The sequence below is a fragment of the Mixophyes fleayi genome, chromosome 7 (genome assembly GCF_038048845.1).
Source record: "Mixophyes fleayi isolate aMixFle1 chromosome 7, aMixFle1.hap1, whole genome shotgun sequence".
Lineage (NCBI taxonomy): Eukaryota > Metazoa > Chordata > Amphibia > Anura > Limnodynastidae > Mixophyes > Mixophyes fleayi.
Genome location: NC_134408.1, coordinates 61,558,207 through 61,680,442, shown reverse-complemented (window position 1 = coordinate 61,680,442; position 122,236 = coordinate 61,558,207). Strand labels below are relative to the sequence as shown.

General features: G+C 41.1%; 3 protein-coding genes across 4 annotated transcripts in view; 1 reads left to right on the top strand and 2 right to left on the bottom strand.

Moving 5' to 3' along the window:
* Positions 1-18,944: 18,944 nt before the first annotated feature.
* On the bottom strand, positions 18,945-84,583 carry KPNA7 (karyopherin subunit alpha 7). 2 transcript variants are annotated; one of them, XM_075179917.1, is made up of 11 exons: positions 84,508-84,583; positions 54,099-54,185; positions 45,964-46,104; positions 44,451-44,536; positions 44,003-44,271; positions 38,078-38,160; positions 29,236-29,499; positions 26,796-27,029; positions 26,390-26,572; positions 20,017-20,166; positions 18,945-19,152 (listed from the first exon to the last, which is right to left on the bottom strand). In XM_075179917.1, exons 2-11 carry the CDS (start codon positions 54,162-54,164, stop codon positions 19,057-19,059), a joined length of 1,572 nt encoding a protein of 523 aa, XP_075036018.1. In that variant the 5' UTR covers positions 54,165-54,185; positions 84,508-84,583; the 3' UTR covers positions 18,945-19,056. The 2 variants fall into 2 exon arrangements, with proteins under 2 accessions (XP_075036018.1, XP_075036017.1); XM_075179916.1 differs by lacking the exon at positions 84,508-84,583 and adding an exon at positions 77,438-77,512.
* A 444-nt stretch (positions 84,584-85,027) lies between these two features.
* On the top strand, positions 85,028-97,346 carry ARPC1A (actin related protein 2/3 complex subunit 1A). Its single transcript, XM_075179915.1, has 10 exons — positions 85,028-85,136; positions 86,914-87,012; positions 88,589-88,693; positions 89,616-89,838; positions 90,138-90,245; positions 91,083-91,295; positions 92,644-92,719; positions 93,578-93,771; positions 95,360-95,450; positions 96,997-97,346. The coding sequence occupies exons 2-10, from the start codon at positions 86,949-86,951 to the stop codon at positions 97,033-97,035; spliced, it is 1,113 nt and encodes a 370-aa protein (XP_075036016.1). The 5' UTR covers positions 85,028-85,136; positions 86,914-86,948; the 3' UTR covers positions 97,036-97,346.
* Positions 97,347-113,281: 15,935 nt separating this feature from the next.
* The window catches only part of LOC142096960 (acyl-coenzyme A amino acid N-acyltransferase 1-like), a 15,927-nt gene continuing 6,972 nt past the window's right edge, over positions 113,282-122,236 (bottom strand). The window contains exons 2-3 of the mRNA XM_075178584.1: positions 115,997-116,199; positions 113,282-114,027 (exon numbers count right to left, since the gene is read on the bottom strand). Coding sequence (XP_075034685.1) covers positions 113,449-114,027; positions 115,997-116,199 — 782 coding nt within the window. The 3' untranslated portion in view covers positions 113,282-113,448. The remainder of the gene's footprint in view (positions 114,028-115,996; positions 116,200-122,236) is intronic.

The window sequence follows — 122,236 nt, the reverse complement described above, 5'->3', positions numbered from 1 at the left end:
CTCATCAGTGTGTACGTCATCATCACAGACTATCAATTCATCGCCGCTTGAATCCGCCATTAGAGAACAGTCAGTGCTTGGATGTCTTGGATGGTGAAGGCCTTCCTCGTGGAAGATGTAGTTCATTTTTATAAACATCATTTTCTCCACATTTTTGGGAAGTAACCTTCTACGGCGATCACTGACTAAGTTCCCTGCTGTGCTGAACACTCGTTCAGAGTACACACTGGAGGGTGGGCAGCTTAGGTATTGCAAAGCAAGTTTGTACATGGGTTTCCAAATGGCCTGCTTTTCTTCCCAGTAAGGAAAGGGACTGTCTGATATTTCCATATCAACTACCTCTTGAAAGTAATCCTCCACCATCCTTTGCATGTTTATACTCATATTGGATGGAGTTATGGGCAAAGTGACACATTTTTTTGAAAAATCCTTCAAACCAGCCCAGATGTTAAATTGTTCTGGTCTGCCCCCTGTGTCTTTCCTGCTTCTTTTTTGGAAATTTAATTTTTTACGAGAAACAGCTTGAGAAAGTGAAGGAGGACACGTCGTCAAGCCGAGGCCCAGTTCAGCGGCCAACTTGCTGAGCAATAGCTCCTTGCAAAAGTTCACATCTCGCTCATTTACAAGTAAAGACTCAATGTAGGTTTTAAACCTTGGATCAAGCACAGTGGCCAAAACGTACTGATCCGAGTTCAAGATCTTAATAACTCGAGGATCATTGTGAAGCGAATTAAGTACTTGATCGACAAGGCCAACATACTTTGCTGAATTGCTTGCTTTCAGCTCTTCCTTCATTTTCTCAAGCTGCTTTTCCAATAGTCTAATTAAAGGAATGACTTGGCTCAAACTAGCAGAGTCTGCACTGACCTCACATGTCACAACTTCAAATGGTTTCAGCACCTTGCACAGCACTGAAAGGATTCCCCACTGTGCAAGACTGAAATACATCCCCCCTCCTTTCCCAATGTCATGACTTGTGCAATATGCTTGGATGGCTTTGCGCTGTTCCTCCATCCTCTGAAGCATGTACAGGGTGGAATTCCACCGAGTTACCACCTCTTGCTTAAGTTGGTGGCAGGGCAAGTTAAACTGCTCTTGGAGCTGCTGTAATCTCCTACATGCTGTGGCTGAATGCCTGAAATGGCCTGAAATTTTACGGGCCACCGAAAGCATCTCCTGCACCTCACGGTTATTTCGTAGGAAGCTCTGCACCACCAAGTTGATGGTGTGAGCAAAACAGGGAATATGTTGGAAATCACCCAGCTGTAATGCTCGCACTATATTGTTGGCGTTATCTGAAATGACATACCCTGGGGAGAGTCCGAGTGGTATAAGCCATGCATCAATCACATCTCTCAGTTTGCGTAACAAATTGTCAGCCGTATGCCTGTTAGTGAAGCCGGTGATACAAAGAGTGGCCTGCCTGTGACAAATGTTACGTAGTGGTGTACATGCTGCTGCTGTTCCTGCTGGTGAAGGTGAATGACCAACCCAGTGGGCTGTCACAGTCATATAGTCTTTGGTTTGGCCACTTCCACTTGTCCACATATCTGTGGTTAAGTGAACAGTGGGCAGAATGGCATTTTTCAGCGCAATCTCTACATTTTTACACACTTTTTGGTATAGTTGTGGAATAGCTTTACGGGAGAAATGGTGTCGCGATGGAATTCTGTAACGCGGACACAAAACCTCAATTAACTGTGAAAAACCAGCTGCGTTTATTGTGGAGATTGGACGCAGATCTAACACTAACATTGCAGCCATGGCGTCTGTGATTCGCTTGGCGACTGGGTGACTGCTGTCATATTTGCTTCCCCTCGCAAATGATTGTTTCACAGTTAATTGCTGAAATGTAAGACTGCTCATTTTATTAACCTGCCTCTGGGATGACGATTCACCCCCAGCAGCAGCAACAGCAGCAGCAGGACTAACGCTTTCTTCAGAGGAATCAATAATAGTGCCGGAGTTATCCAGCCTTAAGTGGGATGCCGAGCTAACTCCGAGCGCTACTGAGGATATTGATGAGGATGGTGTGGTGGGTGTATTTTGTAGCCGTCGGTATGTCGGTGAGCGGAGGGTCTTAGCTGATGAGGGAGTGCTTGTATTCTTTTGGGAAGAACTTTCAGCTTTTCCCAACACTTTGCCATGAACTCTCGTTAAATGGCGTAACATAGACGAGGTTCCAAGATGGTTAAGGTCCCTCCCTCGACTGACTGTGGCTTGACATACACTACAAATGGCTATACAATTGTTGTCTGGATTTGGGTAGAAATAATTCCACACATAAGAAGTGGATTTTTTTGTTTTATGCCCAGGCATGATAATGGCCTTTTTCTTGTCACGTGCCAGAACTGCTGCCACTGGTGCAGGACTTACACAAACAACCTCATCCTCATCAACATCCTCATTAGCGCCCTCGTCGCCTACACAAATCTCCCCCTCATCCTCTTCTAATTCCAAAGTGGCATCCTCAATTTGGGTATCACCGGCTACACTCGGGCTATTAAGGCACACATCAGCAGAATGCTCACGATTAGACATCCCACTGTTGGATGGACTCTCCACAGGGATTGTTGTCATTTGTGAATCAGAGCAAATATTCTCCTGTAATGCCTCACTGTTATCTTGCAGCTCGGCTTTGACGCGTAACAGTAGTTGTGCACCAATTGTAGGCTGGGTAACTTTTTGGGATCTGCCACTAATAGCCAAAGGTGAAGGCCTCATTCTCTCTTTGCCACTGCGTGTGTAGAATGGCATGCTTGCAATTTTTTTTTTATCGTCACTTAACTTTTGCTCAGTTACACTTCTTTTTCGCTTCAATACAGTAAAAATTTTTTGGGTTTTTGTTTTTTGCACTAATTTAAAAACACTCTGTTGTTTGACATCGCCTTGGCCAGATGACGTACTGGGAACACTAACATCAGGACTGGTGACAGAACCTGGTTGCTCATTCAGATCATATGTGGACTGCTTTGAATCCATTCTGAGCGCAAACCACTGGGGAGTGCTAAAAATTATTTAGTAGATACTGCTGACAGTTATGACTTTTGACAGCCAGAAATATTAATGCACAATTAGGGAGGACACCCCAAAAGCACTGAGGAGTGCTAAAAATTATTTAGTAGATACTGCTGACAGATATGACTTTTGACAGCCAGAAATATTAATGCACAATTAGGGAGGACACCCCAAAAGCACTGAGGAGTGCTAAAAATTATTTAGTAGATACTGCTGACAGATATGACTTTTGACAGCCAGAAATATTAATGCACAATTAGGGAGGACACCCCAAAAGCACTGAGGAGTGCTAAAAATTATTTAGTAGATACTGCTGACAGATATGACTTTTGACAGCCAGAAATATTAATGCACAATTAGGGAGGACACCCCAAAAGCACTGAGGAGTGCTAAAAATTATTTAGTAGATACTGCTGACAGATATGACTTTTGACAGCCAGAAATATTAATGCACAATTAGGGAGGACACCCCAAAAGCACTGAGGAGTGCTAAAAATTATTTAGTAGATACTGCTGACGGATATGACTTTTGACAGCCAGAAATATTAATGCACAATTAGGGAGGACACCCCAAAAGCACTGAGGAGTGCTAAAAATTATTTAGTAGATACTGCTGACGGATATGACTTTTGACAGCCAGAAATATTAATGCACAATTAGGGAGGACACCCCAAAAGCACTGAGGAGTGCTAAAAATTATTTAGTAGATACTGCTGACAGATATGACTTTTGACAGCCAGAAATATTAATGCACAATTAGGGAGGACACCCCAAAAGCACTGAGGAGTGCTAAAAATTATTTAGTAGATACTGCTGACAGATATGACTTTTGACAGCCAGAAATATTTATGCACAATTATGGGGGACACCCCAAAAGCGCTGGGGAGTGCCAAATATGAAGAAAAAATAATAAACCTCTATCCTCCTCTCTGCACTAGCGATTTTGGTTAGAGCAATTGCAAGAACAATATTGTATTCTCTGTCCCTGCTCTAATTAGCCTATGACTACACCCTGCTCTCTACCTCTGTCAAATGGCGATGGATTGCTGTGGAGGCGTGTATTTATAAAGTTGAAGTATCGCGAGAACCGAGCCCCGAGATCCGACGACGTCACAATGACGTTCGGCCTCGATTTGGATTCGGAACGGGCGGGAGAGTACCGAGCTGCTCAGCTCGGTACTCGGATACCCAAAGTTCGGGTGGGTTCGGTTCTCGGAGAACCGGACCCGCCCATCTCTAATAAAAATGAACTTCAAATTCCATGAGGAAGGCCTTTTCTGCCAATTACATAAAAATACTGAGACTTCTGTAATGGTGGATTGTAGCAGTGATGAATTAATAATGTATGAGGATGATGTACAAACTGATGAGGGTGAGGATGAGGCTGAGGATGATGACAACAACATCTTGCCACAGTAGAGTTCATTAACAGCACTGTTACCTTAGGTGCCTTAAGCCCATTGTTAGCTTGTTTTGTGGGGGCCCAAACAAGCCAAGCAAATCAGCCTCAAAAGTGGCACTCCTTGTCGCTGAAGTGCTTGGTTTGTTAAAGTGTGCATGTCCTTTTTAAGATCCAACATAAGCGTGGGTGGGAGGGCCCAAGGACAATTCCATCTTGCACCACTTTTCCTTTCAGCTACCGCTCTGTGCCAATGTTAGCTACATGTGCTATATACTGTTGTGTGCTTAGCAAAAATCTTAGACACACATTGATGATGCAGATGACTCAGCACAACATTTTGACATCTGGTCTTGTCTACTGTAAAATAATTGACCAGAATTAGTGACACCTCTGCTGTAACTCCACCTGATCCTACTATTAACTATCAACATCCAAAGAATGGTGGAGGATTATTTTTAATTTTTTTGAACGGTATAAAGACAACAGTTTTATTAAAGACAACAGTTTTATTAAGAACAACGTTACTTGCAGAAGTAATGTAAGCATAGATGTCTAAGTATGCATCTGCAGAAGCCGTAATTGGCTTACTGGTGTATCTGGCAGTTTTTTTTAATCAAACATCTTTTCACTGTTCTGGCTCAATAACCAGGCTGTAAGTGTAAGGCTCTGGAGACAGTTCCTCTGTGTATGTCTTTATTGAACCAGTACTTACACCAAGAAATGTTGTCAGACAATGTCAACTTAAAGAGGCACATATGAAGAATCAAGATGGTTTATTTCTTGCTGATATTCTGGTAATTATGCACAAATAGTAGGTGAAAAGATGATAATTTGACAGAACTCAACAGGAAACAACTGAAGGCTAAAATGGCAGACACACAATGAACTAGAGACAAGAAGAAGGGAGGGCTAATTACATCAGAACCTAGCTACAGGAAATCAGGAGGGATAAATTTACCAAGATGCAAGGCTTTGCAATATTAACATGACAGTAACTTCACAGCATATGAAACACATCTATATAGTGGGACATGACACTAAGAACTGGGGAAAAGGAGGGGAGGACGTTTTTCCTGATTGATAAAAAATTGGGAAATAACTAGAAAAAACTGGGGGTTAATTCTTAGGAACACCTTATCCAGGAAAATATTCATGTAAGGCTCCTGGCACCATAGTACATGACGGTATCCAATCCTTCTGTCTGATGAACCTGCTCTACCAGGAAGAGTACTGTCAGAGTAATACAGCTTAAGAAAACTTCCTGAAGCGGTTCATAGGGCACTGTATAGTGCTGCATAGTATGATTGGCGCTATATAAAATAAAATGGTAACAATAAAATGGTAATAAGGTCCCCAGAACTACGTTTAAGTTGCATGGAGCTACAAAAAGGAGTCTAATGCTTTTGGCTGCCATTAGGAACCATTCTATGAACCTGCTATACTTCCATTTCAGCTCAATGCTCCGACTTGGACTTTGAGAGAGTTGAGGGCCAGTGCGTTCTCTTATCCATCTTGTAGAAATACCAGAATCAGGGCTCCCTGTGCTGTTTTTGGATTCTTACCCCCCCTGACAGCACCAGGAAAATTTCTTCCAAACCCTGTAGCATGCTGAACTATTATATTACCAGGCTTTTAGCAGTGTTTTAAGGATCCTGTTTGAAAAAAACGTTTTGTCTGTAGGTTTAACCTCTCAATCTGCACACATTTAGGCACTAAAGGTCCAGCTGGCAGCTGCCAAGGTTCTTACAATGCCATGCTTGGTGCCTGAGAAAACCAGGCTCTCCTTGGGCGAAAGGATAGTACTGCTACAACCGCTGCTTTTTCTTGCCTGATCTTCCCTAGTAATTTTAGTGCTAAAAAGGATAAAGGAGGGAATATGGCTTTTCCATTCTCTTTTGTAGCTATGTTATCTAATTGTTGGATTTCGATATTTGTCCACTTTTATCTTGAATTTTTCCAGATACACTTCCAATTCTCCTGAACAAACTCTGTTACCGCTTAGGAAATCCGTGATCACATTGTCTTTTCCACTTGAATTGCAGATATTAAAGGTAAATCCTGCTCTGTTGTTTAAAAATTTTTGTTCTTCAAGCGTGGCCATCGTGACCAGGGCCTGATCAACCAATAGGCTGGGGTGCTGGGTCCTGGGGGGGGAAGGGGGGGGGCAGAATTTGCATCATTACCAAGCGTTAAAGATTTTTTTTTCTTTTTTCTTTTTTTTTTCTTTCATATCCGTGGTTGGGATCTCTTCAAATCATCCAATGCTGTTAACGGCCCTGTCAGTTCAGCTGCAGTTCTCTTCGTTTGGTTTTGTGAGACACATTGTATTCCATGCAAGACCATTTTTTTTTCCAAAAGGTTTGAAGGCAGGCTCTTGTCCCTTTTTTTAAAAAAAATTTGAGTCATTCCTTCCCATAGCCTAATTTGCTTGTGTTTGTGGTTAAATAAACATACACAAGACAAAAGAAAAATACTAAGGGTGTGCACCGGCCACTTTTAGTGTTTTGGGTTTTGGGTTCTGATTAGCTTGAGGTTTTGGGTTCTGATTTGTTTTGCCAAAACACCTGACGAAAGGTTTTGGTTCTGATTTAGGGTTTTGGGTTCTGATTTATTTTTTAAAAAGCATAAAAAGGGTTAAAATCAAGGTTTTTTTTTGTTTATTTTTCACTCCTACGCTATTATTAACCTCAATAACATTCAATAACAATCATTTCCACTAATTTCCAGTCTATTCGGAACACCTCACACCTCACAATATTGATTTTAGGTACAATATTTGATTTTTTGGTACAGCAGCAACAGTGAACGTATTTTGAAATAACAGTACCTATTTTTTGGTACAGCAGCAACAGTGAACGTATTTTGAAATAACACTACCTATTTTTTGGTACAGCAGCAACAGTGAACGTAGTTTGGAATTACAGCACCTATTTTTGCGTACAGCAGCAAAAGTGAATGTAGTTTAATATCTGATACACATCTATGTGGACTGCGTAGTGGAGTGGCCCCGGTATCCAATTTGGTACCGGGGCCACAATATAAAACCCTCAACTGGTCTGAATTCCACTGCACAGCTATCTGGACTGCGTAGTGGAGTGGCCCCGGTACCCACTATCCTCTGCAGCATATAGAGGGTGTAGTTCGAGCGCGTCACTACCTCTTGTTTTTGATGACCATGGTACAGAGCATTCATCATTGAGATCCCATCAAGTATGTCAAAGACAGACAGCATCGAAGTGTTATTTGTTGACTTTGTGAACAAAAAAACTGTCCCTGTTGCAAATCTTCGTGCAATGAAGAGTGACTTTTTAATTTAAAGGCTCAAGCTTTCAAGTGTAGTGTTTATAACATCATTACACCAACAGGTAAAAATCCTTTTAATTGGGATAATGGAGCCACAAAGGAAATTGCACATATGTAATGCCCGAACAATGTTACTGGCGTGGTCTGACACCACAAATCCCCAGGAGAGTCTAAGTGGGTTAAGCCACTGAGAGATTATTTCCCTCAGTTTCTGGACTGATGCACCACTGGACTCAGCAAGGACAGAGCACAGGACTGATGCACCACTGGACTCAGCAAGGACAGAGCACTGGACTGATGCACCACTGGACTCAGCAAGGACAGAGCACTGGACTGATGCACCACTGGACTCAGCAAGGACAGAGCACTGGACTGATGCACCACTGGACTCAGCAAGGACAGAGCACTGGACTGATGCACCACTGGACTCAGCAAGGACAGAGCACTGGACTGATGCACCACTGGACTCAGCAAGGACAGAGCACTGGACTGATGCACCACTGGACTCAGCAAGGACTTTTTTGATTTTTTTTTAATATTTTTTTTAAAAGGATTTTTGTAGAATTTTTCTTTTTTTTTTCTTTTTATGGAAGAATTTTTAATACTTTTAAAATAAATATGCACTTAGCAGAACAAAGCACAGGACAAAAGCACCGCTGGACTCAGCAAGGACAGAGCACTGGACTGATGCACCACTGGACTCAGCAGGACAGAGCACAGCACAGCACGAGAAATAGCAGGACAGAGGACCACCTAACACACCCTCCCTCTTCCCTGATCAATGCCCGAGTGAAGATGGCGGTGGCAAGCAGGGAATTTAAAGGTCCCAAGTATCGCGAGATCCGACAGCGGGATTATGACTCAGAGCCTCGTTTTAAGTTTCGGAATCGGCGGGAATACCCGGACAGTGCTCGGATCTGACTCGGATCCGCGCTGTTCGGGGGGGCTCGTATTCCAGGAATCCGAGCCCGCTCATCCTTAAAAAATACCAACTGCACTGGCTTTCATTTTTTGCTACCACTTACAACCACCCAATTGATAGGTTTACTTTATAACATTGTGGTTATTTTGTGCTGTGTTGCAGTGCTCTTTAATATTTGTCAAACTTAAATGATTATTGGTATATTGGAACAACAATATATTGTGTGTATATTCTAATTACAAACAATGATAAAAATATAACTAGATCAGTGTTCACGATAGAAAAAATAATAAAAATACAGTATTCCAACTGTAATTGTCATCTGTTTCTGTTTCAATGTCCAATACATTTTAAACTATATTTATATTCACTGCCCTATATTGCTACTATGTATATCCTAAAATATACGATTATTTCTTCAGCAATTGTATTGATGAATATTATTAAATATTTTAACTTCAAATGAAGGGTACTTCTGTAGAGTGCTGGAGTACTTTCCTTTCAGGCATGAAAAGTTACCCGATACTGCCTGTTGTATCTAATAGTTATCTGAATCTGGGTCTGGGTGTGGATTGGCATTTAGCTTCTCCTGTTCTTCTTCTCCAGTGTTTCTCCAAAGAGGAAGTCCTACTGAAAGTGAAAGGGTAGTGAATCTTTTTTTCTATTGGATACACAGACAAGGGTTTTAGCTACAATGATGATCTTGCAAATAATGTTGATTAAATGTCTAACTGAAAAACTGATAGCATCCAAGTATTCCTCGCAGAGGTACTCTGCTCCTCTCAGCATGTCTTCCAAAAGCACCATGAAACTGATACCACCCTGTATGTTCGTCAAGTTTCCTACCCAGATTGTCTGGGCACTTGCTATGGAAGCCGTAACAATGACTGGTTCAGTGCTGCCCTTCTGACATTTTAAGGTTGAATAATTCCTAACCTTTTCATAATATTTTATGAGCAATTCCTCAATAAACCATATGTATATTGAAAATAATATATACACTATGGGCCTGAGTCATTAAGGAAAGTAAGGCAAAAAAAAGGAGTACATGTTCTCCAGGACAAACCATGTTACAATGCAAGTGGTGCAAATTAGTTTATTATTTTGCACATAACTGTTTGCTAGCTGAAAAAAACAGCCAGTATTTCAAATTCTTGATAGCTTTATTTTTACCCTGAAATTTAAAAGTTGATCTAAGACATATCCTACCCCAACTATAAATCTGTCCCCACATTTTAAATTTACCTTCCCTCCAATGCAACATGGTTTTGCCCAGGTGCCAAGTTACTCCTATTTTATGCTTTGCTCTTCTTAATGACTCAGGCCCAATATGGACAAAAGTATTCAGAGCTTGACCACTACCTCATCAGGGACTGTAATGACATTGTATTTGAATACATATACTTTAATATGTTGTTGGCCCCCCTTTGCAGCGGTAACAGCTTCCATACAAATAGAAATGGCAGCGCTGATGTATAAAATCGATACAATTTATTAAAACAAATAAAAAGTAATGATAACAGTAATCATATAAAAATATGTGAGATTATTTGTGGAACGAGCTAGATACTATACCACCTAATTATATCATAGAACTCTGAAAGTTGCACATTCATCAATAGGTGCAATCATTTGTACAAACCACTATGCGGCAATAAACAGATCATCTCTCATGGGAAAGATATGGAATATATCCAAATATCATAGGTGTAAGAGCAGTTCATCTGGAAGATAAGGGTATTGAAAGAGGGTCTGCCGTGGAATAAAAAGTCCAATCGATGGAGCCGTTATGCTCCTAGCACATGATGTGCAACTGAAAGACGTACATGCATCCACATACAATCAATGAGGTACCTTGCTGAAACTGCAGTACCCTTAGAGCTCTCTGGTGTCCAGTTCTCCTGAATCGCTGAATGCGGATAAGTGGTCCCAATGAGGTATAGTCACTCCATTGCAGCATGCAAAAAAGAAAAAAGCGGTGAAGTCCGGACTGTAAACCTTGTGTATACAAGGAAGACCGCTGTGGTGGGTGTGTCTAAGCACGTCCACGCCCCTGACGCGTTTCTCCGCCTCCAGACTGGGCGGTTTCATCAGAGGCTTTCAACAAGATGTTGGAGTGTTTCTGTGGGAATTTTTGCACATTCATTCTGTAGAGCATTTATGAGGTCAGGAGCGGATGTTGGATGAGAAGGCCTGGCTCACAATCTGCATTCCTGTTCATCCCAAAAGTGTTCAATGGGGTTGAGGTCTGGGCTCTGTGCAGGCCAATCAAGCTCTTCCACACCGAACTCATCAAACCATGTCTTTGTGCCCCAGTTCACAAAGTAAGGACTACAGACATGTTGGAATAGAAAAGGACCTTCCGAAAACTGTTGCCACAAAGTTGGAAGCATAGCATTTTTCAAAATGCCTTGGTATGCTAAAGTATTAAGATTGCCCTTGACTGGAGATAAGGGGCCTAGCCCAAACCCTAAAAAAAACGGCCCCATATCATTATACCTCCTCCACCAAACTTCACAGTTGGCAAAATACAGTCAGACAGGTGACGTTCTCCTGGCATCGCCAAACCCAGACTTGCCCATCTGACTGCCAAACAGATAAGCATGATTTGTCACTCCACAGAACACGTTTCCACAGCTCCATAGTCCAGAGTTGGTGTGCTTTACACCACTCCATCTGGGGTATTAGACTGCTGACCTTTTTAATCTTTTATTGCATATCTGCACTCTTTTTAGATATCTTTCATTAACCTACCGTATAGTTTCCAAAACATAGACTTGCAAAATAGAGGAGAAATAATCCCAACCCACCCGCTGGTGTAAGCTGAACTCAAGGTCACGTAAGCCCCTCCCCTTTTCAGGTTAACCAATCAGGACAGTCCGGAGGTTTTCCAACACAGCATGCAAGGCACCAATCAAAAATAAATGCAGCCATAACGGGGTTTTAAACCTGAGCTGTAGTCATAAAATACTCTTACAAAGTCTTGCTGTTAGTCTACTGAGCCACCGATTACTATAGCACAAGTTGAGAAGTTTTTCTGTGTCTTGCATTATCATACTGCATAGTTCCCAATACATAGGCTTACAAAATAGATGAAAAATAAGACCCACACTGGTTATCTGATCCCGTGGTCACTTAAGCCCCTACCCTTTTTAGGTTAACCAATCAAGGCAGTTGGGAGGTTTTTCTAAAGCAGCATGCAAGACAACAATTAAAAAAAAGGACGCCTTCTTGAGGATTTAACATGAAGCCTTCTTGAGTTGTAGCCATGAGGTAATCTTACAAAGTCTTTCTATTAGCATACTGAGCCACTACTTGTTCTAATGCAAACTGGGAACTTTTTATATATTTTAAATAATTTTATTGCATACCTCCCAATACATAGGTTAGCAAAATAAAGTTGAAATGACCCCACCAACTTACTGGTTTGAAGCTGATTCCATGGTCCATTAGCTTCTCCCCTTTTTATGTTAACCAATCAGGACAGTCGGGAGGTTGTCCAAAGCAACATGCAAGACACCGATTGAAAAAACAATACATCCTTTACAGGGATTTGAATCTGAGCTGCAGACATTAATTACTCCTACAACGTATTGCTATTAGCCCAGTGAGCCACTGTGAACTCTAACACAAAGTATGAACTTTTTCTATGTATTTGCTGCATACCTCTCACTATATAGGTTTGTAATATAGAGTTGAAAAAAGCCCCACCCACAGGTTTGAAGCTGATCCCATGGTCAATTAAGCTCCTCCCCTTTTTATGTTAACCAATCAGGACAGTCGGGAGGTTGTCCAAAGCAACATGCAAGACACCAATTAAAGAAACAACACAGCTTTTACAAGAATTTGAACCTGAGCTGCAGTCATGATTTTCTCTCACAAACTACTGTGATTTGCCCACTGAGCCACTGATTACTCCTACACAAGGTAAGAACTTTTTGTATGTCTTGCATTATTTTACTGCATACTTCCAAATACATAGGGATGCAAAAATAGAGGTAAAATAAACCTCACCCACCCACTGATTTGAAGCTGATCCCATTGTCACTTAAGCTCCGCCTCTTTTCAGGTTCTTTTCAGGTTAACACAAGATGGGAACTTTTTCTAAGTCTTGCATCATCTTACTGGATAGTACTCAATTTATAGGCTTGCAAAATAGAGCTGAAAAAAGCCCCACCCACTGGTGGGGCTTAAGTGATCACTGTTTTGAAGCTGATCCAATGGTCACTTAAGCTCCTTCCCTTCCAGGTTTAGCAGTCAGAACAGTCGGGAGGTTTTCCAAAGCAGCATGCAAGACACCAATTTAAAAAGTATGCAGCCTTTACATGGATTTGAACCTGAGCTGCAGCCATAAGCTACTCGGAAGTCTTGCTATTAACCTACTGAGCCACTGATTACTCTACCCCCAAAGTAAGAGCTTTTTCTATGTCTTGCATGATCCTGCTGTATACTTCAATACATAGGTTTGCAAAATAGAGTTGAAATGAGCCCCTCACTCATTCACTGATTTGAAGCTGATCCCATGGTCATTTATACTCCTCCCCTTTCCAGGTTAACCATTCAGGACAGTCAAGAGGTTTTACAAAGTAGCATGAAAGATGCCAATTAAAATAAAAATGAAACCTTGACTGGGATTTGTACTTGAGCTGTGGCAATAAACTACTCTCATAAAGTCTTGCTATTAGCCACTGTTTGCTTTAATGCACAGATTATAGTTTTTCTGTCTTGCATCATCTTACTGCATACTTAGGTTTGCAAAATAGAGTTGAAGTAAACCCCGACCACTGGTTTGAAGCTGGTCATGTAGGCTGCTCCCCTTTTCAGTTTAACCTATTAGGACAGTTGGGAGGTTTTCCAAAGCAACGTGCAAGACACCAATTAAAAAAAACAATACAGCTTTTTCGGGGAATTGAATCTGAGCTGCAGCCATGACTTACTCTCACAAACACCTGCTATTAGCCCACTGAGCCACTGATTACTCCAACATAAGGTAAGAACTTTTTCTATGTCTTGCTTCATTTTACTGCATACATAGGGGCATATTCAATTGTTGGCGTTATAGCCAAAAATCTTGCGGTGCGCGCACTATTACCGTCATTACGGTAATAGTGCGCGTAAATACCGTTATTACGGTAGTTTTCTCGCTGGATTTCAGCTCGCGGCTCAGGGAGCTGCGAGCTAAAATCCAGCTTACGATTACCTTAATAACGGTAAGTTTTAACGCCGCAGGGAATTAAAAAATGTATTCGGAAGTATGCATAAGATTGCAAACAAGAGGAGAAATAAGCTCCGCCCATCCACTAGTTTGAAGCTGATCCAATGGTCACTTAAACTCCTCTCCTTTCCAGGTTTACCAATGGTTTTCCAAAGCAGCATGTAAGACACCAAACACACACTTCTAACCACTAGAGGACGGTCAGCACCGGTTCAGCATAAAGAAGGAACTGAATCCGATCAATGCAAATAAGATGTCATCTGTAAGTAGGGTACAGAATAAGAAGATGCATCTAAATATTTTGAGAATATTGATACTGTGAGGAAACGGGGTGCTACTGGACTGAGAACTATGTAATCATCACCCGTTTCTCACGGTTTATTGTACTTTTTAATCCTTGGCCCAGTCTAAGTATATACACCAGACCATTGGTGTATTATGTGTATTATTATTTCATGTTATTAGATACATTTTGCCCATACTATTACCTGTGATATTGTATGTAGTATAAATATAAACAATATTGCCATACTGTGTGAAAATATCAGAACAACAGCAGTCATTTTGCTTGTGCTAGCTAATGTAATTACCATTTGTCTCAAATGTCTATTGTATGGGGTGCAGCTGAGATGAGGTTTGTTATCAGAACAATGTCTGAGTTAACTAGCTGGCAGCCCATGTTAATTAGCTAGGTCAACAGATAACCTGAGAGGCAATGAGGTTAGAATTTCTACTCATATGCAATGTGCCTCCACAGTAATATATTGGTTGAAATAGCATGGGGAAATGTATCAATATAAATGTAATTGTATCAAAAGGTATCACAGACTTATATTGTGTAACCCTGCTGATATAATGTGTCAAAAGTCTTATTGTTCCATGTAAGCGTGCAGTGTCATTCCTTGATGTACTATTGTAACCCCATGTGTAGTGTATCCAGCCAAAACAGCTAATTGAGTCAAGCCATTCTATTGTCTAATCAAGGTAACAGGGACAGTATGTCTAGCAGCTAAATTGTTGACTGGGAGGCCCCTTTTGTAAAGGGGAGGTTTGAGACATTTGACCCTACTTCCTGGGTACAGAGAAAATAATATAGGGCGAGGAGAATGCCAGGAGAGCTATGCTAGTTTGGAGGATCCTGGTGTAGAAGACATCAGTGAAAAGGACTCTGGGCCAGGCACTGTGGTGCCGCTGGAGGGAACCCTACCAGGACAGGGTTGGTGTGAGCTAGTAACCCAGGCTAGGAGACACCATAACTGTTTTGCTAAACGGTAGTGGTAATATTGCGGGAGGATAAGACCCTGAAAGGGACAGAGATTATGACTTTGGAGTGCTGACTGCAGGAGGCTGCTGGAGGATATGTGCTACCATTTAACCTGTAACTTGTGAACGTCGTGTAGTGTTGTGCTGTCGAAATAAAGTCTTATTTTGGATATATCCTGGTCTACCCGAGTGAGTTAAATCCCACAGAGGGTAACTTCCATCCCAGGTAAGGGTGGTATCCTCACAGATACATTACAGCAGATTGTGCAGTAGAAATGATTATACTTTATATACACTATGCAATTGTGCTGGATCTCTCTCTTTCTGATTCTCCATGTAGTCATTTACTAATTACAAGATAATATTAATCATTATAAATGGGGCTTGTGTATCTAGAAAAGCTGATGCTCGTGATGTATTTAGACATTTTTATGACTACAGATCAATTTTTGAATAACTTATTGGGCAGGTAGTTCTCACCCCTTCATAACCAGGCCTAGGACACCTGTCACGTGCAGTCACTGGTTATGACAGATGAAGAGCACAGATCTGAAGGTAATCGTGCATTGTGTACACATGATTTGGCATGCTGATGGGTACCTTTTTTTCTTTTTACTTTGTCGGTAAAATAGTTAGAGATAACCCATCGGTCAAAAATTTCTGTAGTGTGTACCCTGCCTAATGAGCATCTTAGATTCATGATCTTAATGTATGGAGCTCATGCTGAAATGGACACTTATCCTTGTAAAGTACATAAGGGAAAGGTTATATTGGGTTTCTTTACTAAATGTACCACTAATCAATGATCAAAGTGCTGGGACAGAGCTTCCACTTTGAAAAGAATGGCTGTGGGCCATCTAGGCCCCTGACGGTTTAGGGATTTTGATAGATTGAAATTAATTTTAAATGCATTTTAACACTATATAGAAGAATATAAACCATTAAATGATGCAAGGTGATCAAGCCTATGTCCAATTACCTTTCATTTGTGATCCTTCACCTCTCCCTTGTGTGCCTTCATTTCCGCCCTAACCCACCCCTCCCTCCCCGAATTAGCTCCATCACTGTAGGAATAATAAAGGGCATATAACCTGTGCTTTTTGACTGTATTCTCTCGAGGAATAGTGACTAGGAACTGCTCTTCCATCACATATGTACACTGTGCTTGCAAGGAATTCATCTGCCTGGCAACTATCTACCTGCTTGTATTGCCATCTACTGTATAAACTGCGATTTGGTTGCAACAATCTGCCTGGGTGATTTTCAAAGAACCCATTAGGCTGTACAGTCCTTACACACCGATTTCCATATTTAATGTACCTATACATTTTCTAAACTGGTACCAACAGTCCAAGGTCCAGACAAAAACCAAGCAGCAGGTTGTGAAAGCTGCAGTAACAGGTAGGAGAAACCAGTCCTACAGCCTCATGCTTTAGCCGTCCTAAATTTTTTCCTAACTGCTCTTGCTCTCTTTCTCCCACTTTTCCTTGCTGTCTTCCATTTCATTATCCTCAATGTCCTGTCCATGTCCCTGCTGTTTTTACCATTATTCCCTGTTCAATTTTCCAGAACCCAGTCAAATGGGAGCAAAGCTCAAGAAGAGATAACAGCAGCCGGCAGTTAAAACTGCAAGAACATGGTAGAGCAAGAGAGAATTTTTTTGGGATACACAAGTAGGTGACACATTACATTGAGCACTGTATAGCTTCCAGAATATCAATAAAATGCCAGTAACAATAACACTATGCTGTTTTGTTCTACCCTGTTCTTGCAGCTTTGACTGCCTTCTGTTCTTACACGTTCGAGAGCTTTGTTGCCATTTGGCAGGCGCTTGGAGAGGGGGTGAAATTTGACCCCCTCTCCCATTTTCCAAAAGTCAGCCAAATGGCAACAAAGCTCAAGAACAGGGTAGAGCATAACAGAACAGTGTTATAGTTACTGGTATTTTATTGATATTCCGGAAGTTGTACAGTACTCAATGTAATGCTTCACCTACTTGTGTTCTGTCTGGCTGCTGTGAAAGGTTCCTTCTCGTGTTGCTGTGACTACCTATTATTGCCTTTTGCATTAGTTTTGCCTACCACTGATGTGGCTAGGTATAATGGCAGGAATAGCAGAACATCTGTGTTGCCCCACCTACAGTTGACTTGGTCCTGCCCATGTGAGGTCACTTTCATATTCCTACACACATACATATAGTTCACTGACCCCCCATGTTTTGGTTTTGTATATACTTTTTTTTTTTGCAAAAAGTGGGGCATTGTCCCCACTGTAATACTCTCACAATATTGGACTCTCCAAGCTCATCCCACTTGGAGAGTCCAAGCGGGATAAGCCATGTTGCAATGAAATCCCTTAGTTTTTGAAGCAGATAGTCAGTGGTATGCGTCTTCGTGTACACACAGCGGAGAACCTATCCTGGCAAAATGAATAAAGAAGTTAAGTATGTCTGGCTTGTAGATTAAATAAATTGCTTTGTTTCATTTCCTCCTTCAATTTCTCGAACTGCTTTTCCAAAAAGTCTAATTATGGGAATAGCTTGACTCAAGCCAACAGTGTCTGAACTCCCTGCACAGGTGAGTGCTTCAAATGGTTTTAGCACTCCGTACAAAATGGAATGTATTCTCCACTACGCTGGACTAAAGTACATTCCCCCTCCTTTCCCAATGTCATGGTTTGTTAAGTAAGAGTAGATGGCTTTTCACTGTTCCTCCATCCTCTGAAGCATATGAAGGGTGGCATTCCACCTTGTTACCACCTCTTGCTTCAGTTGGTGTCAGAGGTAATTAAATTGTTCTTACAGCTGCTACATGCTGATGCTGAAAATGTCCCAAAATTTTTCAGGCCACAGACAGCATCTCCTGCACGTCCATCATTTTATAAAAAGCTCTATACCACAAAGTTGATTGTGTAAGCAAAACCTCCTTTTACAGGTGAGGAATTGCTTGTCTCGTAAAATGGTATCAAGATGGAATTTGGTAATGGGGACACAGGACCTCAATTAACTGTCTAAAACCTGCCACATTAATGGTGGGTATAGGTCACAGATTTAATACTAGCATAGTCTCCATGGCACCTGCGATCCGCTGTGCGACAGCTTTCATACTTGCTTCTTCTTGCAAAGGATTAACAGCCAATTTTTTTATTTTTTTTAAACTATTACTAGTCTTCTTATGGGTCTGCTTCTGGGATGAAAATCAACTACCAGTAGCAGCAGCGGGCCAAATGCTCAAGGATTCTTCTGAGGAATCCTGGATACAGAAGGCGTCATCTAGCTTTAGCAACTTGGATGCAGGACTAACTGATCACTAGTGAGGATATTGAAGATGTTGGCAGTGTAGATTGCCGATGCTGGCATCTAGCTGAGAGAAGGGAGCTAGCTGATGCTGGATGGCTTGTTATTTTTTTTTTTAGCATAAGTTTCTGGTTTTCCAAAAACCCTCCCATGAACTCTTCAAATGGAGTAACATAGATGAGGTTCCTCAATGGTTAAGGTCCCTACCTCTACGGACTTTGGCTTTACAAACAGCTACACAACTGTAAGGATTTGGGTAAAAATAATTCCACACTTAAAGGTGGATCATACATACACACTTTGTACACTATGATGCGGATATCTGTCTTTTCTTTAAGAGTGTTCAAAGCATGTTCTCAAGACAAAAGTACAGGGTCTGGTTTATGTTTTTACCAGGTATTTTTCAACAGGGCCTTATGATCAGTTAATTTGTGAATATTAGGACAGATATGTGAAAAATGTATATTCAATTCATACATTTACTTAGTTCAAATATGGTTTAAAAGCATTTCAAATGAGACAGAAATTCTGGATTTGTTGCTTTATTGAGCTAGAAATTGTGTCAACGTTAGATTACTGACAGATTCCTTTATTTTTTAACAAATATAATTTTCCTTCCATGACCTTCCTATAAAGCATTAGAACTTGAAGGTATCTTTCTGCACATTTGGAGCTTGAAATGTGTAGCCTTCCTTTGTAGCTTCTGGCTCCAATTCAGCCATGTCATCCAGCTCCTGAGAGAAAAACCAGCGATCAGAAGCAAAATCAATATGAAAGTAATAGTTTGTATGTTAAGGTATAATAGAATATACTTTTAAAAGGTCTGCGAAACAGAACTATAACAGTTCTCACATCAATACAGATAGCAGCTGTGTAGTAAAATAGTTAAAATGTAAAACAGATTTGTGCTGCATATCACAGGAGTTTCCACCTGTACCCTGTTCTTCAAATGTAATAAACATGGGATCACAGATCAAGGAACTAAAATGGTACTCAATCTATATACTAGTATATCTACATAAACAGTTTATATACACACACACACACACACACACACACAGTCATGCAGTTCCTCAACGAGTGCCAATATCCTTATATATAGCACAGGACAAATTCCCTCTATTCAAAAAATATATATATATATATATATATATATATATATATATATATATATATATATATATATATATATATATATATATATATATATATATATATATATATATATATATATATATATATATATATATATATAAGCAACACTTCCGATTTTTGGTGGACAGCATATAGCAACTTCTTACCATATATACTAGTTAAACAAAACACACTTGCTAGCCCGATGATACACTGAGGTTTCAATACCTTGTGCAGAAAACCTTATTACTACTGATAAAATGCAGTGGATCATTGATTTTTGTTACAACTTACACTGCAATATTCTACATCAATTAAAATAAAAAACAAAACACAAGAATCAAAATGTTTATCCAAGTCAGTCATTACCAGTATGCAACCAAGGTATTCCTTTAGAATACTTCTTTGATCAATGGAACAACAGCTGTTGGTTTCATTAAAAACAAAAAAAACCTATTCCATACCTCGCTTGAGAAGTACTTCTCTATGAGAGCTAAAGCTGCATGATACACCATATGATTGTCATGGGTCTGTAGAGCCTCTATCTTCTCCAAGCCTCCCAACTCCTCCACTACTAAACAGAGTTTGTCCAACTCACCCAGCTTCTCTGCAGCCTGCAATAGAGCAAATTATCACGATACTGAATGATACATTTTTTTAACTAAAATAAAGCAAACAGGGTAGAGCATCCCCTCTTGCAACATCAACTCTACAGTACTTTGAGTTTCTAGATTTTTGAAAGCCAAAGTAGTAGCAATATTACCATTAGATGTAACCAATGCATGGATCATAGCCGATTTGTTCTAACTGTAACCAAAGAGCAGTTCTGGGGTTATAGTCAAGGGCAGTGGAAGTTGTACTTTGATGATATAAACTTTATAATGAAAACCAGATTGATTAAAAAAAAAAATAGAGATGCTCAGGCTTTGTTCCCCGAGAACTGAACACACCCGAACTTAGCATATCCGAGTACCAAGCCAAGCCGTCTCGGTACTTTCGCACACACTCTGAATTGAAAACGAGGCAAAACGTCATCTTTACATCGGATCTCACAAGTTTTGGATTCTATAAGTACAGTGTGCAGCACAGTGGCTTAGTGGTTAGCAGCACTTCTGGCCCACAGCACTGCGGTGATGAGTTCAATTCCTGACCATTGCCTTATCTGTGTGGAGTTTGTATGTTCTCCCTCTGGGTGCTCCGGTTTCCTCCCACCCCCCGAAAACATAGATCGGTTAATTGGCTGCTAGGAAATTGAACCTAGTCTTTCTCTCTCTCTGTGTATGTGTGTTAGGGAATTTAGACTGTAGGCTCCAATGGGACAGGGACTGAAGTGAAGGAGATCTCTGTACAGCGCTGCGGAATTAGTGGCACTATATAAATAACTGATGATACCGCCCTCCACGGCGATTCAGTGCCATTTCACAGAGGGACAGAGAAGGGGTAGCACAGTTGTCAGTCTCTAGTGCAGTTGGGCAGCGTCATAGGTAGAAAAGAAAGAGGAGGGGTAGCAGTGTTCTTCACAGTCTCCAGTGACATTCAGGAGAGCTCCATTGCCAATTGTCATTGCTGAAATACAAATAGAAATGGCAGTGTTGTTCTTAATCTGCAGTCACATTGTACTGTTATCAAAATGGATTCACAGCAGTACACAGAAAACCAGGAGCACCAAGCAGCTGCTGGCACCAGTCATGACAGTAATCCCTCTACATCATCTGGTAAAGCCTATGTTAAAGTGCATAGTGTTTTTAAGTCAGGGAAACAAAAATGTAAACACACCTTTTACCTTGGTCAAAAAAACAAAAAACAAAACTGTAATCCAGGTAAATTTATCTGCAGAAGAATAAAAATATTGCCAACATGCCATTCAATACCCGCAGTGGCAAGGAAAGAATGAGCCCTTTGCCTTTCTCTACGAGTGCTAGTTCTGCAACTGTCACTGAGGCATCTTCTTGTAAGGTCAGTTATGACCAAGCAAGACCTTGTCATTCGGACTCCAAAAGTGGTGTCGAAATACTTTTACATGTAAAAGCAGAGCTGGAAGAAAACAGTAAGGTATTAGAAAATTATGTTCAGATTCAGAAATGACAAAGCCCTGAGGAGAGTCTATCCAAGAGTGCTGTGTGTAATCATGACCTTTCTGATAGTGTACCCATAATGAAGGCCCCTTTTGGCATTTCTGCAAATTTGTGCATGAACAGCCTAAGTGTAGCTGGCGATACACAAATTGTGGATGCTAGTTTAGAATTGTAACAGGATGAAGGGGGATATTTGTGTAGCCAACAAGGGCGCTAATGAAGATGATGTTTGTGTAAGTCCTGCACCAGTGAAAGCAGTTCTTAATCCAGAGCCAAAACCAGATGGGGGTCAGTGACCATCTCTAATAAAAATCAATGTGTAGAGCAAGAGGGGAGGGGGAATGTACAAGTCAGTAAATCAAAAAAGGTTTAAAGTGCTTGTCTGTGTAGCAATGGTGACCTTAGCAGGTTGCACATGTCCTTTAGATACCTCTCCTGCAGACAGAGAACTACATCTCCCAACATGCAGTGTAGAATTAAAGTTTGGGAAGAAGCCATTAAAAACAGCAGTTAAAGATTCTAGGAGTGCAGTAATTGGAATAGGAGGAGCATGGAGGAGAGGATAAGAAACAGAACTGAGCAAGGGCTATGGTTGTGTTGAGTGAGACCAGCACTGTCTAGGCAGAGGAGAGTACCATAACAGGAGGCACTATAAACTGGGATGCAATGAGAGGTCTGGTACTTATCAAACTTTCTTGCTCTTTGCTCCTCTGTTCAAAGTCTTTTATTTTGTTTATATGATTAGACAGAGCCATATTTGTTAGATAGGGTTGTAGTTGTGGGCAGCCCTGAAGAGAGTCAACTTACACCCTACTGCAAGACTGATATATTTTAACAAGGGTGAGGCTAGGGATAGTCAGCTAGGGAGATTGGACAGAGTCAAATCAAAAGAAAAATGTAAAAGTGTTCAGCGATTCATGCAAAATTCACAGCGGAGATAATTTATTTGGCAAAGAGCATATTATATGGATGTCACCATTTGCTAGGTCTGCTAAAGAAAGTCAGTGACGAAATGGAGGAAGGGAAAGCTGCCATTATTGTGGATGTTATTTAGCAAAGCACAAAAATTCAACTGGGCACAAGCAAGTTCGATTTAACTGAGAATTGCCAATAAAGTTATTGTAGTGTATTCTAAAGCCAGGAGTTAAGTGGATTGGGACATTGCCTTTCACTTCAGGTTGCAAACTGCGTTATGTTGGAGCTAAAAGAAAAGGCCTATATTCAAAACGACCTCATCATAAAGCTGTATAACCATATAGATATATATGTATTTACTTCAGGACTGTAAACATCTATGAACACTTAAAATAGCAATAAAGTGATTCAGACATATCTGTATATAGATTTATGAATATTTTAGTTGACCAATTATACAAGTAGTAATAGAGGTACCTCTACTTTATAATCGGTCAGATTTGTTTTAGGGGTTATAAACAAATCTGACCTATTATAAAGACTTTAGCCCGGGGGGCAAGCAAACAGCACTGGCCCACAAATAGCGGCCCATCCTTAAAGGGTACAATATATATTTTTGGTACAATATATATTTATCTATATAAAAGGGGCTATTATAGCGTTGCTTAATCCCAGGCCCAGAGCTGGATTAATACTCTGGGGGGCCTGGGCACATTAGACAGGGTAACCCCCTATCATGTAACATGGTTATCATTTTAGACAAATACACAGACAATACTGTGTGCAATACTGTTCGGTGCACACAGTTTTGCCTTCACGAGCAGTACACAGTGAAGCAGGACATACCTCCCAACTGTCCTAAGCGAAACAGTGATCAAAATTCAGGACTGTCCCACCAGATTCAGGACAGTTGGCAGACTATCCTGCTCTCTCCTACCTCTTCTGGTCACTGTCACCACTTGTGGCTGCTGGTTACTTTAATTCCGTTGCTGGTTGTCTGGATACTTGGAATATTGGAGGCCCTGTATGGTAAAAATAAAAATACAAAATGGGTACATAAAATTTACAAAAAAAAAACCTCAGAAGACAATCCCCGGCATTAAATCAATATATAACCCATGTTTTATAATTAGATCCCTTTTATGCTCACATGCTTTAGTCACACATGCCCCCCTCACCTCTAGCCACACATGCCCCCCCCTCTGCCCCCAGCACCTATAGCCACACATGCCCCCCCCCCCCCCTCTGCCCCCAGCACCTATAGCCACACATGCCCCCCCTCTGCCTCCAGCACCTATAGCCACACATCCCCCTTTGCACCCAGCACCTATAGCCACACATGCCCCCCCCCCTCTGCCCCCAGCACCTATAGCCACACATGCCCACCTCTCTTCCCCCCCCCCCCTTCACAGTACCCCTTCCTCTTAGCTTTTTCTACATGAGTGACCCCAGGCATAGACAGACATGCTGCAGCTCCTGCACAGAACTCCATCAGCCCCGCCTACACTTTTACATGTGACTACTGCGGTCACATGACAGTGATCTGAAGCTCTTACCGAGATGCAATGGAGACAGCCTTTGCAGTCTGTGCAGGGGCTGTCACATCGCGTAGTACTGACTGCAGGGACATTATCCATTCACAGAATATTGTACTACAAGCTGTAGTACAATATTCTATGAATGAATGATGCGGCTGCTGTGAGTACTACGCGATGTGACAGCCCCTGCACAGACTGCAAAGGCTGTCTCCATCCCATTACCACTGGACCACCAGGTGGCTCAAAATACTATTCTGTCCGGCCCGGGTGCCATATGCCCCCCGGGCCAGCCCGCTCCTGGTTATATCAAACGCTGTAGTATGCTTTTTGTTAAGTTTATGTGATTAGTTTAGTGTGAACAATACAGTCTCTTTATACAAAATTCTAAATTCAATTCAATGCGATTACATTGTGTGTGCACCTGTGGTCCAGAAAAAGGTGGCAGAGGATTCCTCAGTCTCCCTTTGGTGTTGCGTAATCCAGGACACTAATCAACAAAAACCCTGGTGTGACTTGACCAAGGTGGAGGCACTGCGCTACTATTGGAGAGAGAACGTCAAGACCACCCATAGAAAGAACACGCATTGACACGCATATATACACGCCCTAGCTGTAGAAAGGGGTGTTGCATTCACTTTGAGGAAACAGACTTCTGAGCAATACATTAACTAAGAATCATAGGAAGCCATTTTTTCTTCAATTCTGTAGCATGAGTAATGTGTGATGCCATGCAAACAAGTTTTGGGCTCTTGAAGAACTTTTGTTAACTGGCATCTGTGACAGGATGGTCCTCCTATGCCACCCTGTCCGTTGTGCTGCTAGGGACTATCTGGGCTTGCCTTGCACCATCCCCTTGCTTTCTCCCAAATGCGCCCTCTATCTGCAGTAGGAGTTTTTGCTGCTGCCACCACTAGGCTCCTTAGCAGCACCTAAAACCATGTACTTCTGGGTAACTCACTGCTAGTGTACCCCTTTACTGGTACACCTGTGCTGGTACCCCTGACCTCTTGCCTTCAGATCAGGGTTGATGTGTATGGTTCCCCTGGCCTATCACAGCAGAGTAGCAGGCATAGTGTTGGTACTGGAATGCTGGGTCCCAACCTCAGAACAGTCGGATAATGGATTAGATTTGGTCCAATCTGTAGGTCACAGGAATTACAGCAGGTAAGTAGGCGTCAAAGCAAGTTCCTGAAGCCGTGATATTTGTTAGCTCAGGAAGTCCTAAAAAGGACAGTTACATACAAGATGGAATAATACATTTCAGTGTAAAACAGGGCTCTTTACCTCCTGCCAAGCTAGTGTCCAATACTGCATTTAATCAAGCCTCCTGCCCCTTTAACCAATCCAGATTGATTCATGCAGCCTGCACGTGAATCAGTCTGGAGGGGTTAACACATTTTTTCATTGCTGCTAAATGCAGAGAAAATTATAATTCCATCCCCTGTCCACAAGCTGCCATGGAAAAAAAAGGGGGGGGGGGGGGCTCCGCCTACTCTCCTCCCTGGTGCCAGGGTCTGAGGCGTGTGATCTTTTAAATCTCCCACCTACAACTACATCCAGGGACTCCCTGGCCAAAAACAGTACCAGGGAGAAGGCAACCAGACTACAGGGCAGCAGTCCCTGCCCTGCTGGTACTTGAAGCTTTTTGAGCTTTAGTATGTGGCTTAGCCTTCTCGGACAGCCAGGAGGCGCTGCACCTCCTGGATCTGTTGGATTCCAGGTGGCTGCTGTGGGAGTCCTTCCGACAGCCACTGAAGCCTAGAATATAATATAAAATATAATATATACACACATACATACATCCCTCATCACCTATTTATATAGCGCCACTAATTCCGCAGCGCTGTACAGAGAACTCATTCACATCAGTCCCTGCCCCATTGGAGCTTACAGTCTAAATTCCCTAATATACACACACACAGACAGAGACAGAGAGGCACACACAGACTAGGGTCAATTTGTTAGCAGCCAATTAACCTACCATACACACTCTCCTTCCCCAGTGCTGCAGCACACATTTAGATATACATTTTTATTTAATTAAACAATTTTAAATAACCACTTTATTCACGTGGCGGCTATCGCCAGGGATTTAACCTCTCCAGTTCAAAATGCAGGGACCCGGCCACAGCATCTTTTACAATGGCAATATTTTACATGTTTATTTATTTGTTTTCCCTCTAATGTAGGCTAAACCCCACACTCCACCGTAAATTTATCTGCAAGAAAGTAAATTAATGTTTAAGTAAATGTATGGATTGGATTTAGTGTCCAGTAAAATATCAATGCTTTTCACATGTTAAACTTACCAGGAATATATTTGTAATGGCATCAAGGATAACCAAAATGGTTTTACTATCCTTAACAGTAAGTATGTCGAGTAATGGTTCCAACACACCACAATGCACCAACTGTACTACTTGCTCCACAGTGCCCCCACTAGTGTAGTTTGTTACTGCCCATACAGCTTCCTTCTGAGCCTTGAAGTCCCCCTACAAAACAAAGGAAATTTTAAGGTTAAGGGTATTGCCAACATGTCTTATAGACAGAAAGTGACCTTGTAGTATCAATGAGCTATAAGTAGTAGGCACATTGGCTCGAAAATCTCCAAGACTGCAATTCTGAAACTTGCCATTTTCTTCCAGAATGTTAAAACTGAACCAATAATGCTACAATTGAACTGGCAAGTAGGCGAGACTTCATGCCTCCATTTACCTTCTTGAGAAGATCCACAAGTGGAGGAAGGAGGCCACAGGTAATTAGCTGTTGAATCTGTGGAGCTGGTCCTGCTGCAATGTTACTAAGAGCCCATGCTGCCTCCCTCTGCACACTTGGCTTGGGATGCCGCAAGAGCTGTGGCAGGACAGACAGGACACCAGCATCAATGGCTATCTGGGTCTGTTTGTCTGTACCTGTGACAATGTTCCCAATAGTACGAAGGGCTGGTGTCTGTGCAGGAAGGGGAATAAAAACAAATTATAAAATTTACGTAAAGTCTATTAGGTTAAAAATAAAAAAATGGATAAAATACAAGTTTATAACATGGTGCAGCATGAACTTATCTTAAAAGTTAATGTGACAATTTGCAAAGGCTATTTTATAAAAAGTGACCAATTCGTAGAATATCTATTTGTGCCATAGACGTTCCAGAAGACTTTCGTCTTCCAGGTTGGAATGTCTGGTTGATTACAAACACAAGAGTCAAGTCAGGCACCAACCTAGTGCCTAGGCATGCCCTCCCTCATGTACACTACATTATCATCCTTTAAGGCACTACAAGATTTATGCAGCACTGCACAGAGTACAAACAGTTGATCATACAGAGTGAAACTGTATGGAATAAATGAATACCAAGACCCCAAAAACTCCAAGAATAGCTAGCACAGAGAACATAAATAGTTCTATTAGATAGGAGGGAAGAGGGCCCTGCTCCTAAGAGCTTACATCCTAAAGGGAGGCAAACAGACAGCCAGCACAATGGGGGGTCAGTGGATAGGATCAAGTGCAAGTGGAGCTCGTAAGGGGACAGGGGAATAGAGGTGAGGAGATCAAGCGTAGAGAGATGGTTAGGTGTATGGCTGTCAGGATTTGAGGAACAGATGAGTTTTGAGTGCCCGTTTGAAGGTGCACAGATTAGAGGACAGTCAGATAGTGGAGGAGGGACAGTCCAGGAAAATCTTGGATTCTGGAGTGGGTTTGAGGTGAGGCAATGGTCATTAACCGATCGCAGGGAACAGGAGTGTGACTGGAGAGGAAGTTGGAGATATATGGGGCAGTGGAGTGGGAAAGTGCCTTGTAGATGAGGGTGAGGAGTTCAAAAAGGATTCTGTAGGGATACTGATAGCTGATTTAGGTGTCCAAAAGGTACACATATTGTAGACAATAATTGTGTACCTATAATGCATGGGATTACCAAACCTATAATGTTTAATATATTTTTGCCAAAGAAAATATATTTTTGGCAACAGCTATTCTTAGGACACAAAAATGAAATAAGCACTTCTTGGAAACAAGATCATGCAAACAAACATTTTAAAACTGTACATTAGAAATCCACTACATGGCCAAAACTATGTGGACATCCTTTCTAATTCGTGAATTGGGCAGCAAGTGGTTAGCACTTCTGCCTCACAGCACTGGGGTCATGAGTTCAATTCCCGGCCATGGCCTTATCTGTGAGGAGTTTGTATGTTCTCCCTGTGTTTGTGTGGGTTTCCTCCGGGTGCTCCGGTTTCCTCCCACACTCCAAAAAACATACTAGTAGGTTAATTGGCTGCTATCAAAATTGACAATAGTCCATCTGTCTGTGTGTTAGGGAATTTAGACTGTAAGGTCCAATGGGGCAGGGACTGATGTGAATGAGTTCTCTGTACATCGCTGCGGAATCAGTGGCGCTATATAAATAAATGGTGATGATGGTGTTTGGCCATTTCAGCCACACTAATTGGAGATTGCAAACTGGTGCATAAAATAAAGCATACTGCATGCAGAGTCAAAACAATAACAGTAGAATGACTACCATCTTGAAAGCAAGCTCTTCACTACAACCCATAGTACGCCACATTTCAAATAAAAAGCAGTTGAAATTTCTGCCCTGATCAATTATAAGTGCTGTTATTAAGAAGTGGAAACTGCTAGGAGCAACAGTTCAGCCACAAAACAGTAGACCACCAAGCCCACAGAACAGGACCACAGAGTACTGTAGCATGTATTAAAAAACAATTAAGTTTAGATTTTGGTGGGGAAAATCTTGGCTTGCACAGTGCCCTGACTTAGACCCCACTGAACACCTTTGGGATGAATTGGAATGCCACTGTGAGCCTTATTGCCCAACATCAGTGACAGACCGCACAGATGATCTTGTGGCTGAAAGGATTCAAATCCACACAGCCCTGTTCCAAAATCTATAGAAAGCCTACTCAGAAGAATGGAGAGTGTTTCAACAGCAAGAGGGGGACCAACACCACATGTGGATGTGTCAACGTACACTAATTGGCCAGAAGTCAGTCCTCAATGACCACTACTGTTCAAGTCTGCCATTTAATGTTTGTGGATCTTTTAACTGCAATTTTATCCATGTGTATACCTGTAGACTTAGTATGTGCAAACTACCTATCTTTCATAACGATTAATAGTGAATACAAAAGTTACTCACTAAAATACAAAGTTCATCACTGGACATTAAATGTACGAGTCTGTCAACCGCACCAGTTTTTACAACCACATCAATTCTGTCATTGGCTCCATCTGTGAGATAGGACTTAGCCCAACATGTATCCGATAAGATGTCCTTGTCTTCATGATGCAGGAGTTGTGTTAGCACTGGCAGAATCTGAAGAACAGCTGACATGGGAGGGTATGGATTTTTATTTCGACATAGGTTAGATAGTGTCCAAGTAATGTTCCTGAGAAAACCAATCTAAAGTTTAAATAAAAAAAAATAAAGAAAATCAGTCTACAGTGGATACAAAGCGTACCATAATGACAAAAACTGACATTTGTTAACATGCCATAGGACTGGGGGACATAGGCATTTAACTACAAATTTATAAACCCTAGTCAGTCCATGGCCACCAATTTATATACGTTTTCATGAGAAAATATTGTAGGGATACCAACTATCAAGTCATTACATTTATTGCATAATATATGAAGTTTAGCAGAGTGTTCAATATCCCATATCTTCAGACAGAATTGGAGGATCCATATTAGCAATTCTATTGAAGAGTTTAAGATTCCACACCAATAGTTATAGGCCATGTACTGCTTCCTGAGGCCTAGCCACATTACAACAGATGCAGGCTGTCAAATTATAGATAAAAATGTAGGTTGTTGTGCTTTGTTGTACACAAAAGCTAAGTGAGAAACAAATTACAGTAGGTTTGAGAGGCAAGGGTGATCAATGGTTGAGTGTCCTACCATTTCACTATTAGTTGTGATTGATAATTGGGAGGGGGGAGTTGCCTAGACTCCAAAATTACAAGTTTGTTTTTCATCCAAAGACAAAAAACAAAAAAACAAAACAAAAACAAATATATAGTCACATTCATTTATGTAATAAACTGGATGGGTCAACTTATCTAGACATTTATGATTGTTTTACCTTCACAGAATCTGCTCACCAGGCAATTGGTATCTGATCAAAACTGCAGTGTCTAATAATCAATAGCACCCTGACTATTTGGCACCTTTATGAGAGATTAGTTTTCAGCCTGTGCTGATCTCTTTCCTACTGCACCATCAAGCCCCAATAATTCCAGAAAAGATCTTGCTATTCAGCCAGATCTTATCCAATTTCACCAAAAGTCTGTGTGGCCAACTATTTTAACATTTATATTCTTGGGTCCATCCAAGAACTTAAGCTACCAATGCAAGTAGTGACTTTAGCCAATTTAACCAATCAGCGTGTGCCCAAAATGACTGAGCACCAAAAATTTTTATGGGCATCTTTAGTGTCATAAGATGGTACAAGAGGCAATAAGATTAAGGACTATTTGATGCTTGGCACAAGGAAATTCTATTGGCATATATTTAAGAGTAGCTTCAGGGTAGCATGAAATGTTTACAGATGTTAAATAACCATAGAGCATACAGGCGTAAGAGAATAATATTACATTAAATTGTAATTATGGGGATATATGCAAAGAATATGAATCTTACACAGAATATTTCCTGTATACCAATTTCGCTCTTCATTATCTACACAATAAAAAGGACACCCACCTGGAAGACCATTTATAGCCAGGACTGGTTTATAACTAGCAAACTATGAATTTAGATCAGTTTTGATACCATATGTGATGCAATAGCCATCACTTATCAAATGCAGTTATCCATAATATTAAACAGACTTGAAAGACTACTGTATTTTTGGAAACCTGGATGTGTCATCTATGCAAGATTACAGACACAGGTATGAATGAGAAGCATGCCACCATTACAATTAGATTTAACCACCACATTGTTAGGCAGAGGTCTTCACCTATAAAGCAGCCGCCTTTCCCGTAGAGCTAGACGCGCTCACAGGTACCTGGATGCCCCCAGGACTTAACTCCAATGTAGTGTAGGTTCGTAATACGAAACTGTAGTGCAGGCCCGGAAACAGCGGAGATGGTGATGGATGGTCAGACGAAAGCCAAGGTCAGGGGTCACTTGCAGGGTAGAATAGTCAGAAAACACACCAAAGGTCAGGGTCACAAGCAGAATCCAAGGTATGGGCCAAAAAGTCAGGGTCACAGGCAAGGTCCAGTAAACTGGTAGAAGGTCACAACGGGTATCCAGCAATCAGTATCCGGAGCAGGTCAGCAATAGTACACAACTAGGACGCTATAACCGGAAGGGAGGCTAAGCCCTCCCTGCCTTAAATAGTGACATTGACCAATCAGGGCTTTGCCCTGTAACAGACCACAGGAGTAGGTAATGGCACTTTGTTTAAACAGCCCACAGGCTGTACTTGCTGCAGCGCAGGCGCCTGGCTGCTCTGTAATGCCGGGGTGCACTGTTTAGAAGAATGTACGTCCAACCGTTGCCTTGCCAATGGTCGGGGCTGCAAAACCGGAAGAGACGCCCCGGTTGTCATGGAGACGTCCGGGTCGTTGAAACCGAGAGGAGGAGAAGAGGCGCGGCCCCTGGCACACACACACACACACACACGCAGTTCCTTCCAATGTGAAAAACGTTAGAAAAACATTGGTACTTAGAGTCTGAATTGCCAAACAATCATCCTGTATCTTGTTCTTGAAGGTAGTACATAAACTACATATTAGGAAGGGGAAAGGTCTTGGTGAAAATTCTGCGACCTGGTAACGTCTAGGAAATGTTACAATCTGACCTTCGAAGCACAATTTAGTAGATTTTCAAATTCAGTTTTAAACTTTAACTGTTGCGCCAATCACATGATGTCCATCCAGTGTGGTGGAAAAAGGATTCTTTTATACCAACCACTCAATTAACTCCATTTTCTGTCAAAAAATATCTTTCTCCCCCTCAATTACGCTCTACGACCCTGCTCGATTCCAAAGGTTCCTACACACCCAGAAACTCATTACACACTTAGTGCCGTAAGATGCCAAAATTCTCTATTCTGGAAAAACCCAGACCTGCCCTCTCCCATCTATCATTAATAGTATATGGCAGGTTTATCACATGGAATATATTACCAGCATTATCTGCCATATCCCTGTGCAATTCATAGTGTCTGGAGTCCCTGGACAGAGCACTATGGGTCCCCCACCCCCCCTGGCATTCAAAGACCTTTAGCCATTTACCATTTGTTTTGGTCATGTTCTGTTTTTCATTCTCCTTCACTCCCCCTTGACTAGTGACTCCCCCCCCACCCTCCCTTTCCTTCCCCTTTCTCTGCTTCTACACTTCATTTAGTGTTTTTTAGCTATATACTATCTGTGCTCTCCGGAAACAGGGAAACTTACTAAAAATGTGAATTACAACAAGAATCTGTTTTTTGTTTTTTTTGGGGTTTTTTATGTGAAAAAGTTTATTCAAAGAACCAGCCAAGAAAGGCAAAAAGATGCTACACGCCCCAAGACCATTGATAATGAAACTTAAATTACACAGACAACGTTGGGGTCCTATACCACTACAGGAAAACAACCCATCTTAGTTAGAAAAGATCTTGGAAGAGAAGCAACAATTCTCCATTATAAATAAGTAGTTAGTAAGCACATGTAGTCAACTCCCTTATAAAAGAAAGGATTTAAAAATAAGATCACATTAGTCACTTTTATATCTTGGAAAACTTAATGTGCAGAATGGGAAGGTAATCAGAAGCTGCTAAAATGCATATCATCAGTTATAAATATGGCAATGGGTGGGAGGGAGATTGTAAACACTATAGATTAGACCAATCCATTAATAGAGATTGTCCATCACTAGACATTCAAAGTTACAACTTTAAACCTAGTATTACTTTTAATTAGAATTTTCAAGTTGTTCACCTGCCACCAGTTCCAAACCTTCAGGCCTACTTTCCTCTGCTTGCTGGGATGAAGAGCACCCTATCAAGATACAAGTCTTTCAATTGCTCATGCTTCAAAAATGAAATTGAAAAAACATCCACAAATTTGATAAACATTCCCCAGACAATGGAGCCACACCAACATGATTTAATATTGTATCCTGGAAAGTAAAAGGACTTAATCACCAAGTGTAAAAAAGTGGTCTTGCACCTCATAAGACTTTACCCAAACATTGTTGTCCAGAGAGTTTCCCCAGGACATTCCAAGACACCTGGATATGGGAATGCAATACACACGCGCCCATTTTGTTGAAATCTCATATATACTGTCCAAAGAAAGTGAACTCTGTCCTATCAATAGTTACAACTACTAAAATCTTCCCTCAAAGTACACTTTATTAAACTTGTATGCTGCCAGCCATCCTAATCAACCTAACCAAAAAGAATGGGGAGGATAAACTTTATAAATCAGAGGATTTCTCCACACTGTCTGTGATCAATCCAAAACATTCCAACATACTCAACGGCATCACACTACAACATAAATCTAGATCTTAGACCCATGACAGCTTATCCCCCTTCATAAAGACTACTCTTATTCCCACCCTCTTTGGAAATTAAAAAAATTGTTAGTGTGCAATCACTTGTTTTCAAAAGGGCCCTTGTAAAAAAAATTACCAGGCCACATCCCAATAACCATGGCAATCAACAATCAAGATAGATACACCTAAATATTACACAAGAAAATGTTACACAAGAAACTGGACTTAAGATGGGGAGTGATTGTTTCAAGGTGATTAAGTCAACTTGGCATAAATTACGTGGTTAACTTACAACACCGATATCACACTTCTGGGAAACCTCGAAGCTTGTACTTGGGTCATGTCTTGCATTAAATAAAATGCAATAAAATTAGGGAATCATCTAGCAAATCTCATTAAAAAAGGGCTGAATAGCATACCCAGTGTCATATTAAACACATTAAAACATATCTGATCCCACCATTATCTGCAAAATAATTCAAGCAGTATGATCAGTCATTATACACTGCAGGCTATGATAACGAGACAGGCATTAGGTTCTTAAAAGCAGTTTGTCGACTTAAACTTACACCTGAGGAACGATTTATCCTAGAACAGCTTATAACAAAACAAGACGTCAGATACCATTTGAGTAGTTAACCAATAGCATATCCCCCGCGGTCCAGACAGATTTCGGATAGAATACTATAAAGCTTTGAGAGAGGATTTCATGCCAACATTAACAGCACAACACAGATTTAATGAGGCGAAAATGCTTGTCCTCCAGGGACGGGCTGGCCCGGTGGGGCAGGGGGGGCATATGGCACCCGGGCCGGACAGAAGAATAGTATTTTGGGCCACCTGGTGGTCCAGTGGTAATGGGATGGAGACAGGCTTTGCAGTCTGTGCAGGGACTGTCACATCGCGTAGTACTCACAGCAGCCGCATCATTCATTCATAGAATATTGTACTACAGCTTTTAGTACAATATTCTGTGAATGGATGATGCCCCTGCAGTCAGTACTACGCGATGTGACAGCCCCTGCACAGACTGCAAAGGCTGTCTCCATCACATCTCGGTAAGAGCTTCAGATCACTGTCATGTGACCGCAGTAGTCACATGTAAAACAGTGTAGGCGGGGCTGATGGAGTTCTGTGCAGGAACTACAGCATGTCTGTCTATGCCTGGGGTCACTCATGTAGAAAAAGGTAAGAGGAAGGGGTACTGTGATGGGGGAGCTAGCGTGTGTGAAGGGGGGGGGGGGGGGGGGGAAGAGGTGGGCATGTGTGGCTATAGGTGCTGGGGCAGAGGGGGGGGGGGCATGTGCGGCTATAGGTGCTGGGGCAGAGGGGGGGGGGGCATGTGTGACTAAAGCATGTGGGCATAAAGGGGGATCTAATTCTAAAACGTGGGTTATATATTGATTTAATGCCGGGGATGGTTTTCTAAATTTTATGTACCCATTTATTTAATTTTTTTTACTATATAGGGCCTCCAATATTCCAAAGATCCAGACAACCAGCAACGGAACTAAAGTAACCAGCAGCCACAAGTGGTGACAGTGACAAGAACAGGTAGGAGAGAGCAGAACAGTCTGCAAAATGTCCTGAATCTGGTGGGACAGTCCTGAATTTTGATCACTGTTTCGCTTAGGACAGTTGGGAGGTATGTCCTGCTTCACTGTGTACTGCTCGTGAAGGCAAAACTGTGTGCACCGAACAATATTGCACACAGTATTGTCAGTGTATTTGTCTAAAATGATAACCATGTTACATGATAGGGGGTTACCCTGTCTAATGTGCCCAGGCCCCCCAGAGTATTAATCCATCCTTAAAGGGTACAATATTTATTTTTGTTACAATATATATTTATCTATATAAATGGGGCTTTTATAGTGTTGCTTAATCCCAGGCCCAGAGCTGAAAGGGCCTATATTCAAAACTACCTCATCATAAAGCTGTATAACCATATAGATATATATGTATTTACCGTACTTCAGGACTGTAAACATCTATGAACACTTAAAATAGCAATAAAGTGATTCAGACATATCTGTATATAGATTTATGAATATTTTAGTTGACCAATTATACAAGTGGTAATAGAGGTACCTCTACTTTATAAATCGGTCAGATTTGTTTTAGGGGTTATAAACAAATCTGACCTATTATAAAGACTTTAGCCCGGGGGGCAAGCAAACAGCACTGGCCCACAAGTAGCGGCCCATCCTTAAAGGGTACAATATATATTTTTGGTACAATATATATTTATCTATATAAAAGGGGCCAGCCCTCCCCTGTTGTCCTCCTAAAGCCAGGTAAAGATCATAACACAACACATACAAACTAACCAATTGTGCCTTGTCTGATCTTATGTGCGCAATTAGGCTTTGTGAAACACATACAACACGTATCAGGAGTTTGTGTTGAAGAAAAGCCAAAAATTCTCCTCATAAGATATCGTTAACAATTTTACCAATGACAAAGTCCCAATCAATCAGCATGCCTATTCATGTGTACACACTATATGCGTTTTACCATCTGATCTGTGATTTTCCTCTGTCCCCCACAAACATGAAAGGTCTTAATTGCTATTATTTACATTGTTCAGCTTTGTGTATAGTTACTTTCGGAAACTCAGTTCACACTGTTACGACTTATTGAAATATGATCAACCTGTTAAACGAAACAAAAAAGCTTTGTTGCTTCTTGCCTTGGCAAGAACGCTGCACACACTGAATCGGGGAGAAGAAAGAATCAGACTTCTTGGACCAAGGAGTGGTTCCAGAGGAGAGGCGCCTTTTCACATAATCCACTGCTACAGGAGATACGGGACTACAATCCTCACGACTTAAGGCATTTCATATGGATGAACGATCCCACATTCCAGGAGCTACTCCAGATTGTCGCTCCACACATCCAGAAGGAGGACACTCATTTAGGGGGACCCATATCTGCAGAGCAGAAACTGGTTGCTACCCTACAATTTTGGCCACAGGGAGGATACTGGCTGATCTCATGTACAGCATAGCAATTTCACCGCAAGCTCTGGGTCTGATCATACCAGAGACCTTTGAGGCCATCATACAAGTTCTCCAGGGACAATAAATGAAAGGCTAATTTTACACCAATATTTTTATTTTTTTTTAATTACAATAGAAACTGAACATTAAAAAAACACATACAAATGAAGCGCTTGGTTTAAGCCAAAGGATTTTAGCACAAATAACGCTAATGAAATCTGCAAATAGTGTTGATGTGAATAATTAAGAGGCAGCTCATATTGTGATTATTTTTGCCTTTAGAGACCAACCATAGCTGACCCCATTTGTGAAATCTGTAAAGAGGTGCCAATAGATAGCAGCATGAATGAATATTTTACAACGTAATGTACTATTTACTTACATTAGCAGATCTTTCAGTTATTTACCTGACATATTCTCTAGTCCCAACAAACTCTTATTACTAGCCATACACTAAGATATCTGGTAATCTGAGAGATCTTGCTGCATGTATGGTACCACTACATCCAATTACCGTTAGCAATCCTATTGATGTATGCATACAAATGTCCCGACACTGCCCTGACAGACCCCGATGAAGCCAAATTACAGCCAATTTGGCCACCTACGTGCGTGCTTAAATTGAATCTTAATGCTGTAGTATGGTTCTTTTATAGAGTGGCTGGATCAAACCATATGTGGCCACCTAAATATTAATAAGCAGTATGTTCCCTCTACCAACACTAGGCCACAACTAATCTGTACAATGCATGCCCCTGTTCGCACAGCCAAAACATCATCCCACTGGCATTGTTGGGAATTGAAACTACACTGGGTTGATGCTCTACAATGATACTTCCTAGCACTGTTCACACATACATGCTCACCAAGGGACAACATTAGACGACCAGTCAGCTGTTGAGAAACACTTGAAGTAAATAGAAATTACAGTTACGGACATACAAGTTAGTGTTTCTTATACAGAATGATAGGAATTTACTGAATAAATTATTTAAGACTACTTTGAAGACAGGGAGAAGTCCACATGAGTTTACCAATAAGTGAAGACTCACTATTGTGCCAATGATGAATACGTAGTTCTTCAAAGTTGCATATTTTTAAATAGGAAAATAGAGCGTAAAAAAAAACATTTAATTTTGGGGCAAATTATGGTTTCTAAAAAGATGATCTGCTAAAAAAGGCACACAACTACTACTGAATGTTTACATAATGTTCAGCATAATTTATTAATAGTTTGGATGCTTCATTTACTGGGAAAGAAAAGAGACAACATCTGAAAACCCTAAGTTACAAGGACGATAGTATTTGTGCATTGACATGGAGTCTGTCTACATGAAGTTGAGTGTGGGTACTGAGAACCATATATTTTTTCTTTTAAATGTGTAAAAAAATTGTTACATTAATATTGCAGCGTTAGCCATTGTAATAAAATAGTGCAAGTGGATACATGGAGAGGGGAATGTACAGAAAGTTAAATACCGGTGTCTGTGGAGTCACCAAGGATAATAGTGGTGAGATCACGTTACAGTTGATCAGTGCATCTCTGTACATTGGACCATCACCTGGTGAGAAATGAAAATAGTTTTTAAAGGAAAATTATACAATAAGTTTCCCCATTTCTGCATAACATTACAGTGCAATGGCTATACTGTAAGTCAATATTATTGATCTGAAATGCCAATGAAAGCCTTGGATTTTAGCTGATCAATTGGCTTAAAATATAAAAATAAAATTTTAGTTACCATTGAATCCATTTCCTCAAGATATATATAATGTAGTGGCTGCCATGGAGTAAGTAACCCAGTTAGATAAAAAGAAAGATACCTAGACAGTATATAATGCAGCTCCTCATCATCCCCTGGTCTGGTTTTTGTACAAAAACAAATAACAAACTTAGACATTCAGGGCCTGAGTCATTAAGGAGAGCAATGCATAAAAAAGGAGTAAGTTTGCTTCCAGGCAAAACCATGTTGCATTGGAGGGGGAGGTAAATTGAAAATGTGAGGACAGATTTATAGTTGGGATAGGGCATGTCCTAGATTATTTTTACACTGAAATTTAAAGTTAAAGCTATCAAATATTTGTATGCTACATGAACAGCCAGTATTTTCCGTACATACAAAATAAACTTATTTGCACCCCTTGCATTGTAACATGGGTAAATGTTCTCTGGCAAAAACCTTTTTTTTGCCTTACTTTCCTTAATGACTCAGGCCCTCAGTGTTTAAATGGGAAAGAAAGTTGATTTCCACACACCTCCTAAAGATACATAGCGAGTCTAATTAGCTCAGCCATGGAAAGGGCCAGGGATCTTGACCAAGCAGGCTTAGTAATCTCTACTGCACCCTACACGCCAGGCACAGGCCTTTTTATCCCCCCAGGTCCAGGGCAATGTGGCATCAGCACTAGGTAAGGGGTGCCACCTGCCCCATCTTAAACCTGGGGGGGGGGGGGGGGGGAGGGGGGTTACTATAAAATTATAAACCCATAAGACACTTAGTTGGACACTTTATTAGATCTGAGAAGGTGGGGAGCTTCAAAATTTCAAAATCTAACCCCCAAGTGCTCTGCTTCTGCATGCTCAACTCTGTCTTGCAGAAGGCAAGAAGTGGGAAGTGTTGATCACTGTTTGAACAGGAACTGGTAAGACTGAAGGGAGGCTCAATCTCCATTCCATTAAAGTTAGTTGCTCCAGATGTGGATGGAGAAATGAACTTTGGTACAGCATATTTGGTGGAAGAGGTAGAGGTAATGGTCTTTCCTAGAGCACCTCCCATGCTACCATGGATGACATGGCAATACTTCCATATTGGCCATCACTTCTGCTTTCTCTTTTGATCTTTTAAAAATGTGAGAAATGTGTAAACAGAGGGAAGACATACCCCAGGCAAAACACCCACAGAAATGTCAGAAATGAACTGGTTAACGCCTGACATAATATGCCATTATGTTCTAGTGAATTGCTACAGGCAATGCCAAGGGACCTCCGTTTTCTTTTCTGCCACAATTCTTGCTACGTCAGCTTTCTGGCACCTCTTTGGTAACTTATGAATACCACAACAGTCCTGTTGTCAGACAATATTCTGAAGTATTCCCTTTTGGAGGATGAAAGTATTAACTGCCTAACACACTGCTCTAATTTTTAAGACATTTACATGTATTTTTTCCTCATTTTGTGACCATGATCTGTGCCAGAAGGTGGGTTTACCAGCCAGCAATAAAATATATATATATATATATATATACACAGCATGGTTCTTTGCCACCAGCTTAGAGACTTTCAAGTGGTTCGACAGTATGACAGTACGATTCAGAGACCTTTGTGATCCCACCAAGTAAAGCTCCAGCTGGAAATTCTATATGCCACCTTGCCTAGGGGATGATTGCTATGGCGGAGGTAGACCTCCCAAACAATTGAAGTCCCTTACCCATCATTAAATAGGTAGTAACGCCAAGATGCAATAATCAGACCCAAATGCTGGCCAGAAGTGACAAAATCGCCACTGGGAAATATATTAGAGATAACAGGTAAATGTTAGGCAGCGAAAACATCAAGAGTTTAAAAAATATACAACAAGGTAGTAATCCCTTTCCTTTTATATAGAAAGGAAGTACAATTATCCATAGGATTATCCAGGGATTGTTTAAAACACCATAATCCACAGATGTGGGAATGGAATCTTAATACGTGGTAATAGATGTTAATATCCTCCTTTAGTGGGTGGGGGGTCAAATATAAGAGTTTCTTAAAGTTGGCCCATAGGTTGGCAAAAAGTCTGCAGTTTGTACCAAGGATCTAGGATCTTGATACAGCTTTCTTCGGTTTTGTATAGTTTGTTTGGAACAGAAACTTTATTTGATGTGATGAGATGACTGTGCTGTGCACAATACAGCCATGTTCTAGCAAAAAAAAAAAAAAAAAAATCAAGCTCTCCTGCAGTTGACATATTTCAAACTCAATTACAACAAGGATGTTGTACAAATAGGACCATATCATGACACCACACTTTCAACTAGCACTTTGGTAAAGAGATGTTGCCAGGCTGCAAGACAGACAGGTGAACTGAAAGTGTGGACCCGAGGAATTTCTTGTGATTAACTGCAACAGGAATATGAAAACAGGTCTATGGAATATACCTTTCACAGATGACGAATAGTCCAGAAAAGTGTGAAAGGAGTAAGTAATAAAAAATTTGTCTGTCTGACCTGAAGGAGCAAGAGAAATTTGCCAGAGCCTCTCTCAAATTATCAAGACTGTTGTGCAAGGCTTCCAACTCTGCTGGGGTGGATAAGAGTCCTGGATTGAACAAACAAACAAAAAGAAAAACCCTCTATCTTACAATGTCCAAAACATATTGCGCTGGGAAAGCGTAGGATCATATTTCTGCACACTGTGTATATCTGCCCCCTACTAATATTAATGGAAACAGATCCTGGCAATAGTCATTGTGGGGTCCTTGTTTGTCCTCCATTCTTTAGACAGAATATCCCCACTACATCCAGTCTTCCTGGTCCACAACTTCTCACTTAGAGCTTGGATCCTGGCGCACGCAGTTAGATTTGCCTCCAGACTTCTGCATCATGGTTTTTAGTTCATCTCTGAAGAACAGAATACTGACTAGCTAGACTATTTTTATTTTTTTTTTTGCTCGAGTGTCTGCTGCTCAACGGCTTTCCTAGTTCCAATCCCTTAGTTAGTTGTTGCTAAACAAAACAAACAAAAAAAAAAAAAAACCACCACACGACTTCATCTTTTTATCCATGGAGTCCCTTAAAAGACCCCAACTTCAAGCAGAATAGTAGCTTTGGCTGTCATACTGGCTATAGGCGCATCTACTTTTGGAACCAACGTGTGCCATATGCTCCAACCTCTTTACATTGGACTGACTTTTCCACCTGCCACCCATTCCTTAAAGTTTCCACAACTTGATGCACTGACAAAACTACCCTTTTTACCAAGATCTTCAAAAATATTTGTACCTCTTGGAAATTGTTTCCTCATTTCATCCCCATAGCCTGGTATGTGTTTAGGCAAAAATTTCCACAAAAAAAACCAACTTAGGATTTCATATAGATAATCTATAGACAAATATGGATTTTGAAGATTGACAGTCAGAGACCTTGTCCTCTTTCTGATCTTCCTTGCTCACAAAAAACAACAAAAAAACAGCTTTTTCTACAAGTTCCTTAAACTGCTTAGGGGCTTTCCAAGTTTGCTAACTACATACTGTACAAGAGATCCATTCATGTGTTCAATGTTTGTCACAAGCAAAACAGACTGTTGAACTTTGCTCTCCTTTCCTTCCATAGGCTCTACAAGAGTACTAAAAAGGACAAGTTACCAGCAGCTAGAATAATGTAGGAAACCAAGCACCCCTAACTTAACAGCTTACTGAGGGTAGGAGTTATTCAGATTGTTGGGGATGGATCAGGCTCCATCCTGCTGTACAGTAACAGTGAAGGCAGTAGACCTCTTTATCCAGGAAGAGCAAAAGCAGTTCAAGATCTTTCCTTGTCCTCCATTTTGGTGGCCTGTGGAGTCAACTCAAATTTGTAGCAACTCAGTGACAGACTCACTAAATGCCAATACTCAGTTGCAGCCAAGCATTTTTTTCATTTAAAATGAGATGAACACTAACTTGTAAAAGTCTTCCTTTCATAGTATATTGATGCAATTTGAACGCATCTCACACAGATGTGAAGAATGTCCCAATGAAGGTGGCTCCAAACGAAGTTACAGCAGTGTCAATCAAAGCATGTCCTCCATACTGCTGCACCTTAGTGTATAGTGTCTATTCCTATAAACCTAATCAGCCACAACATTAACCACTGACAAGTGAAGTGAATAACATTGATTATCTTGTTACAGGAGGCACCTGACAACGGGTGAGATATATTAGACAGCAGTCAGTTCCTGAAGGTGATGTGCTGGAAGCAGGACAAATAGGAAAGTGTAAGGATCTGAGACTTTGATCACAATTTGACTTTTTTTTCAGAGCATTTCCAAAACGGCAGTTCTTGTGGTGTATCCACCAAAAGTGGTCCAAGGAATGGGAAGCGCATTTAATAAGTATTGCATTGGTACCTCAATACCTGTCTTGTTGTGCCTTTTCAGGATGGTGGTAACAGACTATTTAATCTGCACATTCACAGTTGCGAGAGAAAGGGTGAATTGAAAGAAGGGGGGGGGGGGGTGACAAAGGGAAGATAGTGAATTAAAATCTATTTAAATAGCGCCACTAATTCTGCAACGCTGCACAGAGAACTCATTCACATCAGTCCCTGTCCCATTGGAGCTTACAACCTAAATCCCCTAACATACACACACACAGACCCAGAGAGACCAAAGGCAATTTAATAGCGGCCAATTAACCTACCAGTTTGTTTTTGGAGTGTGGGAGGAAACTGGAGCACCCGGAGGAAACCCACGCAAACATGTGTATATACACACACAGTGGGGAGGGGGCAGCTAGATACATACAAAACACCTCATAATGGAAGCTGGGACGGAGGAAATTACCTCTGGGAAGTCAAATGAGTACACATGCTCCCAATTGCTGTATGCATGGTCTAGGAAACAGTTTTCTACATAGAAGTGTCCTGTTTACCCGGGTAGCAGTGGGGGGCAGGGTCTGAGTTCTTAATTGTTGTAGAGTGCAGCTTATGGTGTGGCCAGCATCAGGAGGTGGATATTCAAGCATTATGGGGGGAGAGGGGTGGTTCTGGGCAACAGGCAACGTTGTTCATTATGGAAAACAATCTAGTGCAGCGATTTCCAAAGTGTGCGCCGCGGCACCCCTGGCTGCTGTCAGAGGGTGCCATGGCCAGGAAGAAAGGATGGGGGGCGGCAGGCACAGAGTGTGATCGTGAAAGGGGGGGGGGGGGCACAGAGTGTGATGATTTTTATACATGTTTTACTTTGTTTGAGCTTATTCCTCTTATTAGCTGTAAATTATTCTTTGACAGAAATTATTGAAAAAAAAAAAAAAAATATATATATATATATTATTTTCCCTTGGATGTGTATTTTTGCAAGCAACTTACTGAGTATTTCTGTCATGATCTAAATACTTATTTCGTTATTTTGACCCAAATGCTTCTAAAACGGTACTGCTCGGTAATTATTTTGGAGAGGTTCCTTGAAAATTTTAGAGACTAAGGGTGCCACAAACTGAAAAAGTTTGGGAACAACTGATCTAATGTAAACCTTAACAGAATTGTATTTCTCTATGAATTAATCCTAGGCATTACCCCTTTGATAAAGCATAAGGATAAAAACAGATTTGTACACTTAATAAATCTGCATGGTTATAAATCCAAGAGACATTTCCCATCTAGGGGAGGCACTTTACAAAAAAGTTACAAAGTTGGAAGGCAAGGAACCATGACACAGACAAGTCTTACCAGCAATGTTTCCCAGAGCCCACACTGCCTGTTCACTGATCTGTAGGTGTGGTGATGTGATCAGAGATATAAAGGCAGGTATAGCCCCTCCATCTACCACAGATTTTGTTTGTTCAGAGGTGCCAGAAGCAATATTTGTGAGGGCCCAGGCAGCTTCAAACTGTAAAGTACTGTTATCATGGTAGCTCAAGAAATCCACTAGTTTTGGTATTAGCCCAGCCTCAATGATATCGTTTAATGGAGGGTTCCTCTCTCTTGAGAGCATTTTCCTGCAATAAGAGGGATATGACAGGTCAATGTATAGCTTGTACTGGCAGTGGGCCCCAACATATCAATTCCCAAGGTGTCTTACTATACTTCAAACAGGGATGTGGGCTATTAATCCACAATTTTAAAGACCACAGGGACAAAAAAAACATTCTCAAGCAACATTTAGGCTATTTGTAACCTTGCAGCCTGTGCACACTTCAGTTCCAAGTCTGGATTTCCAGAATTAATGCCTTGCACAATTTCATCCAAGGAAAGCGCGAGGACCTGAATTAAAAAAAAAAAAAAAAAAAAAAAAAGAGAAGGGAAGAAGAAGTCATGTTCTAAAATATATACTCAAACAGGATACTACTTATTTGATAGGAAAGTCAGTAAAAGCCTGAAAGCTATAAATATGCATTCTGAACTGCATCTTACCTACAACTTGGACATCTCTGCTCATCAGCTATGATAAGGATCTTTTAAAGTCTCCATTTTACATTTTGATAGTTTTAGACAGAACACTAATTAGTTGCTAAAAAAGGAGCCATAATAAGGATTCTGTAGATCAAGCAATTTTAATGAAGGTATTCACATACCCAAAATTCCTAGGTTGAGGATAAAGTCTATTTGCGTGACTATACTAGTTATACACTAGATATGAGCATGTGAACAGTCTCCCAGTATTACATGCAGTGAAATGCTCTTTCCCTCGCCCCAACAGAGTACACATCAAGCCTCACATTGCAGAAGCCTTGGTTTATATATTGCTCCGATACAATAATCAGACATGGAATCTTAGGATTTAAGGGCAAAAAAAAAAAAAAAAAAAAAGCCTTCTTAATGGATTTGCCAATTCCATAAACCGTAAACTCCAGTGCTTAAGCAATAAATCTGTTTCAGGATCTTGTGGCTTCTGTTAAAACCAACTCAGCAATATTTAATAGAATAGTCAGGATTGTTAGAAAAACTTGTTCAAAACTAAGATTATTTCAATTAGTCCAATGTACTTGATTTTAAGATTTTATTTGTGTGTAAAAGTCTGGTGTCTGCTTATTCCCATTCCTGGGCTGTACCTTCCAATAGGTAAAATATTGGACCATGCATTACTGGAAGAGATGTGGGTGTTTAACTTAATGTTAACATGAAAGATTCATAGATATTGAAAGACAACACATTGCTAGCCTTGTGAAGGGGGTTGAATATTATTTCTATCTCCTTCCAAGGGGGAGGATGTTTGGGAGCAGCAACAAAAACTTGTTTTTGTAATATATGTGGAACTGGAAACTTGAGAGCATAACAGGAGCCTCGAGAAAGATGCAAATTCTCACTCTGGACAGCTTTCTGTGGCTACAGAGTATCTCAATTGATACAGTAACAGTTTATTTAAAATTACCTATTGGAGGGAAAAAGTAAATAGCCCCAGTTGTCTTACTATTCTGCATGCAAGGAGCAAAGCTGCACTTTGTAGAAGGTTTAGTACCCTTTACAACAACTTCTGCCTTCCCCTAGAGTTATTGCTACATGCTCCCATGAACTTTAGCTTATGAACTCCTCACTTACTGCTCATTATATGCAGGTGAAATAGTCCCTGTCACATACGGACTGAGATCAAACAGGTTGTGTATGTCGCTTCCAGGAGCAATGTTTGTGTGTCATTATTCAAATATCAAATTTTTAATGTTGGAAATAAAAAAAATAAAATAAAAACTAACCGCCAGGTGGTTTCTTTTTTGTTCAGGAGAGAGAGCCTGATCCTCAGGAAATGCAGTCACATTCCTCCTCTTTAGTATCTGCTCATCTTTCTTGGCCTTCCTGAGCTCCACACTGACTTCTACTCTTCGTCGTCTTAGCTCCTAGAATACAGAAGGTTTGCCAAACACACCTAAAACTCGTGTAAAAATTTATTTATACACACATACTGAAAAATTGCACCTTTTTAGCATGGTCTTGAAAACTGCATTTATTATTGCTTTTGTGTAATCTTTGCCCAAAACATGTCTCCTTTTGGAACATCTTTTGATGTGGTCCTGCGCATACGATACATAAATTACTTATTCCTCAGAGCAATGATAAACAGTGTTTAGCCCTAACATGCTGTGAGATTCCTTGAAAACCTTACACCTAGGAGGTCCATCCTGTCACAGGAAGATTCAACTAAGCCACCCTGTCCGTGTGTTCTGCTGGGGACCAGCAGGACTGGTCTCTGTTTCTTTATTGTATTTATTTAATCATCGAATAAATGGATTTTGTTTTTGTTTTATTTTTAACTTATTTGTAACAGCAGGTAAAAACAATACGTGTCAATGAATATACTTAAAATATCAAAAGGCACGAGTTACAAAAAAACCAAAAACAAAAAACACACAACTTTCACGGTACGGTAAATACCAAGCAGTAGCTAGGAGTTAAAGGTTTAGCGGCTATAGGTAAAAGTGAGGATCATTCCAACACCGTAGAGACCATGTAAGGTTGGGGATATATAAAGATTGGAGCAGACTGCTGGATTTTCTGATTTTTAGGGGAATGAAGGGAAAGGGACAAGAGGGAGGGGGGGGGAGGGGGGGAAAACGGGTCTCTCCATATTGTGTCTACGTCCCTGCACAGGGGCCTTTCTTATCCAGGTAAAATGAGGAAGAGAGAAGCAGGCAAGAGGGGGGGGTACAGAAAGTAGGGGAAGTGGAGAGTCTCAGAGGCGGGTAGAACAGAGGCTCAAAAATTAAGAGGCAAAAGATAGTCAAAAGGGTGTAAAGAACATAGAGGGCTTATAAAAAGCCTGACATATTGCAATTAGAAGTATACCAAGGGCCGCACACTTTATGAAAAGCGGGGACTGTATCGTGGAGGAGGCTTGTCACATATTGCATGGAGGCAATGTGCCAGGTTCTATTTAGAACAGCCTCTCTAGAGAATTGCAAAGCTTTCTTCCAATCACTATCTGAAGTTTAGCTGCGTTACATGTGTCAAACAAGTTTACCCGATGACTTAGAGATCCTTTTGATAGGCTGATACAGGAGCACAGATAACAGATCCTTAGGCACATTAATTGAAGTAACCTGTTTAGATTTTGGGATGATGTATTGCTACTGGTTAGATACTAGAGGGCAATCCCACCATATGTGGAGGAAAGTTCCCACTAATCCACAATTATGCCAACATAGATCAGAGGCGTGGGGGTAGATAGAGTGCAATCTCGCAGGGACCATGTACCATCTAATATAAATCTTGTAGGTGTTTTCTTGAATGGCTGTACCAATGGAAGACCCTGAAATTCTGTGTCAAATGCTAAAATTACTGAGGGAAGTTTGGATTGATTTACATAGGAAATAAAGTCTATAGTCCTAGTATTATCCAGGGTTTACCTGTTAAACCAAAACTTGATCTGGGACTATGAGTTGTGACAGATGGTTGTACAACCTGTTTGCTAAACATGGACATCAAGCTAGTTGCTAAGATCCTGGCAAAGAGATGGCCAGATAATTGGTGCAAATTGTGGGATCTTTGTTTGGATTGGGTATAACTATAATAGTGGCACGTGTGGTGTCGGTGAAACTTCCCACTTTGGAGGACCGAATTAAAAGTAGAAACTAGATGCGGTGTCAGAATGTGTGCAAAAGTTTTATAGCATGAGATGCTAAGTCCATGAGGACCAGGAGCCTTCAATGATTTTTGGGAATTAAGGGCTACTTTAATCTCATCCCCAGCGATATCCTCATTCAATTTGGAAGCTAAGGTCCTGTCTAGCTTTGGTAGTTTACAAGCCTTTAAATATCAATGAGCTCCCTTCACAGAACATTATTTAGCAGTTTTCACAGATTTTACAAATCCCTATACAATCTAAAAAGTCGTTGATAACTGTTGGGTCGTAATTCAGTGTACTGTTTTTATCTCTTTCTCCAATAATTTTTATTGGAAATTTTCAGTTTACATAGTATAAATGAAAACAAAAAAAATTTAGGGAAGGAAGGGAATTCAGTAAAGGTAAGGTGAAAGTATACAGAAATAAATCTAACATTTAGACTGTATACTTTGATGGACCAAACGCATTACAAGTGTCATCATCACATTTGGGGCAGCACGGTGGCTCAGTGGTTAGCATTTCTGCCTTACAGCACTGGGGTCATGAGTTCAATTCCCAACCATGGCCTTATCTGTGTGGAGTTTGTATGTTCTCCCCGTGTTTGCGTGGGTTTCCTCCGGGTGCTCCGGTTTCCTCCCACACTCCAAAAACATACTGGTAGGTTAATTGGCTGCTATCAAAATTGACCCTAGTCTCTCTCTGTCTCTGTCGTCTGTGTGTGTATGTTAGGGAATTTAGACTGTAAGCTCCAATGGGGCAGGGACTGATGTGAATGAGTTCTCTGTACAGCGCTGCGGAATCAGTGGCGCTATATAAATAAACGATGATGATTTACTTATATTGAGACCCTTCTACGAGAGGGAAACCTGGTCCTTTATTGCCATAATTGCCTGTACTGTTCGTTTGGCTTTCAATTTGTGTCTTTAAGCCTGGGGTGCAGGGCCCTGTGGGCTCGTTCAATAGGTATAACTTTATCAGAGAGCTCGGGAACTAGGGCTTGAAATAAATGAACCAGATACGGTTCTGCTAGTGATTCGACGACGCCGGAATGTTACGGATCCGAAGATTGTTTCGATATTCTCTATTTTCAAGGTCCTCTGCTTTATCTTTAAAGAACATCAGCTCCCTGTGAAGATAATCAGCATCTTGCGTCATCATATGCTGAAAAATCCCATCTGTGTCCTCCTTCTGCCCCTTGAGCAGTTTTTATGCATAATGGGTAATGGAACACCAAGTGGGATTTATTGACGGAGAGAGTGTTTCTGGGTAGGCTGGGACAGATAGATTTAATTATGCAAACATGAGGAGAAGTGCACATTACAGACTAGTGGGTGTTTAAAACTTAAGTTGATGTAATAGCAATTGCTTATATTTAGCTCACTGCAGCTGGAGGAGTGTTACTGTTTAGCCACTAGATGACGATGTAGTCACACTTTCCATCATGTATTTATATAGTGCTACTAATTCCGCAGCACTGTACAGAGATCTCCTTCACATCAGTTCTTGCCCCATTGGAGCTCAGTCTAAAATTCCCCAACACACACACAGACATGCAGCAGCTCTGTACACGGACCACTGGCAGGGGAGATAGAGATGAAGACCCACTCACAGCCGTAAGAGAAGCCCGACAAAGGCGGTAGTGACTTCTGGGAAGGCTGGAACTAGACGGCAGCCAGGCACTCCAGTACACTCCTCCGATGGTCCCCTCAGGCAAGAGGCATCAGCTAGTGAACCGCAAACGCCAGCCTACAGCGGTCTAGGTCAGAGGGCACGGGTCCCACCATGTCCACCGCTCACAGCCTCTATATATGCCAGCCAGGTGGCGTATGCCTTTAGTCTGCAGGAGGTGGAGAGGGTGCAACAGAGTTTGGCAATGGAGGGGTGCAGCAAGATGTGTGGCGAGTCTCGGGCCCGTCGGAAAGAAAAATGGTGGGGTCAGAGCCCAGTATTGGGGAGAGTCTTGCGGAACGATTTTAAAAAGGTGTCTACGGGGTATCAAAGGAACATATGTTGATCCCCAAGGAGTCTCTCAATGTAAGGTGCCTCAATCAGGAATGTAGCTAGCCAGTAACTACATAAATAGGCAGTTGAGCCTGGAGCTGATCCTAGACACGTCCGCTCGGTAAGGCAGTTAAGGCGCGCCCCCCTCCCGAATTAATGTGTTTTTAATTTTGAGACCTATCCCTTTCATACAGTATTTTAAACTCCTCCAAACCCATTTTATTAGAATAGGTTTCAATCTACAGCACTGCTCTTTGTATTATGTCTGGTTGATAGCAAGATGTGCAATAGGCCCTGAGTATTAGTTGCCGTATGATTTGTTTACTCAATTGTTGGTGTTAATCCCGATAAAATCGCTGAAAATATTAGTCATTTGTTACTGCTGGGTCCTTATCCCAATAGCACCAGAGTGTTCCCAATTTTTGGGGAAAGGTAGTTATTTTAAAGATGTTCCCTTCTCCTTCAGTCCTTTCCATCTGCAGCCAACATGTGTGGAGACATCAGAGTGGAAGTCGCGGCCTGGTCCAAACTGGGCATGCGGCTGATTGTGAAGAAAAGCCGTTCTTTGTTCCATAATGGTAGTGGAGCAATCTGAGTGAACGGAGCTTCAAGAATAGGCACAGAAGTGCATTTTCCAATGTGTTTCGTCCTTGGGCTTTCTTAGCGATATAGAACGCTTGTACTGGATGCAGGGTCCCAATCTCAGAACAGCCGGTAACAGATCATATTTGGTCTAATCTACAGGTCACAGAAATTACAGCAGGTAAGTGGTTGTCAAAGCAGGATCTTAAAAGCAGTGTTTATTACCTCAAGTTTCCCAATAAGGAAAATAACACACCAGTCTAATTCTAGCGATCTTTCCAGAAGTTAGATGGTATAATACAATACATTAATCAAACAGTGTCCCATTTATACACATTCTGACCCACATTAGCAAGAGGCAACACTGTCCCCTGTCCCTAGATGGCTCAGAGACAGATATCACATAACATATTTATCAGGTTGCAATAGATCTCCAAATGTAGATTTAACTGTAATGCAAAGTTAAAATTACGCTAATCTGCTATCCTAGATCACATTGTTCAGGGGGTTTCCATTCACTTTAGCAAGGCATGATAACCGGTAACTACTCCTTGCTGTACTTTCTAAAGTACAGCAGGCTAAAAAGACATGTTTGTCCCTTGACATGGCAGAAATAAAAGCAAAAACACACACATATACACATAGATCCATCTATCTCAGTACATTTGCAATGTTATACAGTGGTGCCCTGCACCCCTAATTAAAAATAAATATCTACAATAAGTTATTTCTACATGCTCAAGCCACACTGCCCATAACATTTCTGCAATTTAACATAAGATTGAGCTCCGACACCGTAATACTGTGTGCAGGGGAGGATTGGACACAGGCATTACTGGGGAGGTTCCAGGTAGGCCAGTGGCCCAACGAGGCAGTCTCATGTATAATTTTTTTACCTCTTTTTGCCCCCTGGCATGTGGGGGCCATGGGTGTGGGGGGAGGGTCAAATCAAAAGGCATTGGCGGTCATTGGAAAGCAACAGGCAGCCAATCGTGAGGCTGTCTGTTGCTGAATGGCCTTAGACAGGAATTGAGTACTTCACTTCCTGTCTGATCTGAGGAGCGATGCAGCAGAAGAGCACCTGAAGGTAAGCGAGGGGGCTGCAACGTACAAAACTATATGGATGGGCATGTACAAAGAAAGCTATAGGGAGGGGAAGGCTGATATAATGAGTGAAGGAAATGCGGGGGGCTGCTATAATGTGAGGGAATGGGGGGGGGGGGGCTGTCTTAACCTACCTCCCACCCATGTACTACGAAGTTAATGGTGGAGTTTAGGTGGGTACTAATTATTTAATTTGTGCCATTGAATATGTGGGATGATGGGGCAACTTAGTTTGTAGGTGGTGCCTATTAAGATGGGCGACCTTTATTTTAGTGCTAGGGTGGTTAGGGGCTATTCATTGTAACATTTTTCTAGCCTCCTCCCTCCCCTAGATGGAGCCTTTGGGCTGCTCAATAAATTGCAGGTGCTGTTTAAAGCACAATTAAATGGAACTAGTCATAAGTATATTAAAAGGACAGGGGTGGGGATGGGGTGGGTAATAAAAAATTCCACCACTCCAAAAAACCCCAACACAGGTGGGAAATATGCAGCTGCCAAGGAGTCTCAGGGAAATAAAAATTAGTGGTTATTCAGTTTCCCTTTCAAAACTCAATGATAGCCACAATCTATGAGATGTAGTGTTTTTCTAGAGTCAAGGTTTACATCTATTAAACGAAGTGCAGCCACCTAAACTGTCAGACTAGAGAGAGCAAGACCCTTGGTCTAATCAATCCTGGAAAAAAAAAAAAAAACTAAAATTTTTGGAATGGTAGCAGAAGCTGGATCAAATGATTTAAATTGGCACCATAGAATGAAGGCCTTCAAAATCCTATAATAGGGGAAAAATTATGTTTTATGGTTTTCAGAAGTATCCCAAATTGCTTTATCAGAGAATACCTTGCATTTCAGCATCAACCACTCAATCTCCATGTCATCTTTGGGTTGGGATGTAAAACTGAACCCTGATGTAGCAGGCCTGACCAGGCTGGTAGAGGTCAATGATGTTCCAAAAGCTTTCCAAAGACTGTAGACCATGGGTGACATGGCCAAAATAGAAGTACCGCTATTACTTCTATACTTTCTTCTTTCATGATTCTCCATAGTGTGCAAGTAATGAGAAGGTGGGTGGGGTGGGGGTATGAATAAATAAAGTCATACCCTAGTTGAACGTTCCATGGAATGGATAGAGCATCTATTCCCTTTCTTATGGTATTATTGTATCAAGAATATAACTGTTGCCATGGTGTTTGAGTAAGACCAAAACATGGTGTCCTAGGAAGGTTGGAAAGTACAGGCAAATATTCTGGAAATGAGGGCAATACAGAAAGTGATTCAGTAAATATTTTTTCATTCTTTAAACACATTCCTTATGTTAATTAGAGGAGATTTCCCAGCATTTGGAGCTGGAAAGCACAGTCCATTCTGGTTGTGATAAGTACTTAGGCTTGTATTTTGCCCCCACCCAAGGAATTTCCTTGCAGTACTTGGAAGCTTGAGGTGATCTAGGATAATTGGATTGCGATCCCACCAATTTAGTATGTCCAGGTGAAGACCATCTGTAGTTGAAGACTTTCTTCTGACAAAACAAAAAAAAAGGGATAAATCTATCAAGTTGCAGGTTTGAAGTGGAGATATTGCCTATAGCAACCAGATTCTAGCTGTCATTTTGTAGAATATACTAAATTGGTTGCTATATGCAACATCTCCACCTTTCAAATTCACAGCTTAATAAATTTACCCTCAAGTCTTTCACCATCTACCTGTACTCCTAGTAATAGTATCTGTTGACTGGTGACTTTTTGCAGAAACATTACCACTTGAGATTCCCCAAATGCAGAAATATCCCTTTCCTGTACCAGAATGTTGTCTAAATAAAGCAAAAGAATGATGGCTTGTTTTCTCCGAGTTTACCACAAGCACCTTGGTGAAGGTCATTGGAGAAGCCGGTAGTCTGATAGGGAGACATGAATTGGAAACCTGAATTGGAAAAATTGGATGTACACTTAGGGACGAGTCTTAGTGGGGTCTGGACTCCACTTTACCTTTTTTCCATAAGGGAAGAAACCTGCTGTTTAAACGTGGTGATTCGGGGGGCGGGGGCGCAGGGATGAGGTCAGGCTCCATAGTGTAGACTTCCCCCAAGACATGTAGTTCCTAATTGAGAATCTCCACAGTATTTCAAACTGCTTTAATACCGATCACAGTACAAACCGGAAAGGACTTCATATAGGCGCCAGTGACCTTTCCGCGCATTCTAAAATCATTGTGCATTCAAGCCAGGGTCTTCATTCACTAATTTCAGAACGAACATTATCCTCAACAGCTTTTAAATGCCAATGCCCTGTAGTTGCTTGTGCATAAGGAGGACAGAATCTCCAACCCCACCTTTGCCAGTTAGAAGTAGCAAAGACAGCATCCCCAAGGAGGCATACGTGTCCACTTGCATCACCAGAAGTGCATTGCAAGGATCATCCAGACTTGCAAGGGGTAGCCAATACGGGGAAAGGGGTTTTGGGAGTAAAGAAAGAAGAAAAAAAAAAAAAAAAAGACAGCACACTACAGAAACTGAAAGTTTGGGGTAGCTTCCAGTTTAGGTGTGTGCAAGGCTGTTGCAATATTTACATGAAGTGCAAGTGTACTTACTGCTGTGTCTTTGCCCTTATTTTTAAACTTTTTCATACGATCATCAGTTTCATTTGCGATTGGCATCTTTGTTTTTAGTCTGTAGACCTGTAAAATGGGGGAAAGAAAAAGTACAACTAAACAAAACTAAATACAAACTTTGATTTACAGCAGATTACAAACAACTATATCTTCTCAAAGCATTCTATAAAATTCCTGTAAAGTTTGATTCTGGGTAAACACCTATGCAATCTTACTTCAGATGTCATTTCTGTAACGATTTCACCAACAACTGAAAGTCCTGATGAGCATTTAGAACCTAGTTTACAGCTGATAGTTCAGAGATAAACATAGATCTTAAGGTAAAGATTGTGACTCTGTACACACTACAGATATCTGCCTACGCTGGTGGTCACGAATGCATACACACTCCCACATTTGCCAGACATAGATTAACCATTGATCGCAATTTTTAGGAAGTTTAGAAAACCAAACAGATGCAATGTGTTTTGGTACAATAAAATATGATTGTGGCAGCATAAAACACTCATGCAATTTTTGACCACTTGTTCAGATATTACAAGATTTGCACAATAATTGCATAGATGTGTACACAGCTTAAGCAAAGTATCAAACAAACCCTTTCAAAAACAAGGTTGTTACATAAAAACCCAGTACTCCTTACCTGCATGTACACTTCTGAACTCACTATGTACCATAGGCTCTTTCCAAACTACTAGGCATACTCCAGAGACTGGCAGCAAGCAAAAATATCAAAGGGATACAACTGATGTGGTTAATGAGAAAAGTGTATCAACCATTTCATTTAACATACAAACCTGTTTAACATGTCACTTTTAGTCATTGCGAATAATGTGTTATAGGTTATTTACCAAGTATTAAAATAGAGGCTAGATTGAAAGAAACAATGTACTACAAGTCATAAAAAACTGTATTTAAAGGAAAAATAGAAATGCACCAAATAAAAGTTAAGCTCATAGTTGCTTACACGCCTGGAAAATATGGGAGACTCCCAGAATATTGGTGGACCACCTGGCTTTCTAGGAAGCTAGGCCAACATCCAGGATACCCAGCCTGTTCAGACATAAAGCTCCATTCTCCCCCCCCCCCCCCCCCCCCCCCCTTCAGATAGCTTCACTATACAGCCTCAGATGACATGCTAACCATACACAAAGCCCCTCTGGTTGCATACTGCACACAGAAGTATTGGTTCCACTTAGTGGTGCTGGACACACCTAGGCAGCACACCACACCAAGGTGCTATTTGCATAAGCCCGATGAAATTATTTTTCGAAAGCAAGCAACTCTAGTTAAGCCAAGTAAAAACAAAAAAAAAAAAAACAAAAAACTAATTTGATGAAAAGCAAAGTTTATCAAATTTTAGATGCTTGTTCTAGCAGTATATGCTTGTATGACAATATTCTTAACAAGTAGAGCCCATTGAGCTGCGCCCCTGGGGAACTGGCTCAAAACACCTAGAGTTAAATTAGTTTGAGGTGGTACTAGGTTGCTCTAGTGACAAGGCCCCTAAAGTCTGGATCCACACAGACAAGCAGCAGACAACACCCCCAACACACTATAGGAAGAATAAAGTGTCCAGATCTTGTGTACAGATAAAAGTGTCAACCTGGATGGATTAAGGGGGCCAATTTATACCCCAAGACTCATGATTAAACAATGGCTATCAGTCCATATAAACTGATTTCATTTGAGGTATGCATATGCACTTAAAAAAAAAAAAAAAAAAAAAAGATTAAGCCAATAATCATTACCCCTTCTACTGATCCATGGTAAGCTATCAGGAAGGATTCAGTCAGCAAAGACAAGCTACACATTAAAGGTTCCAGGTGATGGAAGCAGTTACAATATTACAATGTGGGACACCATGATTGTGTGCAGACAGCAAGTGGATGCCTTGGCCAAGGGGCACCAGAAGACCGTAAACTACTAGATAAAAAACCCACAAAAAGTCTAGGGTAAGCCTATCCTATCACAGCATTAAAGGCCCCCTTTGTCAATTCTGGAATTCTTTCAAAGTAGTTAAACGTGTTGCATTAGAGACACAAACATATTGGTACACAGCCCTGCTACTTCTGATATGTGGTGCATTCCACAGTGAGACACATAGAGACGGAGGGCACGAGAAAGCTGAAACTACTGTTACTTTCTCTGACCAAGAGATTTAGTTTATAGATCAAAGTCTTGTCATATTTTTTCAATTAAGAATCCACACACACTTTTTCAATAGATAACCATAAAAGCCAAATACTAAGTAAAGGATAAGAGTTTGATTATCCTAAATTGTTTTATTGGAGGTACTGGTGTATCACTGCAAACAACTGGACGCCCTTATACATTTGACCACCTGGCGTGATCTTGGGATATTTAAATGTAACCCCTCTATTCCTAGGATTAAGGTGTGTATGGGTATGTGGCTGTGTTTTGGTTCCTGGCCCACTAGTTTATCTTTACTCTAGGTGCGTAGTGCCTCCACCTTAGTCTTCAGACAGTAAGCTCTTCGCAAGTTAATGCCCTTGTTCAGCAACACCAGAGGGGGACCAAGGAACCCTCCGTCCCCTTACTCTCAACCCCAGGCTGGAATACAGGAAAGGCACACCACTCTGTAGCTAGCTTTAGAAACCACACATTTCTAGTGTGGTTCCCGAGGGTAGTTTCTTTTTTTAATAAGTTTGCATAACGAGTGCACATTTAACAGTATATTGGCTCACAGGTAACCTAAACAGATTATCCTTTAGGATATTAAGAACTGTGTGTTATTATATGATAAGCTAAAGACTAGCTTCAGGAGGTACCTCTACATCTTATTATTCTTGCAAACAGTTCGCACTATACAGGGACATGTAAAAACACGGTAGGTGAAAACAAATATAAAAAAAAAAACCCTCACATAAATACAACTGTCCAATATATAACAATATGCAGCACACATCATAAAGTACATTTGGTATTCACATCTACAGGTTCAGTGCATTACTTTTCAATACAATAGGATTTCATGGTAGAAATAAAAAAAAAAATGGTAACTGCAATACTCATATGATAGAGATCTCTCCAGCAAGCAATAAGAAACACAGATTTCGCCAATTGCTTGTCATGTAGCAGAACTTCAGCCTCTTGAGTGGTTTTCATAACAATACTGAACTCTTATAACGAATTTCCTATAGTCAGTCCATAAGCTTGGCTAACTATCCCTAAACTTACCCTTTAAAAAAAGTCAGTCCCAGAACAAGGGTGTATATATCAATCTTTGGGACTTCCCACCTGGTTGTTAACTAAACTAGTATGTACATTTAGTTCAGTCTTTCTAGTAAAAACAGGAAGTATAATAAAATTAAAGGATACTTCTCAATATATTGCTTCTGGTCCAGTTTCAGATCCTCTTCAGGATCAAGATACAGGTATTTAAATTGGTATGAAAGGTCTCATCTCTTGCTTGTCAGCTTTAATAATGTACTTTGTCTTGCTTCTGACAATCTGATCTTTTTCCCCACTAATTTTCATAATTTAAAATCTCTACTGCTGTTTTTCCCTCCTCTCTATCTAAGTTTCAGCCTGCTGCTGTATAGGTCCCTCTGTTCAGTCTCCTCTTGTCTCTTCTCCAGTCCAACTTCCCACTTCTGCCTCCTGCCTGTTCTTTTGCGTGTCACTTTCTTCTTCTTCTCTGGCCCTCTTTTTCAGACCAATCGCTACACTATAACTGCCAGTTTCCAGTCATTTCTCTCACCTGTCACTTTTCCCTCGCTCCCTTGGTCTCAGTGATGTCACTGAGCAGAGCTTTATCAATCCCTGACATTAGTGCACATGTGCGGGCCATCAAGTCCACCAGCACTACATAAATACACTTTCAGATGCTGTGTTTTCCAAGTAAAGGATCAAACTTTTTCTGTGACATTTGCATTGTTTTTGGACCTTATTCATACCATTCACTAGAACTTTTAAATTTATCAGCTTCAGCACAATCATCATCATCATCATCATCATCATTTTACCCACATTTTGCATTCTGGAATTTTTTATTATGTTGTAGCCAAAGTATACCAACCGTTTCTACAATACTATAGAGGCTGGATACCTTTACTTGAGCAGCTGCCAGAAACAGCCCCCATCACCACTTTATAGGGACAGTGAGCACAGGTTTTTTTTTTTGCACTTGTGGGGGAGGCAACTATGAGAACAGTAATTGCATAAAAAACAAACCCAAAAACAAAAACCAGTACAGGTATACAAGAGGAAAAATCTATTAATTTGAACTACTATACTTGTTTATATAGTATATGCATGATTAGCAACTAATAAGAACACTAGCCTATATAGTACAATTAGCACAATAGATTCAATGGTTTTTTTCAGCTGTATTCATTGTATGTTTCTATATCATCCTTTGTAGTAATTCACTGGTTTCATATAATTTAAGCTAGTATAAATTGCTTTAACAAATTAAATATTTTTGAGCACATTATATGCAATACAGTTTTACATTTTATGAAATTGTAACTACATTTAAGTTGTCAAATTGATAACATACATGCGATTTATATTGACATTTATTTCTACAGATCTAACCTAGAAGACAGCATTTCACAGAGAATGTTTAATCGTTCTCATAGTCCCAGACACAGTGTAGTAAACAAATTAGGGTGAATGTCATCCATCCAATTACCCTACTAGTATATTTTTTGCACTACTGGTGGAAGCTAGAGAAACCCTCACAAACAAAACGCCACACATAAAGGACCACTGGTTAGAATCCAAGCCATGGCCTCAGTGCTGCGAGGCAGCAATACAAATATCAGGACTTAATAGGTTTATTGCTTTATGTATTATAAATTCTTTACCTTTGATACATGGGAGGCGATTATGGGTCAAGTTTTTTATTTTCTTATATCCAACCATATGTTAAAGTAAAATAATTGGATGAACGGTGTAAGTAATTATTTTTGTACAGTACAATTCGTTGTGATGCATATATAACCTAATTATAATTGCAAGAATTTAATTAAAAAGTTTGTCTATTGGTTAATAAAATATTAAGTGGTAAAGAGGCTAAATGTTTACAACATACAAATATCGGGTTTGGTATCATTCTGCGTGCAATTTCATGAGAACGTTACCAGTGCTATTTATGAAGTGTTTGTACATTGCGAATGCTAGTTATGAATAATATTACTTTTCAAACACTATTAGCCAAGCTTACAAGGATCATAAAGAACCGGGTTAAACAGGTCTAGAGACACAAATCTGTTCTCAGGAATGCCAGGTGTTCTTACTTTAATGACCAGAGAAATCCACCATTGCCACGAAGAGGATCTGAGTGAAAGGCCATTCACCCAATGAAGACCTTACAACTATAACTGTCACTGATGTCATTACTTTTACAATTATATAATGTATAAGTTTCTCATCTCCGGCTTCAGACCTCAGAGCGTTCTGATTGAAGATAGAGATTGCCAACGAGTGCATGCGTATGTGTACTAAACTTTGTGTTATTCTTTGCATTTTGGAACCACAGCGATCGCAATGGAGAATCTTAAGTATAAAATGATAGTTATGGAAGTAACGGCGTGGGGGCTCGCGAGCGGTCTTCACTCTTCTCTACGACTCGCCAACCTATGGAGTTTCTATACAAGAGTGGAAGACACATCAAGGAAGGCAACACTTATTGTTCTATACTTTTATTTTTACGTCTTGTGTTGATAAACCAAAATTCCAGCTTTTAAAGTCTATCAGAAGTGCTGGAGTAAAACTTGAGGGACAAAGGTAATATTTTACATAGTAATGTTTTGCAATTGCTATGCACAGCATTTGTTTTAAAAGCACATATTACGTTTCTGTAATGCTACAGATTTATGCATAGAGATATACATGTGTTAGAGACTGAAGGACCACAGATCATGGGAGTCGGGCAGGCACGATATCTGGCAACAGTAGAGCACAAGTATACAGTAGGACCCGAGAGGTCTGCAATATACATTATGAGAGGGAAGTATGGTCTTAGAGAAACTGAGTATTGTGAGAAGCGGACAAAAATAACGGCCGATTTTGAGAAAATAGCAGCTTTGATCCTTTTGTTTTTAATACAGTTAAAAATCAGATTTGTATGCCAAGTCCAAGAAAAACCAACTAAAGCTTAAACATATGACGTGTTTAAATTTGTGGCAGAGTGAAGGCAAAGTTTGGTGCAAGGAATAAGTGACAAACAATAAGACAATTGTTTGTATCGTCAATGTGTTTTGAATTATAACACATTTTAGATTTCAAACTAGTAAATTGATAGCAGCGATAGGAACTGACACCGATTGTTCAGTAACATATGGCAAACATAAGTAGGGAATTTATAAATCAATGATATATACAGCAATAGTTGGAAGCCACGGTTGTCGAGACCTAAAAACCAAAGTAGGACTGGGATGGTGACAAATGTGTTTTCTGGTAAGAATATATATCTCTATAATATATAAAAGAAAATTTGTCCTTCTGTCCGTCTTTCTATACAAATCCACATTTTTCAAGCAAAGATCATGAAATTTTGCATACGAGTGTATTAAAACATGACGGAGGCAACTAAAAAAACTTTAAAATTGAAATTCATTACGGGGTGGGGGTGGCAAGGGGGGGGGGGGGGTAACACCTAAAAATCATCAAAAACGACCATAACTCTGGAATGTCTGAAACAATGTCTTGGAAGAAGTTCCAAAAAAAAAAAAAAATGCAATATATTTTTTCTGGATGCACCCGGAAGAACAGGTAAGACGTTTCTCATCAAGTTGTTACTTGCTAAAATTCGAGTACATTCCAAGATAGCTATTGCTGTGGCCTCTTCTGGAATTGCTGCAACTTTGCTCCCTGGTGGAAAAACAGCACATTCAGCTTTCAAGTTACCGCTTAATCTGGCCCGAAGTGAAACTCCCCTCTGCAATATCACTAAACTAACAGAAAAAGCTTAGATTCTGCAGGAATGTCAGGTCATTGTATGGGATGAATGCACCATGTCACACAAAAATGCTTTACAGGCCATCAAACACTTAAATTTTTAAGAGGCAATGATTTACTAATGGGTGGAGTCACTGTTGTATTGGCTAGAGATTTGCAACAAACATTGCGGGTCATTCCAAAAGGAACAATGGCGGATGAAATTAATGCATGCCTTAAATCACCACATCTTTGGAAGCATGTTCGCACTTTGCGACTAACCACAAATATGAGAGTTTCTCTGCATGGCAACACAATAGACGGTCAGTTTGCTGATCATTTGTTAAATATTGGAAATGGTTTAATGCCGCTTCATCCAGTAACTAAAATAATTGTGTAAACAACATCAACTTAAAGATTCAAGAAGAGTTGCCTGGATCACCCATTATGCTTCTCAGAAATTTAAATCCTCCAAGACTTTGTAACGGTACAAGTTTAGTAGTCCAAAAGCTCCATTCTCATGTCATTGAAGCAACTATTTTGACAGGCTGTGCAAAAGGTGACAATGCTTTCATTCCACGCATACCTCTCATTCCATTTCAATTTAAGCGTCTACAATTTCCAGTTCGTTTAGCTTTTGCCATGTCTATCAATAAGGCCCAAGGACAATCTTTACATGTAGCTGGAGTCAACTTGGAATCACCTTGCTTTTCTCATGGACAGTTTTACATTGTGTGCTCAAGAGTTGGATCACCAAGAAATTTGTATGTATTTGCCCCAAATGAAGAAACGAGAAATCTAGTTTATCAAGCTGTTTTGAAGTAATTGTTTATCGGTTCGTTCCATCATATACAGTTCAAATAAAGTTTGACATTTTCACTTTTCACCTTCTACTGGTCCAATTTTAACATGATATTTACGTGTATGTTTAATATTTAGATTGATTTTTGAAAATAAACATTCTTTAAATCCCGGGCAACGCCGGGTATTCTAATATCTATCTATCTATCTATCACACACACACACACACACACACACACACAATGATAAGACCACTTACATGTCCATCAATAAATAAAATACCTGGAAAATATGTACCCAAGTTGATAAGAGAAGGGTTCCGCCCCAGCGATTTATGTATGCAACTGCAGTTGCATTGTCTGACTGCATTTGAATAGCCCTTCCCTGGAGAAGGGACTGTGCTACTCCCCTGCAAAGAGGATGCAGCAGCAGAGCGACCTCTGCCCCTGAATCCCCTAGAAGACATGGTAACTCCTCTGGATCTTCCCCTGTATTTGGAGGAAGTCCGAGAGGACCAAAAAGATTGTGCAGCATAGCTTTTGCGTGGGTTAGGAGTAGCTGAAGGCTGAAAACAGGATCTCTCTCCCCCCCCCCTCCCTGTAGCCTGGGAAATCCATTTATCCAACTCTTCCCCAAACATCTTTCCGTTGTAAAGTAGAGCTTCTACTCCTTTCTTAGAACCCCCATCAGCTTGCCATTGTCTGAGCCAGAGATTCCTCCGGCCTGCCACTGCCGATACACAGGATCCGACCATTACTATCATCCAACCTTACAAAATAGTCAACTTCAGCTCCCTCAGCTATACCAGTCCTGAGCTGAGAAGCTCATTCCTCTACAGCCTTGTTGCCCCACACACTAGCCATAATAGGCTGCAATTGTATTCCGGCTGCAACATATATATTTTTAAGAATGGATTAAAGCTTTCTGTCTGAACCATCTTTTAAGGATGTAGCTCCAGTGACTGGTAAGGTCATTTTCTTAGACAACCTAGACACAGAAGAGTCTACTAAAGGAGCAGACTCCCAGTCCTTCCTATTATCCTTAGGGAAGGGATAGGATGCCAAGAGCTTCGGGGCACCAAGAATCTTTTATCTGGCTTTTCCCATGCCTCTGCAAAATACTCATCTAGCTCAGCAGACACTGGAAACGTTCTACCCGGCTTATACCTTTTGGTACAGAACATTGGCTGAGATGAACCTGGGTCAGGCTCACTAACCTTAAGGACCTGGCAGACTGCTATAATCAAAGCGTCTAGCCCTTGTGACACTAACTCTGACCCTTCCTGTATCAGATCTGTGTCTGATCTTTGGAGACTCTTCTTCCAAAGGAAGTAGTTTCTCAACATCAGATTCATCTAACTGCAATATGACAGGCAAACCCTTCTTTTAGTCACTAAAGTGACATGGGGCCCTGAAGCTGCCAGGGTTACAGATTTTGCTAAGAGCTCAACCCTGTGAGCCAAAGACTGGGCCCATTCAGGTTCAAGTTGGGACCTAGACGCTTCCCTTTCATGTTTGGAAGCAGCTAGCTCCGCTGTTAATGCCGACATAGCTCTGGCCATCTGGGCTACCCATACCTGGGTCACCTCAATCTGTGGGAGAGCCGACAGGATGGTAACAGGAGTAATACAAGTCTCACAGTATTGTACAAGATCACTCTGCCCCGAAATGAACTTTACAAGTTCTACATACTATAGATTTTTCAGAAATCTTAGCTGCCCCCTTCCCCGCCATGTCTCACCATACAACACAGGGAAAAAACAATGGAGGAAAAAAAACAAAACAAAAAAAACCCCCCAAAAAAACAGCAGGAGAAGCAGATAGAGGATATGAGCTATGCATATACCTGGTATACACTGCATGTAACAAGCATTGTCTAGACCTGTACACCATACGCACAGTTTCTGCAACTCAATGCTCTATCCTCATTGTTTTGGGCTTTGAGCGATTCAGCTGGTATGGCGAGGAGGGACTACAACTTTTTGAAATTCACAGCAACAGCATTAGGCCCCGCCCCCCTGTGCTTTGCATTTCCAGCCTGCCCAGTCTTGCTCCCACAAGTGGGATGAAACAGCTATACTATATACCTACTGCCTGGCTTCGCCGGGTTGTGGGGTATAGCAGCGGTAACCAGACGCAAGCTTCAGCAGCTGCAGTGCAATACCTAGAGACAGTGGTCTCATTTGCTGGGATACCAAGCCTCAATCTGTTTGGGAGATGGGCTGGTCCCTCCAGCGGATCCCTCGGTGCAGATGAAGGCAAGAGGCAGACTAACCCATCTGTCCTCAGGCAACAAAAGTTGTGAAAAAAAATAAAATCTATTGGAGAAGCCCAAAGTGTGTCCCAACTCCTCAGGGCATAGAGAGGCTATAGTCAGCACTTCAAACAAAACTTTATTGTGCCAACTCCAAGCGAATATTCACTCTATACCCCATTGTCAAGATTTCCAGTGTCTCCTATGGATGAAAGACATTTAGTTGGAAATTAGTCCAAGGGGAAATTATTGATTGCATAGTGGACACTGGAGCAAGCAGCACTGTATTGAGGGCCTCAAAAAACAAAACAAAATCATGAGTAAAGTAAAAGTCAATGACACAGCTTTGCCAGGGAATGGAGTTCAGCTTAAACAAAGCGAACTAGTATTTATTAAATTGCAGGATAAGGGTGACAGTACCGGTTCAATTTCTAACCTCAATTACCTGTTCAGTCAATCTGTGACGAAATAAGTGTGATAATCCTGTGAGCATTCGGTGTCTCATTTCTCACATAATGTGGATTATAGTACTTTTTATAGCCCATGCTTTGTTCCATAGCTCACCAGACCACAACTGCATTGTCCAATAACATGTGGCTAAGGAGACATTGTAGTTCAGTGTACATATGTATATTGTGTATTGTATATTGATGACTGACAGTAAGGTTGCTATTCATTGTCTTTAAAGTGAAGCCAGGGGGATTGTGGGTAGGAATCAGGTTGCCATGTGCTGGAGTAGGAAAACTAATTAGTGTCCATTGTTCTCACCAGGCTAGTCCAGACAGGCCATTTAACAGGGGAGGTTCTCTGGAAGGAAAGCTCATCTTCACTCCCCTGTCCAACCCCCCTAGTCCAGCACTGATCAATGGTTAAGTAGAATAGACCCAGGGGTTTGCCCAGGGAGGGGAAAGACTGGAAATTAGACCTGGGATATAAGGAACAACTCCAAGGGGGGGGGGGGGGGTGTTCATGCTGGGATTTCATTCATGAAGGTGCATCTAGTTTTGAATTATCATTTTCTAACTAGTCTCTATATATGCAGCTGAGAGGGATCCATGGGTCGTGAAGTCTGGACAGCAGGTGACTATATATCCTTAAGTTATTGGAGTAAGGGACAGATAATGTGGTAAACCTGCATTTATTTACTGTGTGTACATAAAATTCTAGTGTTGTTTGTATGACAATAATATACTGTTGTATGTTTATAACTGCATTTTGCCTGAGTGACCATACGAATCCTAGAAGGTGCTGGGTAGACTTCCCTGGCATAGGAAGGCACCCGTGGGTGGCCAGCCAGCGTGAAGTGGGTAGCATTGGGCCAGATGCACCCGGTATCTTCACACAATCTATTAGGGGCTGGTATACTGTCAGCAATCCAAGCCAAAAAAAAAAAAAAAAAAAAAAAAAAAAAAAAAAAAAAAAAAAAAAAAAAAAAAAAAACTTACAAGGAAGGGTGGTTCCAGATTACTTTTTGGACAGATAATCAGAGTTGTCAGCTGCATGCTGTCATATTTGGTTCAAAGTATTCCCCCAGAAAAACCAAGCTCAATACCTCTGCGGCTTGGTAAAAAAGTGCCACAGGAAGTGTGGTCAAGGGGAAAGATGTGGGATTACTGGCAGTACAGCCTGTACATTTAAAAATTAAAACAAATACTGTCCCCATTAAGATTAGGCAATATCCTGTGTCTCAACAAGAGGCAGCTATAACCAAACAGATAGTGGCAGACAAACAGGTTAAAGCTCACAGGGAATGCATGTCTCACTGGAACACTCCCCCTTTTCCCAGTGAAAAAGTTAGAAGCTGGAAACCCACAGGAATATAGAATGGTTCATGATCTTAGAGAAATTAACAAAAGGATGGTGATTGATACACCTGTTGTACCCAACCCACATACCTCCTCAATCAGATCCCTGTAGAAGCAGAGTATTTTACAGTTCTAGATCTGGCAAATGCATTCTTCTCTGTCCCTCATATGGAGGACAGACAACTTTGCCTAGCATTTGCACATCAGTGAAAACAATACTGTTGGACCAGACTATCACAGGGGGGAGCCACCTCATGGGCAAGCATTGAATACAACAAGTAATCAAAAAGAATGTGCAAAGGTAAGTGTAGGGAGAGGAAGCAGAAGAAAGATTCCATATCCCTGTTGGTTAAACTTTACATTTACTGGTGGCCTTGGGTTTGTAGGAACAGCAGGGAAGGATGAACCCCATTATTTTTGGGCACCAGGGGAAAATGATACTAGGATCATGACTAACAGTACTGAATTTTTTGACAAATTAAAAGGGTATAACCAAGAACGGATGGAAGCCCTCAAGTGTGTAAAGGGCTCCAATACTACAGTACCAATAGGAAGGGAATAGGGGATTTGATGATGTGTACCAACAGTACCGAGATGCCAGGGGAGTATATACTCATGGAGAGACTTTACATATTAGACCCCCATCATGAACATAGAGAACTTATTTATTAGGGATAAATCATAACGGAAGTGTAAATATGTTCTAATAAAATTAATCCATTGATAAGTTTAGTTAAAGTGTGAAAAGGTGAAGACAGAGTCTGATGTAAAATGTATTTGATGGCTTTGCACATTCCAGTGTGAAGATAGGAGTGTCACCTGGGACAGCTTCAAAGAGCTCCTGCAGTGAGATATAGCCTGGTTGCGACACCTGACTAGACGTTTAGGTAATGCTAAGCATGTGGTCTGACTAAGAGAGACCATGTGCTGACATAGGTTATATGTAATAGACAAAAGAATTCAGTTTTAAAATATGCCACTGAAAATAAAAAAAAAAAAAAAAGTAAGTAGTGATCAACCACATATTCCTCAATCGCATGATGAAGAGCAGCTCATATGTTGAATTAAGAATTCTGCCCCACAGAGAAATTAAGGAAGTTAGTGTAAGCTGTATTTTAGGCGTGTTTGATATCAAAAGATGGACAGAGTTATAGGGGATTTATGAATGATAAAATTGGATTGATGTGATGCTCTACAGACAAGTTCGATCACATAGTAGAATTGGTTAGTAAATCAGGCAACATGCAAATGGCGATTGAAAAAAGTGTCACAGGCCACAATCCCTGGGGACAGGGACAGGTCTTTAAAAAGCTGAGACGAGAAACAGAAAAAAGGGTAAGACTTTTGGGGAAATCAATGCACATGGATAAGCTGTCCATCTTCCTAGCCAAATCCCCATGGTACAGATTATGCAAAGCAAGTGCTATTCTGAATGTAACCCCTTTTATTTGAAACGGTTTTGTTTGTTATAAAAAAAGTAATAGATTGACATATCTGTATGCCCTGTACTTTTATATATTACAGCTATAATATGTTGCGTCCTTGATACTCTAATGCATTAGTCTGAAAAAGGAACAGCTTGACCAAGTTAACCCTTGGAATGCCAGTGTGTGATTTGTTGATACATTTGATTAACAAGCTGTGTGCTTGCATTTACATTTATGTAACAGTCTGTAGGTGTGAAGAGTTAACGCTGTGCTTGCTGGTGTGGGTCTTGCTAGTCTGTGGAAAGCTAGAAGCCTTGTGTGCCAGTATATTGGAGGTCCTATTGCCCATATTCAATAGGTGGTGACAAACCTGAAGTGTCTGGGGGTGTGAGCACTGTGATTGGGAGAGATTCAGTAGGTCTATAACCTGTGTGATAGGTAAAGAGACTGCAGGCTGGAATCGTGTGACTTCATACAGCAAACACTCCCAAAGTCACGGCAACTTGAAGCGTGTTCGTGACAGACCCCAAGCCAAGAGTCATTAATGATGATACTCTAATCAAGGTGCCCTCTACTTTCAGAAAAATAGGTACTAGGAAATATGCAACCTGATGGAGTATATAAATAAGCTATTTCATATCTCATTTTATAATATATATTACAATTCAGCCATATTTGAATGAGGACAGTGACTGCACATACAATCCCTTCCCCTGCCTGTTACTAGGGAACGTGAATACCTGATAAACAGGTTCTGAGCAGTTTTTCAGAATTTGCGTCCCCTGGCGAGAGTCTGTTTGTGTAACCACCAAAGAAGCGACCGACTCGTTTGCAGAGACAGGCGGAATACCTGGCCCGCAGATTCAGATGGAATTTCTTCCACTGCAAAAGAAGTTCCATCTGGAACTGCCGTGCATGAAACTGAGCAAACTGGACCGACTCGAAAGTTGATACCATATTGCCCAGAACTCATGCTGAAATGTACAGAAGACTGCTTTGCTGCCAACAGAGATTTCTGCAAGGCTAGAATCATGTCATGGGGTAAGAACACCAGTCGTTGTTGGGCGTCTAATTAAAGACCCAAAAAGATCATCCACTAGGATGGCATCAACTTGGACTTCTTGAAGTAAAGAAGTCAACCATGAGATTCTACAGTCTGGATTACTACTTGGATATGCAACTGAAGGACCTCTGGAGAATCTGCCTTAAAAAGAAGATTGTCCATGTAAGGGATGATTGTAATCCCCTTGAACCTTAGCAGAGCAGCCATGACCGCCATGATCTTGGTTAAGATACGCGGGGCTGTGACCAGGCCAAAAGGGAAGAGCCTGAAATTGGAAGTGCTCTGATCGATCCACAAACCTCAAAAGAGACTGGTGACCCTGCCAGGTAGGAATCTTTGCTGTCTAGAGCCACCATGAATCCTCCTTGTTCCATGCCGTGAATGACCAAGCGCAAAGACTCCATCTTAAACCTGGGCACTCTGACCTGGTTGTTCAAATGATTTCAGATTGGGTCTGAATGAGCAGTCTGGGTTTTTATTCCAACCTTTTTCTTGTGCCAAAACCAAACCTTTTTGAGAATCTAGCACCAGAATAACCACTCTGCGAGAAGCAATCCAATCCCTCCTCTCTTCCAAAGCCAATCGTTTTTGTGGACAAGTTGGAAGCCCTGTGGTAAAGAACGATCTGCTCGGTCTTCCTTCCAGGCAGATCTTGTATCCCCGTTCAACCACACCCCAAGCCCAGACATCGGTGGTAGACTAAAACCACCGATCCCTGAACAAGAGAAGACTGGCTCCCACCACTGGCGACAGCGTGGAGCAAAATGCCCATCATGTGGACTGCTTGTCTGCAGGCATCAATGCTGGACGTTGAGCAGACCAGGCCTGGCGCCCACGCTGCAAACCACACCTGGGGGCTGATGACTGGCCCGTGGAATATTGACCCCGAAGTCTTCCCGAGGACCGAAATCTGGACATTTTGTTTGGGAGCATTAAGGGGAAAAGTGCTCTTTACTCCTGTTGCTTTATTAGCAACGGAGTCAAGCTGAGGTGCAAACAAAAACACCCCCAGAAAAAAGGGTATGGTCTTAAGAGCCTTTTTAGACTCAACATCAGTCTCCCAGGACTTAAGCTAGAGAGTTCGACGAGCTGAAACTGCAGAGGCAGAAATACGTGCCGAAATCAGTCCCGCGGCCATAATCTGTCAGCCTCTGAATTTGCTCCACTAATGGAAGCAGTTGAGGACAGCCTGCCTGCCAGCAAACCTTTAGACAGCTGTTCTGACCAGCATTCTACAGCCTTGTTCACTCACGCAGATGCCAAGGCAGGCCTCAAAGAGGCACCTGCTGCCACGAAAATGGACTTAAAGACGGCCTCAACCTTACGGTCTGTACCATCCTTAAGAGTGACTGCATTAGGAAGAGGAATATTAGTTACATTGGCTAACCTTGCAACAGCAGCATCCACAAGAGGCCTGCCTCTGCGTCTCCTATTTAGCAACAACTGCAGGAGGTAAAGGATATCACGACTGCAGTCACTGAGATACTTTGAACTTCCTATCTGGGGAAGCCCAAGGCTGACAACAAATCTTCCAATTGGGAAGAAGAGGGGAAAGATTTCTTTTTCTGGCACGCAAAAAGAAAAGCCTCTGCAGCATCAGGAACCGCTTCCACAGGAAAATCAAGTACCTGACACACAGTTTGTATTAATTCCTCCACACTGACAATCAGAATGAACCCCCACCACCGAAGGAAAATCCATGTCAAAATCCACTGCTAATTCACCCTCCTCCTGGGAGCAACACTCAAAATCTGACTCATTTCCCTGAAGGGGTACCGCCACCCTCTTACGCGATGAAGACTGTGCAGCAGAATGCAACATCCTGTCTAAAAAGGAAGAAACCGAGAACAAACCTTGTACAGGAGGACGCAAGTCCCTGTACCCAAGCTGGTTCTACAGACTGTCGGGTTAGAAACAGTCAAACCCTGACTTAGTGAACCAGAACCTATGTCATTCATTACAGTGGAAGCGGAATTAGAAGATGGAGTGGCCACAGCCTGTGACCGCACAAACTGAGCAAGTTCAGCCACCGTATTCGAGAACGACCAAGCCCAGGCACGTTCTGCCGTATGTGAACTAGCAGCTGCTGTTTCACCCGATATGCTCTCTGAAGACTGACAGGCTGCGCACAGAGCCTGCGCGCCTGACTGTCCAGATGGTAACTTATGTTACAGGCAGCACAGATGAAACTCAACATAGATGTAACACCAGCCTTACCATGCATGGATTTTCCCTTATCTGACATGTTAACAGATGGGACAAAACAAACACAAAACAGTGCAATAAACAGTGAACAAAACACAATATAGATGACAAGCAGCACACAAATCTGAACAGCAAGTGAGCCTGCAATACAGCCAAATAGCCCCACAGAGTAAAAGACAAAACCCATGAAAAGTGCTTAGTAAAACAGAAGTTTAAAGCGCCAGTTCACCCTGTTCCTACTCTATACCCCAATGTCCCCCAAAGGAGGATAGAGAAAACAAGTTTTTCCCATGAAAGAGACAAACAGGATGCAAGACTAAAAACTAACGCCTGAAGGACATTACGTAGTACTGGACAAAAGGATATTGCCTTACATGTATTTAGTGTTGCAAATAAATATTTGCTGAGCCAAAAGAGATATCCTTCTATGTACTTATTTTTAAGTAGTTAATGCTTGCGTTAAAGTATTAAAAAAAAAAGAAAAAAGGGGGGGGGGGGGGGTGAGAACAGTCTGGGAAGTCCAACAGAGCAGATTCTGAAAACTACAACTGTTCCGTTTCATCCCTCTTCAGTCGACCATATTAAAGCTGAAAGGAAGTCAGGTTATCAGAGATCGATAATAGGGGCACCAAACCTTGTTGCCCCCACAATCCACAAGGTGAATTAAATGCACAACATTCAATATCTTTTAACCATTAGCATACAGCAACAAAAGAATCTCAAAATACTGTCTAATGATATGCCAGACACCAACTATCATGAATACTCCCCATCATGGAGCAACAGTTTCTCTAATGTTTTTCTAGTCCTCATGTTTTCCAGGATAATCTAATTTGTGATGGAGATCATAGAAGGCAGACTGAGGACACTGATGTTGTGGTGATGGAGAATTTGTTAGTATAATCAGTTTAACCTAAACACTTATCCACTTCAGGGTTAAAGAAAAGGTCTGCTAACCTTGGAGACAGAGTAAGGGGCTATTCCCTCAATATTGGATTTATAAAGTAATGTAACCCCATAATTGGAGAAGTGTACCCAGCGTTGTCAGTCTAATAAATTTGAATCTGGACATACAACCATTAGATTAAATAATCATTCATTGGTGGGCAAGATCTCAAACCAAACAATGCTGGGTGTGTTCCGATGTGCCTCAGGGAAAAAATGTGGGATTAGTAACCTTTCCTTTAAAAATCTGAGGTACTCTAATTACAGGATGGGAGACCAATTGAGGAAAGGTATAGTACGACAAGGTCCCCTAGTTTGACACTTAAACAATAATCTGTAGATAGGTCTTTGCAGTGCCTTAATTTTAGGCATACAAAGAAACCCATGCATTGGAAAGCTAAAACGCGATGATCAAACAATATATCACTCCACAAGTGTTAATGAAAAACCTATTGATATCATTAAAATGCAGGAGTATCATAGACAAGGCCAGGTCAACAGACATCATAAATTTATATAGTGCCAGCAAATTCCATAGCGCTTTACAATTGGGAACAAACATTGACAATACTGGGTTATACATACAGACAGAGCGGTAAGAGAACCCTGCTCGCAAGCTTACAATCTATAGGACAATGGGAGTTAGAAACACAAAAGGCATGTGCTACATCATATTGCACAATGGACCAGCTAGAACGCAAAGGTAAAAGTATTGAGTGGGCTGTGTGTGTTGCAATGTTGGTCAGAGGGTTGTTGTCTTGCGTTAGTGTAGAGGATGGTAATAGGGTAATCTAGGGAAATTAAGATGGTGGTTGAGGAATATCATAACTTTGTCTGAAGAGGTGGGTTTTCAGTGAACGCTTGTAGACTAGAGGAGAGTCTTATTGTGCATGGGAGGGAATTCCACAAAGTGGGTGCAGCCCGGAAAAAATCCTGTAACCGAAAATGGGAGGATGTGAGGAGTGGAGGAGACATAGATCTTGTGCAGAACAGAGGTGTCGAGTAGGGAGATATTTTGAGACAAGTGAGGAAATGTATGTTGGTAAAAGTTTGTTGATGGCCTTGTATGTTCGTAGAAGAATTTTATATTGGAATTGTTGAAATACAGGCAACCAATGTAGAGACTGACAGTGGCTCAGCAGAGCAAGAACGGTTGGCAAGGAAAATCAATCTAGCTGCTGCGTGCAAAATAGATTGTAGGGGTTCAAGTCTTACTTGGGGAAGACCTGTAAGGAGGGAATTGCAATAGTCGATGCGGGAGATAAGTGCATGAATTAATGTTTTTGCGGTGTCTTGTGTTAGATATGTGCGTATTCTGGAAATGTTCTTTAGATGTATGTAACATGATTTAGATATAGAGTTGATGTAGGGAATAAACGACAGTTGGGAATCAAGGATTACACCTAGACAAGGAGCTTGCGGGGTGGGATTTATGATCATGTTATCAACAGAAATAGAAAGGTCAGGCAGGAAGCTTCTGGTTTTTGGGTGGGAATATTATTAATTCAGTTTTTGAAAGATTGAGTTTGAGTTGGCGAGAAGACATCCAAGATGAAATGGCAGAGAGACAGTCAGTAACGTGAGACAACACAGATGTTGAGAGATCAGGAGAGGATAGATACAGTGCCACAGTTCATGGCTTCAGGGGTGGGGGTAATAGGCTGCAGGGGGATAATCATTTTTCACCATTTATGAAGCGTTCATACTCTGCAAACGCTAGTTATGGATAATATTACTTTTGAGGCACTGACAGCCAGCTTACATAGATCATGAAGAACAGGTTTAAACAGATCTATAGGCAGGAATCTAAAGTAAGGACACCAGGCATTCCTGAGAACAATGACCACTAATGCCACAAAGAGTTCCTGAGAGTGCAAGACCCTTCACCCAATGAAGACCTTACAACTATATCCGTCACTGATGTCATTACTTTTACAACTGTATAATGTATAAGTTGTTCACCTCCGGCTTCAGACCCCAGAGCGCTCCGATTGAAGCTTGAGATGGTGCCGAGTGCATGTATACTAAACTTTGTCTTGTTGTTCATTGCTAATAAATCCTGTGGGTTTTAGATCCACAACAATCGCATGGAGAATCTTTATTATAGATTGTTACGCACCCAACACATGGTTTTCACAACTGACATTTTTCCCCTCCCAAAGAAGTTGCAATTGCTCTGGCTTGTAGAATAAAGTGGGTACAATCCCTTTATAAAAGCCTGTTACATCTGCCACACGATTACTGCAGAACAGGTAATCATTTTGTTTCTATTTGTTCTCCCTGTCTTCGGGTAAGGAATAACCAAGACATTGGTCACACAAACTGCATGTATGAAAACAGAACTTTATTAAGGGCATACAATTATGCATCATTGGCTTTTTTGCCTCTATTTTTGTTGTTCAGCTTTCAAAATATTATATTATTGTAACACTGCAATAGAGTCAGGTAAACACATGGCAAAGGCTAAAAATCTCACACAGCATCACTACAATATTAAGTTAGACCTTGTACAAAGCTATTAGCAGCACAAAACCAAGTGACCAATTGTTAGTGCAGCCTAGCCCATATCCAAATAAAGAAATTAAGACTTTGACGTTTGTAGAATACAGTGGTGTCAAACTAGAGATGGGCGGGCTTGGTTCCCCGAGATCCAAATCCATCGGAATTTCGCCTATCCGAGTACCGAGAGCAGGCTCGGTACTCTCCCGCCCATTCGAAAGCGAGGCAAAACGTCATTGTGACATATTCGTATTTCTAAACTCGGTTCTCGCAAGATTTGAAAAGCCTCCACAGCAATCCATTGCCATTTGACAGAGGGAGAGAGCAGGGTTAGGTCACAGGCTATATCAGCGCAGGGACAGAGCAATAATTGGACACATTGTTTCTATTCTATACAATTCTAATATTAATACCAATTGTTACAGCAGTAAGAGAAGAGGATAGGTGGGTTTTTTTTTTTCAATTTCTGGCACTCCAAGTGCTTTTGGGGTGTCCCTTATTCCCCATTGTTTTACAGTAATTTTTCTGGCTGTCAAAAGTCATATTTGCCAGCAGTATCTATCGAATACAATTTTGGCACTACAAGTGCTTTGGCCTCATTAAAATGGATTCAAAGCAGTCCACATTTGAGCAGAATCAGCAACCAGGTTCTGTCACCAGTCCTGATGGTAGTGTTCCCAGTACGTCATCTGGGAAAGGCGATGTCAAAGTACATAGTCTTTTTAAATCAGGGGGGGGGGGAAATAAAAAAAAAAAAAATTACCGTGTTGAAGCGAAAAAGTGTAACTGAGGAAAAGTTAAGTGCTGATAAAGAAAAAAAAAAAAAAAAAATTGCCAACATGCCATTCTACACACGCAGTGGCAAAGACAGAATGAGGCCTTCGCCTTTCTCTATTAGTGGCAGATCTAAAAATGTTACCAAGCCTTCTTCTTGTACGGTCACTCGTGAGCAAGCAAGACAAGGTAATTTGGAGTCTAGAAGTGGTGCACTACTACGGTTACGTGTGAAAGCCGAGCTGCAAGAAAACAGTAAGGCATTAGAGGATAATGTATGCTCTGAATCAGAAATGACACCACTGGTGGATGGACTCTCCGCAGGGATTGGTATGTCCAAATCGTGAGCATTCTGATAATGTACCCATAAAGGGCCCTTTCAGCAGTTCTGCCGATGTGTGCCTTAACAGCCCGAGTGTAGCCGGTGATACACCAAGTGAGGATGACACTTTGGAATTAGAAGAGGAAGAGGGGGAGATTTGGTAGTCGACGAGGGCACTGATGAGGATGCGGTTGATTGTGCAAGTCCTGCGCCAGGGCAGCAGGGTGGCACCAGTTCTGGCACCAATTTGCACTTTCCAAACACAGAGATGATGCAGGTGGCAGACCACAACAGTTTGACATCTGGGCTGGTTTGAAGGATTTGAAAAAAAAAAAAAAAATATGTGTGACCTTGCCCATAACTGCAACCAATCCTACTATTATCATGCAAAGGATGGTGGAGGGCCTAGCAGGGATTAAACTGTTATTTTTCCTAAGTTGCACTAATACGGTTTGGGTGTAATATACACCCAAAGTCGAGTGCTCAATTGCCAAGAGTCATTGATGAAGAGGAAGACAAGCAGGCTTGTCTGTAGAATTTGCAGGCAAATTCTACGGTGTTATATAGGCAACACCCAAAGAGGAGAGCTCCATTGCTAATTGTAATTGCTGAAATAGAAATAATAGGGCTGACAGTCTTGGTCTAAATATGCAGTTACATTTTATTGTACCATAGCTCACTCAGAAACAGGAGAGGTGGCAGGGTTCAGTGCTAATCTTCCTCCAACAATACTAATTCATCCCATCCTAGAAGTCTGTGTACTATGATGTAATTGCCGATAATGGCCTTCAAAATGGAATTCGTAGTTCATTTTAGGGCAGAGCAGTCATGATTTTTAGGTAATTCTTTTACAGCAGAGCAAATATCAAAATGTGCGGAATCTGCATCACCACTGGGTGTCTTGGGAAAGCAATTTTTTTGTACAACAAGCATTTACCAGAGAAACTGAAGACGACATCTAAACAAGATGTTGATAGGTCTTGGATCCTTGCGAAGCAAATTAAGTATTTCGTCTACAATTAAAATATAGATAGCACATTTACTTTGTTTTATGGCACATGTTAAATTTCTGTAGCTCCTTGTCAAAATGTATTATTAAGGCAATCACTTGACTCAAGCTAACCGTGTCTGCACTCTCTTCACAGGTGACTACTTCGCTGGACTAAAGTACATTACCCTCAAATGCTAGTCTTCTTGCAGCTGCTGCATTCTCCTACATGCTGTTGCAGAAAACGCACCTAAATTTTTTACGGACAAAAACCAGCATCTCCTGCGTGTCATTTTTTAAAATGTAACACCAAGTTTATTGTGTGTGCGCAAAACAGGAAATGTGATGGAATTCAACCCCGCTGTAATGCTTGAACAATATTGGGGTCGTCATCAGAAATGACATATCCTCAGGAGAGTCCAAGCAGGATTAGCCATCTTTCAATGACATCCCTTAGTTTTTGGAACAGATTGTCAGCTGTATGCCTCTTAGTGAAGCTGCTGATACACAGAGTAGCCTGCTTCTGAAAAATGTGACGTACATGCTGCTGCTGTCCCTGCTTGTGAAGGCGAATGACCAACCCAGTGGGCTGTCAGTCATAATCTTTACTTTGCCTAGTTCCGCTTGCCCACATATCTGTGGTTAAGTGAACAGTGGATGGAATGGCATATATTGTAGCCCAATTACATTTTTATGAACTTTCTGGTAGAGGTGAAGAATAGCTTTGAGTAAAATGGGGTCGTCATGGAATTTGGTAATAGGGACAGAAGACCTCAAGTAACTGTCTAAAACCAGCTGCATTAATAATTGACATTGGACGCAGATCTAATACTAGCATAGTCCTTATGGCGTCTAATCCGCTTTGCGACTGGGTGACCGATTTCATACTTGCTTCCTCTTGCAAAGGATTGTTCAACTGTAAATTATTGGTTCTGGGGATATTGATGAAGGTGTTGGGGGGGGGGGGGGATTGATTGCAGGTGCTGGAATGTAGATGAGAGAAGGGAGGCAGATGATGCTGGACTGCTTGTTACTTTTTTTTTTAACAAATTGCAAAACAAAACCAAAACACACAATGGTAATTCAGATCCAAAACAAAAACCCATGGGGGTCAGTGAGCATCTCTATGTCAAACTGACAGTCTGCACTTGGTCTAAGCCCACCTCATACAGCCTTTGCATCATTGACAACACCCACCACTAAACCCATAGTAAAGCAAAGTCTCACGGACCACTCGGCTGTACTCTCCCTTCACAACAAGCAGATGCAAGTCTAATAAAGCACTGTCTGTTACACAAAATTACATGGTTATATTTGCTGAACCCACCTGCGATTTCATTGGTTTAAGTCACAGTGATCATTCTCCATTTGTCTATTCATAGTAGCATTGCACCTCCAGCAGGAATGACAAGCAAGGAAATGCATGTAGGAGATATCCCAGTATTCTGTGGGACCAAGATTTGTACATGGTGGGCATGAGAAAGGGTGATCGGTTTTTTTGCAGATGGCTGCATAGGGCCATTTATGTTGAACAGGCTTTAAAAAAAAAAAAAAAAAAAAACGCGAGAGAGAGCAGCAGCTCCATTTCGGCAACTCTGAATTCTACAGTAGCCACGGCACTGTCAAGAAGCATCCGCGGCAGTGCTGTATTATATTTCAATACGGCACTGCCGCGGACGCTTCTTTGACAGCGCCGCGGCTGTACAGTACCGTTGGTTCGTGGAGAGGAGAGGTTTCTGGAGAACCAGAAACCCCCCCCTGCGTGCGCCAATGGCACAGTATATTTTTACTATTCAGCACAAATTACTTGTTTACATCTGATCTGCATAACACAGCATATTCTTAGCAACTGTGCAGTACAATCCCCCTCCACAAGCCTAAAAAAAACCAACCAAAAACCATTCAGCCCCATGGATAGCACAGTTACATAATGCCAAATTGTACTGATCTAGGGCGAACAGTCCAGATTTGTTGGACAAACACCACATTACACTCTGTCCAGATTCCAGGACAGTTGGGAGGTGAAGGGGCAAGTAAGTGTTTCAAAAGGGGCAGGAAGGGGGTGGCACTGTCCTTAAAGCCAAATGGTGAGAGTTATGCAGTTATAAAGTTATAATTTAAAGGTTTTTAGACTAAAGCAATAGTGGTCTCCTAAATCAAATACAAAGGCACATATGATTTTATTTATGCTTTTCATTTGTACAAATGTATTAACCACTTTTTTTGTTTGATTCTACTTCAAAATATAAAATGTATAAAAACAAAGTAACTGATTGGGTGGGCAGGACCCAGAGATTTTTATTTTTTTTGTTGCGCGCGCACACACACACACACACTATTCTGTGCTTTCACCAACCGTGGAAAGGTTTACATTTGTGCCTCTCCAACCCAGAGTATATGGAGTTTAATAAATGTGTTCTCTGGATGCTCTAGTATCCCCATGCTATAAACGTGGACATTTGACATTACAAGAGACCTGCAACTCAGGTGTACCCAAGTATTATTATTATCATCATCTTTGACTTATAAAGGCACCACAAAGGGTCCGCAGCGCCATACATTACATATACAGAAAACAGAGACTCAAGACACAACATGATACAAAAACAAAAATATCTACAAACACAGGTTACAGGGTAAAGTAAGTCAGATTATTTCTGGGACAGATAGTGAAAGAGAAGATAGAAATCAGCGAGAAGACTGAAGCTTAAGAAAACAGGAAAAACAGGGCTAGTGAAGATAGCCAAGAGGTACAGAGGGTAATGGAAAAGTAGAAGGAGCACATAAGGAAAGAGGGCCCTGCTCATGAGAGCTTACACCCTAAAAAGGGAAGGGGAGACACAAATAGGGTGGTACTAACTGGGGGGGGGCACTGCCAGGACAAGGAGCTTATGAGGAGGACTGATAGACTTGAAAGAAAAAGAAAAAAGAAAAAAAAAAAAAAGAGTTTTAAGGGCACGCTTGCAGCCTTTCAGAGTAGATGCTAACCTGATGGAACGTGGAAGATCGTTCCACAGCAGGGGAGCAGCCCAGGCAAAATCCTGAAGATGAGTGAGAGGAGGTAATCAGTGAAGTAGTGAGGCGGCCGTCACAGGCAGAGCGGAGGTAGAGATGAGATTGGAGATGTAGGAAGGGGAAGATTGACCAAGAGCTTTAAAGGTGAGGGTGAGGAGTTTAAATTTAATTCTGTAGGGTATGGGGAGCCAATGTAGAGACAAAGCAGTGGGAAAGAAAAATGAGGCGGGCAGCTGCATTGAGGAGAGACTTAAGAGGGTCAAGGCAGTTATCAGGTAGGCCAGAGAGAAGGAGGTTACAGTAGTCAAGGCGAGAGATAAGCAAGTGAACAAGGGTTTTTGTAGCTTCCACGGTGAGAAAGGGGCGTATCTTGGATATATTCCGAAGGTGGAAGTAGCAGGATTTTGAGAGGAACAGAATGTGAGGCTTGAATGAGAGGGAGAAATCAAGCATGACCCCAAGGCATCGGACTTGGGGGACAGAAACGGAGGTAGTGTTTTTAACAGAAATAGAGAGGGGGGGGGGGGTGTCATCAGCATAGAGGTGTTACTAGAGGCCAAAGGAGTGGATGAGGACACCAAGGGAGGAGGTGTAGAGGGAGAAAAGCAGGGGGCCAAGAACAGGCCTTGAGGAACGCCAAGAGGTAGGGGAAGAGGGGGTGATGTAGAATCATGAGTGCAGACTGAAAAGGAGCGGTTGGTGAGGTAAGAGGAAAACTAGTGTTACATAGGCCTATAGATTTGAGAGATTGCAAGAGGAGTGTGTGGTCAACGGTATCGAATGCAGCAGAGAGGTCAAGAAGGATAAGAAGGGAGTAGTGTGTGTTGGATTTAGTGACCTTCATGAGGGCAGTTTCAGTGGAGTGGAGGGGTCGACAACCAGATTGGACCGGGTCAAGGAGTGAGTGAGAGGAGAGAAAGGAAGAGACTGTTGTAGACAACCCATTCAAGGAGTTTGGAGGCAAAAGGAAGAAGCGAAATATGGTGGTAATTAGAGGGAGGCGGGATCAAGGGACGGTTTCTTGAGTATGGGGGAGACAAGAGCATGTTTAAAAGAGGAGGGGAAGACTCCAGAGGAGAGGGATAGGTTAAGGAGGTGTGCAAGATGGGAGCAGGCTTCAAGAGAGGAAGCGGAGGAGGTGGGAGGGGATTGGGTCCGAGTGCAAGTGAAGGGGGAGAGGAAGAGAGAAGGGTATGAACTTCATCTGCAGTTACTGGAATGAAGGAAGAGAAGGAGGGTGAGCTAGCGGGAGGGGAGAAATGAGATAGCAGCAGCAGAGTAGGGTGAGAAGGGGGGACAGGTTGGGCATGGAGGGGGGAGAGGGTGGGGTAAAAAGGGACTGCTGGGAGATGTCATGACGTATAGACTCAATCTTGGAGGTGAAGTGGGTAGCAAAGTCGACAGCAGAGAGCGTGGGAGTTGAAGGTGGCAAAAAGCCGATGGGGGTTGGAGTATTGGGAAGAAATGAGCTTTAAAGAAAGATGGTTTAGAGAGCGATAGGGCCAAACTATAAGAGGCATGTATGAACTTGAAGTGGAGGAAGTCAGCATGAGTGCGTGACTTTCTCCAGAGCCGTTCTGCACTGCGGGAACATTTTTGAAGATAGCGGGTAAGTTTAGTGTGGCAGGGACTGAAAGCCTGACGGTGACAGCCGGGTTCGACAGAGTCAAGTGCAGCGGTGAGTGCGATTGTAACAGGAGACAGCCTTATCGGGGCAAGAAATAGTGGTGAAGGGGGAGGAGCGAGCTCAGGGAGGAGGAGAAACTGGTAGGGACAACTGTGTCAAGATTACGCTTGGTGAGAGTAACCTTGGGGGACGGGGATGATGAGAGGGGTGGAGAGATGCTAAAAAGAGAAGGTGAATTAATGAGTTCAGAGACAGTACCGAGGTATGAAAAAAAACAGATCTAGGGAGTGGCCACTGCGGTGGGATGGAGAGGAGGTCCATTGATGAGGGAGGGAAGGTCAGAAGAGAGAAAGTGAGGGAGCCAGGTGGCAAAGTGATCAAGAAATTGGGAGACAGGATGGTAGAAAACTGCAACAAGGAGGTGGACTGGGTGGAATAGGTGGATAGAGTACCTCAAAGGAGGAGAAGAGGGGGAGGGTTCAGGGGGAAGAACCCGAAATGAACAGGAGGCGAGAAGTATGCCGACACCACCACTTTGCCGTTCCCCAGGTCTGGGTGTGTGGGAGAAGGACAAGCCCCCAAAAGAGAGGAGCAGCTGGAGAGCTAGTGTCCTCAAGGGATAGCCAAGTTTCAGTGATGGCAAGCAGGTTGAAGGATCTAGAGATAAAGAGATCATGGATAGAGGTCAATTTGTTACAGACTGATCTGGCATTCCAGAGCCAACAGGATAGTGGAAGAGAGGGAAGAGGAGAGATGTGGATGAGATTGTTGGGGTTGCTCATCTGCAAGGGTGAGTATGATATGGAGCAAGGGGAATGACAGGAAGAGAGGGTTGGAATTGGACGAGAAGCAGAAATAAGAGGGGATTTGTCAGCAGACAGGAGATGAGGGACAGGGGAGCAGTGGAGATGGGGCAGATAAGGGGGTTTAAGAATGGGAGAGGCAGAAGGTAGGAGTGACGTGAGGGAGTAGATTACCTGGGGGGAAAGAGAGGGAGGTAGTAAGTAGGAATAGACTGATGCTGAGAGAAGAGCAGCAAAGAGGATAAAAGGGAAAGGTTGTGAGGAAAGGGAGGAGAGAGGAAAAGATGGAAGAGGGGCCAGTGTGTTAGATCAGGGGCCCAGAGGCACAGAAGAGAAGAGAAGTGAAATAGGGAGGGGGGTGGGAAGCGAGAGGGGGGGGGGGGGGGGGGGGAGAGGAGAAGGAAGAATATGGAAAGGTTGGACATGGAAAGCAAGGGGATAGAGGCAAGGGACAAAAGTGAAAGAGGAGTAAATCATGATAAAGCTAGAGAAGGTGTGGAATAGACAGTTGAAAGAGGAGTGAGGAAATGGTGAGAGCACAAGAGGTGAGTAAAATGAAAGAGTGCAGGGGTAGAAGGAGAGAAAAGAGAAGGTAGAGATGTAAAGTATGAGTCAGGGAATAGGAAGCAGTAAGGACAGCAGAGATACCAGATGAGTGTGTTTAGAAAAAACAGTTAGATTAGACAGTGACATCAGGCATGATTGGAAGGCAATAGTATAACATAAGGCATAATACAAGGTGCACTGAGCTGGTTATACAAGTCCACAGGACAAGAGGGAGCCAGTTCAAAGTTCAAGCTAAGTGGAGCGACAGTGTGGTTTAAAAGTGGGAATCCTAGCAGCATAAGAGGAATCACCAAGTCATAATACTGCAGCAGGCCTGAATAAATTTGAGAAACAGTTCACCAGGGCGAGTCCAGGCAGTTAATCCAGGTGGTAGAGGATATCAGAGCTCAGGTCTGAATGTTGACTGTTGTCCTCATGTAGCAGTGTTTGCAGGTAGAAGGTTCTCCTTCTGTTCATCTCTTGTATATCTTACTGTACTAACTAAATTAGTTAATACACTTGTAATAATCTCACTTAGAAGAATCTTCACTAGCTAACAGCCTCATAGGCTTAAACAGCCTAATCCTGCTGTTTAAATAGGTTAAAATAGCCATGTGACCACTTTCATGAATTAACCCCCACTAATCGCACACTACAAAGTAATAAAATTATTAAACAAACAAATACAGGGTAACCATACCATAGAACTACAATATCTGCACAATTGATCTTTTACAGATAGCTTGAGTACCTCACATATGCAGTGGCAGACTGGCCAAGGTATCAGCTTGCCTGATTGCAAGTGGGCACCTAATGAAGTGGGTCCCCTTAAACATTAGACAATATGTTAGGTACCTTTTTAGAAGCTTGAAGATATAATAGAAGTTCCAATATTACTATATGCAACATTTATGTTGCTTGTATTTTAAATATAAAGTATACTTGAAAAATGATTTAATTAATATAACAAAAAAAATAAAAAATAATTCCGATTTGGGTTATTGAGGCAAACACATAAGTTGTATAGGCTCGGATCTTTACTATTGCTACTGCGCAATGAAGGTTAGCTGGGAATCTAAGCCTGGGATTGTGACGTGCAGCCAGAGTCAATTTTGTATCAAGCTATTGCATACATTGCAAAGACAGCAAATACTTTTCATTGCATCTGCCTCAGTTTGAGAGTGTTTCGTCAGCTCTTCACCTTGTGCTTTGTGTTTTATAAAAAAAAAAAAAAAAAAAATTAATATTTTTTATATACTGTGGGCCTATGCCCTTTAGTTTAAGTATAATGCATTTTCTTTCATTGTATAACATTAGTACAAAAATACTAGGTAAAAAGTTATATTTAAGCTGCAGCCACAAATATATAGGCCTAACGCAAGTTCAATAAATGATACCATTTACTTCACAGTTAAATGACCAATTGTTAAAGTTGTTAATAATAGAGGCATCTATAAAACATTCCTATTGCTGTGTTCTTGTGGCATGATCCATTATGCACTTGTAGTAGAAACAAATAGGACCTCACTACCATACTGTAGAAGTTTGTTACAATACACTACAACAGTTTACAAACAAAATGCAGAAGACAGCAACACAATGTTAGCAAATGCACACATACATAACCAACTCATGGCAAAAGCTGGATTCAACATTTAATTGTAGATGTTCATTTTTACCCACAGGGATTATTTTTTTTTTCAATTAAGTTTTAATTTCAGAAAGATCACCCAAACCAGCACAGAAAATAAAAGCATAAATCAGTTCAGCATTATCATTTGGCATGTGTTTAAAGGTGTTCTGTGAGTTACTACTTTCAGTTGTGCCAAGTAATGATGGTACAGGACAGGGACTTTTTGGTTTATTGACTGAAACAATACAGTATCTTAAAATTGATCCCAAAAAATGTTTATCTGATCATACAGATGGAGCTGCAAGCTATCATGGTTCACAAAGTAAAGTTACTGATCAGCATGTTCAAAAATAAGTTTAAGTAATATTTGATACATTAAGGTTATTTGACTTACATGCTCACTAGACATCGAGTCTAGAATTAAGATAAATAAGAATTGTCAATTTTTAAGCAAAGTCAGTTTTCATTTGTTGCGGTTGTCATACTTACATGGAAAAAAATAAATAAATAAATATATATATATATATACACAGATTTCATATGCAAATACTTTGGACAAATACAGCCATCCTAAGTTCACAGTTATAGGCAGATATGCAAATAAAATAATGAACAAACAATGCTCTGTATACAAAAAAGTGATTATCAAAGCTTTTTTTTTTTTTTTTTTAAATATAGAGAAATTAAAGTGCTCAAATTGATGCCGTAGCTAGAAAACAACACTCAAAACCATTCCGAATAGAGCCAGCCGCTCATCCTACCACACGTCTTACCTAACCAACAGCTCTGACCATCAACAGTACCATACACCGCTCATCAAACGTGCACCTTATAAAACTTGGAAGGGCGTGGTGATTGGGTAATAAATGAATTCCTGGACGGCTGCCTATTAATCTCCTATACTTCATCTCCTTGTAACAATATCACGTGTCAGACAATGAGTTAGGTGGTTTACATCATTATATGCTTCACCAACAAAATATGTTAAATAATGAAGTCCCATTGTTTTATGACTTTCAGAATAATGAGTGATACAACTATCTAAAGACAATGCATTTAAATAATTTCAGGATAATCTGTAAAACTATTTAAAAGCCTTAAGGAGAAAGTGACACCTTGTTTATGTATGTCTACGGCCACTAGTTTTAAAACTAGTATTTGTAAAGTATTTATAATGCTCAGGTTACTCCTCTGCAGTTCAGCAATCGCACCTAAGTTGTCACTATCTGATAATTGCTGCTTGTTATTCCTTTCCAAGGGGCGCATGCGCACATTTTGATTGTCAAGCCGCAGCCCCGCCCGTCGTTTTGCGCCTGCGCAGTAGCATTCTTCTCTTTGGCAGTCTCCATTCCGTCGCTGGGTTCGCGTTGACTGACCAGAGTCCGCGAATCAATTCGCCTTGGTAAGTGATGCTTTCGGTAACCCGCAACCAGGGCAGTGTAGCAGCATTGCCTGTCAGTGTGTGTTGTGATATATTGGGAGAGAAGCCTTTAATCAAGGAATATAGTGGATAAGCTAAGGCTAAGAAGGAAGGGCCGTGCCCGAGATAGTTTCCGGGTTTTTACTAGTAAAGATCTGTCTTTCAAACTGGCCCTGTAATATTATCAGGATCATTGATATATGGAATCCTACCCTTATCTGATGCTAGCCGTTCTAGAACGCAGGTAACTTATTTCCGGCCCGTCTAAGTCCCCGGGGTTTTGTCAATGATGCTGACGGTTTATGGACCGTGAGGTTGAAGCCTCATTCATCAAGACTGTCAGAAATTATGTTGGTTTACTAAACGTGATTATCCCACGGATCATATAATGCAGCCTTCCATGCCATGGTGCTTGGGGGATTATGCATTTTTAAAGCAAGGTAAATGCAGGTTAAATGGGTATTACATTATTACCACTTTGTAATGGCAGTAAAACCTAGTGCGTTGAGCTCCCTGTAGGCTTACATTATGCTTGTATCTATGACATAAGTGGGTGGATAGCCTTCTGCAAACGAAACACTAGGAAACTGTTGTAATAGTGGTATTGGGTATGGTGACAGCAGAAACTATGGGCTCTAGTGTTGCCCCTACTCACACATGTTTAAGTGCCAGATATTATCCTTTATTGCACTGACATATTATGCAGTGCTATACAGAGAATTTTCCCAGTCACACACTAGGTTCTGTTTCATCAGAAGCCAATTTACAAGTATGACTTTTATTCTGTGGAAGGGAAGCATATGCTAATGATCTGATTGCCTTCTTTTATACAACAATGCCACTGAGAGATGCTGACACCCCAGTGAAATGTACCCATTGTCTTTGTTAAAAATATTTTTAGTATTATTTAATAATTTAATATTTTAAAGCCCCAATTTTTTTTTTGTAGATTATTTTTTATTTTAAATACGCAACTAACTCATTTTAAACTGGACCTGTTGCAGACAACTGACTACACATTAAAAGGATGTCTGAATAGGCCAAATATAAATATACCGTTCATTTACTATGTTTAACAACTTCCCATTTCTTGCTAAAATCACTTTGTTTCCACATGAAGATGGGTCCTCTGCTAACAATTAGTATACAGAGTCATCAAAATTACTAAATTATTTTCAAAAGTGGAAGATGTGCAGTATGAGTAACCCAAGTGAGGGCCAGTGTTAGGAATATATATATATATATATATATATATATATATATATATATATATATATATATATATAATAATGCGTATATATATAATCTGGTTTAGGTATTTCCAATCATAGACCAGTGTCGTTTATATGCCGCAAAAATGGTGCGGAGGCTTATACTTTATCCTAGTTTCATTTCTCGACTGAATGCTTAAAAATGTTACTGCAAATTTGAACATCTCCAAAATCTAAGTTCTTACTACATTGTTTGTTTGGTATTAAAGTCAGTTGCATTCACAATGCTGTAATTCACATTGTTTCCTTTTGTGTCTTGTATGCATCTGGTAATAAAGGGCCCGATGCTGAGTTAGATGCAAATGGTGTGTAATTTCTGCAATTTTACAAAAAAAATGCACACAAAAATAGCGTTTTTATGGCCATGTGCTGAACCATATCCTTCATAAAATACTTTGTTAAAAAGATACAACAGTTGCTGTTTAAAGAAAAAAAAACTTGTTTCACAGTGGGAATACTCAAATCTTTCTCTTTTTTTTGTTATAAAGTTTTATAGATTTCACTAAGGAAAAACAAAACCAGAATGTCTCTACACCAGTTCTTACTTGAACCCATCAGCTGCCATGCCTGGAATAAAGATAGAACTCGTAAGCACCATCTGTCAATATCTTGTTTTCTTTAATTGCTAAATCAAAGCCTAAATGGTTTAATTTGTAATATTCACATTTGACGATTTGTAGAAGTTCATAAAACTTCTTTTTTCTGATGTGGCTTTCCATGTAGCATTTGGGGGGTACCTGTCCCTTAGCCTGGAATTCCCAGCCCGCTACCTGATATTAGACGATGCACAAGCCAATAACTTTGTTTGCTCACAACACGGGGACTGGATGTGTATCCATCACTCTCATAGAACTCTGCATAAGGGGTCAGATTAGAAAGAGAAATTCTTTAAAGCTGCATTTCCACATTTACGATTGTAGTTAGGACTAAATATATTTTTTATAAACTCTGTTTGTAAAACATGCAACTACAAAGACATTATTTTGGGGGTTACTGACAATGGGGAGAACTAGATGAAAAATTTACTCCTCCAGCTTAACTCCTTCTAAAACTAAGCGGCATACTCTTACTTTTTTAAATTTATTTATTTTTGTTAACTTCCCTCATCATGGGGGGGTGGGGGTGTTAGACCTAAGTCCTGCCATTCTTTGAAGAAGATTTTTTAAAGACTGCATCTTATCAATTTATTGCTTTGGTTTCAGGGGCGCACGGAGGATTGTTGGGGGGGGGGGGTTTCCCCCGCCGACCCCCCGCCGACCCCCCCAAAAAAAACAATACAGCACCGCCGCGGACGCTTCTTTGACAGCGCCGCGGCTGCTGTATAGGACAGTGGCCACCTAGTTAGCGCAGGGGGGGGGTTTCTAGAGACTCAGAAACTCCCCCTGCGTGCGCCACTGGGTTTAGCAGAACCTCAATGACATATTACAGTTGTTCTCACCTAGCTTTGTGAACTTAATACTATTGTTGGGGAAGCTCCACCTACTGGAGGGAGGGCACTTTTCATAAAAAGTCTACTCCTGAAACTTAACCCCTCCTAGAGCCTAGCAAGATCAATTTTAATGTCGTTTTTTTTTTTTTTTTTTTAAATGCCCTTGGCACGATAGGATGTTTGGCCCAGGCTCTTCACATTCTTCAAAGAAAATAGTCAGAAGGTTACATCTGCTGTTTGGCTTTAGTCCGGCTATGTATGACACCTGGGGGTAAATGTATAAAGCTGAGAGTTTTCCAGCAGGTTTGAAAAGTGGAGATATTGCCTATAGCAACCAATCAGATTCTAGCTGTCATTTTATAGAATGTACTAAATAAATGATAGCTAGAATCTGATTGGTTTTTCAAACACGCCGAAAAAAATCTCAGTTTGATACATTTACCCCCTGGACTGTGAAACTTTATTGTAGAAAACTGTAGAATAAAATAACCTCACTTGTTTTTATTACGCTTGCTCTCTACTGGCTAAAAGACCACATTCCTCTCAATATATTTTCTGTGAAGACCTTTTACACACATATATATATATATATATATATATATTTTATTGGGTCAACTTGTATGTTCTTTTAAATTTCTTCTGTGCAGTTAGTAAGATGAATAATGCTTCTTTTTAAAGGTTCTAAAAAGTGTATTTATGGGTGCTTATGTGCTGCTGTTCATATTTCTTCCCAGAAATTGCAATAAGTCCCAATAACCATGAGGTTCATATCTACAAACAAAATGGGAACCAGTGGGTGAAGGTTCATGAGCTGAAGGAGCACAATGGACACATTACAGGTGAGATACTGAGCACTTGTGTGTGTTGTGTAAGATTGTAAGGCCTCATCCAGTGGCGGATCCGGGGGGGGGGGGCGATCGGGGCAATCGCCCCCCCTAGCAGGGACTTGCTGCCGACGGCAGTATGTGCAGGTCCGTTTAGCAGTGACAATGTGCTGCCCGGCTGCTCTGATTGTGTTTAAAACACAATCATAGCAGCCGGGCAGCACACTGTCACTGCCGAGCGGACCTGCACATAGTGTGCAGCCTCCGGCAGCCTTAGATGTCAAAAAAGGGGGCGGGGCCTAAATCGCCCGGGGTATAGCAATTTTCTAGATCCGCCCCTGGCCTCATCTACACTAGAAACAAAATTGTTCACCAAATCACGAACATACTTGGCTGTCAAAGGAAGCATTGGCCCGTAGGGCATAAGCCGGTCCTGTATACACACTAACATTAGGTGAGCAAACATAGACCATACTATGTTGCAGATTCGTCCAGCACATTTGTGTGTACGGAGGACAGGTTTATTATCGACAGCAATGATTTCCACTGTTCAGGGTTTGTTCACCATGTGGTGAACTCAGCTGAAATTACTGGTGGACAATATTGTGTTTTTTACTAGTGTATAATAAGCAGAGCAAAAAATTGAGATTTTGATTGTTACAATTATAAAACTTTACATTTTTTGCTGTTCCTTGTTTCTGTTTACTCAGCGATTATTTTCCCACTTACAATTGGCTATTTGTATAAACTGACATCTGTTCTAGAATATCAACTTTTTGCTCACTGGGATTTGCCATGGTAATAATCTCCTAAGTGGTCAATACTCTGCTTAGTGTGCATTTTAAATGACAAACTTCAGAATATACTTTCATGACGAATATATGTTAGCCTTCAGTATTAAGTGCTTTTTAAATGCATAATCTATTTTGTTTTCTAGGCATTGATTGGGCTCCTAAAAGTGATCGCATAGTGACATGTGGAGCTGATCGCAATGCATATGTGTGGAGCCAGAAAGATGGCGTGTGGAAGCCCACACTTGTTATCCTGCGTATAAACCGAGCAGCAACTTATGTCAAGTGGTCTCCTTTGGAGAATAAGTTTGCAGTGGGGAGCGGAGCACGACTCATATCTGTGTGTTACTTCGAATCCGAAAATGACTGGTGAGCGCTTCCTTAGTGCCCTTGTTTTTTCTATATCATCCTTCTAAAAGTAAAGCTCTTTTATTTGCATAGTGTGACAAATAGAAAACATGTTCACTGTGCTAATAAAATGCTGAGCGCTGCTCTGGTCCTCTCCCGCCAGCCCCCTGCTTCATACCAGCTCCTCACATTGAAGTAGGGGGTGTGGCAGTTGGACATTTTGCATGCTAGTTAGTTCAGTTTCCTTGCTGATAGTGCGATATGGGTGTTTGTTTTTTGCTTTTTTTTCTTGTGTTCATTTTTGTCTGTCTCAATGCTAGGTGGGTGAGTAAACACATCAAAAAGCCAATTCGTTCTACTGTGCTAAGCCTGGACTGGCACCCCAATAATGTTCTTCTAGCAGCTGGATCTTGTGACTTTAAGACCAGGTGTAGTATTTATTTTATTCATTGTTGCGCCATCTATAGAACTGTCCATTCTCTTATTGGATGCATTGGGAAACATCAGTCTTCAGCAGGTTAGCATTAATATTGCTGCTGGAGCACTTTTAGATGAGAGCTTTACATCCATGGTTGCATAGGGTACTAATGGTATGGAGTCCTTTTGCCAGAAGTTTCTGTTCCATATGCTACTTGTAGTGTAGCAATCAAATTAATTTTGTATTGTGATGCTATACAGATGTTGAAGGGGTCCATAGTAGACCACTCTGGAATATTGCATATACCTGGCCCCTAAAGCAGAGTAATTCAGTCCTCTCTCCAGGTATCTCTAATAGGTCTTGATGCTTTGCTGCAAAAAAAAATACATTAAGGAAAAAGCTGGAAACTCACCGGGGTGCACGTTCACTTAATTTTTGAATTTGCTGATAAGTGAGTTTGCACCCGTGTGAGTCACCAGTTTTTTGTTTGTTTTTTTTTCTTTCTGGTTTCTTTTTTTGTTTTTTTTTTTTTCTTTTGCAGTTATGGGTGAAGGGTAGCACCTCCCAGCGCTACCATTATTGGGTAAATCATTTTTTTTTTTTTATTATTATAGAATGTCATTTCCTGTGGTGCGGCTATTTGCTGTCTATTAAAGTTTCTCATGATTTCCCTGTGTGAAAACTTGTGGGATATGTTCAAACACCTTCTGGAGTATTTTAGAAGAAATCTTGATTGTAACTGAGACACATTGGTCCAGATTGATAGGTTTTTGCCATTATATGCTGATATTTACTGTGTTTTATTGATTTTGAGGTCCGTTCTACATTGTGTGGTTTCTACTTACAGAGTGTTTTCTGCATACATTAAGGAAGTCGATGAGAAGCCGGCTAGTACTCCTTGGGGATCCAAAATGCCTTTTGGGCAGCTCATGTCAGAGTTTGGAGGAGCTGGAAGCGGTGGCTGGGTTCATAGTGTCAGCTTTTCTGCCAGTGGAAATCGATTGGCCTGGGTCAGTCACGACAGCATTGTGTCTGTAGTTGATGCTTCAAAAAACATGAGGCAAGTTCCACTGTGTGATTTTAAAAAAAAATGTAATGTATTGATTATTTATCTTTCTGCAAATGGACTATTGCTGGCTTGAAAATAACCCACCATAAAAAGTAAATTGAGGTATCCAGAGATGATGATTGTGTCTGCTGCCACCTCCATCATTGACCATGTGATCTGCTGTGAGAATATATGTGTAATTATAACATACTGTATACAGTCCTCACCATATTTTGTAGTTCACTAAGTCAGGATTAAGCTTGGGAGCAGAGGTGAGTGATTGATTCAAGTATTGGTAAAATGTAATTAGCTTTCAGTAAGAGAGTTAAGATAATAATTTACTAATTATGTAGATTTGTAAATTAATGATTATTCTACTTTTTAAATTTTTTTGTTATAATGTCAGTGATGTTGTCAAACCTGTTTGGTCTGTAGGGTTTTATCTCCAACTAATGACAGAGGTGGTTAAGCTAGTTTGGGTGACTAATAAGCAGATCTATGAGCTAGCTGTTTAAGCTCCCTGGAAAGGATTTCCTGTAGATGGAGTGTCTGCTAGAACTTGAGGACTTACAGTAGACAGTTGGGCACAGTATCCATTACCCTATTTCTTTGTGCTTGTGGTTACCACCTCAGTGGTTTTCTAGTTAATAGAAACTGTTATCCTGATTCTTCTGGATACTGATGCTTTTTTGTTGGTTTTTGAGGGTTGTTTTTATTATGAAGGAGGAAGGACAAAGTACCATATTCTGACTCATGCTTTAATGAAAAAGAAGGGGAAAGACTGCAAAGGAAATACAGTTGAGATTAAGAACTGATATAAAAAATTCTTTGTACTGCAGTATTGAAAGCCGGGAACATATGGATATGTTTGGTTTTGTTTGTGTCCAGCTGAATGTAATGTTACTCTCAACTGTGGCTCGAGTAGACCTCTTATTTCCATCCATAAGCTTAAAAAAAGTGTAATGCCCATCCATAATTACTGAAACATCTTATGCTAATATTTATTTTCTGTTTAAAGTAGTTTAGTTTCTCTAAATTTAGTAGGGAGCAGAAGAACATGCAATTCTTATCATTTTCAATGTGAGGATGAAGTGCAAAATATTGCAATATTGTCTTGCTTTTTAATTAAGCATGTGTAATTGTTGGATTATTGGAAGTCTAGCTCTTAAAGCTAGGATAAGTAATTATTGCACATTTAAGAGAAGACAAGATAGAAGAGTGCTAATCTTATAAGGAAGAAAGAATTATAATGTCATAAATGCACCATGTGTTTTCTTTTCTATTTGTTTGTTTTGTGTTTTATACTAATGCTCTGTTATACACAATAAACTGGATGTATAATATAATTGTCTGTTTCTAGTGTTTCCCAGCTGAAGACTGAATTCTTACCTCTTCTTAGTGTCATATTTGTGTCAGAGAACAGTGTCATTGCAGCTGTAAGTATCTTATAACCTTAACTACACAATTTAAAACTTTTTTTTTTTTCTTGGGGTGGAGGGTCTGAAAAACAATAAATTATGAGCTTATATATTAACTATTTTGTATTTTCATTTAATGGAATAAAAAACATCAAATATTGACGTAGAATCACTGTAATGAAAGTGTTGTATTGTATATTACAATAAGTTGGTGTCCTGTAACTAGTGTAATATTTTCTCTTATGGCATATACATATTGGCTTTGCATGCCTTGCAAAGGTCAGTTGCACTTATAGGCATTCAACTGCATGGGAAGGAATAAAACACAACTCTGATTCAGTGATTCCTATAAGAAAACCATATGACTGTCCACACAAGCAATCACAGCGTGGTCCATTACATCACAAGAATGTATTGTGAGTGTTCATTACAAATAAAAGTAGGACAATGAACACATACATGCACTAACACAGGTATTTAAAGACCAATGAAAGTTGTTGGACATGAGAAAGAAAAGTTAGGGATAAAAACTTCAGCAGTAGAGACATTTATTCCAACAATAAAAATGTAGACTTTATTGCAAAATTGTATATAGCAATATGCAATTCAAAAATGTTTTTACCTTTACTAAATACAAGATCAGTCCAGTAGTTTATGCTGAATCAGCGTATTGCTGATATAGAGCACTGTGGTTTTTTGGTCAGAAAATCTCTTGTGTTCTATTTCGTTTATTTAGGTATTGTTCAGGAAAAGTTCTTTCTTGTATTGGACATGCCTTAAAATTGGTATTCTTTTGGTATAAAATTAAGAAACATGTTTAAAGAAGAAATGTTTTTTTATTCTTTCTAATGTGTAATTGATATTTTGTTATTTCAGGGTCATGATTGCTGTCCCATGCTTTTCACCTATGATGACCATGGCTCATTGACATTTGTATCAAAACTGGACATTCCAAAACAGAGCACCCAACGCAATATTTCTGCTATGGAACGCTTTAGAAACATGGACAAGAGAGCAACTACAGAGGACCGCAACACTACACTGGAGACTCTACATCAGAACAGCATCACGTAGGTGTAAACTAGTGGTATTCTAAGTAAACTGGGTAATGAAGCTTTCTGAGCAGAATCTTAGGGAAAAGGCACTGTTGTCTCCCTTAAACATGTTGGTCCTGATTCATTAATTAAAGGAAAGCAAAATAAATGAGTAACTTTTTACCATGGCAAAACCATGTTGCATTGGAGGAGGAGGTAAACAGACAGATTTATAGTTGGAGAGGGCATGTCCTAGATCAAGTTTCAATTTCAGTGTACAAAAAATATTGCTTTCAAGTATTTGTGTGCTACATGGAAAAAACAGCCAGTATTTAACTTATGTTAACTTATGTTCAAAATAATAAACTAATTTACACCCCTTGCATTGTAACATGGTTTTGTATAGGTGAAAACTTGCTCAATTTATTGCGTTACTTTCCTTAATGAATCGGGCCCATTATCTGCAATAGACTGCATGAAGAGGTGGTATGTCTGAAAAGGAGCATGTTGAACTATTAGTGGGCAGCACATGCTTCTCTATGAATTATTGCACGAGATTAGACTATGCATGTGTTTAGGCTTATTCAGCTAGTCCGTGTCGCTCAAAAGAACAGCCTTCATGATCAGCTAACTAGCTTAGCCTGAACGGCAATAGCACATTTTGCAGCCTATTTTGTCTAGAATCTTATGTGTCCACGTCAAATGTGTATGATACATGCATGTTTTTTCTACAGCACTGGGGGTAAGTGTTTTTTTTTATTTTCCTTATTTCTTAGTTTTGTGTGTGTGAGGGAAAGTGGGGGGGGGGGGGGGGTATTGTACCACTTTAACCAGTCTGTACATTTATATTAACGGCTCTACTCACATTAACATGTGGAGCCTCACCACAGTGACCTGGAGCCGTTCTTTACAGAATTTGGCCCCCGGATTGCTGTGCACTAGAATGAAAGTGAGTGCTATGTACAGCTCAGTGAAGAAGCCTGGATTTCCTATTTATTACAAGACATCCTGGTACTATTTCCTTAAGTTAAGGGAATCACTTGATGCTTTAGGTGAGATTGGTCTGTGGTGTCACTAACTGTTTTAAGGGAATATAAGGGAGAATGAATGGATAAGTGTGTATTTCTGAATCACTATAGAGCAGTGTAGTTAGAAATTAACCTATGTTTAGCTGACACAAGTAACATTAATGAAAGCAGTTATAACCCAGTCACTAAGGGTTTAACAGATTTATTCTAATCTAAAATGTTGGTTACCGAGACATTTATGATTGTTTTATGTGACATTCCCCAGTATTCGGGAGTGTTGTGTAATGGATTGAATTGTTTTGATATGCAAGTGCTAAGTTACTCTTTTTTTTTGTCTATTAATTATCTAATGACAGCAATTTAACAGCAATAATGCCCTCCTTTTATAGACTGCCGTTAACATAAATCAGAACCAAAATGTATGCCACGAATCCTGAGTAAGGAATGCAAACTAGCTAACAATAAAAAGAATGATGTCAAGATGGTATTAAAAGTTACAAAACAAAAAACAGTGCACATACCTTAGCAGTTCGGATTTATTTGAAATACAAAAATCGGATAATTCCTGTAATTCCTGTTTCATTTTGGTCTCCCAGCCAGGTGTCTATATATGATGGGGAAAAATCTGACTGCCGTAAATTCTGTACTACAGGCATTGATGGTGCAATGACTATTTGGGACTTCAAGGTGAGCTCCTCTGATTGGTTAAATTGATATTTGAATCTTTAGGAAGTGAAATATATAGAAAGGCTACTCATTTTAGATCAATTTAATATATTTAATTTACTTAGGCCGTTGTCACTGTAAAACAGATTATTGTAATTGCAGTTACTCTATAATTAAGCATGAATTTTCCAGTGACAACTTACTTTTACATACCAGATAGTAGCTACCCATTAGGGAATAGCTTATTATGTGAAGGTTTTCTTACCACCTTTTTCTGTAGTGAATCCATGACCCATTATGCCGTCACCAATCTGTGCTGTGGTACACCAATTGACAAATCTGCATGCATTGATTTAAATGAAAGCGCAAAAGTAACTATAGGATTTTCACCATTGCTAAAGGATTGTGTCACTACCTTGGATGGAAAACACAGGTGCATCAGTATTGCAAATGTTCTGTTCATTCCTTACTCTTTGTAGGCAGCATGCACTATTTTGTAATCTAATAACTTCAAAAGTTGTGCTAAGTGATCTTTGTAAGCATGTGTGTTTGAAAACCTTACACAGGTTATTTGTATGTAGTTAAATTTAAACCTTCGTTTTCTATTTTGATTTCACTCACTATATTTAATGGGCCATCAAATATTTTTTTTTTTGTTTTTAAGTCATGTGGTTTAAGAGTTTGAAGTTTTTAGAAATCCACAATTTTTGGCTTGTATGAATCTACAAAAACCTAATTTTCTCAGGCTAGGATTGAGAAATTTCAATTAAACAAAGACAAACAAACATTTTGTTCAGAATTGTACATGCTTTTAATTTAATTTATTCATTTTTACCACATGAAAAGGTTTGAGAATTTTAACAAGTTACGAACACCTTTATTCCTTGATGTTTTAACATTATCGATATCAAATTTTTAACTTAGGATGTCAATGGGAACAGCAGTTAGTTAAGTGTAGTTGCTCTGTCTATTTCATTGTTTACTGAATAAATAAAGGATTTGTGTTGGATATGTCAAATAAGACATCAGAAACAAACATCTTAAAATATATGTAACACAAATCCTGTATGTAAGTGTTAAAAGTACCAATAAACCTGAAATGCAAGTTCCTCTATATAAAGAACCTTCTAATAACATTCAAAAGTATATATGTAAAATGTACTATACTTTACCAGACATATGTTATATCACTATTTACATTTTACTCTGCAGCTGAATGTTGCCTATTCTGTGTAACATGTCATTATATTCTAAAAGAGGCTGACTGCCTTGTGATTCATTGGGATTAATGTCAGGAAGTTTGCTGTGTGTAGGACACTCCCTATCACAACCTTATTTCAAATAAGCAGCCGATAAGCTCCTGAAAGGTTTACATTTATTATATTTGTAGTTCTTTTATGTAAGCTAAGTTGTATTTTGGGTTCAGTGGTCCTTTTAATCATTTTATTAAAATGGAATAATGATCTTATATAGAGCCTTATTCTAAGTGATTAGTGATTATAATGGATGTCCATAAATGTCAGGACTGAGAAAGCGAATTTAATGTTTGAACCTTTTATACTTTCAGACCCTGGAGTCTTACATTCAAGGCCTGCGTATTATGTAATATAACAGACAGACATCAGAAGATTAAGTGGCAGAATCATGCTGTGAACACCCACTGACTTGTTGATGAACCATCCAGCAGTGAAAATCATTTATCTAAGGGCCATTTAAAAAATATCTGATTCTGGAAATGTCTGGTCTTTTTCTTTTAAAGCACAGTGTATTTAATTTTACATTTGAGGCATATGGCTTATTAATCAACCGAAACAATTGAAACAAACTAAAATCTGACATTTTCTTGTCAGTAAATGACATTATTTATGAAAACTGTGCAGGACCATAGATACCCGAAATAAATAAAAAATATACAATGATTTGTTTTTTTTGTGTTTTTTTAACGAAGTATTCTAAGCCATTATACTAGCCTACTGAAATAGGTTAGATAAACCTTGAAGAAAAATCAGATGTAAATAAAAAAAAAAAATACGCACAATATTAAGTAATTACAGTACCATACTCATGAGAATAGAAGTATGAGGATGTTCTGTGTGTGCAATATAAGGCTTTATCCCCATGCGTTGTGTCTTCACATCATACAGAAATGGCAGTCTGCATTCAGAAAACTTCCACTCCAGAGAAATAACTAGGAACTGTTATTAATGGTCCAGGTCTCATAGATGCACAGCACTTGGCAGAATGATGCACTTTCACATTGGGAACCCTCAGTGATCACATTTACCATGCTCGTCTGCAGGAGTTGAGAGCTATTGGGCCTAACATAACCCTGGCTGGCTCCCATTTATTCACAATGTTGTGTCTGCTCACTCTTAACCAGTGGCTAGTGGTGAAGAGAGCTCTTAGAATTCACCAGGAGCAATTCCACCACACGCCTAAATCAGTACTCCTAATGTTGGTACAGAACATCAACTTGCAAAGTATGGTTTTAATAATATTTATTCTATAAATAGGTTACCGAATGGCTATTAAACGTATAAATGGCCACGGTATTCAGTTATACTGTAAATCAAAACATAACAGGCATGGTATAACAGGCACGGTCTACTTAACAAGAAAGTCCCTGGAGTGATCCTTCTTGGAAGTAGTACAGTGATTACCATACTTTTATGACAGCAATGTGGTTGCTAAATCCACTGTTACAAAGCTGTTTGCACAACTCTCACTGGCACGATCAAGCATCACTTCATGCATTCTGTGGTTCCACAGCAGTGTGTACTGGGAGGGAAATAGGTACTGTCCATGTACTGATTAGTTCCCTTTATCTTCTGCATTTGAACAGGCACAAACCCCATTCCATACATACTCTCACCCCCTGCTGTGGATGTTCTGCAAAGTCAATCTAAGTCTATAGGTGTAATTTACAATGGAAATAGACTTTGCACAACAAAAGGGTATAAACACATCAGATAGGGGTACATAACAGTCAACCTCCCAATGTAACCCTTTGTGTCTGTGATGACTGGCTCCTGTGTCGTTATTCTTGCTGGGACATGGATCTGTACTATGGCATAGATATTACAAATTAATGATTAACCCAATGGCCTTCTCTCTTTCCTAGAACAATTACCATATTATCAGATCTTCATACATATGTTACCGATTATAACAACATGGCTAAATTTGCAAAGTATTGGGGAGCTATCTGCATTATTTCTGATGAAAGCGGTCACAGGCTAACGTAATCCTTATTGATATTGACTGCTACCCCACTCTCTTCACACAGGTGTTCTAAATTAGAGGATACACAAACGAAAAGTATAGTTTTAAAATTATTTAAAAAAAACAAAAAACAATCTGATTTCTAGTTCCTATATATGTTCCTCAATGAAAGAAAACCCTCATATTAAGCAATAAAATAATTAGAGGATCACTACATATATTTTTCATTTTGATACAGTAACATAAAGTATCGGTATTTTGTCGGCCCACCTTTGGCCATTCTACAAGGTCTGACTCATTCTTACTAGGATGGCTTTCAAAAGCTAGTTTGTTTCAAATTCTGTGCTAAACTGTCTCCTACCCTTTTATCGCACAGCTGCTCAGGGACTAAATTCTAGTTTGTGGGATTATTTTAACTAGAGATGTACACAGACCTCATGTTTTGCTTCTAAAACCATCTCCATGATTTGGTTTTGGATCTGAATTTAATTAAAAAAAATGATAAATTAGATAAAATGTGATTTTGAGCTGTTTTTGTTCCCACATTACTATTTATACCATTAATGTTCATTTACAGTAATTAATAGTATTTTCTAATCTCTTCACAACTGTCAAAATTTTCACCAATTTTGGCCAAAGGCTGCAGTGGGCTGGCTGGCTAAAATTAGTGACTGAGCAGCAACACAAATACATGGCAGCTTAATATAATCCCTATGAAACATAGTGGCACATCAGTGGGCATAAGGTGTGGAATTCCACCATGTCACTGTCTCTTCAGTTGGTGGCATGACAGGTATTTTTTTCGGAAACTGCTGCAATGATAGACACTGTGGTTCAATAAAAGGTAAGCCAAACTTTAAAAATATTAACAATATTATTTTTAAAATAAAAATATCAATGTACTTTTTTATTTTAATGACTTCTGGTTTTTATTTCTCTCCCAAAAAAAAGCAAAAAATAAAAAGATTGTAATTTCCATAAAAATGCCTTTTAGTAAAGAAGATTTACACGTGATAAAAGGTTTGAGGGAATCCAAGAATTACAGCAGCCGTCAATTTTTATTGGACCGGAAGCGGATTAGATAAATTTCTTAGAAAAGTTTGGGTAAGAGGGTTAGTCGACCGCCTCATTGCTAGTGGCAGACAAAGGTCATCGCGCACTGAAGGAAACATCGCCCTTGTCAGAGATCTTATCCTGAGTCAAGAGGATGCTCCGGATACTCCTAGAACAACACATCAAATATTCAGAGAAGCAGGAATTCATCGGCCCAGTGTTCTAAAAATTCACAAAGCTCTTCAACTCAAGTGCCTTAAGAAGAAGTCACACAGGAACTGACAGAAACTAATCAACTGTCACGTTTGAACAGATCAAGAGAACTGTTGAGAAAATATCCAGCCCACAGAGCCAGGGATACTATCAAAATGCTAACGAGAGACACTAGACTTCATTCCTCCCTCATTATGGCCTCCAAACAGTTCAGATTTGAATCCTGTCGATTATAAAGTGTGTGGAATGTGATGCAAGAGAGAGTCTACCAGACAGCAATCCATGATGTAAACGATCTGAAGCAACGTTTGCTGGAAGTGTGGATGGGTCGGAAACGTAGGATTATCGACGATGCTGTTTCCCAATGGCGCTAGCGCCTCCAGGCTTGTGTGCAAGCAGACGGAGGACATTTTGAACATGTTCTTTAATTAAATAATCAAACCATACTACTGAGGGTTTTTTCACAGAAATATTAGACTGTTTCCATGTAAAAAGCACTTCGTTACAAAGTCTAAAAAAATATTGTTCATAAAATTTAATTTCGGCAGATAAAGTTTAAAAACACATCTTTTTTTTCCGTTGAATACATTTTTATGATATGTTGGAATCATATTGTTGATTCAATTCTTTAAATATTGGGAAAGTTTAAGTACGATATGATCAGTCATTAGAGATATATGAAATAAATCGTTTGGCTTACTTTTTATTGAACCACAGTGTACATACAGTCGCTGAATGCCAAAAATGGCCAGAAATTTTATTGGCCACAGACGGTATCTCCTGCACCCACTAATTTTTTAAGAAGTTCTGCACCACCGTGTGTGTGTAAAGCATAGTACGTCTTAATTCACACAATATTCCTTCGGTCATCTGCAATGAGAGGAATCCTGAGGTGATTCTTAGCCAGTTTGCTATGACATTCCTAGGTTTTTCCAGTCGATTGACACCTGTGTGTTTCTTGGTGAAAGTAGTGACAGAAAGAATAGCTTGCCTGTGAGTGACCTGGCATTATGTGCTAGCACACAATAAGGAGGATGATAATGAAGCTACAAGCACTGCTGCTGCTCAGCTTACCTCATGCCCTCCCCCCACTTAGTACCCTTGACCCAATCCACTTCATTTTTACTAATACAACTATTTTCTTCTATGTCTGCATTGTCCTTCCCTAATCAGGCTGCCTCTTTCTACAACAAAACGCTCATTTTAGCCCTAGACAATGCAGCTCCAGCTACTACCTACAGCCTCCGATAATCCAACCCCCAACCATGGCACATCAAACAGACCCACTACCTGCAAAAGTGCTCCTGCAGTGCAGAGCGCTGCTGGAGGAAATCTCGTTCCTATCCTGATTTCCTCCACTATAAATTCATCCTTTCGTTTTACAGCACTGCCCTTTCAATTCCCCCCAATAATTCTTCAAAATTCTAATATCCACCCAGTCTTCTTACCCCTGTCGCCTCCTTGCCACTTTCAACTCACTTTTCTGCCCACCTGCACCTCCTCCCCCTTCCTCCCTCACAGTCCATGGTTTTGCCACCTACTTCAAAGACAAAATGAACACCATTAGACCAGATATTTCCTCATGCCAAATTCCACACACTCCACCCTCTCTACCAACCTTCACCTATACTCCCCAATCCACCCTTGAATCATTCTCTCCAGTAAATGAAATCAAAGTCTTTACATTCATCTTATCATTTCACCCTACAACCTGTCCTCTCGACCCTATTCCCTAGTAACTTCTCCATTCCCTTTCCTCCACTGCATGCCCACCTCTAACTCACCTCTTCAACCTGTCTCTCTCCACTGGTATATTTCCATCCTCCTTTAAACACGCGCTCATCTTACCAATCTTACCAATTCTAAAGAAACCATCTCTCGATCCAGCCTCTCTCTCCAACTACTGCTCTACTTATCTGTTCCCCTTGTCTCACTTTCTCTCCTCTCACTCCATTCATTCTTGACTCTCTGCAATCAGGCTTTCAGATCCAACATTCCACTGAAACTGCTGCCACAAAAGTGATCAATGATCTACTTATTGCAAAGTTTAACGGTCATGCCTCCATACTTCTTCTCCAGGACCTCTCTGCTGCTTTGGACACTGTTGATCACCTTCTTCTCCTACACACCCTTCGCTCCATTGGCTTTCGTGACACAGTTCTTTCCTGGTTCACTCCTTACCTATCGAACCACTACTTTAGCATTTCTACCTCCCCTCCTGCTATCTGTTGGGGTCCCACAAGGCTCTGTTCTTGGCCCTTTACTTTTTCCATTGTACACCTCACTTGGGGCACTAATTCACTCATTCGGCCTCCAGTAACACCTCTACGCTGATGACACCCAAATCTATGTCTCTACCCCTGACTTCTTCCCTTCAGTACTATCTTGTGTATCCAACTGTATTTCAACTATTTCCACATGAATGTCCCAACGATACATAAAGCTCAACATATCCAAAACAGAGCTTATCTTACCTCCTGCCAGAATCACCACCTCCCCTGAAATCTCCCTTACTGTTAATAGCACCACAATTTCCTCAGTCTCCCAAGCCTACTGCCTTGGTGTCGCACTTGACTCTACTCTCTGTTCTATTCCTCACATCCAGACTCTCTTCCAGTCTGTAAAAACATTGCCAGAATACGCCCTTTTCTTACAACCCTTATCCATTCTCTTGTCATCTCCCGTCTTGATTACTGCAACCTCCTGCATTCCCGAGATCCATATATCCACACTTCAGTCCATTCGAAATGCTGCTACAAGACTAATATTCTTCTCTCACCGCTCCACATCTGCTGCACAACTTTGCACATCCTTACACTGGCTCCCTGTGTCCTCCAGAATTCAATACCAAAAATACTCTCCCTCCCGTCCTCTTATATCTACCTCTGACTTGCGCCTTGCCTCGTCTCTATTAACCACCTCTCACTTGCGCCTACAAGATTTCTCCTGTGCTTATAGAATTCCCTACCACACCCAATCAGGCTCTCCTACAGCCTTCAAATCTTTTTTTTAAAGATTGCTTTATCCCTGATGATACTATCACACTAATACACCCCCACAGCTGTCTGTAAGCCACAATCACTCCTCTTGTTTCAGCTGTGCCCTCTGTCACTTTGAATGTAAGCTCTCTAATGAGCAGGTTCCTCCATACCCTTTATTTTCATGTCTGCATTTATTTTGCCTGCCTTGTTTTATGTATGCCCAGTTGGCTCCCCTGGTCATGTAGACTTTTGTTTGACTAGTACCGCCTGTCCACATATCTGTAGTTAAGTAAACAGACGGTACATTGACATTTTCTAGGGACTCAGTTCCTTTTTGTTTAACCACCTGGTACAGCTGAGCAATTGCTGTTTGGGAGAAATGGAATTGAGATAAAATTTGGTAGCGTGGACACATGACCTCAACTACAGACAGTGGCATCAGTAGACATTTAGACAAAGGTGGGCTACACCCAAAAGAAAAACGGTGACAAAAAGACCTCACACACTATATTTTTAACATTAGACAGCATACATCATGGAAAGTGAAGAGGCAGTAATCAGAGCTAATTAGACGGACAGCGGCGGCATCACTAGACATTTTACACAAGATGATAGACCAAGGCCATAGTGTAAAATAGTGCAATATGGAATTGTCCTTGGGCCCAGCCACCCACTCATATGATCTTAACATCTGATTTCTGCACTTCAGTTTTGGGACACTTTTGCTTATTAAATACATCTGTATCAACTTCATAAACATGGATTTCGTAATTCTATCCCACACATCCAAAGAAGTTCAAGGTCCATCAAATTACAAGGGAAGCTCCAGTGCAGAGCCCACTTTTGAGTATTACACATGTTTTTTTTAATGGAATGGGGCTCTGGGCTCTGACTGGTCCTTTCTAAAACTCACCTTCCTGTTCTGAAGCCATTCCTTGGTTGAATAGGATGTGTGTTTTGCATTGTTGGAAGTTAAAATTCCAATTCATCTTCAGGTTGATATGTGGAGCTATTCATTATGTCTAGAGCCCCTTTCCCAACTGAAGAGAATTAGCCCTAGAGCATGATGCTGCCACCACCATGTTTCACAGTAGGTAGGTAGGTATGGGGTTCTTTGGGTAATGAGCTATGTTGTCTTTGCACCAAACATATATTTTAGAATGAAAGCCAAAATTTTAACCTTGGTCTCAACAGACTATAATATATTTTCCCACATGGTTTGGGTTTTTGAATGTATTTTGTTGAAAAATGTAGATGAGCTTGGATGTTCTTCTGTCTTGCCACCCTGTCCCACAGCCCTGAAGTGCAGAATGTTGAAGATTGTTAACACAACCAGGAAGTTGACTGGTTTCTGCCAGAAATTCTTGCCGCCCCTTTATTATTGCTATATGCCTCTTGGAAACTTCCCTGATGAGTTGTCTCCTTCTCCTGTAACTTCAACATCAACTTTGGAGGGACTTCCTTTTCTTGGCAATGACATTTTCTCCACTTATTGATAATAGTCTTCGCAGTGTTCTATTGTACATGTAATGATATTGAAAATCTTTTATACCCCTTTCACGATTGTTATCCTACAACAATGGGATCCCGTTCCTAGAAACATAGAATTTGACGGCAGATAGGAACTACTTGGCCCATTTAGTCTGCCCAATTTTTAACCTATGGTAACCTCAAACCTTATTTGCTCCTTTATTCCTTGTAAGGATTTCCTTATGTCTATTGCAAGCATGTTTAAATTGCTTTACTGTAATAGTCTCTACCACCTCTGATGGGAGGCTATTCACTTATCTACTACCCTTTCTGTGAAGTAGTTTTTCCTCAAATTTCCTGTGAACCTACTTCCCTCCAGTTTCAGTGCATGTCCTCGTATTCTACTATTTCTCTTCCTTTGAAGAATGTTTCCCTCCTGCACCTTTTTAAAACCCTTGATATATTTGAAAGTTTCAATCATGCCCCCCACCCCTGTTCCCTTTTCTACTCCAAACTATACATATTAAGCCTTCTTTACAAAACTTTTTTTTGTTCACCAGTGGTGTTAGGTGAAAGTGCTAAGCGTGTGCGCATAACGCTTTCATCCATGAGGGATCCAATGAAGCCAAAGAAGCTTCAGCTGGAACTCATTGAAAAAGACAGGTAACACCATCCTGAGATGGCACACCTTTGTTGCGAGTAGCCTGCAAAAAAGCATGTCCCTTTGTTGTCACTCTGTAAAAGGCATATAAACAGCATTAGCTGCAGTGGTAGCTTCCTCAAATTAACACATTTTACAAAACATTGTTCTTAGCCTAGAAGCAGAAAAATAATTTGATAAAGTACATTGCACTCATCTACAGAATATGTTCAAGCATAGAAGAATGGAGGAAGGTATATTGTACAGAAGAACATGTGAGGTATAAAAATACTTGTTTAGGTCATATTCCCTAACAATGCTGAAAAGAGCATCAGGTTTAAATATAGCCATGCCTCTAATTTGTTACAATGTTTAATAGTTAACTAGCAGTAGCTTATTATTTAAAAATTATTTTTTCACATGCATGCTGCGTGCAGTGCTTTGTTAAAATTGCTGTGGTCTTGTGATCTTATGGGGTAATATTGACTTTGTAAATTACAATTACATGTATCATGGAAATTTCCTTTTGAGGCAACAGACAGATGTATGCTGTATGCATAAAACTAAGTAACAAAGGCTGTCAAGTTCATTTGACGTGTATTCCCTGGTTACCAGATTTTTGGTAACAGATTTCTCTCCTACATGTATGTCCGAAACATGTAATCAATGCAAATAGTACAATGACAAGCCTGAAACTGTGACTCAATTTTATTTTTGTTGCTGATAATTTGGGATTACAAGGAGTTAGACACTGGAGTGATAGTGCTATAGTGAGCAGTGCTGGATTAATAGGAAGACAAAATAGACACCCACCAAGGGTCCTTAGGCATTTAATGTAGGCAGTTGATAATATAATTGTCCTCACTTGGCATTGTGACATCACACAACATGATAGGCTTTTACAATCAAGAAGTTAACTGCTTGTCCTTCTTCAGGAGCTCATCTCACAGGTGTCCATACTCGGCTCCAGGGTAAGCAATTTTCCCAGACCTTCTTCGCCTCAGCAGACTGCAAGAAACGGGGCGTTGCTGTGTTAATCCATAGTAAAGTCCCCTTTCTTCACTCCAAGACCCATGCTGACCCAGAAGGCCGCTTTCTGCTGGTGAGCGGCACTCTCCGGTCTACTCCCGTCACTCTGGTCTCAGTTTATGCCCCGAATCAGAGGCAAAAGCCTTTCTTTACAAAGCTCTTTAAGCAAATTGAGCGGTTGGCGCAGGGCCATGTTATCATGGGAAGTGACTTTAACGTTACTCTCGACCCGGCTCTCGATAGGTCTCCCCCCTCCTCTCTTCGGCGGGGTATTTTCTCCTCCCCTGAATCCACCACCTTGTCCACACTCCTTATACACCATCATTTATATGACTCTTGGAGACTATGTAACTCAGACGCCAAGGATTATACTCACTTCTCAGCCCCACATCAACTATACACGCGCATAGATATGTTACACATCTCACACTCACTCACTCATCATGTGACGCGGGCAGACATTATCCCCCTCTCTTGGACAGACCATTCGGGTGTTTCCCTCGTACTAGATCTCCTCAAACCGCCCCCCCCAGCTCAGTAGATGGCGCCTAGACAACGCGCTTTTACTTAATAGATCTATCTGCCTAGACATTAAGACCTCCATTACTAATTACTTTCAGGAAAATTCAACCCCTGATGTTACCCCGGGAATTGTTTGGGAGGCTCACAAGGCTACCATCCGAGGCCAATTAATTAGTCAATCTGCTGCAGCTAAAAAGAAAGCAGCTGAGGAAATCTCATCCCTGGAAAGTGGGTTAGCTTCACTCCTTACTCAGCATCAAACTCACCACGACCCGACCCTACTTCCCAAGATTGCGTCACTGAAGGGCCAACTAAATACCCTCCTCTCCCGTAGAGCAGCTGTCACGATGCAGAAACTCCAACAGCGGTATTATGATAAGGCGGATAAAGCTGATTCCGTTTTAGCTAGAAAGCTCCGGAAAAAAATAGCCCTGCAACATATTGATAAAATTTGACAGTCTCCTTCTGGAGATGTAACTTATGACCCAACAGGGATAGTTAGAGAATTCAGGGACTTCTATTCTTCCCTCTATAACCTCGATGCTCCCTCCCCTCGTCGGGACCCCTGGCCTCCCACCCTGTCCGATTACCTTTTATCTACACCCATCCCTAAAATTACTACCACACAACAATCTGTCTTGAATGAAGACATTATTCTATTGGAGGTATTGGCAGCAGTTAAGTCCCTGAAATCCTCAGCTCCCGGCCCGGACGGCCTCAACCCCCAGTACTATAAAAAGTTTGCCTCGGTCCTCGGTCCTCACCTTACAAAATTTTTCAATGAAGTGCTGGGGGGGGGGGGGGGGGGGGCTCCCTTTGACTCCGCCACCACCAGGGCTAATATAATTGTAATCCCTAAACCGGGAAAAGACCACTCTCTCTGCGCTAGTTACAGGCCCATCTCATTACTAAATGTTGACCTAAAATTATTTGCAAAAATCTTGGCCTCTAGGTTGAATCTACTCCTTCCAGCCCTCATCCATCCTGACCAGGTGGGCTTTATTCCAGGGCGCCAAGCCCCCGATAATACTAGAAGGATTATTGATCTAATCCACACGATAAACAATGATAATCTTTCCTCTCTCGTCATGGCGCTCAACGCCGAAAAGGCGTTCGATCGCATCTCCTGGTCATTTATGGAGGGTGTGCTTCGAGCAGTGGGATTCACAGACAAATTCCTGACAGGTATTTTAGCCCACTACCGGTCTTCGTCAGCTACTGTTTCCGCTAATGGTCTGACCTCGATGCCCTTTTTGATCACGAACGGCACTCGTCAAGGATGCCCCCTCTCCCCACTGATATTTGCTCTAGTCATCGAGCCATTGGCCGCCAGAATTCGTAACAATCATGAGATATCTGGCATACAGTTGGGCCCCTCTACCCATAAGATTGCCTTATACGCGGACGATGTTCTGCTCACTATCACTAATCCCAAAACGTCGGTACCCCCCCTCCTAGAGGAACTAGATCTCAATGGCTATTTCTCGGGCTACAAGATCAATCCAGATAAGACGGAGGTACTAGACTTTAATATATCAGCTACAGACAAGTTATTATTAGAACGCTCCTTCCCTTTTCACTGGGGTCGCCGCAAAATTAAATACTTGGGTGTTTCCATCACAAAGCACTATCAACACCTATTTCAAGCCAATTTTCCTCACCTACTCGATCAAATCAAAATAGACCTTACATCGTGGTCACAGCTCTATATCTCCTGGCTTGGACGCATTAATGCCGTCAAAATGAATATCCTCCCTAGGCTGCTCTACTTCTTTCAGACTCTCCCCATCCGCATACCGCCATATGTTTTTAAATTCCTACAATTCCATGTCTCCAGATTTGTCTGGTCGGGCAGACGACCCCGGGTCCGACTTAAGGTTCTTCAGAGGTCCCCGCGGGGGGGAGGTCTAGGGATTCCTGATTTTCAAAGATACTACCTCTCCGCCCAACTCGCTCAGTGTGTCCTATGGTCTGGTCGGACGGAAGCCAGAGTTTGGTCTAAAATTGAGGCAGAGGGTCTGGGACTGCTTTCTTTATCCTCTCTCCTATGGGTCCCGAGGCCTCGTCGCCCCAAACGTCTGTTATCTCACCCAATAGTCTCACACACATTATCCATCTGGGACTCATCATCCCAAAAATTCGCCTTATCTCCCCATCCCTCTCCGGTTGTTCCGCTATTCAACTCTCCGGAATTTCCTCCCGGACTGCATCATAACTCATTCCAGCCATGGTATTCGCGGGGAGTCATCTACCTCAATCATTTATCCACCTCGGTAACTTTTCCTCAGTTTTCTGAAATTCAATCACAGATCCACATTCCCTCAAAGCACTTTTATCAGTTCTTGCAACTTCGCCATTTCCATAGTGTTGCTAAAGATCGCCTGCTAGCCCGACCTCTCTCCACCTTCGAAGCCCTCTGTCTACGCCAATCTTCAACCAAAGGTCTGATATCAATGCTTTACCACGAACTTGCTTCCCCTTCTTCTTCTCTTAGACCCCCCCATGAACTAACCTGGGAACGGGACCTTGGTGAAGAGCTACTGGAAGAGGAATGGTCTGAAATTTACGAGAACGCCGCCTCTAGTTCCATCTGCGTAAGAATTAAAGAGAATGTTTATAAGATACTATATCGATGGTACTATGTGCCCTCGCGTCTTTGCAAAATCCATCCTGATTCATCTGATCGGTGCTGGCGAGGGTGCTCCCATGAAGGCACATTTCTTCACATATGGTGGTTGTGCCCAAAATTGACAGGCTTCTGGATCCAGATAAGAGGCCTGATTAATTAGATTCTCCTGGTGGATATTCCCCTGGAGCCAAAAATTTTTCTTCTCCCTATGGGGGCTCCCTCGGCATCCCGACATGAGAACAAATTGATTAGACATATTGTTTCGGCAGCTACCTGCCAAATAGCGGCAGACTGGCGTTCGCAATCCCCTCCTTCCATGCAGTCTATAATCAACAGAATTTGGCAGATTGAACGGATGGAATACATGACCAGTATTATCCGAAACTCCTCCGGAGCCTTCTCCAGGGTTTGGGACCCATGGTTATCCTTCTTCCAGGCATGCCCACCCTTTACTTAGACTCAGCTTTAAAACCTCTTATTCCTCTTGGATCTTTTTCCAACTAACAATGGATCTAGTCACTCACTCCTTCCCTTCTCTCCTCTTCTCTTTCATTTCTCTCTCCTTTCCTCCTCTATGTATTCTCTCTCTTTCTTCCTCTTTCTATAAAACCTTAGGTCATCTGTTATTACTAATATTGTTAGACTGGTTGATTTAGTATCTTCTTATGTTTTATGCTGGTGGCTGATATTGTTTCCTCCTGTATACTTATGTTATCAGTATGCACTTTGTCATTTGTCCTATGCTGTTCTCATGACCTTGCAAAAATAAAACGTTTATAAAAAAAAAAAGAAGTTAACTGCTTACTTACCGCTATTACAGCAAGAGGTGCACCCTCTTGTGGTTGGATTTCCAAATATGAAATGTTAGCATACAATGAGGTACATCTGTGAAAACTGATGCAAATGAAAAAGTTCTTGTCAGTGTGACCAGGTGGGCTTACGTTGCTACATGGTCTTGGGGGATGAACGAATCCTCTTACATAGTTTATTTGGGTTGCTTTTTCCCCATCAGTAACCGACTGTTACAAACCACTCCTACTGGTGTTACCTGCCACCAGACACTCACCGACTTGTGTATGTCAACTGCATTATATAGTTGTAGGAGGATTTGGTTGCCACCACCAGGCTCCTTCACCAGCACCTGGAACCGCTTACTTCTGGGTAGCTGATATAGCTGTTGCAGAGCCTAATTGTTGTGGGCTGGCTGGTACCTCCAGAATGCTTACTATGGATTAGGACTGCTGGATAGTGGGCAGAGCATTGACACAGAGATGCTGGGTTCACCACAGGACAGCCGGGTAATGGATTAGAGTGTAAGCTCTTATCTACTGGTCACAGAATACAGCAGGCAGTATGTGTCTGACAGATTCTTGAAGCAGTGATGTTTATTGCTCAAGGGTTCTTATAAGGACCTTTACACATTAGTTCAGTGATGGCTAACCCGTGACACTCCAGATGTTTTGAAACTACAAGCCCCAGCATGCTTTGCCAGCTATCAACTAGTTATCTATTTGCAAAGCATGCTGGGGCTTGTAGTTTCACAACACCTGGAGTGTCACAGGTTAGCCATCACTGTACTAGTTGCAGGTACTAGTGATCATCCAGAAGTATAAATGGTATACGGCAGTTGAAATACAAAATATAGCTCTTTATATACTATTTCTACACACATGTTGGCAGGTGGTAAACCAGACCCCTGTGTCTAACTTGCACCACAAAGTCTGAGATATTCCATTAAAGGTTTAGCATGAGGATGCAATATATTCTCTAAACCTGGATTAGCATAGGACTTCCTTTAAAAAAGTTACAAATGCAAATTTCCTCCAACATGGCATGCTGTCTTAGAAATCAATACTTTTGCAATACAAAAATCAGTACATATGCAATTATCTACATCGGCGCACTGCACCACTAATTGAAATAAATTTATATAATAAGTTATTTCTAAGTGATTAAGCCACAGTCCATAACAATCAATGAGTTTCTGTCATTTTTCTTGTGCAGTTTTGAAATATGAAGGCAAACACCCTATTGTTTGCTATCACCACTCTTTCTTTTTCACCAGGTTCATAAATGTACAATAATATATTGTACCTGCTCCAAAAAAACACTTGATATTCAATATCAATGGTATACACAAGGCTGGCAGAGGGTCCACTACGCCCTAGACACCTCCCTCGGCTGCCCACCCCTGCTACTAACCTCAGCTGGAAGGGAGGGTACATCTTCTGTTCCCGTCAGACTAGAAATGTTGTGCTGAACAGTGACATCATAGCCCAGAGCCAAACTCCCAGCCTATCACTAACATGGAGGAGCACCAGCTGGCTGCATTCAGTGCCCTCATTAGTGAGGGGGCACCAAAGTGAAAATTACATTGTCACTCATTTAGTGGTTTAAGTCATTGGCGCGCTAAGTGAGTGCCTAGGTTCGCATAATGGTAGCGTCAGCCCTGGGGATAGCGCCTATTACCTCACAAGACCTAAAGTATTGCATATGGGTCACAAGAGTCAATAATACATAAACTAAAACATCAAGATGTATAATTTAAATTATACATTGGGGGACAACTAGGTGTGAGGCACAGCAGACATCCAATAAAGCAAGAATCTTGAAAACCAAACAAACCGCTCGCACTGAACCCAAACTATATAAATTGATATAAGATTTCCAGTCAATAAATAAATGTTAAAAAAAATACACCCTTAATGTAATTATCTCAAATATAAAGCATAATTATAAAATAATCACTCGCCAATAAGCTAGTATCAGTGAATTCAATTCAGTGTAAAATAATATAGGAGCTATGTATGGCTAGTGTCCAAATGATGAAAATCAAAGGAATGTGGTCAACATTATAGGAAAGGATGAAGAATATTCAATACAATCTATGGATCTTACACTAGTAGTAAGATCCAAAGATTGTATATCCAAATCTATTCTCCCAGAAAGAATCAACACATGATAGTCATTTACAGGCTCGCTGGAAAAAAAATAAAAAGTCCAGGGGGTAAATGTATCAAACTGAGAGTTTTTTAGGCGGGTTTGAAAAGTGGAGATGTTGCCGATAGCAACCAATCAGATTCTAGCTATCATTTTGTAGAATGTACTAAACAAACGATAACTAGAATCTGATTGTTTTTTTTAAACCCGCCGGAAAACTCTCAGCTTGATACATTTATCCCCAAAGCTTCAATCATTCAAAGCAAACCTTTATACACCTTTTGTATAAAACAAATGGGCAGTTAAAAAATGACAGCTGCATTTGATTTGCGGCACTATGATGTGTAATTCACAGAAGCACGTGGCTATTAGATGTTCGCTGCGGTTCAGTTTGAAACAAATCGGCAAGTCTGAAAGGAGTAAAAAAATATTAAAAAAAGTATTTTATCTTTGTTAACTGTTCTTAGATCTCCAGACGTGTTTCCCCACTTTCAAAAGAGAAAGAAAGTCTATAGAGCAAATAAAATATTAAATCAAAGGCTTATTCAGGAAGTACAAATTTAAGGCACAAACAAGAAACAGGAACAAAGATGGATTCCTCTGAGGTAATACCACTTGTTCAGGGTCCAGGTGGAAATGTCAGGAAATATTACTAACAGCATTACTTCCTAAACAATTTAATCTTTCACACCGAATAAATCAACATAAGCATTTTATAACCTGGGCCCCATGAGTTCATGTAAATAAATGATGTTTATATTACTGAAATTATATATTGCCTAATTTTGACTAGTTTGAATGGAAGTGAAAGGCTGACACAATGTTCTCTTGTGTTAATCTCAATTTTATTATAAACCAATAATTTTATAGATTGCTTCTGTTAAATAAGGATATTTGATAATCATGGTTATAGTGCAAAAAAAGCACATTGTCACATTAGTGAGGAAATTAGATTAATAACTATCTTACTTTGTTGAAGAAAACATGCGTTATTATATTTATTTTAGCAAATATCTTCTTTACAATTAAAATACATTTCTTAATTTCTGTCAACAGCATTGTTAACTTCTAGCGGTATAACAAATGATTCACATTTAAATCAATATACAGCTCATGGATGTGTCATTTTGTTAATATTCATATACATGCATGTTTAAATCAATTCCTTACTAATAAGATACAAAATGAAAAGTACGTTCTCATTCAGTGTAAGATACACTAGTACTTTGTACTTAAACTTCCCTAGGTATTTGCTTGTTGAATGCTTGTTTCTAACTTAAATGGCCTAAAGAAAGCAGCAGGTATTCTCAATCAATAAAGTCACAGATTGCTAGAAATACTCAAATGCTGACGAAAGTACACTTGAATATCTTTCCAGATTGCATCCTGTGCTTCACAATGAGGGATCATCTCTCCACCCCATAGGAGAGGTAGATTGTGTCCTGGGAGATGTGAGGCCAAACAGAATGGGAACCCTGGAGGTTCTATTAGATGACCAGCTCCTGGATAGGACATCATTTTCCCATTGTTTTGCCCATGTTCCCTCATTTTTGATAAGGCCGCTGCAGCAAAATGTTTACTATTGTAATATTGGTCAGCCTCTCCAGCCACAAAAAGTATGTGACCATGAGCTTGTTCTACCGGAATGCGTGACTTAGGACAGTCCTCATACAGCCCAGCAGGTTTTAGGAAACCTTCTTCAGTAATCAACATCTTCTCTTGCTTATAAGGTGTACCTTTAAGAAGAACCTTACCTTCATGGTAAAATGTTCCACCATACACATTACAGGTTCCGTTAATGCTGACTGTAGCTCCAATTTGTGGCAGATAGGAGGCCAATACAAGAGCAATTTCTGCACCTTTTGAGACACCTAAAACGCCAAGTTTTGATCCAGCAACCTGAAAAACAGTCTATAGGTGAAATTCATCCAAATCTAGGATAGAATATAGATAAGATATAGATATTGTATGTCATATATGTCATAGCACTTCACAATTCACATGCCTGCATTTGCACCTGCACATTTAATTGCCCATGTTAGTTTTCTGAAAGCAAATAGTTGCCATAGTTCTAACCTCTGCGCTGTGCATGCCAACAGCTACATATCTGTCACGAGCCGCGGCGGTACTCACAGCCGCAGCGGCTCGCTTCCTGCCTGCCCCAGCGTCCCGGCCGTCACCATGACGACCGGGACGTCACTTCCCTCCAACTCCCGACCGTTGCCGAGGCAATGGCCGGACGCCCTGCAGTGTAGCGCCGCGTCCCGGCAACAGGGGACAGCCGGGCACATGCGCAGAGGGACCTAATAGCCTGCTGGCTATTAGGCTGTAATTATTTTATTAGTCAGCTCCTGGGAGTAAGTTGCAGAGCTAGGCTCTGATTGGCTCACCTGTACATTTAAGGCAGTGAGGTCTGCAGCCTCACTGCCGGTTATAGCTTCTGCTCTCCAGTCTGCTGACCTGCTTGTTCCCGTTCCTGTCTACTGAACTTCTGCTGATCTCCCGTGTATGACCCTTGACTTGGAATTGGACTTCGCTTGTGTATCCTGTGACCCTGACCTCTGGCCTGTTTACCGTTTCCGCTATCTGCTTGTGACCCCTGACCCCGGCTTGTTAACTGGAATTGCTACCTGCTGCCGGCCCTTGACCGCTGCGTGGACCTCACTCCGCTTGCCTGGGTTCTCCCCAGCCGGTACACACTTCACGACCCTCTGTCAGTCTGCAGCCCAGCCTGTCCCCACCACCAGGGGCTCCAGTGAACACCTGATTGGCAGAGTAGATTCCGGGTTGTGTTGTGCCGGCTGGAGGGGTTCTTAACATTATCATATGTGTATTTATGGCTAAGCAATTGATAGTCATTTAAATGATGGCCAAGACTTTGAACCCCCAATTTTAGGAGATATGCATATACCAATGTATAACATAAAAAGAAAACACAATAGCTTAATCACAATAAAGAAAGAGTAAAAAATAAAAAGAAGGATTTCTAAGAGACACTTAGCTTAAATAAAAAAAACAATAACCGACCATGTTATAGGTCCTATTTTAAATTTATATGCTTATATTTCATTCATCTAAAAAAAGAGGATAATGATCACTAAATCCATATAGATAAAAATATAATATAATAGTAATAAATAGCAACTACTCTTATATATATACCTCTGACCAAACACACACTACCACTAAAAATGCCTTTTAAAGGCTGAATCATTACAAATAAGAACCTCATTCCTCCGTTACATTTTGAGCATCAAACTAAGATCCATTTAACTTGATGCATTTAATATTAGAGTAGGATGTATAAAGAGTCAATGTTGAATCCATAATGATTTTCTTTTTAAATAGATCATGGTAAACCTTTAAATAGGTAAAAAACACAAGAACATTCTAGAAAATTGGCAAAGTACCATTTTCCATAACTGGATATTTTGCTTTTTTCAATACATGAGGTACCTTTTCTTACATTTCCTGATAATCCTAGAAATTTAGAAGGATCATCATGTCCTGCTTTCATGATCTGTATTCATACTTGGAACCAAGATCAAAGAAGTACTTCTTCTACCTGAGCTTGCTTAGTACACCACATACATGCAAGGACCTGATTGTAGTTTGGGATGGTATCTACTGTTAATTGAACTTGGAAACTGCAATTTTCCATTCTATAACTCTAGTGGTAGATTAGATGTGATGGGCTTTATGGTTTAGATCTGATTTTATGAGTATTATAGAAACTAACTGTCAGTGAGAGTAATTAATGACTCTGGAATTCTCATGATAATGGTAATGCCAAGATCAATTCCCTGGGTAGCTTTAGGCATGCAATCTTATAATGAGTGAACACCATTCAGCACGAGTGACCCTGTACCTTTGGATGCTTCAGCAGCAGATCTATAGCTTCTTCAAAATATTCCAAGTATAGTTTTTGAAAAGAAAGTGGGAGATCTTCATATCCAAAATATGCCAGAGCAAGAACCACAAATCCATGGCTGGCAAGAAGACTAGCACGGTATTCAGCAAGGCCTCCAGCTCCACCAAACATGTCAATGATACCAGGATATGAGCCCTTACCTGTTATAACATAAGACAGTGCAGGTGAATGTATGTAATTTAATTCATAATTTTCATGCGCGTATACATTTATATGACAATATTTTGCAGAATTGCTAGCCTTTGCACAAGTAACCCACACATGAGTCTCAAGTATTGTGTCTTCAGTGGTAGTGTGGGGAGTGAGAGCAAAGTAAAAGAACTTTAAGAAAAAATTGTAAGAATAAAGTATTATTTCATTCACTCTCCTCTGCTGTCTGCATCCAGAGATAGTGAGAGCAGAAGAAAGATTGGGGCAGTACTTGTACCACCACCATCTTTTTTAAATAGGCCTCCCCATGGGAATCATTTGCTGTCAATACCTGTTAAATCACTTTGTATAGCATTTATTATTAATGACCGTGTTTATTATTATTATTATTATTAGTAGTAGTAGTAGTAGTATTTATTTATAGGGCGCCACTAGGTATCCGTAGCGCCGTACACGGACAGACAGAAACGTGGTACAGGGTGAGACAGCACGGAACAGTTAACAAAGCACAGTAACTCGGAAGCTCAAAGTACAGCTAGATGAAAGGTGAGAGGCCCCGGGGGTAGAGAGAGGGGTAGAAGGGCCTCACGGAAGAGACAAGGAGCCGGAGAGCAGAGTTAAGATGGTGGAGAACAGGAGGAGAGGAGGCCCTGCTCGAAGGAGCGTACAATCTAAGGGGAGGGTAGGACGGACAGAGACGCAAGGGTAGGAGGAGGAAAGGGGGAGAGCGGAGGCAAGGACGGAGAGGGGGGAGAGGAGAGAGGTAGGTGGGAGACAGGAGGGAGGGCAGTTAAGTGGGGGACTGGAAGGCTATAAGGAAGAGGTGGGTTTTTAAGGCCCGTTTGAAGCTGGACAAGTTGGGTGAAGTTCTGATGGAGCAGGGGAGCTGGTTCCAGTGGAGGGGGGCAGTACGGGAGAAGTCTTGGATGCAAGCATGGGAGGAGGTGACCAGGGGGGAAGAGAGGCGTCGGTCATTGGCCGAACGCAGAGGGCGGGATGGAGCATGAATGGAGATGAGGCTGGAGATGTAGGGAGCAGTGGAGTTGGAGAGGGCCTTGAAGGTAAGTGTAAGGAACTTGAATACGATTCTGTAGGGGAAGGGGAGCCAGTGAAGGGATTGGTAGAGGGGGGAGACAGAGGAGGAGCGGCGAGAGAGGAAAATGAGCCGAGCGGCAGCATTGAGTACGGAGCGAAGGGGAGCGAGGTGAGAGCGGGGGAGGCCAGTAAGGGGGAGGTTGCAGTAGTCTAAGCGGGAGATAATAAGAGAGTGGACAAGAGCTTTAGTGGCATCTTGGGAGAGGAAGGGCCGAATGCGTGCGATGTTGCGCAGCTGGAAGCGGCAAGATTTAGCAAGAGAGAGAATGTGAGGGGCAAAGGAGAGAGAGGAGTCGAGGATGACGCCGAGGCAGCGAAGTTGTGGAACAGGGGAAAGAGAGGAGTTGAGTACAGTGATAGAGAGGTCGGAAGGGCAGGGGGAATGAGCGGGAGGAAAGACAATAAGTTCGGTTTTCGCAAGATTAAGTTTGAGAAATTTAGAGGACATCCAGGAGGAGATGGCAGAGAGGCAGGCGGACACCCTGGAGAGGAGGGAGGGAGAGAGATCAGGAGAGGAAAGGTAGAGTTGGGTGTCATCCGCATAAAGGTGGTACTTGAGACCAAAGGAGCTGATGAGTTTGCCCAGGGAAGAGGTGTAAAGAGAGAACAGTAGGGGTCCGAGAACAGAGCCTTGGGGGACCCCTACTGGAAGGGAGGAGGGGGGGGGAGAGAGATCCAGAGGTGGTGACAGAGAAGGAACGGTCAGCAAGGTAAAAGGGTGAACCAGTTTAAATGTGTTATAATAATTTTGTCTAGAATAATAGTTTAATCATTATTGTTTATTAATACCAAATGTGCTAAACAGGCTTCATACTGTTTATCGATACAAATGAGTTTTACATTATCCCCTGTCATGTTGCACTATGTTCATACCTTGTATATTGTATTTTTATTTTTATGCTTGTTTCTAATAAAAAAATGTGAATTTACAAATACAGTGCGGAATAACATTCCAAGGAATGGATAAGCAAAATCATTGTCGGTGATGTATTGTCAGAACTTTGTGCCTCTGTGAAATGGCTGTCATAGCCTAGTGCTGGTAATTTCAAGGGGTCCTACACTTTTCATTCTCCCGATTTTGCAAGTACCAGTCTAGGTTGGCAGCACTAGTGCTTGTTTTGGCAATTTAGGGGGGATCCCACACCTTTTGTCCCCCCAACTCTGCAAGCACCAGTCTAGGATGGCAGCACTAGACCTGGTTATGCATTTTTCGTTTGAACATACAGCAAGGTCCACGTTTATGGTCATCACCATCAGCATGGAACTTAAGAGCTATACGCAGGAACAAACACAGGATTTGTAGAGGGGGGTTTCCACACCACGCCGCCAGTGGGCATGGCAAGCATGCATGGAGGTGTGGCTATAATTTTAGACAGTGCTTGGCTGCTCTCAACTCTTCCTATCCCCATAATATACATGGGCAATGCCACGTGCACTACTGTTAGGTGCACACAGCTCTCCCTTTTCAAGCAGAGCCGTGTGAAGCGGGGGCAGGGTCTAGCCCCCTCAATTATACAGTGCCCCAGGTTTGGAGGGGGGTTTCCCAGGCACTAGAAAACCCCCCTCGGTTTCTCTATGCACTAAGGGTGGTTACCCACTGGTGTTAGGAAAAGCTCAGCAGAAACTTGTGAAATGTGATAAAATTTAGCAGCAGTGCACTTTTGTTTGGGAGGGAGGGGGCAATGCAGAACCTGCAGTAAACAGAGGAGGATGTGTCCAAAAAACGCTGCACTGCCCCCACTATTTCCGACAGTAAATGCAAGTGGTGTTACAGGGCCAGCACTGGCTGCTCCGGCGCCCCCTGCTGGGAGTTGCCACATGACCCATGAAGCCCCTTTGGCACTCTATGACACAAGTGAGGAAGGGGCATGTCGCTCTGTGCCTGTTATGATACTTGCTCTGTTATTCACGTTGCACGTAGCTGTCAATGAGAAAAATATATTTTCTGCGCAGAAGGGCCACGCTTACCAGGCTTGACATGGGATATTGGGTCAAAAGAACCAGTATATTCCTTTACCATATCTGTTTCCATGTTGTTAGTAATGTTACAGAAGCCAGTAATAGCATGATTTCCACACCAGTGCATATGGAGCCTAATAGTGTTAGCAAGACCTGCACCCACCTAAATTTCCTCAGCACCTATAAAACCCGCTCCTACATTCCCTTTAGTGTAAAAGTATCAGCACAAGAAATCTGTTTATAGAAACTATTATGGAAGCTCTAATGGATTACGAAGAACTGAACAACCAGAACAGTTAGATGACATTATATTGAAAAATTACTTACATAAAAGGCTCATTTACTAACCGCAATTCCAGATGTGCTTAGTTGGCACATAGACCTCTCACTGAAATCAGTCTGATGACCAATCTTCAGCACCTCCAAAGAGGTATAAAAATCAGGTTGCTTTGAAGGGGAAGACTGTCTAGAGCCAAATGCTAAAGCAGGAACTACCCCCTGTCACAATACCAGGGCACCGGGTGCACGTGGAGGATTTTTAAGGGGGGGTTTCCCCTCCACCCCAAAAAAAAAAAAGCGAGAGCTGCCGCACATGCGCCCGGCAGCACTGTACTATACAGCAGCTGCGGCGCTGTCAAAGAAGCGTCCGCGGCGGTGCTGTACAATACAGCACCGCCGTGGACGCTTCTTTGACAGTGTAGGGCACTTTTTTAGCAGAGGGGAGGGGTTTCTGAAGACCCAGAAACCCCCCTGCCTGCGCCCCTGATACGGGAAGGTTAAGAAGCGATATACAATCTTAAAGAGTGCAGTATATCAAAAACCTAATGAGAAAAAAAGAGTATGTTTCATTTTCATAAGCAGGGGCACCAAGAGAAGGGTGGATACAAAGCACCAGGGCTTGCCTGTGTTTGGAGGTGTGGCCCACTCAGTGCTGCTATAGAAAAGGGAGAACGGGTCTGTTGCTGAGTTTAAAGAGATGTGCTTCATGCCTGCAAATGCCCGTTTGTATCAAACTAGTGGGTGTTAAGACTCTGTTCCTATTTTATATTTGGTGTGCAGTACCTCTGTATTACCATAGGGAGTACGTATTAGAGATGCTCGGGCTCGGTTTTCCAAAAACCAAGTCCACCCGAACATAGCCGATCCGAGTACCGAGTCGAACCAGCTCTGTAGTTTCCCTCGGAACTGAAAACAAGGCAAAACGTCATTGTCGTGTTGTCGGATCTCGCAAGATTTGTATTCTATAAGTACTGCCCTCCACAGAGATCTGGCACCATTTCACAGAGAGACACAGTAGGGGGTAGCAGGGTTCTGGGCAGTCTCCAGTGCAGTTGGGCAGCGTCACTAAAGAAAGAGAACGAGGAGGGCTGGTAGTGTTCTTAAAGTCTCCAGTCTACTGTGTCATAGCTCACCCAGAAACAGGAGAGGTGGCAGTATTCAGTGCTGAAAGGTGAATTATAGGGCTGACAGTGTTCTTCAAAGGCTCCAGTGACATTTTACTGTGAAATAGCTCACCCACAAACAGGAGAGGTGGCAGTGTTCAGTGCTGAAACAAAAATTCAAATAATAGAGCTGGCAGTGTGTTTAAAAGCCTCCAGTGACATTCTACTGAGCCATCGCTCACCCACAAACAGGAGAGATGGCAGTGTTCAGTGCTAAATAACCTCATCCATGTTACGCCATTTGAAGCGAGTTCATGGCAAGCTGTTGGGAAAATCTGAAACTTATGCTAAAAAAATTAACAACAAGCAGTCCAGCATCAGCTAGGTCCTTTGCTTCAGCTAGATCCCGGCACCTGCAATCTACACCCACAACTCCTTCTTTATCAATATCCTCAGTAGCAATCGAAGTTAGTCCTGCATCCAAGTTACTGAGGCTAGATGACTCCTCCCCTATCCAGGATTCCTCAGAAGACTTCTTGAACGTTATTACCGCTGCTGCTGCTGTTGGGGGTAGATGTTCATCCCAGAAGCAGACCAAGAAGAAGACTACTAGTAATTTGCAACAATTGACTGTTAAACAATCCTTTGCAAGAGGAAGCAAGTATGAAAGCTGTCACCCAATCGCAAAGCGCATCACAGACGCCATGGCGACTTTGCTAGTATTAGATCTTCGCCCAATATCCACTATTAATGCAACTGGTTTTAGACAGTTAGTTGACCGTTACCAAATTCCATCACAGCACCATTTTACTAGAAAAGCTATTACGCACCTGTACAAGAAGGTTCGTAAAAATGTAATTATTGGGCTACAAAATGCCATTCTACACAATGTACACTTAACCACAGATATGTGGACAAGTGAAACTTGCCAATTAAAGATTACATGACTGTGACAGCCAGTAGGTTGGTGATTCGCCTTTACCAGCAGGAACAGCAGCAGTATTTATCCAACTACATCAGATTTTTCTGAGGCAGGCTACTCTGTGTATCACCGGCTTCACTAAGAGACATACAGCTGACAATCTGTTACAAAAACTAAGGAATGTCATTGCAACATGGCTTATCCCGCCTGGCCTCTCCTTAGGATATGTAATTTCTGATAATGCCACCAATATTGTGAGAGCATTAGAGCTGGGTGACTTCAATCACACTCCCTGTTTTGCTCACACAATAAACTTGGTGGTGCAGAGCTTTTTAAAAAATGACAGAGACGTGCAGAAGATGCTGTCTGTGGCCCGTAAAACATCTGGACGTTAACGGCATTCGGCAAAAGCATGTAGGAGATTGCAGCATCTACAAGAACAATTTCATTTGCCCTGCCAGCAACTGAAGCAAGAAGTGGTAACAAGGTGGAATTACACCCTGTATATGCTTCTGACAATGGAGGAACAGCAAAAAGCCATCAACGCTTACTTCACAAGCAATGACATTGGGAAAGGAGGGGGAATGTATTTTACTCAAGCACAGTTGAGAATGCTTTCCGTGTTGTGCAAGGTGCTAAAACCATTCAAAGTAGTCACCTGTGAAGTGA

Bases quoted from the DNA above. Each gene is read 5' to 3' on its own strand.
- KPNA7 (XM_075179916.1), bottom strand. The intron at 44,537-45,963 runs GTTAGTTTTTAT...TTTTTAATTCAG, and splicing joins AAAAAAGAAACCACCTGGCG to GTCCTCGCGCTTTCCTTGGA. The intron at 19,153-20,016 runs GTATGGAATAGG...TTTTTCTCTCAG, and splicing joins AGAAGTACTTCTCAAGCGAG to GAGCTGGATGACATGGCTGA.
- ARPC1A (XM_075179915.1), top strand. From the start codon at position 86,949: ATGTCTCTACACCAGTTCTTACTTGAACCCATCAGCTGCCATGCCTGG. The intron at 87,013-88,588 runs GTAAGCACCATC...ATTTCTTCCCAG, and splicing joins CTGGAATAAAGATAGAACTC to AAATTGCAATAAGTCCCAAT. The intron at 93,772-95,359 runs GTAGGTGTAAAC...TTGGTCTCCCAG, and splicing joins CTACATCAGAACAGCATCAC to CCAGGTGTCTATATATGATG.